This window comes from Panthera pardus, unplaced genomic scaffold (genome assembly GCF_024362965.1).
Source record: "Panthera pardus isolate Hobbes unplaced genomic scaffold, ASM2436296v1 HiC_scaffold_25, whole genome shotgun sequence".
NCBI lineage: Eukaryota > Metazoa > Chordata > Mammalia > Carnivora > Felidae > Panthera > Panthera pardus.
Genome location: NW_026526821.1, coordinates 33,876,217 through 34,020,395, shown reverse-complemented (window position 1 = coordinate 34,020,395; position 144,179 = coordinate 33,876,217). Strand labels below are relative to the sequence as shown.

General features: G+C 38.3%; 1 protein-coding gene across 1 annotated transcript; it reads left to right on the top strand.

The window, feature by feature from the left end:
- The first annotated feature begins 67,741 nt into the window (after window positions 1–67,741).
- On the top strand, window positions 67,742–117,348 carry TMX4 (thioredoxin related transmembrane protein 4). Its single transcript, XM_019462549.2, has 8 exons — window positions 67,742–68,089; window positions 79,879–79,994; window positions 88,963–89,008; window positions 90,581–90,709; window positions 93,254–93,299; window positions 102,034–102,135; window positions 106,747–106,810; window positions 107,864–117,348. Exons 1-8 carry the CDS (start codon window positions 67,917–67,919, stop codon window positions 108,220–108,222), a joined length of 1,035 nt encoding a protein of 344 aa, XP_019318094.1. The 5' UTR covers window positions 67,742–67,916; the 3' UTR covers window positions 108,223–117,348.
- Window positions 117,349–144,179: the final 26,831 nt, after the last annotated feature.

Here is a 144,179-nt window from a genome sequence, read left to right as displayed (position 1 = left end):
AGAGCGTGAGCAGGGGAGGGGCAGAGAGAGAGGGAGAGACAGAATCCGAAGCAGGCTCCAGGCTCTGAGCTGTCAGCACAGAGCATGACGTGGAGCTCAAACTCATAAACCGTGAGATCATGACCAGAGCTGAAGTTGGATGCTTAACTGACTGAGCTACCCAGGCGTCCCTCAGTGTGATAATTTTGTATTTAGCATCCCCCATTTGGGGGATTTACAACATACATTAACAGTACATTAACAAATGCAATACATTAACAAAATGTCTTGAAGTGGAAACGTGTATTTAACTCTGTTTCCCAATCCAGTTTGACTCCAAAATTTTCTTCCTTCTAAAAAGTGTCCTGTTGAGGGGCACTGAGTGTCTCAGTTGGTTGAGCATCTGACTCTTGATTTTCGCTCAGGTTGTGATCCTAGGGTTGTGGGATCTAGCCCAGTGTCAGGCTCCATGCTTGGCATAGAGCCTGCTTGAGATTCTGTCTCTGTCTCTGTCTCTGTCTCTCTCTCCCTCTGCCCCTCTCCCCCACTTGCACTCACTCTCTCTCAAATTAAAAAACAAAAAGTTAAAAAGTGTCCTATTGAAAGAGTTCAGGAAAATGCAGTATTAATGGGAACAGAAAACTTTAGAAAAGAAATAAAATGGATTCCTCTGACTTTATGAACTGAATTTCTATTTTTGCTGCTAAGGGCAACACCCTAGCAACGGGGGTAAAATTGTCAATTTGCTTCATTTCAGCTTAGGCAGAAAACCCTGGTGTTCAGTATTAACAGCTATACACCTGTGCTGAAAGTTCATTTTATGCCATTTATCTTGATCAGGAGGCATGGTCTGAATCCAGCACTTGCTGAAATAAGATAGTTCAATTGGGTTTCTTATTTAACCAAGACAGCAGTCAGTGTAGCACAACTAACCCCAAATATGAATGGACGAAGGGCAAGTATTATCATGTCCAACATGCTAGAACTGAACACTAGTACGTGTAATAGGAGTTGTCGCTGTCCCACCTCCAAAACCTCAGATCATCTGTATTGGTTCTGGGTGTCCATTCCTCTGATTTCGTGTGTTTTGTTCCTAAGAACTTATACCTATAACTTTCCTCAAAGGACCGCTGTCGGTCTATTTCATCGGGTTCTTGGAGAGTCAGAAGTAGTTGCATTTTCATATTTCCCTAGAGAAAATCTGTGGCCAATGATCTACTGGCACAGCAGTATAAAAACCATTCCTTTCGTCTTGAGCAGGGACAAACTCTAATGTGTGACTTATGCTCCAGAGTTCCCCGTGGGATCAGGCCAAGGACAGGACTTCACCTGAAATCATGCCATTGCTTAGCTTTCTCACCTTCCTTATTCTGTTTCTACCACTTTCTTACTGGCTTCCCCTGGAAACACTCACTTAATAAATCATTTGCATATGTACACTGGTCTTAGGGTTTCCTCTGGAGAAGACAAGCTAAGACACCATGTATATGTCAAGTGTCATTAACTAATAGGATTCAGTATCAGTGCCCATTTTTTTTAGCCTTCTGTCATTTGTCGATATCATCACTTAATCTGAGATGTATTCTTTGATCAGAATGGAGATACAAGGACCTTTGTGACTGGTCTTCCTGTCACTAGGGGGAAGAAAGGTACCAGGAGAGAAGGTATATGAAATCATTTCTATTTTAAAGACTTTAATACTTTTCATTCTTGGGTGACTATCCAGCTGCCACTAGACAAAATTGCCTAAATTTGTTAAAATCTTGTTATAGCTTAATCCGTAGATTTGCACAATGTGACTACAGTCTATTGCTCTTTACAGAGACTGAATAATAACACTAAAAGATTTACAATGCATTTGGCTTATGTTTCTTCCCACTTACTTATCTTTCAAAGGTACAGCCAAGTAAACAATGGAAGAAGAATAGAACTAAATAAAAGTATGAGCTACTGTCCCTTTTGATGACTCATTAGATACTATCACAGTCGATTCATTAGTATAAAAACTCCGATATGATGAGATGACATTTTGCTTTCAAGAACTGACCTTAAGTTTGAAAAATAACTGAGCAGAAAGTTTCTGGAATGAGATTGTCCTCCCTCATTTGTGTTTCCCACTAAACATAAAAAATTGGCCACAGAACAAAGATATGATAAATGAAGTAAAAATGCTTCCTATAATTTCAAAGGCTAATAACAATGTCTGTTTTGAATTTTTATTTCTTTCATAAATTTGAGAATGGTACATAAATTATGAATAGTCTAATGAAATTAAGACTGGTTTCTTCTCTGTTTAAAGGAGTTCCAGCAGCCTATGAGTGCAGTAGTTCATGCTCCCAATCACTTTTTCAAATTACCAGATCTTCTGTCACATTTGTCCTGGGTCCTGTGTCTCCTTGGATATAGCCTAATGGTAAAGGGCAATTTCTAGTTCCGGCTTTGAGCTTTGGGGAGACTTTCTTAATTTCTCCATTTTATTTTCTGTAAAATGAAACTTCTTATAGCAACTTTAAAAATTGGACCTCTCACAGACACTGCTTAGTTCAAAAGGTAATTTTGTTTTATTAGGTTATGCTATGTACGAATTACTAATATTTGCAAATTTTTCTTCACAATTTGATTTGGTGTAGGCTTTACATTTTACAGCTAAGGAAGACACTAATCTAATTTTTGACAGAAGTACTCTCAATGTTCCAGGGATAGGAAGGAAGTCATTGCACTTTTTATGGATCTTCTTTTTACTCCTTCCTTTGAGGACAAGAGTCATACTTTCTTATCATCTGAGTCATTTTAATGAGTATCTGTTTTCCAGTACTTAGTAGGTCCATTCATTACACACTACTTTTATATATGCTTGTGTAAAAGGATCTGCAAAGTTCTGGTTAAAAACTGACTTCAAATGAATGGAAGCTTTATTCAGTAAGTAAATGTAATTTGGGAAAAACAATTTGATGGGGTTAATTCTTGAACTAAAAGTCTATTGTCTATCCATTACATAATCTTTAATTAATAAGTTTTAGTTAACTGTGAACACCTACTATGCCTTCTCATGCCTGCGCCTGTAATAACTTCTGCCTTTAGTTCTGTTTCCTTTTTCTTAATTTTAACATGAGATAGGAAACTACTATTATTCCACAGATAGTATATATATGTATATCTATATACATATATATAATACTGTTACTAAGTGAAATCTGAAGATATTCTTACAAAATCAAATTTGTACTTTTCTGGAAATCCATTGTCTGAAAGACAACAAAATGAGTCAAATACATGGAAAATAACCTTTACTCATACTAATAATTCTCTCTCATCATCAATTATTAAATAGATCTCATTCAGCCAGCATATCCTACCCTAAGCTTGGTAATGCCTGGATAACAAAAATAATACAAAGTAAATTGTGTTTGTTTAGAATACATCTTTCTACACTTAAAAATCCCTTTTATGGGGCGCTTGGGTGGCTTAGTTGGTTGAGCAATCGACTCTTGATTTCGGCTCAGGTCATGATCCCAGGCTCCTGGGGTTGAGCCCTGCATCGGGCTCCATGCTAAGCGTGGAGCCTGCTTGCAATTCTTTCTCTCCCTCTGCCCTTCTCCCCTGCCCATGCACTCTCTCTTTCTATAAAATTTTTTAAAAACATTAATCACTTTTAGTGCACTTTGATTTTATAAGAGTGAGCTAAAATGGAATACTAGTGAGCATAAAGGTTAACATTATTCTAATATATTCATGAAGCTAAAGCAGAGCCCTAAGCATTGTAAGAGCAAAAATTGATAAAAGTGTGAATTAACAAGGCTTCTGCATTTTAGTAGACTGTTCTCTAGTCATTCCTATCACTTATGTGTACACACAACATTGTTTTCAGAGCTCCCCAAACATGACTCCATTGGCTAACACTAAATCAATTAAACATATCCCATCTGTCTCCTTTGGGTTCCTGCATCAGCAGACTCTCAAAGATTTGAGTGCAAGACACATATTTGGGACGTGATCCAGAAAGGATCAGCAGGAGAATGGGGAAGTGAGACAAGGAAGACAAAAAGCCAATAGAATGTGCTAGAAAGTCAGCATTATAAGTTTTTTGGAGCTCAGTCTTGCTGGGGTACTCTGTGAGGTCATGTGGAGCACACACCTGAGAGTTAGCTCTATATATACACCAGTTCTCGCAGTCATTGGCTGAGGGCTGCTCCCAGAGGATAATTCCCAGTCATTTCCAGCCTGCCATGTGCATGGGCAGTGAGTTGAAAGGACATCAGCAGCTTCAGAGAAAGCTCTCCAGAACAGTGATACAGGTAACTTGTACTTGAAAGTAGACCAGTAGACTCAGAAATGGTAAGACCTATGGGGTACAGGCAGAGGGCTAATGGTATCCACTCAACACCCCAAACAGTTGTGTCTTATGATGTCCTAGAATAAGTACAAATGAGAAGTAATCCTAAATTCCAGAAGTATTCACTAAAAACTTAATCCAGGAAGACTTCTCTGATTAGTGATGCCAAAACTCTTATATGTACCTCTGTCACATAAAATTATTACAACATATTTTAATTATTTGTTTTTTTCAGTTACCTTCTTTTTCTACCTTTCCATAAAACATTCCTTGACTGACTGATCTCAAGAAATCAGTCTCCTTTAAAACTGTAGACACAAATAAATGGAAAAACATTCCATGCTAATGGATTAGAAGAATAAATATTGTTAAAATGTCAATATTACCCAAAGCAATCTACACATTCAATGCAATCCCAATCAAAATTGCACCATCATTCTTCACAAAATAAGAAAAAACAATTCTAAAATTTGTATGGAACCACAAAGACCCCAAATAGCCAAAGTAATACTGAAAAAGAAAACCAAAGCAGGAGGCATTACAATCCCAGACTTTTAGCCTCTACTACAAGGCTATAATCATCAAGACAGTATGGTATTGGCACAAAACAGACAGACCAATGGAATAGAATAGAGAACCCAGAATTGGGCACACAAATATATGGCCAACTAATCTTTGACAAAGCAGGAAAGAATATCCAATGGAATAAAGACAATCTCTTTAGCAAATAGTGCTGGGAGAACTCGACAGCACCTGTAGATAAATGAAGCTAGACCACTTTCTTACACCATACACAAAAATAAACTCAAAATGGATGAAAGACCTAAATGTGAGACATGAAACCATCAAAACCCTAGAGGAGAAAGCAGGCAACAACCTCTTTGACCCAGCTGCAGTAATTTCTTACTTGACACATCTCCAAAGGCAAGGGAATTAAAAGCAAAAATGAACTATTGGGACCTCATGAAGATAAAAAGCTTCTGCACTGCAAAGGAGACAACCAGCAAACCTAAAAGGCAACTGACGGAATGGGAAAAGATATTTGCAAATGACATATTGGATAAAGGGCTAAGTATCCAAAAATCTATAAAGAACTCACCAAACTCCACACCTGAAAAACAATCAATGAACAATGAAAAAATACAATACAATATATACAATGAAATATTACTTGGCAATGACAAAGAATAAAATCATGCCATTTGCAGCAATGTGGATGGAACTGGAGGGAATTATGCTGGGTGAAATAAGTCAGTCAGTGAAAGACAGATATCATGTGTTTTCACTCACATGTGGATCTTGAGAAGCTTAACTGAAGACCATGGGGGAAGGGAAGAGGAAAAAAAAGCTACAAATAGAGAGGGAGGGAGGCACACCATAAGAGACTCTTAAATACAGAGAACAAACTAAGGGTTGATGGGGGTTGGGGGAGAGGGGAAAGTGGGTGATGGGCATTGAGGAGGGCACTTTTTAGGAAAAGCACTGGGTGTTGTATGTAAGCCAGTTTGACAACAAATTTTATTAACAACAACAACAAAAAGAAATCTGTCTCCTTTATTTTTTTTAATATGAAATGTATTGTCAAATTGGTTTCTATACAACACCCAGTGCTCATCCCTACAGATGCCCTCATCAACACCCATCACCCACCCCCCCATCCCTCCCACCCCCTATCAACCCTCAGTTTGTTCTCAGTTTTTAAGAGTCTCTTATGTTTTGACTCCCTCCCTCTCTAACCATTTTTTTTTCCTTCCCCTCCGCCATGGTCTTCTGTTAAGGTTCTCAGGATCCGCATAAGAGTGAAAACATGTGGTATCTGTCTTTTTCTGTATGACATATTTCACTTAGCATAACACCCTCCAGTTCCATCCACATTGCTACAAAAGGCCATATTTCATTCTTTCTCATTGCCATGTAGTATTCCATTGTGAATATAAACCACAACTTCTTTATCCATTCATCAGTTGATGGACATTTAGGCTCTTTCCATAATTTGGCTGTTGTTGAAAGTGCTGCTATAAACATTGGGGTACAAGTGCCCCTATGCATCAGTACTCCTGTATCCCTTGGGTAAATTCCTAGCAGTGCTATTGCTGGGTCATAGGGTAGATCTATTTTTAATTTTTTGAGGAGCCTCCACACTGTTTTCCAGAGTGGCTGCACCAGTTTGCATTCCCACCAACAGTGCAAAAGGGATCCCGTTTCTCCACATCCACACCAGCATCTATAGTCTCCTGATTGTTCATTTTAGCCACTCTGACTGGTGTGAGGTGATATCTGAGTGTGGTTTTGATTTGTATTTCCCTGATGAGGAGCGACATTGAGCATCTTTTCATGTGCCTGTTGGCCATCTGGATGTCTTCTTTAGAGAAGTGTCTATTCATGTTTTCTGCCCATTTCTTCACTGGATTATTTGTTTTTCAGGTGTGGAGTTTGGTGAGCTCTTTATAGATTTTGGATACTAGCCCTTTGTCCAATATGTTATTTGCAAATATCTTTTCCCATTCTGTCGGTTGCCTTTTAGTTTTGTTGATTGTTTCCTTTGCAGTGCAGAAGATTTTTATCTTCATGAGGTCCCAATAGTTCATTTTTGCTTTTAATTCCCTTGCCTTTGAGGATGTGTCAAGTAAGAAATTGCTGCGGCTGAGGTCAGAGAGATCTTTTCCTGCTTTCTCCTCTAGTGTTTTGATGGTTTCCTGTCTCACATTCAGGTCCTTTATCCATTTTGAGTTTATTTTTGTGAATGGTGTGAGAAAGTGGTCTAGTTTCATTCTTCTGCATGTTGCTGTCCAGTTCTCCCAGCACCATTTGTTAAAGAGACTGTCTTTTTTCCATTGGATGTTCTTTCCTGCTTTGTCAAACATGAATTGCCCATACTTTTGTGGGTCTAGTTCTGGGGTTTCTATTCTATTCCATTGGTCTATGTGTCTGTTTTTGTGCCAATACCATGCTGTCTTGATGATTACAGCTGTGTAGTAGAGGCTAAAGTCTGGGATTGTGATGCCTCCCGCTTTGGTCTTCTTCTTCAAACTTACTTTGGCTATGCGGGGCCTTTTGTGGTTCCATATGAATTTTAGGATTGCTTGTTCTAGTTTTGAGAAGAATGCTGTTGCAATTTTGATTGGGATTGCACTGAATGTGTAGATAGCTTTGGGTAGTATTGACATTTTGACAATATTTATTCTTCCAACCCATGAGCACGGAATGTTTTTCCATTTCTTTATATCTTCTTCAATTTCCTTCATAAGCTTTCTATAGTTTTCAGCATACAGATCTTGTACATCTTTGGTTAGGTTTATTCCTAGGTATTTTATGCTTCTTGGTGCAATTGTGAATGGGATCAGTTTCTTTATTTGTCTTTCTGTTGCTTCTTTATTAGTGTATATGAATGCAACTGATTTCTGTACATTGATTTTGTATCCTGCGACTTTGCTGAATTCATGTATCAGTTCTAGCAGATTTTTGGTGGAGTCTATCGGGTTTTCCATGTATAATATCATGTCATCTGCTAAAAGCGAAAGCTTCACTTCATCTTTGCCAATTTTGATGCCTTTGATTTCCTTTCGTTGTCTGATTGCTGATGCTAGCACTTCCAACACTATGGTAAACAACAGTGGTGAGAGTGGACATCCCTGTCATGTTCCTGATCTCAGGGGGAAAGCTTTCAGTTTTTCCCCATTGAGGATGATATTAGCTGTGGGCTTTTCATAAATGGCTTTTATGATGTTTAAGTATGTTCCTTCTATCCTAACTTTCTCGAGCGTTTTTATTAAGAACAGACGCTGAATTTTGTCAAATGCTTTTTCTGCACTGATTAACAGGATTATATGGTTCTTATCTTTTCTTTTATTAATGTGATGTATCATATCGATTGATTCGCAAATGTTGAACTAACCCTGCATCCCAGAAATGAATCCCACTTGATCATGGTGAATAATTCTTTTTATATGCTGTCAATTATAAATGTCTATGCTCCAAATACGGGAGCCCCCAAATATATAAAACCATTAATCACAAACATAAGCAACCTTATTGACAAGAATGTGGTAATTGCAGGGGACTTTAATACTCCACTTACAGTAATGGATAGATCATCTAGACACAGGATCAATAAAGAAACAAGGGCCCTGAATGATACATTGGATCAGATGGACTTGACAGATATATTTAGAACTCTGCATCCCAAAGCAACAGAATATACTTTCTTCTCGAGTGCACATGGAACATTCTCCAAGATAGACCACATACTGGGTCACAAAACAGCCCTTCATAAGTATACAAGAATTGAGATCATACCTTGCATACTTTCAGACCATAACTCTATGAAGCTTGAAATCAACCAGAGGAAAAAGTCTGGAAAACCTCCAAAAACATGGAAGTTAAAGAACACCCTACTAAAGAATGAATGGGTCAACCAGGCAATTAGAGAAGAAATTAAAAAAATATATGGATACAAATGAAAATTAAAATACAACAATCCAAAAGCTTTGGGATGCAGTGAAGGCAGTCTTGAGAGGAAAATACATTGCAATCCAGGCCTATCTCAAGAAACAAGAAAAATCCCAAATACAAAATCTAACAGCACACCTAAAGGAAATAGAAGCAGAAGAGCAAAGACAACCCAAACCCAGCAGAAGAAGAGAAATTATAACAATCAGAGCAGAAATAAACAATATAGACTCTAAAAAAAATTGTAGAGCAGATCAATGAAACCAAGAGTTGGTTTTTTGAAAAAATAAACAAAATTGATAAACCTGTAGCCAGGCTTCTCAAAAAAGAAAAGGGAGATGATCCAAATAGATAAAATCATGAATTAAAATGAAATTATTACAACCAATCACTCATAAATACAAGCAATTATCAGGGAATACTATAAAAAATTATATGCCAACAAACTGGACAACCTGGAAGAAATGGACAAATTCCTATGCACCCACACACTTCCAAAACTCAAACAGGAAGAAATAGAAAACTTGAACAGACCCATAACCAGCGAAGAAATTGAATCAGTTATCAAAAATCTCCCAACAAATAAGAGTCCAGGACCAGATGGCTTCCCAGGGGAATTCTACCAGACATTTAAAGCAGAGATAATACCTATCCTTCTCAAGCTGTTCCAAAAAATAGAAAGGGAAGGAAAACTTCCAGACTCATTCTATGAAGCCAGCATTACTTTCATTCCTAAACCAGACAGAGACCCAGCAAAAAAGAGAACAAAGGCCAATATCCCTGATGAATATGGATGCAAAAATCCTCAATAAGATACTAGCAAATCGAATTCAACAGCATATAAAAAGAAATCTGTCTCCTTTAAAAGTCACATAGTACTTACTGTCTGCACCAGTTTTTTGCAATAACCATGGCCCAGTCCCATTCTGTAACATGATTTATATATTTATGCACTCATTTTCTTCGCATTTTGGTATATACTTTTGCATCCCAGTACCTAGCACTTAGTGGCCATCCAAAAATGTCTTGCTTATCTTACTGTAAATAAAGGAAATAGTTGATTCCTAAAATTTAATATATAATGATTACATACTTACTTGTCCTTAATTTTTATAGAGTCAGAGTCCTTAGAAAATAAGAAAGAAACCAATATAAAATGAACAAAATTAGTAACACTATACATTTTTCTTTGAAAAAATAAAAGCGTTTTCAAAAATTAAGAATGCACAAATATATTTTTGAGCTATGCATTATTTGTTTAAAGCTTCCAAAATAATGCATCTTAACTACTGGCTCAATTGTTTGCCTGTTTACATAAACAGTTAAAACTAAAAATGTTGTCTTTTATACTCAAATTTATTTCTTCTAAAGTTTTACATTCCAATGGAAGAAAATCTTCCACTCCAAAGTCATTTTCTTTATTTACCATATTATTTTATGACTTTCTTGCTTTGGTTTCCACACTCTGGTAAAAAGCAAGCCTGAAAGTTTGTATCTATTGTGATGCAGTCAAAAATACGACATTATAGCTTTCAGAAGAAAAGTGAAAAAAGACTTCCCCACCCACCCACCTCCCACGCCCAGCTGAAAGCCTGTGATTTTCTCCTTGTGGAAACAAGTAACTAGATTATTATTGACCTACGTCTTGCAGCCTGAAAATATGGTGGCCTCGCAGGAGCAATAAACTATGGAACCACCTTCCCAGCAGCTTCAGTTAACCAATGTGGTTGTTTACATCAGTAGGGTGGTTTTAGCTCACTCCTAAAATCCAAAGGCAAGGTCAAAAGGTACGTGCCTCAATATTTTTCAGATACTTAAAGGAACACATGCAATCAAGTTGTTTTTAAAAACCATGGAAGTTCTGGTCGTATGATTACTTCTCTACTCAGAGAAATACCACAGTCCTGCCTGTCTTCACTGCACTCTTGGTAGTTTATTTTAAAAAAGATTTGTTTATATCTTGCAGTCTTGAGTAAAGTGAGAAATAAATTCAGAACTTCAGCAAAGTGAGAAATAAACTTTGAACTTCAGTAGAGTAAGAGAGAAATTCTGCATGCCATTCCTTTAATCAAGATCATGCAACTTTTTTCCATGCAACTATCACATACAGACATGGTGAGCCTATAAAGATATATATGGTATGGTGTTAAAAATAAAAGTGAACACAAACCAAGTCATATGTTTTGAAAACTAAAGCCAATACTTCAAACAAGATCTTGGAGGTAAAGTGTATAAAAAGATTCAAGATCTAATCTGAAGATTGTCGGATACATAATGAAATGGAACAGATTATGTAGTGAATGTATGACTAACACTGAAATGTGGTTAAATTCCTTTCATCTTGGAACACACTATAGAGGAAGTTTTTCATGCATAATAATTTTAGCAAGCTACCTTATTTATAATTTTATTTTATGATTTCCCCTACTGGAACCTTTTCAACAGAAACTACTCAGTGTTGGGAAAAATAAAAATCTATTCATTCCTTTTTTTCCCCTCTTTGCATACTTATTTAAAGCATACTTTCTCAGGAATTCCTGTAGATATTTAACTTTCTTCATATTCTCTTAGAAGAAAAACACGTATTTCGAGGCATGTGTAAAAATCTATAAATATAATGAAACAGAACATGATTGAATAAAAATGATGTTCATTCAAGGTGAGACCATCTTCCTAAATTCCGGATTTCTTCCAGATGGCTATTGTGAAGTGTTTTGCTTTATTCCAGTGAAATTTTAGTATTTCAGGCACTTGTACAACTGTAAGCCTGGAATTTTGTTAATCAAAGCAACAAAAAATAAAAACAATGAATTTTAAAAGCAAGATTTGTAATGCACAGAGGCCATAGTTCAAATAGGACAAAACATGTCTGCATATGTTTTTAAAATAAGTGTTTACTAACATATCAGTAGCAAACATTTTGACTTTTAATAACAGTTGAAGAAAAGTGTATCTTTACTTTCAAATCCTGGGAATTTTTCTGGGACTAAGATAAAATATCAGCCAGTTTTAACAGTGTGAGGCAACATTATATAAGAGAGCTTCTCACAATGATGAAGTGCCCCAATGCCTTCTATTTTATGATTTAACTATGTGGGATTCCAGAATCAAATTCTAAGGGGAATAATAGTTAAAAGCGACAGTAGGGTTTATTTAAAATATGCCTTTTATCTTTTCACAATGTAGACCACTGAGAACAAGATCCATTCTTAGAAGATGGAAGTAAAAAAGCAGAAATGAGCCAAAGCCTATTAATACAATGAGTACATCCAAATTTTCGCAGTGACAGCAGAGCTAGTTCACTCAGAGGTTAGTTAAATAATTATTTTAAGGACTCACTGTCCTTTCTGGGAAAATGAACTGTGTAATGTCAAAAGCTCTCATGATATGAAAAATTAGAACGGTCATGAACATGGATTAATATCTATTCATAAAATACTGACTTCACTTACTGAATTATAGGAGGCACATTTAATGTTTATTTAGCATTTTACAGTTAGCATAGTTGTGCTGAAATCACAATATCCACTTATCTCTAGTAGACAGATGTCACTAGACCCAATGCAACTGCCAAGTCTAACACAGGTTGTATATTACAATCATGGGTATGTTTGGCTATCGTTGCCTTTGAGGGGGTGGATGAAAGTAAACAAATACAGAAGTTGCTGTGAATTGGGGGGAGAAATTTCTTTCTGGGTAACCATTAAAAGGTTCTAGAAGACTGAGATTTTGGGTTAATTTCGTTCACCGTTAACATCCCAGTGCTTATGTTGGAAATATAGTAAGAAATTTAAAAAAAAGACAAGTTTTGAATAAATGAATTATATCAATATGAAAGATTGGTGGAAGAATAACTTAAATAGACAACGCATTTGAAAGATCTCTTCTCCAGTTTTAAGAGTATTAAAAACATGGATGTTAATTACTATGATTTCTCTTAATCACTCTCATTATGGTGCTGATGACTCCCCATCCGAATTAGGTTGGAGTGAATATACCAAAAGTGGAACTATGTATTCATGGAAAATTCTGTTATGGTTTAGACTTCTAGCATAAATCGTGTCATCTATATAGAATTTCAATTTTTCATTTCATTGTCCAAACTTGTTAGTCTCATAAATTTACTCCACAGTTGTTACTTTTTCCTTTCTTCTGTCTCCTTTATTTTTTCCCCTACAAATGCTCCCACCTTTGATTTTCCACCAGTTTTAGTACTATTTACATTACATTAACAAATACAAAGGAATGAAATTATTAACATCAAAACTCCCAAACTAAACTTCGCTCATCTTTCCAAATTTGGCCTCAATCCAGTCCTATGAAGACTTTATAAAGTTAGAAAGTACTAGTACTAACCCAGATTTCTCAATGTCCACTTAGACCAGTCTACAATCCTTTTCATCCAATAAGTCACTGGGTTTAACTGAGCTTGTTTCAAAAATGTATTTCAAACAAATCTCCTCTTTTGCCTTTCTCTGTTATCACCTATAATCAGTCTCTCCTTATATACAAATTCTTCTCTGCAAAAGTCATTAGGGTTTGGTTTCTCCCAAACCTAATGTCACTTCATTCATTTGTCATTTCTCAATTTAGAATCATCTCACAAGTCCCTAAAGCTTGCAGAACCAAATCCAGCATGACTGTCAAGACCCATCATAATCTACGTAGCATACACTCACTTGCTGTCCAGTTGCATATCTGAGTTTCCAGACCTCATGATCCTCTGAACATTGTATGCACAATATTCTGTCAGTTTTTTGTTGCTATTATTTTAACGGCTTCACATGTCCTTTTTGCCTTTGACTCCAGTAATTCTTATTATTTAAGGCTGAGATCATATGCTAGTTCCACATTCCACCTTGATTTCTATTTCTTCTACCTATGCATTAGGTTGGCCCTCTATTCAGTCCAGACTCCCCTTAATGACTCAACTGATACTTAGTGGTGACAATTGTGAAAATAAACCTCGGATGACTTGTGCTGAATATAACCAAATGCATTTTGTAGATCTTCAAAGAACATTAATTCACAAGCCAAAGATGAAAATATCTTGCTCAATGAAATGTGGCAATAATCAAACCTAAAGTATATACAAACTGTTAAAGATGACGCCTTTTAATGTCATTATTTTGACCCACACTTTGATGTTGACTGTATTTATCATTGAAACGAAAATAGTGCAGTTTCTGAAGTTACTTTGATTAGTTTATTTCTGTCCCAGGGCACTTTTTTTTTTATTCGCTCTGTGAAAGTGATTCATCTTGTCTTCATTTTCACTCAGCAGTGCCACTGGATTTTGTCTTCAAATGGAATATTTAGTAACAAAGATCATCACATTTTTAGGCTATCTTTGTTTATCACCTAAAATAATAATGGTAATAATACATAATACTAATTGTGCTTTTACTCTCTGCCAGGCATCCTACAAACCCTATTGAGGGTTTGGACATAGTTCCTTTCACGCAATTATTTCCCATCCTGTGATGTGGGTACTGTTAATATCTTCTTTTATAATTCCCATAGCTACTTTTGAAATGACTTATAAGCTGCTTTTAAAATATAAACATTTAATTCCCAGCAAAAATATAAAGTACTGAACTTCATTAATGATCAAGGGATTATAAATTAAAACCATGATCCAATACTTCCATTTAGAATGGCCAAAATGAAGGCAGACAATACCACTTGTCTGATATGGACCAACTGAAATTCTAATACACTGCTGAAGGGAGAAAAAATGGATCTGGAGAGCTGTTGTTCTGGAGAACTGTTTGGCGGAGCCTACTAAAAGCTATAGAGATACATATTCTTTAACCCAGCAATTTGACTCTGAGTTAAATGCCTCCCAACATTGTGCAACAAAAGATAAGTACAAGGATATTCATAGCAGCACTATTTGTAGCTCAAACTGAAAAATACTAGGGCCCATCAATATCAGAGTGGATAAATAAACTGTAGTATATTCACCTAAAATAATTCACACACTGCAAAGAGAATAAGCAAAATACAACTATATGCAACATAGTTGTATCTTATAAACATGATATTGTTGAGCAAAGGATGTCAGATGATGAAGCATACCTACTATTTGGGGTTTTTTTTAATGTTTATTTATTTTTGAGAGAGAGAGAGAGAGAGAGAGGGAGAAAGACACAGAGTGCGAGCAGGGGAGGGGCTGAGAGAGAAGGAGACACAGAATATGAAGTGGGCTCCAGGCTCTGAGCTGTCAGCCCAGAGCCTGATGGGGGGCTCGAACCAACAGATCTGAGATCATGACCTGAGCTGAAGTCAGCCACTTAACTGACTGAGCCACCCAGGCACCCCTGGTTTTTTGTTTGTTTGTTTGTTTGTTTGTTTGTTTTATGAAGAGTTCAAAAAGAAGCAAATGATATATAATGGTAGAATTAGAACAGTCCCCTTGGGAAGCTGAATCATGTTGTAGTTCTTGATCTGGATGTTGGTTACATGGATGGATGTGTTCAATTTGTGAGATTCATCAAGTTGCACACTTACGATTTTTGTACTTTTCACTGTGTGTGTCATTCTTCAAAAGAAATTTTACATACAAAGGCAAGCATTTGCTGTTTTGCCTAACACTGTGGCCTGAGGCTGGAGGACAGCGGCCATCTCGTGACCACGAAGCAACTTCATCATAGGGCAGATCCTCAGTTATTGAATTATTGCCAGAGTAATTGCCTCGAGGTCCATGAAGGTGATTTGGAAATATGGAGAATTCACATTGCACACCAGAGGGTCCTTGCTGTGTCTCTGATCTCACCTCAGCTCTCCCTCATGTCTCTCAGCCTCAGTGTCCCTGCAGCTACTCAAACATACCAAGCATGCTCCTGCCTTGGAGCTTCTCCCCTGAACTATTTCATCTGTTTCAAATGCTCTCCCTCCAGAGATATCTGTAGGTCTTGCTTCCTCATTTCCTTTATGCCTCTGCCCAAATGTCATCTCATCAGAGATGGCTGCTCTCACCTCCACCTATGAAAGGGCAGCATTTCTCTCTACCCCCTTATCTTTATTTTCACCATTGATATTCTTAACTGTGCCATTTTAAAAATTTGCTTACTGAACTGCGTCTGTCCACTCAAATATAAGCTCTATCAGGGCAAGGGTTTCGTGCTGTTTAGTTCATGGCGATAACCTCAATGCTTAAAAAATTCCTGGAAATATGTGAAAGGTGTATGACAACTATTTTTGATTGGGTAATGCTGACATGTGAATTTGTCAAAGCCACCCACCGACAATGTCCAGGCTATCTGATTGTCCCCTCTCCTGCTACGTGGAAGCAGAGAAAGGTCGGTAGGAAAATACTGCTGCATGACTGCAGGGGGGGAGGTCTTAGGTTCCCCCTGCTCCTCTGTCCTCGTGCCCTGTGATTTAATGAGGGACTTCTCTCATGATATGAAAATCTGGACGGCCTCTTCTCTCTCAAAAAATCCTTTCAAAAGTGAAATCCTCAAATTAAGATGCAGTTTTTACACATCAATTTAAAATCCCCAAAATCCCAAATTGTCTTTTCACTTCCTCCATGTGCCATTCTTTTTTCACTTTGATACTTGGACTCCAAGGCAATAAAGAGCTTTCCTATACTGGGAGATGGGCAGGACCTCTTCAGATATCCAAATTTTATTCTACCACATACATGTGCATACATTACTCATTCAACAAATATCTATCATGTGCTTAACCTGTGCCTAGCACTAAGGGAAGGGTATACAATGATGTATATGTGAGCTTTTCCTGCTTTTAGTGGAGCTTATGTTCTAGCTGAGAGTGTCTTAGGTTGGATTCTTTCAGAAACTAACCCAGAAACAAGTATATGGGCACAAACAGTTTTCTTGGGAGATGATGGGGAGGGTAGGGAGGGGAAGAGAAGTAGGGAGGAGAGGGAAGATTACACAAGTGTGTTAAAGAGCTGTTAGTGCCATGCACGGTGCCACAATAGCAGCGAGTACTGCTCTGGATTGCTGGGATATTTACAAAGTGCACCTCAGCGTTGTCCCACCTGAGGGTCCATCAACAGTCAGCTGTCATTGGTGGAGGGCTCTTCCTGGGACATGAACTCACCTGTAATTTGGCCTGCTCACTCAATAGGCTGAGCGTGCTCCTGCGGCCAGAGGAAGCCCCCAGGCAGAGAGGATTGTGTGCTTAGAGTGGGATCCGCAGGCTGAGAGGGGCCCAGGGAAGGAGTGATGAGAGAGGCATCCACCCTGTGTTGCAGGACAGACTGCATGCTAGTTAGGCACAAAGGAGAAGCCAAGAGGAACATAAAAGAATTGGAAGGTCTGGCTAACAGTGTTAAGTTGGCTGACAAAGTTTCTGTGTCTGTGATCTGCAAGATGAGAGCCTCTTGGGCCTGTTTGTATCAGAGGAAGAGCTTTCTGGGGCCTAAAGAGCATCCAGGACAAAGATCAGGGTGCAAGGATTCCTTTGTGTGTTTAAGAAACTAAGAGGCCCATGGGGTTGGAGTAGGGAACAAAGGGCAAGGAAAGAAGGGTGAAGGATGTACTCAGAGGAGCACAGGACCTGGGGCAGGTTTGGCCATGGGCAGGATGCCACTGGGGGTTCAATCATGTGAATTCTGTTAGCCTGCTTTTATTTTAAAAGTTATATACGCATTGTATATACATGTCTCTATATACAAATGTATTATTAGATATATGTTTCATAAATATATATTTACATAGTTACTTATGTGCATTTATTTATACCCACCAGTTTAACAGGTGATGAAAATAGTGGACTTTGTTTCGTTTCCAGTCACTGGGCACAAATGAATGGTCTGGACAAGTAAGTGTGCATTTTGTGATCCTTGTCGAAATATCTGTACATAGCTCTATAGGTGTCTAGTAATGTATAACCAGGACACTGGTTACTAAGAAAGCAGCATCAGTGGGGAGCTAGCAGGGAGAGGAAGAGGTAAGACAGGTTGGCTGGCGTGTAAATCTAAATGGATATTCATTTTCTTTTTTTCAATGGAAACTCCTCAAAGGAAAGGACTACTATAAAATGAAAGGGACTGGAAATAAAAAACAAAAACATGTAACTTGAGACTTCAAGCATGATGGAGAACTTTTCTTTTCCTGTTATTTTTCTTCTTTTTTAGAAATCTTGGCTGTCACAAAACCAGAGAAATTTAGAACTGAGTGACTCACTCCAGGGCCCATCTTCTTTCTGATCTTGCTTTTTTTAGGATTCAAAGTTAGCGGGAAAGGCAAATGCATTATTTGACTTAAATTCAGAATGCATTGGCATTACTTACAGTGATTTTTGAGAGCCTCTGAACAAAGGAGAAAAGATTACTGCATTGACAGTGAAATTAGAGAATGGTGAGGGTGCATTATGTTGAGTTGGCAGTGAAGCGTTTGCAGCACACCTGTTTTATGCAAATGATACAATAGCATGAGAAAATCAGCGAGGCAGCATTGTTCTCAGTTGTTTTAAAGGCAAGGGGTCATGGAGACAATGCTGATATGGGCTCATTTTTAATGGATTTAAAATTAGTTTCTAACCTATTGGAATCTTGCACAGCATGTGAAATAACTCGCTCTTAGTTATTGCTGAGAAGGAGCTGGAAAATGGAAAAAACAGAAATATACAAGTTCATTTTCCATGGAGCCTCTCACTGCCTGGCCTCTTCACTCTCCATTCTGCAGAGAGCCCATGATTGCCTAATGGACAGCATCATTGAGGACCTCAGCCCTAAAAGTCATTCAAAGAGGGTGTTCCTTTCTCTAACCCGGCTCCTGGCCTAATTTTCAGAAGTTATACACTTGGATAATCCTTTTGTCATCCCATTGCTATGAAGCCAGATGTTACCCATTGGAACATAATCCACTTGAACACTCTTCATAAACAAGCTGGTTGAGAAACAGGAACAATTGCATCAAACCAGGATTTCAGTGGGAAAATCATTGATCACAAAGAGACAATTGCTCTCCCCACAGAGTGTACGATTCCCATCAGACTGATGATTTCTAACTTTTGCTATTAGGAAATTCAGGATGGTGTGAGTTGAGGGGAAGATGGCGGCGTAGGAGGACGCTGAGCTCACCACGTCCTGCGGATCACTTAGATTCCACCCACACCTGCCTAAATAACCCAGAAAATCGCCAGAAGACTAGCAGAATGGATTCTCCAGAGCCAAGTGTGGATGAGAGGTCCATGGAAGAGGGTGGAGAGGTGGTGCGTGCTACACTGGCGGGAGGAAGCCAGGGCGGAGGGGCAGCCCGCCGGCCAAGCAGAGCCCCGGAGTCTGGCTTGCAAAAATGGAGGGGCTGGATGGAGTGTGTTCTGACAGCAAGCAGGACTTAACATCTGGAAGGTTAACAGATCTGCTCGGAGAACAAGAGGGCTGGAGGACAACGGGAGGGAGAGTTGTTGAGCCCCGGACAACAGAGCTCAGCTTGGAGGGGAACAAAGGCACTCGCCAGCGCCATCTCCCTCGCCCATCCCCCAGCCAAAGTCCCAAAAGGAACCAGTTTCTGCCAGGGAACTTGCTTGCACCGCGCAAACACCCAATGTTGTGCTTCTGCGGATCCATCCCTTCACGGGTCTGACTCCCTCCCTGTGCCGCAGGGCCCCTCCTGAAGCAGATCTCCGAAGGAAAAGCGAGCTGAGCCTACCCCTCCCGCCCCATGCACCTTGCCGATCCACCTCAGCTAATACGCCAGATCCCCAGCACCACAAGCCTGGCAGTGTGCAAGTAGCCCAGACGGGCCACGCCACCCCACAGTGAATCCCGCCCCTAGGAGAGGGGAAGAGAAGGTACACACCAGTCTGACTATGGCTCCAGTGGTGGGCTGGGGGCAGACATCAGGTCTGACTGCGGCCCCGCCCACCAACTCAAGTTATTCAAGACAGCACAGGGGAAGTGCCCTGCAGTTCCACACCACTCCAGGGACTATCTAAAATGACGAAACGGAAGAATTCCCCTCAAAAAAACCTCCAGGAAATAACGACAGCTAACAAACTGATCAAAAACGATTTAAACAATATAACAGAAAGTGAATTTAGAATAATAGTCATAAAAATAATTGCTGGGCTTGAAACAGTATAAAGGAGAGCAGAGAATCTATTGCTACAGAGATCAAGGGACTAAGGAACAGCCAGGAGGAGCTAAAAAATGCTATTAATGAGCTGCAAAATAAAATGGAGATGAACACAGCTCGGATTGAAGAGGCAGAGGAGAGAATAGGTGAACTAGAAGATAAAATTATGGAAAAAGAAGAAGCTGAGAAAAAGAGAGATAAAAAAATCCAGGAGTATGAGGGGAAAATTAGAGAACTAAGTGATCCACTAAAGAGAAATAATCTACACATAACTGGTATTCCAGAAGAGGAAGAGAGAGGGAAAGGTGCTGAAGGTTTACTTGAAGAAATAATAGCTGAGAACTTCCCTCATCTGGGGAAGGAAAAAGGCACTGAAATCCAAGAGGCACAAAGAACTCCCTTCAGATGTAACTTGAATCGATCTTCTGCACAACATATCTTAGTGAAACTGGCAAAATACGAGGATAAAGAGGAAGTTCTGAAAGCAGCTAGGGATAAACGTGCTCTAACATATAAAGGGAGACCGATAAGACTAGTGACGGATCTCTCTACTGAAACTTGGCAGGCCAGAAAGGAATGACAGGAAATCTTCAATGTGATGAACAGAAAAAAATATGCAGCCGAGAATCCTCTATCCAGCAAATCTGTCATTTAGAATAGAAGGAGAGATAAAGGTCTTCCAAAACAAACAAAAACTGAAGGAATTCATCACCACTAAACCAGCCCTACAAGAGATCCTAAGGGGGATCCTGTGAGACAAAGTACCAGAGACAACACTACAAGCATGAAACCTACAGACATCACAATGACTCTAAACCCATATCTTTCTATAATAACACTGAATGTAAATGGACTAAATGCATCAACCAAAAGACATAGGGTATCAGAATGGATAAAAAAACAAGACCCATCTATTTGCTGTCTACAAGAGACTCATTTTAGACCTGAGGACACTTTCAGATTGAAAGTGAGGGGATGGAGAAATATTTATCATGCTACTGGAAGTCAAAAGAAAGCTGGAGTAGCCATACTTATATCAGACAAACTAGACTTTAAATTAAAGGCTGTAACAAGAGATAAAGAAGGGCATTATATAATAATTACAGGGTCTATCCATCAAGGAGAACTAACAATTATAAATGTCTCTGCACTGAATCCGGAAGCCCCCAAATATATAAAACCATTAATCACAAACATAAGGAACCTTATTGGCAAGAATGTGGTAATTGCAGGGGACTTTAATACCCCATTTACAACAATGGATAGATCATCTAGACACACGGTCAATAAAGAAACAAGGGCCCTGAATGATACATTGGATCAGATGGACTTGACAGATATATTTAGAACTCTGCATCCCAAAGCAACAGAATATACTTTCTTCTCGAGTGCATATGGAACATTCTCCAAGATAGATCACATACTGGGTCACAAAACAGCCCTTCATAAGTATACAAGAATTGAGATCATACCATGCATACTTTTGGACCACAATGCTATGAAGCTTGAAATCAACCACAGGAAAAAGTCTGGAAAACCTCCAAAGCATGGAGGTTAAAGAACACCCTACTAAAGAATGAATGGGCCAACCAGTCAATTAGAGAAGAAATTAAAAAATATATGGAAACAAATGAAAATGAAAATACAACAATCCAAATGCTTTGGGATGCAGCGAAGGCAGTCCTGAGAGGAAAATACATTGCAATCCAGGCCTATCTCAAGAAACAAGAAAAATCCCAAATACAATATCTTACAGCACATCTAAAGGAAATAGAAGCAGAGCAGCAAAGGCACTCCAAACCCAGCAGAAGAAGAGAAATAATAAAGATCAGAGCAGAAATAAACAATATAGAATCCAAAAAACTGTAGAGTAGATCAATGAAACCAAGAGTTGGTTTTTTGAAAAAATAAACAAAAGGGTTGTTTTAGAGGTTGATAAACCTGTAGCCAGGCTTCTCAAAAAAGAAAAGGGAGATGACCCAAATAGATAAAATCATGAATGAAAATGGAATTATTACAACCAATCACTCAGATACAAGCAATTATCAGGGAATACTATGAAAAATTATATGCCAACAAACTGGACAACCTGGAAGAAATGGACAAATTCCTATGCACCCACACCCTTCCAAAACTCAAACAGGAGGAAATAGAAAGCTTGAGCAGACCCATAACCAGCAAAGAAATTGAATCAGTTATCAAAAATCTCCCAACAAATAAGAGTCCAGGACCAGATAGCTTCCCTGGGGAATTCTACCAGACATTTAAAGCAGAGATAATACCTATCCTTCTCAAGCTATTCCAAAAAATAGAAAGGGAAGGAAAACTTCCAGGCTCATTCTATGAAGCCAGAATTACTTTGATTCCCAAACCAGACAGACACCCAGTAAAAAAAGAGAACAAAGACCAATATCCCTGATGAATATGGATGCAAAAATTCTCAATAAGATACTAGCAAATCAAATTCAACAGCTTATAAAAATAATTATTCACCATCATCAAGTGGGATTCATTCTTGGGATGCAGGGCTGGTTCAACATTTGCAAATCAATCAAGGTGATACATCACATTAATAAAAGAAAAGATAAGAACCATATGATCCTGTCAATTGGTGCATTTGACAAAATTCAGCATCCTTTTTTAATAAAAAACCTCGAGAAAGTCGGGATAGAAGGAACATACTTAAACATCATAAAAGCCATTTATGAAAAGCCCACAGCTAATATCATCCTCAATGGGGAAAAACTGAGAGCTTTCCCCCTGAGATCAGGACCACGACAGGGATGTCCACTCTCACCGCTATTGTTTAACATAGTGTTGGAAGTGCTAGCATCAGCAATCAGACAACGAAAGGAAATCAAAGGCATCAAAATTGGCAAAGATGAAGTGAAGCTTTCACTTTTAGCAGATGACATGATATTATACATTGAAAATCCGATAGACTCCACCAAAAGTCTGCTAGAACTGATACATGAATTCAGCAAAGTCGCAGGATACAAAATCAATGTACAGAAATCAGTTGCATTCATATACACTAATAAAGAAGCAACAGAAAGACAAATAAAGAAACTGATCCCATTCACAATTGCACCAAGAAGCATAAAATACCTAGGAATAAACCTAACCAAAGATGTACAAGATCTGTATGCTGAAAACTATAGAAAGCTTATGAAGGAAATTGAAGAAGATATAAAGAAATGGAAAAACATTCCGTGCTCATGGGTTGGAAGAATAAATATTGTCAAAATGTCAATACTACCCAAAGCTATCTACACATTCAGTGCAATCCCAATCAAAATTGCAACAGCATTCTTCTCAAAACTAGAACAAGCAATCCTAAAATTCATATGGAACCACAAAAGGCCCCGCATAGCCAAAGTAAGTTTGAAGAAGAAGACCAAAGCGGGAGGCATCACAATCCCAGACTTTAGCCTCTACTACACAGCTGTAATCATCAAGACAGCATGGTATTGGCACAAAAACAGACACATAGACCAATGGAATAGAATAGAAACCCCAGAACTAGACCCACAAAAGTATGGGCAATTCATGTTTGACAAAGCAGGAAAGAACATCCAATGGAAAAAAGACAGTCTCTTTAACAAATGGTGCTGGGAGAACTGGACAGCAACATGCAGAAGAATGAAACTAGACCACTTTCTCACACCATTCACAAAAATAAACTCAAAATGGATAAAGGACCTGAATGTGAGACAGGAAACCATCAAAACACTAGAGGAGAAAGCAGGAAAAGATCTCTCTGACCTCAGCCGCAGCAATTTCTTACTTGACACATCCTCAAAGGCAAGGGAATTAAAAGCAAAAATGAACTATTGGGACCTCATGAAGATAAAAATCTTCTGCACTGCAAAGGAAACAATCAACAAAACTAAAAGGCAACCGACAGAATGGGAAAAGATATTTGCAAATAACATATTGGACAAAGGGCTAGTATCCAAAATCTATAAAGAGCTCACCAAACTCCACACCTGAAAAACAAATAATCCAGTGAAGAAATGGGCAGAAAACATGAATAGACACTTCTCTAAAGAAGACATCCAGATGGCCAACAGGCACATGAAAAGATGCTCAACGTCGCTCCTCATCAGGGAAATACAAATCAAAACCACACTCAGGTACCACCTCACGCCAGTCAGAGTGGCCAAAATGAACAAATCAGGAGACTATAGATGCTGGTGTGGATGTGGAGAAACGGGATCCCTTTTGCACTGTTGGTGGGAATGCAAATTGGTGCAGCCACTCTGGAAAACAGTGTGGAGGTTCCTCAAAAAATTAAAAATAGACCTACCCTGTGACTCAGCATTAGCACTGCTAGGAATTTATCCAAGGGATACAGGAGTACTGATGCATAGGGGCACTTGTACCCCAATGTTTATAGCAGCACTCTCAACAATAGCCAAATTGTGGAAAAAGCCTAAATGTCCATCAACTGATGAATGGACAAAGAAATTGTGGTTCATATACACAATGGAGTACTACGTGGCAATGAGAAAGAATGAAATATAGTCTTTTGTAGCAACGTGGATGGAACTGAAGGGTGTTATGCTAAGTGAAATAAGCCATACAGAGAAAGACAGATACCATATGTTTTCACTCTTATGTGGATCCTGAGAACCTTAACAGAGACCCATGGGGGAGGGGAAGGAAAAAAAAAGAGGTTAGAGTGGGAGAGAGCCAAAGCATAAGAGACTGTTAAAAACTGAGAATAAACTGAGGGTTGATGGGAGGTGGGAGGGAGGGGAGGGTGGGTGATGGGTATTGAGGAGGGCACCTTTTGGGATGAGCACTGGGTGTTGTATGGAAACCAATTTGACAATAAATTTCGTATATATAAAAAAAAAGAAATTCAGGGTGATCTGAAAATATGAAGCTTAAGATTGTATGACACGATTAATTTTTACCCTTTTCTGCCATTTTTAAAATTTTGTGTGTTGAAATCAACCCAATTTCCCTCACTGGGTGAATGGATAAAAAATTGTGGTATGTTCTTATAATGGAATACTATTAAGCAATAAAAGATGAGCTGCTAATAAATGAAGCAACATGGGTGAACCTCAGATGTATTACAAGAGAAACAGTTGTACATTGTATGATTCCATGTACATGATCTGGGAAATTTTAAACGATAGGAAAAAAATGAGATCAGTAGCTGCCAAAGGCTGGAAACAGGTGAAGGGAATTAAACGTAAAGACAGTAGGGAATTACTTAACATAATAGAATCATTCTCTATCCTAATTGTGATAGAGGTTACATTACTATAAGTACATGCTCTATTTTGTCAAAATCATAGAGTGGCACAGAAGGGTAAATTTTACTATATATAAACTACACATCAATAAACTTTATTTTCAAAATTGTTCTTGGTGAAAATGACATTTCCTTCTAATTTTCATTAAAAGAACAGCACACCACCTTTATTTTTCTTCCTGGAATACACTGTGATGCCTGTCTGCTATGAGGTGCTATGGCCCAATGTTCCTTCTGAGTTACAGGTGTTACATGTTTCTTCGATTTGGTGACATAAAAGGAAGTAAAGGTCATAGACTTTTCCTGCAACAATAAGGGATATTTCTGTTGAAGACCAACCTGCTAGTTACCAACACAACATAATTAAATTTTTGAAATATTTTCCTTACTGTTCTAAGGTCTTTTAGTTTTAACTAACAGAAATCTGTTTTAAATTAGAGTTAGGAAAAAAATCATAAATCTAATAGGACAAAACATGAAAGCCACAGTATGACATGATGGTTAGAAACCTATTTAACTGGCCTGGAGTCTCCAAAGAGATCAATGATATTCTGGTGTTTTTAAAACATGGTGTAAATTCTTTGGTACTATTCCTATTAAAAGTGGGTGGTCTGGGGCTCCTGGGTGGCTCAGTTAGTTAAGAGTCTGACTTCGGCTCAGGTCATGACCTCACAGCTTGTGAGTTCGAGCCCTGCATCAGACTCTGTGTTGATAGCTCAGAGCCTGGAGCCTGCTTCGGATTCTGTGTCTCCCTCTCTCTCTCTGCCCCTCCCCCACGCATGCTCTGTCTGTCTGTCTGTCTCTCTCTCTCTGTATCAAAAATAAACATTAAAAATAAAATAAAATAAAATAAAATAAAATACAATAAAATAAAAGTTGGGTGGTCTGTGTCCCCTCTTCTGTGACTGCTTTGATCCATATAGTACAGCAGAAGGGACACAGTGTGACTTCTGAGGCAAAGTCAGTAAAGGGCTTGCAGCTTCTACAATGTAGTGCTAGAACATTTGGTCATGGAATTCTGAGTCTAACTACCCTAAGGCCACCATGTTGTGAGGAAGCCCAACCCACATGGGATGACCATGTATAGGTGTTCCAGTTGACAATCATAGCTGAGTCCAGCCTTAGGGTCATCCCAGCTTAAGCAACAGATATGAGAGTGAAGAAATCTTCAGATGATCCCAGCCCCCCAACCATTTAAATGCTGAGGCATCAGGCATCATGGAGCAAACATAAGCCCTCTTCATTGTGCCCTGTTCTTTTTTTTTTTTTTTTTTTTTTGATCTGTTGTATCTGTTATCATAATAAAATGGTGATTGCTTAAGGGAATTAAGTCATTAAGTTGTAGGGTAATTTTCATGCAACAGTAGATAACTATGTACAGGCAAGGGATGAAACCAAACCACACCAAAACAAACAACAGCAAAAATCAGGGACTATTTTAGAATAAAGGAGACTAATGAAACCTGACAACTAAAGGCAATACATGATCTTGACTGCATCCTTGAAGCCACAAATAACTCTAAAGAAAATATTAGAGACAAAGGGAGACGTTTCAAAATAAAAACTTGTTGGGGAAAAAAGAAACAACATTAAAATAAAAATTACAAGAGAGAGAGGAGTGAGCACCCTTAAGCTCTGGAGTCATCCCCCTGGGTTCGAATTGTTGCTCTTCTAAGACCATAGGTAAACTCTCACTTTAAATACAGGGTCACTAAGAGTATGTAGTCCTCTGACTTACAGGGATTGAAAGAAATAGTATATCGTATGTAAAGTGGGTGGAATAGTTTCCAGCTCAGTAATGCTCGATTAGAGTTATTACTAATAGTGACTGTTTTCTTTTTTTTTTTATTTTTTTTATTTATTTTTTTTTTTTAATTTTTTTTTCAACGTTTTTTATTTATTTTTGGGACAGAGAGAGACAGAGCATGAACGGGGGAGGGTCAGAGAGAGAAGGAGGAACAGAATCAGAAGCAGGCTCCAGGCTCTGAGCCATCAGCCCAGAGCCCGACGCGGGGCTCGAACTCACGGACCGCGAGATCGCGACCTGGCTGAAGTCGGATGCTTAACCGACTGCGCCACCCAGGCGCCCCAATAGTGACTGTTTTCAACACAAGAAAAGTCATTATGATTCTAAGCACCTGCTCCCTGTACCCCTTTCAGCTTCTCTTTCTGTGCCTGCTTTAATCTCCCCTCGACTTTGCAGCATGGCTTGCCCTCCTTCTGAATGCCTGTGTCTAGCATTGCTCTCCTGTCTCTTTTGAGTTTCCCTGTCCTCTGTTCAAGCAACAGGTTCAGATGCTTTCCTGTCTCTCAGTCTCACTCCTAGATACCAGGGAGAGATAGTCTGATTTGATCTGCGGTCACATAAACACTCAGATCCTACCGGCTTTAGAAACAAGTTGAATAGTGTTCTGCAGTAGAAAGATGTCTGTTGAGACCCACCATCTCTTAGAAAACAGCCCTAAGAGAGGGGAAATGGGCTCGGCAGACTCCTTCTTAATTAAAAGACAATTTTAATATAGACCGATTGTGGAAATAAAATTATTTTAATTTCAAGGCCATGGAAACCATTTTAATTGCAAAAATTAGAATTTTATCTGATGTTTACAATCTTAAAAGATGACCTGGTGAAACTGGGAAAGCAAGGCTGGAAGGAGTATCTTGACCTTCTAATTCTGCCAATTTTTAATCATTTGGCTTGCAAAAAACTGGTTGTTTAGAAAGTGTTGCTTATCTTCTCTGATGCTTAGTAGCGTGGAAAAGGGCAAAAGAGAATGTACTGGTGACATCATTTTATGTCTTATGAAACAAATGTATTTCTGGATCTAAGTTATTGTAAAACAATAATAAACTAGAATGATCTCTTAAAAATATTTTAAGTGCACAATATATTCTTGTAAAAATAAGAATATATTATTGTAAAATTTCCAGTAAGGCATAGGCTGCAGAGATAACTTTGATAGTCACAAATCAGATGTGTACAAAAATAAGTCTCTATTTTACCACTGTGCATATTTTCTTGGTCTCTGATGGTCCATTTTCACTCATCACTGGAAAACTTAATATAGTTACTTCTGGTAGAATTGCTAGATTGAAAAGTATAAGGGTTTAAAATTTTAATTATATAGCCAAATTACCCTCCAACATTTTAAGAGTCCTTGTCAAATTACCAATTCACACTCCCACTGGCAACGAATGAGAACATACATCTCCCCACATCTTTGCCAAACTAGATGCTTCAACCTCTTTGCATATGACAAATGTCACTTGAGTTAAAATCTATTGTGGTGATGATCATTGAGTTTGAACACCAAGCTTTGTTTAATTGTCTTTTCGTATTTGTTTTCAGTGAATTGAATGTATTGATTTGTAGAAGCTCTTTATATTTTTTAAATGTGTATTATTTTTTTATTTTTTAATGTTTTATATTGAGAGAGAGAGAGAGAGAGAGAGCATGAGCAAGAGAGGGATAAACAGAGAGGGGGAGAAAGAGTCCTAAGCAGGCTCTGCACTGTTCAGCACACAGAGGCCGATGTGGGCCTTGAACCCACAAATCATGAGATCATGACCTGAGCTGAAATCAAGGGTTGGACGCCTGACTGAGCCACCCAGGCACCCCTTTAGAAGCTCTTTAAATGTTCTATATATTAATCGCTTTTTTTGTTTTATATTGTGATGAGATGTTTTCAAAAATGATGTTTTTGAACCTAAAACAAATGAACAACTTTCTCCACAAGGGGTGGAGAAGATGGGTGGGGATTTGTAAGAGATTTCTGAAGAGAGCCTCTGTCCAGTGTGAGTACCATCCCTGCCCCACCTCTTGTCCCATGTGAACTGGAATTATCCTCTCCTCGCTCACACCTAGTGAACAATGTTCTCATGGGGTTGGGGAAAAGTGGACTGCTGGTTGTCTCTTGCTCAAGATGTCTAGAAGATGCCAGACTAGTGAAAGATGGTAAAGGGTTGTATCTTGGAAGTAACTATCTTCTCCTCACAGTGGGTCCAGGAATGTGGGTGTCTTTCCTAACTGTGCCCTCACACTATCTAAGAAGATGTGGGGACTCTAACAGTGGAAGTCTGAAGAGTGGTTCACCAGTTACCAGAGGCATGACCCAGAGAGACATGAATGCTATGGTTAGGGTTTAGATGGGTCACTTAGGTCTCTAAAGACCCTACTAAATTTCTCATGAGAGTCACCTTCAAACATTAGCCAGGCCCAGAGGACAAGAAGTCAGTTGTGACAAAGACTATCCTCAGCTAAGCATAAATCTTCCTGCTTTATCCCTTTACCTCTACTTCATTCTCCCCACCTCTGACCACCAAGCAGAGTCCAAACCCACAGCTAGCAAGAGGTTATGAAGTGAAAAGAGATAAAGAACAAACGGAAACCACCCACATCCCCTTCCCTAAAGGCTAGGAGCCTGCAAAATGCAACACAGAGCTGGAGAGAAGGAGGAGAAATCTTATCTTAGAATGAAGTTTGAAGTGTTGATTAATATCTTGAACTGAAATGAGGGTATGTTTTTGACTTAACATGAACTTAGCACAGAAAAGACATGGGCCTATTGAAGGTTCCTCCACTTAAATAATTTGTAGAATGTCAGCTCAGAGGCAAAAGTAGAGTCACTTTTTGTTATGTTCCAAACATCAAGGATTGGTTAAAACACATTGCAGATATTTTTTCCCTGGCCTGGCTTTCTTTATGCTATAATGCTTTTGACTTTGTTTATGTTATAATATGTTTATAGACCTTCTCAACTCTAACTTATCAAATCCATCTATTATTAGAAGGTCCTTCTTATCCTATCCTAAGATTATAAATATATTCACTTTTTTTTTTAACTCACATCCCATATTTTAGTTTCCTACAACTGGTTTTGAGATGCATCTGGAATTCATTTTGTGAATATTGTTGTGGTGTCAAGCCTCTCTGGAAAATTGCCCTCAGCTGGGAAGAGCTGCCTCACTCGAGGTCACATCTCTTTCCCCAGGGGCAGCCCACATCCAATGATTGATTCATGTGGTACTAGAACATGAGGGCTCCCTGACCACAAGGCTGACAGCTCCAAAGGATACCCCGGCTTCAGAATTCCCCTTCTGATTGGCTGAGGCCACTGAGACTAGATGGCAACCCAGCTTGTCCCTTTGCCCATTGACACTTCCTTCACATTCTCCTCAGGTATCGATCTACAGAACAACTCCCCAGTAAACTTCCCGTCAACCAATCTCTGTCTCAAAAACTCTTTCCTCAGGAACCTGATTTGCAACCTTCACTAGTTAACTATTTGAAGTAGTTAACTGGAATCTATTTTTCTTCCGAGTGCAGAATTCACAATCTCAGTACATTTTGTTGAACAATTAATCCTTTCAAAATGTCACCTTTATCGTACACTGACTTTTCCATTAAACAAAGGTCTGTTTTTGGTCTATTCAGTCTACCTGACTCCTTAGTTATATTTTTCTGAAATTATTTCCACACTCTTTAATTCTGTAGATTCATAAAAAACTCTTTATCAGGCAAAGAAAGCTACTCATTATTATTTTTTAAATAAAAAGTATATTGGCTGTTCTTTTGTTGATATATGTATTTGTTTTTCCTCTTCAAGGTGAAATTTAAATGTATTTTCTCTAGCCCAGATAAAAATTCTGATGAGGCCTTTATTTATTATTGCATTGAATTTAAGGAATAATATGTGGAGAATTGAAATATTTATAATATTGAATTGTCGCATCTAAGAATTTTGAACATTTCTCTATATGTTCATGCATTATTTTCCCTTTTGTAGAGGTTTCTTACATATATTACACTTATCTCTTGGTAGGTTTGTTTCTAGATGTTTTAGAATACTTATTACCATTTATGAAAGGTATTTGAGATTTGTAGGTTAATCTTACATCTGATTTTGTTAAATTCCCTTATGAGTTCTAATAATATTTTAATTTATATTCTTAGATTTCCTGGGCAGATAACATCATTTGCAAATAATGCCAGTTTTGTCTTTTCCTTTCTAGTTGTTATATTTAGTTTCTCTCTTGTTTTATTGCATTGGCCATGATTGCCAACACCATGACAAGGATAGCAGCTACCTCGTGTTGCCTAAGACTTTAATAGGAATTCCTCTTATATTTTATGAATAATATGATTTTTGCTGGAAGTTTCTGATAGTTACCAAATACCTATTTAACGCTGAGTCTTAAGGATAAGTGTTCCATGAGTAAATGGTAAAATAACAATAAAATGAGATGTACCTGAAAGTCAGAGAGAGGGTCTGACTGCCCTGAATAGGTGGCTTCTAGCCAAAAAGAACTACTGCAGGAACCAGATGGCAACTTGAATGAACCAACTAACTAACTAAATAAAGGGGTGTCATGAGATTCAATTATAAGACATAAAAATCTTTTGGGAACCAAAAAAGTGTCAAATTTTATGACTCAGGGGAGATATTGATAATGGAGAGTAGACACTGCTGAGCCCAGATACATTAGTCAGGAAGACCCTGAGTAATAGTACTATTAAACACAAACAAAATTACAAAGATTTTGAAAATCATGAAGTAAACCAAAATCTAACATGCTATTAACTAGTAAGAACTCCAAGTAGAGATGGGGCGCCTGGGTGGCACAGTCGGTTAAGCGTCCGACTTCAGCCAGGTCACGATCTCACGGTCCGTGAGTTCGAGCCCCGTGTCAGGCTCTGGGCTGATGGCTCAGAGCCTGGAGCCTGTTTCCGATTCTGTGTCTCCCTCTCTCTCTGTCCCTCCCCCGTTCATGCTCTGTCTCTCTCTGTCCCACAAATAAATAAAAAAACGTTGAAAAAAAAAAATTAAAAGAACTCCAAGTAGAGATAAAGAACAGAGAGGTAATAAATAATGGAATTTATTGTGAGTGAAAGAAAAGGTCTTCAGAGTTAAAAGACTGAATGAGTTCCTCACAGAGCTGATGAAATAAGAGAACTAGTATATACCCTTGCAAAATTCCTCAACTTCAAAAATAAATATTTAGACAAGACTTAGGAAAGGAAGAAAGTATTCTTTTTAAGAAAAGGAGAGATATTCATTTTGGCACTATAGCTCCAAGGCAAACAAAAATGTAAGGAACTTAGTTTTATGATATAATATAAGGAAGGAGAATTTAAGATTCAAAGCACTAACAGGATAAAGGAACATTATGTGACATAAAAGGCACAATTACTGAAGAAGGTATAAAGACGATAAATCAATGAATATGGCAGTTAAATATGCAAAACTAAAGCAATTAGAAATGCATGAAGACCATAATAAAAAGTAGAACTATGGTGAGATATTATAAATACTACTTGAAGAATCGGTCAGTTGGTGTCCGACTTTGGCTTAGGTCATGATCTCACAATTCATGGGTTCCAGCCCCACGTCAGGCTCTGTGCTGACAGCTCAGAGCCTGGAGCCTGCTTCGGATTCTGTGTCTCCCTCTCTCTCTGTCCCTCCCCTGCTCACACTCCATCTCTCTCTCTCTCTGAAAAATAAAGAAACATAAGAAAAAAAATCAGTAAGCCCTTGAACAAGGAGTAACACAATAAAAAAATTGATTTCATGATACAGCAAACATTTACATGGCGAGCATGTGCAATTTTCTCATATGTATGCATCATTAATAAAAATTAATGATAGAGGTGCCTGGGTGGCTCAGTCAGTTGAGTGTCTGACTTCAGCTCAGGTCATGATCTCATGGTTCATGAATTCAAGCCCTGCGATGGGCTCTGTGCTGACAGCTCAAAGCCTGGGCTTGCTTTGGATTCTGTGTCTGCCTCTCTCCCTGCCCCTCCCCATCCCCCCCAAAATAAATAAACATTAAAAAATAAAAAAAAATTAATCATATAGTTGACCTCCCAAAACTAAAAGAAACAATTTTATAAGTCACATCTTCTCAAACTCTAAACATAAAAAAATCTAAAAAGTGAATAATTGAAACTATTAAACACAATACCAAATGACCTGTGAGTTAATTAGGAAAACAAAGTTAACATGAAAATCTACATATAAAGGACTATAAAAAGAATACTTCACATTAGTTGAGACATAGCTAAAGTATAACCACAGGAAAATACATATTCTGAAATACCTTTATTATCAAGAGAAGAAGAGAATAAAGAAAAAAAATCTGTATTTCAGAATCTTAGTGTATGCTAGAAAATGTTCTGTGTTCTTTATGCATATTAAATTATTTAATTCTCAAAAAGATCTTATGAGGTAGATATTATCATCCCTATTCTTTAGATGAGGACACTGAGGCACAGAAAGGTTAAACAGCCTGACAAATGTAACACAGCTAGCAAGTGGTGGTACCAGTCTTTAAAACCAGTGAAGTCTGGGGTGCCTGGGTGGCTCAGTTGGTTACACAGCGACTTCGGCCCAGGTCATGATCTCACAGTTTGTGAGTCCGAGCCCCTCGTTGGGCTCTGTACTGATAACTCAGAGCCTGGGGCCTGCTTCGGATTCTGTGTCTCCCTCTCTCTGTCCCTCTCCCGCATTCACTCTGTCTCTCTCTCTCTCTCTCTCTCTCTCTCTCCCTCTCTCAAAAATAAATAAACATAAAAAATTAAAAAAAAAACAGTGAAGTCTGGTTACCCAATATGTTAAACTCATCTTAAGATGAGTTGGGAGAACACATTGCTACTCATCCATAAAAAATAATGAAATCCTGCCATTTGCAATAATATGAAAGGATCTAGAGAGTTTAGTGTTGAGAAAATAAGGCAGTCCAAGAAAAACAAATACCATATGATATCACTCATATGGAATTTAAGAAACAAAACAAATGAGCAAAGGAAAAAGAGAGAGAGGGAGACAAACCAAGAAAGAGACTCAAGTACAGAGAACAAACTGATGGCTACTACTAGAGGGGACGTGGGTGGGGGATGGGTGCAAGAAATGAAGGGGATTAATGAATACACTTACTATGATGAACACTGAGTTATGTATAGAATTGTTTCTTGTTTTAATTTTTTAACACTTATCCATTTTTGAGAGAGAGAGAGAGAAAGACACAGAGCATGAGCAGGGGAGAGGCAGAGAGAGAGAATCTCAAGCAGGCTCTGAGCCCACATGCAGGGGCTCCAACTCAAAACGTGAGATCATGACCTGAGTTGAAGTCCCATGCTCAATTGACTGAGCCACCCAGGCGCCTCAACATATAGAATTGTTGAATCACTATATTGTACACCTGAAACTAATATAACAATGCATGCTAACTATACTGGAATTTAAATTTTTAAAAAAGAAGTGGAAAGAATATAGACATCAATGAAAATGGAGAGAGGTAATGAAAAAATGATATATAGTGAAATTTTAAAAACAGAAATTGAAAAATATAGCATAATGGATAAACAAATCCTAGACCTAGAGTATTGAAAATATATTTTTCAAAATTTCAGTATGTATAAAATATTTAAAACATGTAAAATAAATATGATTAGTAGATAAAAAGTAAGTAAAAAACATTCCCCCAGAAGAATGATAAAGAAGGTATGTAGGTGTGAAGAGATGAAAGAAATGAAAAGAAATAGCATATGTAATCCTGATATAATATTTGAAAATTTAGAAAAAATGCATGCTTTTTTTAGAAAAATGAAAATTAATGAAATTGACCTCCAAATATGTAAAACACATGAAGAGACTAATTGCTTAAGAAGAGATTGAAAGCCAAATTGTCTTTAAAAAACATGAAAATAGTACCCAAACTAAATGACTATTGTTTTTCAGAATAATCTTAACATTATCTCCTTAATACAGGAAAAATCTTGGAAAGCTACCTCTCTTCATTATATAAATTTAGGATATCAAACTATACAGTATACACTAAGAGGAGCGTCTGGGTGGCTCAGTTGGTCAAGCTTCCACTCTTGATTTCAGCTCAGGTCATGATCTCAGGGTCATGAGATCAAGCCCTGAGTAGGGCTCCGTGCTGAGTGTGGAGCCTGCTTAAGATTCTCCCTCTCTCTCTCTCTCTCTCTCTCTCTCTCTCTCTCAAAAAAAAAAAAGTATATCTATCAAAAAATAGGGTGGGTTTCAGGAATACTTGGACAGTACAGTATCAGAAAAATCTCTCCATTTATTATTATATTAAGTCAACAAATTAAAGGGAAAGCAAGAACATTTCACATAGATATTAAAAAGAGATTTGAGGAAATTCAGCAGCCATTGAAAATAAAAATGTAAATAAAGTAGAGAAAGAAGCTAATACTCTCAAACTTCAAAAACTCACGGACACCATTCCCACTCACGAAGCACTAAATCTATCACTATTAAAATAGTAAGACAGAGATGCCTGTATCGTCATTATTCATCATTGCTTGAAAATTCTAGGTAATTCAAAAAAGCAATAAGCTTATATATTATATTTAAAAATATGTACAATGTTTTTTTCTTATCTACAAAGCAAAAGAGGTCTTATTAAAAATTAACATAATTACTGAGGAAATTAGAATGCCAATAAGAAGATAAATTTATGATAATCCATAGAAATAGACAACTGGAAATAGAAGTAAAGAAAGTGAGGGGTGCCTGGGTGGCTCAGTCAGGTAAGCACCCGACTTTGGCTCAGGTCATGATCTCATGTTTTGCGGGTTCGAGTCCTGCATCGGGCTCTGTGCTGACAGCTCAGAACCTGGAGCCTGCTTCAGATTCTGTCTCCCTCATTCTCTGCCCCTCCCTCACTCATGATCTGTCTCTTTCTCAAAAATAACTAAACATTAAAAAAATTTTTAAAAAGGGGTAAAGAAAGTGCTACATGCATATTAGGGGCAAAGATTAATAATATAGTTGCAAATAATTTTGGAAAGAAAGGTAAAGGATGTGTGTGAAGAAATATATAAAATCATATTGAGAGGTATAAATTCATGTGACAGAATGGATATTAAAACCAGACAGGAAACTATGACAAAAACCCAATGTTTTAGAATGTGATTTCTCAAACAATAAAACCTTCAAAGCCACTATGATCAAAATAGCATACAGAATAGAATAGACTGGAAATCTCCCACGTATATCACTATATATGTAAGAATTAGATAAATGACAAAGGTGATATTAAACATAATGGGGGCAGGGGCGCCTGGGTGGCTTAGTCAGTTGAGCAACCGACTTTGGCTCAGGTCATGATCTCATGGTTTGTGGGTTCGAGCTCTGCGTCGGGCTCTGTGCTGACAGCTCAGAGCCTGGAGCCTGCTTCAGATTCTGTGTCTCCCTCTCTCTCTGTCCCTCCCCTGCTCATGCTCTGTCTCTGTCTCAGAAATAAATAAATATAAAAAATAAAAATAAAAAAAAACCTTAATGGGGGAAAAACATGGTCCTTTTAAAATACAATCATGGGCTATTGATTAATATATCTGAGAAATAATAGACTGAACTTCAACCTCATATCATGGGGTCAAAAATAATCCCAGCTGGATTAAATAGAGAAATTTTATTTTATTTATTGATTGATGGTTCCTTTTTTTTTAGTTTCATATTTTTACTTAAATTTCAGTTAGTTAGCATAAGTGTAATATTAGTTTCAGGTGTAGAATTTAGTGATTCAGCACTTACGTACAACACCCAGTGCTCATCACAAGTGCCTTCCCTAATACACCTCACCCATCAAACCCTATCTCCGACCCATCTCCCTCCATCAACCCTTAGTTTGTTCTCTACTGTTAAGAGTCTGTTTTAGGGTTTTTAATTTAGAAGTGTTAAAAGAAAGCATGAAACAATATGCATCACAAAAAGAAGTTTTGGAAACAATTTGGAAAAAACAGGGGTTATGGAAACCTTTTAAAACAAGATGGGAAACCCACGGAGCTATAGAAGAAAAGATAAACATATTTGACTATATACAATTTTGAAATCTATGTAGTTATACTACATAATATTCAAAGAACTCTTACAAATTAATAAGAAGCAATTCCTAGGAAAAATAGACAGGTGATGTAAAAAGGCAGTCTGGGGGGCGCCTGGGTGGCTCAGTTGGTTAAGCGTCCAACTTGGCTCAAGTCATGATCTTGCTGTCCTTGAGTTTGAGCCCCACGTCCGTCTCTGTACCGACAGCTCAGAGCCTAGAACCTGCTTCGAATTCTGTGTCTCCATCTCTCTCTGCACCTCTCCAACTCACGCTCTGTCTGTCTCTCTCTCAAAAAGGAATAAACTTTAAAAAAAATTTTTTTAAAAAGTCAATCTGTGGAAGACCAAATACAAACGAATGATAAATACATGGTAAAATGCTCAATTACTCCAACAGTAATTGAAATATAGGAATTGAAGTATAGGTATTGAAATATAGGTATTGAAATATAGGTATTCAACAGGAATTGAAATATAGGTAACAGTGGCACCACTTTATAATTCTCAAACTAGAAAAAAAAATGTGAGTGTGATTACACCCGCTACTGGCAGGGGCATGGGGGAAAGGGTATCCTCTCACTTGGTGGATGTGGATGTGTACTGTTTAGGGCCTTTCTGGAATGCCATCTGAGGATGTTTATTCAAAATCAAACTGCACATATTCTTAGCTCCTGAAATCCTACTTTTGAAAATTTATCCCCTTGAGATAAAAATGTCTGGTACATAAAAATGTATGCACAGGTGTGTTTACCGTGGCATTGTTTGAAATGCAAAAAAGCTTAAAAACAAAAATTCTCATCCACGGGGAACCTGACAAACCTAGGGACATCAATGTTATGGAACATTATGAAACCATTAAAATAATAAGTCAGATCTCTAAGGTGGACTAGGAGCCATAGCTACACTATTTTAAGCGATATAAAAAGCCAAATGAATGGGATTGCATGTAATATTATCACAGTTTTGTAAAGTGAACAATGCTAAATCTTCTAATGTGTGCATTTGTACATGATTAGGTCGATTGGAGAAAGTAGTTGTTTCAGTTGGGTCCTCTGGGAAGCAGATGTTCAGATGGGCTTAAGAGTGCAAGAAGTTGGGGCACCTGGGTGGCTCAGTCGCTTAACTGACCTACCCTTGGTTTTGGCTCAGGTCTCAGTCTCACAGTTTCATGAGTTCCAGCCCTGTGTCCAGCTCCATACTGGCAGTGCAGAGCCTGCTTGGGATTCTCTGTCTCCCTCTCTCTCTGCCCCTCTCCCACTTGTACTGGCACTCTCTCTCAAAATAAATAAATAAACTTTAAAAAAAAAGGAGTGCAAGAAGTTTGGGAGGCGAGGGCTAGCACCTGTGAAAGATAAAAGTGGAGAGACAAATAGGATGCGAGGGGGGCAAGCAGTGTAGAACAAGCCATAGACTATGCTTCAGCTCTGGCACAGTCATGGCCAACCCAATGGGAAGCTCTGGAGCAAAGATGGCCCACTGGAGGAGTCCCACACTGGGCTCAAATGGCCTGTCATTGGCTGGGGTCTGCCCCAAGAAAAGTGCAGCACCAACTCAACACCTGAGGTGGACCGTGAAGGCCCTAATCACTGGAGGATGTCAGCTAACTGCATATTCCCTTCAGGTGAAAGGCGAGTTCTTTATCGAAGGAAGATCTGAATGACGCACTTTCATGGAGGCACATGTGCCAAGATGTTTGGTAGGGAGTGAAAATATGAGACTGGAGGGTGTGGGTGAAGGTAGAGGTAACAACAAGGAAACATGTTAAGATGCTTTATCACTCTCTTGCTTTTGCTGATAGATTAACCACACATCCCTCAACAAAAGTTTCACTTGTTTATCATCTTCATAGCATATAATTACATAATTATATGTAATTCCTTGCAACTTGCTTTTTTCCTTCAAAAATTGTGATCCAAGTTTCATACAAGCTAAGGGACAGAGTAGTTTATTCATTTTCATTGCTGTATAATGTTCCAATTATGACTACACCACAATTTATTTCCTCCATGCCTGTATATGGACAAATGTGTTGCTCTCTCTTTAGGCATATCCCTGTATGTCTCCTGTGGCACATGAACGAGAGTTTCTCTGGTACATAAACCTAGGATTGGAATTGCTAGTTTGCAGGCTACGATTAACACTAGCTTTATAAGATAATGCCAAATAGTTTTACAAAATAGTATAAAAATAGTTCCTATCATAGACTTTTACATAAAGGTATGTAAAGTAATGTGAATGCATATTGAGATAGGGTGAAGAGATTTCAGATGACTTTTACTGTCCTCAATATAGTTTGATTTATCTTCTGATGGGTTTGTTTTTCTTTTGAAAAGCAAGTAATATTTATGTAATCTGGGCGGAGGGGTGGAAACTCAGTAAAGGTATGTTCATCATGAGAAAAAAACCCTGAATCGTCAAAAGTACAGTAGCTATGGCAACATAATCTGTAATAAGAAAAGCAAGCTAAGACATCTCATTAAACAAAACAAAACAAAATAAACTGAGCCATCTCTCCTAGTCCATTTTCTGGGAGATGTTACAGATAAACAGAAGCTATAAAAGTAGATAAGAAGTCATAATCCTTGAATCTTAATCCCAGTTAATTTCATTTTCTTCTGACAGAACTCCTTCCCAATTAACCCATGGCCACTCTTTGGGAAAGGTATGCTTTTGCACAAGAATGACATGTGCAAATGGTTTTCTTCTTCTCTGAGAGCAAGAAGTTATATAAAACACAAGGTGTTGTTGCTAACTTTATAGACAACATAATAATATTCCTTAAACATATCCGGTTTTCTTTCATGATTTTATATGGATTACTGATGCTTCCCGGTTCAGGGTCAAAGTTTCTCCCCTTTTTTGAAGTTGTTGAATTGCATTTTTCCAGTTAGTTTAACATTTGTAACCATTTGTTTTTAACTGTAGAATCAAGGTATATACTTTGCCAAAATAACTGGCATGTTTGTGCAGTCTCCCTTTGTGTTTTCCTATCCTGTCACTAGGAGTCTCTCTTATCTTTAATTTCAGAAGAAAAATGAATGTTTACTAAGTATTAGTTCACTTCTTATTATCTTGGCTGAGAAATTTACCCAGATTTTAATGGAAGATTCTAAGAGCACTCAAACCAACAGAAGGGTTTATCAGTCTGAGAAGCCATTCCAGTTTTGTTGACAATGAGAATTTAGTACAAAGAATTGTTAACCCAGCACTAAAGAAATAAAATGTAGAACAAAGAATTGTTAACCCAGCACTAAAGAAATAAAAGGTAGGAAAAAAAGTATTATTGAATTAGCAATTGCAGGAAGCAACCAGCATGCAAGGACTAAGGGAACAAAGGGAAAGTGTTGGACTAATTAAAATGAGCAATTTACAGAAGGATTCTGTGGAGGTGAACCTCAGACCTCTGCAGAGGAGGCGCTGGCCAGATGGAGTCAGATGAGGCGGCTGGGGAAGGGGTGCTGGCACCCAGACCTCTGAGGAGGACCATGGCAGCTGGTGCTGGTGTCTCTGGGCCCAGAGGAGGGGCACCATGGAGTGAGAGGAATTTGGGCACGTATTAAAGGTTCACTCTGGGGCGCCTGGGCAGCTCAGTCGGTTAAACGTCTGACTTGGTTTCGGTTCAGGTCATGATCTCGAGGTTTGTGGATTTGAGCCCCATGTTAGTGCAGAGCCTGCTTGGGATTCTCTGTCTCTGCCCCTCCCCCCTTCTCTCTCTCTCTCTCTCTCTCTCTCTCTCTCTCTCGGAAAATAAATAAATAAACATTTTTTAAAAAGTGCACTCCAAAATTTATGACTAGGTGAGAAATGGCTTACTCTCTGGGGAGGAGAGGACAATATGGGAACATACAACCATTGACAGAAGCATTCTACACACCCCTTACATAATTAAGAAAGCCTCTTTTGTTATATGGTTATTAAGTAATGTTAAGTGACTTTTCCAAGTTACACAGGAAGTCACAAGAGCCAAGCAGATGTGGAATTAACTTTGTCTCTTATTTATACTCGCATGTCCAAATCAGTTTCATCTGATGTTAGACACTTGAGGAAATATAGCTTCTTTTTGTCTCCCTGTGTGTTTGATGACTATGACTGGGCAACTTTCAAAAGAAATGTGGGAAATTATGATTCTTTTAGTAGATGCCGCAAAGGTTCAATTCAGTATAATTGAATTTGATACTGTTACAACTGTCAAATTCAAATCATTTAATTTTGATTTTAAAGAAATAGTATATTTTTGAAATGATGATTATTAGCTTAAGTAGAATTAAGAAGAAGAGGAGAGCCAAGTGACTACATACGTTCATTCAACAAATACTTATTAGGTCCTTGCTGTTTGCCACTCTACTAAATGGGTAAACTAATAATTTCTTATTCAAGTGTGAAGGTCAGCGAGTCCTGGGATCAAACTTTGTAAGATTGTGAAAAAGGTGCATATGTTGCTGTTAATTTAACTTTGTTGTGTGTGTATACACACACACACACACACACACACACACACACACACACACACATTATGTTAGATATTTATCATTTAAAATACATATAATACTTACATCAGGTATTAAAGATTATGCAAAGAAATAGAGACAAGTCTATAAAAATTCATACTATCTTGCAGTTATCTCAGCAGTAATTATATTTATATAATAAAGAATTTAAATCAATCAAATGCATCAATAGTGGAGCCTTGAAAAGATGGCAGTCTACAATTGATTGCGTAGTTAAACATCTCTATCGCCATCTAGTGGCATAAATCTTAAAAATCAGTTGAACCCATCAGCAGGGTAGTCTTAGAACACCCCCTGCCTGAGTGCCTTCAGCTTTGTTCATTCTCAGGAACCAAATGCCACAGAATGCGATTTTCTCTCTTTGTTCCTGGCCAGTATGCGGTAGAGTGAGTGGTATGGGATGTTAAAATTCCTTGTAGCTTCCTTATTTAGACTCTAAAAGAAAAAACTGGAAGGAAATTGTGTCACTGGAATATAAAACGTGTTTCTCTATTATTTCACTTGGTGAAAAAAACTAAGTTATCATTTGAGGAAAACTTGATTTTCCTCTTAGCATATAAAGGTATTAGTTCCTTCAGAAATATTTTAAAACACTTAATTTTATTTAAAAATTATCAGTGACTTTTATTTGAACTACTTGAAGTTACAGAATCTTTTTTCTAAGCATTGTTTTCCTGATTTTGATAACAATTAGAAGAATGATCATCAGATTCAGTGAAAATGACCAAAAAAAGAAAGGAGAAGTAATTTTTTTAAAAGGTTATCTTGACATCTTATAAAAAAGGCACACCAATTAAGCTTTGGAACACCTACAACTCAATACTGTGGAGAAGGCCATGTACATGAATGAATAAATATGTTTATACTTGGTTTTCTTAAGTTAAAATTACAAACCTGTGTGTTGATGGTTTTAATAAAAAATGGCTTAAAATTTTTTCTGAGTGTAAATACAGATGTATAGGATATAAACTTGTGTTAGCCTTGGCCTTAATGTTCATCTATGCAAATCATCTATGCAAATGCTGGACTAAAGTGTAGGTTAAATAAGACACAATGAATATCTGCATTGGAGAAAAATACAGAGATGTTTAGTTTGGTTTGATTTAACTGGATGCAGAATTAAAATGATCATGCACTCAATTCTGGGGACCCTCATGATTTTGTACAAAGCTTCTCCCATATTTCATCTTACTTTATTCATCCCCCATACAGACACACCATGGACAGTATTTTGTTCTAGATCTCCTTCCACTTCTTGTGTTAACCCCAAACTCTTTTTAGGACCCTGCTTTGGTGTTTCTCCTTCTGGTTCTTTGTGTCTAATACTACACAGTATCCATCACTTTTTTGGTTTCCATTTTTTCCTAGTGATAGACAACCAGATTGCCTCTTACTCTTGGTACCACAAGTAATATTTAGATAACCACCCTTGTATAGGAGCCTCAGGCAGAAATTTCTCTGGTTTCTATTGTCAGGGGTAATTGATAGAGATTTTATAGATATAATTTCATATAATAATGAGTCATTTCTCTTTTGAATGCTGCACTGTCCAAACTTGTACCTGGAGAATATGATGTCTCCCATATCCCCAGAGCCTTGCTAACCTTGATATAATATTATTATTTTCTTATGGTGTTTTGTTTTGTTTTTTTGCCAAAAAGTTAGGGTCATTATTGTTGCATGCTCTTAATCTGACTTCTAGTGTGGTAAAGTATCTCTTCATATGTTTGCTAGCCACTCTGTTTTGACTATGAATGGTTTATTCATGTATTTTGCTTATTTTTCTATTCAGTGTCCACTTTTTTCTTTATATCCTTTCATATTATTGATGTTAATATCTTAAGATTTTTGGTGGATTATTTATTTTATTTTTTAAAATTTTTTAAATGTTTATTTGTTTTTGAGAGAGAGAGACAGAGTGCAAGTGGGGGAGGGGCAGAGAGAGAGGGAGACACAGAACCAGAAGCAGGCTCCAGGCTCTGAGCTGTCATCACACAGCCCGACGCGGGGCTCAAATTCATGAACCATAGGATCACGGCCTGAGCTTAAGCAGGACACTTAACTGACTGAGCCACCGAGGCATCCCTGATGGAGCATTTAAGATTCTCCCAAACTTTGTCTATGATGTCCTACCCCATGTTGAAGATATAGTGTAAGGAAGGGATCCAACTTTATTTCCACAAGTTTTTCCATTTTTCCTCACACCACACTGTCTAGTAAACAAGTCATTTCCCTTTGATGTGAAGTGCCACCTCTATCCTACACCACATTTCCATATACACACAAATCTGGTTTTTGAGATTTCTTTATGGTTCCAGGACTTTATTCTTTTTTTTTTTTTAACGTTTATTTATTTTTGAGACAGAGAGAGACAGAGCATGAATGGGGGAGGGTCAGAGAGAGAGGGAGACACAGAATCCGAAACAGGCTCCAGGCTCTGAGAGGTCAGCACAGAGCCAGACGAGGGGCTCGAACTCACGGACCGCGATATCATGACCTGAGCTTAACCGCTTAACCGGACGCTCAACCGACTGAGCCACCCAGGCGCTCCCCAGGACTTTATTCTTATTATGATGGCTTTATAGCATGTCTTGACTTCTGGTGAAATGGGATTTCACCTAAAGCCTAGGGTTCTTGCCCTCCAGAGAACTCTTGTCTAGAACAGAGGCCCTTTTTAGGCTGTAGACACTAGACATGTTCTCCCTCTTCCCTCTTCTTTTTCAAAATCTGCGTAATCATTTGCATGTGTCAATTCTCTCCTGTAAATTTAAGACTAAGTTTTTTAGTTTTTTAAAAATATCCTGTGGGGATTTTGATTGGAACTTCTTTGAGATTTTAGAGGAAGTTAGAGGAGATGAACATTTAAACAAAATTAATAGAGCTTTTTTCTTTGAAAGGAAGGAAGGAAGGAAGGAAGGAAGGAAGGAAGGAAGGAAGGAAGGAAGGAAGGAAGAAATTATCTCTTTCACTCAAAATGCATACAACTCATTTGAAAGCCATGGGGCATTTTCTGTGCTTCTTAGTGGTTATTTTTCTAGCCAAGTTTTCTATTTGTGCTAATTTTGACCTTTTGTATTTTTTCCAGAAATGTATCCATTTACAAGTCCATTGGATGATGAGAAGCATTCGGCCCCCCTCACCCCATTACCTCCAGTGACAGCAAACACTGGTAGTCAGATGAGGCAATAATAGGGCAACCCCAGCTGACCAGCAAACCAGTGCAGAATTTCCCAGCTGACCCACATACTCACAAGCAATAATGAACAGTTGTTGTCTGTTATACACCAAAATACAGCTGATATGCTTTGTATATTTCCGAGATTTCTGAGATTTGAGGTTAGTTTTTCAAATCCATTGGTCTTACTCTCTGCTATGCTCAAGTTTGATTTGGGGGAATGGGTCCAACAAACCTTGCTAGTTTGATTGTTTTTTTATATATACGTTTTCTCTCTGAGTAGAATAGAGAGGAACCTGTCCCTTTTTTAAGATTATTTTTTAATGTTTTTTAAATTTATTTTTGAGAGAGAGAGAGAGCACACCTGAGCGGGGGAGAGGCAGAGTGAAGGGGACAGAGGATTCCAAAGCTGGCTCTGCACAGACAGCAGGGAGCACAATAAGGAGATCAAACGCAGGATCCATGAGATCATGACCTGAGTTGAAGTTGGATGCTCAACTGACTGAGCCACCCAGGTGCCCTGAACCTGTCCTTTTATATTTCAAGTGATGCAGAAGGAAGACAGGATTGCATTTCACCTGGAGCCTGGTGAGAAGTCTGGTCTAGAACAGAGAAGCTGCAGACACAGAGCTGGGAATGCAAAACCAACCCCATCCCATCAGTTCTAGTGAGTGGAGATCAACACCAGCTCTGGAGCCCAGAACTAGACCTTAAGATAAATGCCTTTCACAAGAGGACAGAAAGCACAATGCGTGGAAGCTAACCAACACTTGGCATTGCAATTGATAATAAAGAAAGGGCTTATGAAATCCTCTGGCCCTTATGTCTCCTCCAACAATTTTTTTTGAAAGAAAAAAAAAAAACAATCGAAGTATGTTCTATCTCAGAGAACAGAGCCATCCACTAATTTAAAAAATTCTACAACCAAATGAACCTAAGCAATAAAAAGATTGGAAATTTTTATATTTCTCAAATTTTATAAGTATTATTAGAGCGACTGAAGTATTTAACATTAATATGATAAAGTGTCCAAATGTCATATATACTCAAATGTGAATCGCTCTTTGTTTAAAGTCTTCATTGTACACACTTCTCTTTTTCAACGACTTGTCTGTTTTCTGTGTATTGTGGTTTAGAGGCATCTGAATTGAGTAAGTCTCTCTCTCTGCTCCCACTTCCTTTGCTTCTCTTCTCGAACTCACCAGTTCAAGACTTGTCCTTTTCAGTGCTCTTCTGTATGTACTTTTCATATTTGCCTCTCAAAATCTGCCATCTATCTTAAGAGATTAAATCTTTTTTTAAAAATTAATCTCAATCTGAAAATCTTTTTTAATCTTAAGAGCTTAATTCCTTTTTCCTTTAGGATCATTATTTGGCTCTTGTACATTCTAATCCTTTTTTATTAACTGCGTGAAAAATGCTTTTCATCTTACATTTTTAAATGAGAGGAAATAGAAGATTTAATTTAAAAAAAATATGAAATGGGCCTAGAATCTCTTGTGGCACCAAAAAGTAAGGAAATGCTCAGCAAAGGATGTGAGCATGTCGGAAAGACATGGGCACCGATTTGAAGAGGCTCCCAGCAGCCAATGCTAGGTCAGTTTGAGCAAATAAGTAAATAGAGGTGCCTGAGTGGCTCAGTTGGTTAAGTGTCCAACTGTTGGTTGGGACTCAGGTCATGAGCTCACGGTTTTGTGGTTTTGAGCCCCACATCGGGCTCTGCGCTGAAGGCCTGGAGCCTGCTTGGGATTCTCCCTCTTTTTCTGCCCCTCCTCCACTCACACTGTCTCTGTCTCTCTCAAAATAAATAAATGAACAAACAAATAAGTAATAGTTACAACATTGGATTAGAACCCATAGAACAAGACATATCCATACATCCATGCTGATAGAAACATAATTGAATAAGTGAATTAGTGAGGGAGAATAGAAAGCTGTACCTTGAGGAGAATTCTAATTAATGTAGAAGGAATGAGGGAATAGAAAATCGTCATAAGGCAAACAAGAGAGTTATTAGAGGCAAGATCCACTGATAAGTGCTAAGAGTAGTAGGTGAAAGTTTGAGAAGGAGGGTTTCTGCACTCTCTCAACATGTCTTGCCCCAAGGTATTAATTCGTTATAAGAGAAAAAGCAGGAAGTTTATGCAGCACAAACCTGGAAGACACCACCTTGGCTGTAGGACAAATCTTCATCACAAACCACCTGATAGGATGCTCTGAGAAGGACATGGCATCGCTTGTGCAATGTTCTTGCCAAAAATGAAGAACCTGAATCTTACATGAGAAAACATCACACCAACCCAAATCCAGGAATATTCTACCTGCCAAAGTCATAGAAAACAAGGAAAGATTGAGGAACTATTACAGATTAAAGGATACCAGGTAGACCTGGCAACTAAATGCAGTGTAGGACCTTGAATTAAATCTCGGAACAACAGCAACAAAAATGGACATTAGTGGAAACACTGCTCAGCTTCAGATGAGGCAGCTTAGTTGATAATGTTGTGTCAATATTCCTATCCTGGCTTTGGTGATTGAAAGCTGTGAACATTAGAAAAATCTGAGTGAGGGGCAGATGAGAGCTCTGTATTATTTTTACAATTTTTCTGTAAGTCTAAAATTACTTCAAAATGAAAAGTTTATATTTATATGTTTATATATGTATGTGTATGTTTTAAGCATTGGTTTTCTCTGTCTTAAAGTTTCATGCTGTACTTGTGTTAGCTCTGTTTCTTTACTGTTACAAGTAAAGAAAAGGCTCTTCAGCCTTTTTTTTTTATGACCCTTAAGCAAAGGTCCATATTTGTGCGTTAAGACCCTTAAGCAAAGGTCCATATTTGTGCGTTAAGAACGACAACAGCAACCACTGAAACCTTCTAAATAGGTATTATCCATAAGTGTGTAGCAAATTTTCCTGCCCACACCAGAGAACTAAGAAAGAGGTTATAGTTTAGAGTTTTTATGGCCGCCTTGATGTTCTATCATTTTTTTTGAAAACTGATTTAACAAATAATGGAAAACATTACCCATGTCTCCCTGAGTGGGGCAAACTCCAGCCTTTCCCTGAGTGCTCTGTCCTGTGGGTGGTGTTGTGTCAGTGGCTGTGTCAGGAGAGGGATGGGGCTAAGGAAGTGAAGGAGAAGTTGAAGAGAGGACAGAAGCCCCTCGGGGAGGGGTGGAAAATCTTCCCCTCAGCATCCTATTTGGTAGTTCCACTTGGCTGCTCCCAAAGCCCCCTATGCTGTTAGGTTTTGGTACCTACTACTGTGCTTTGACTAACTCCCTTGCTCTCCAATAGTTAAATATCTCTCACTTAGCATCTCCTGAGGGCAGTAGTCCAGTTAGGTGACAGTCAGAGCACTATTTATCTTTGTTATAAATGGGTCAAAATGTAAATACCTATATATTTACCAGCAGGGGTTGTCAGACCAGGCAATTTTGCAGCACCCCCTGCCAGGAACATTTGACAACGTTTGGAGAAATTAAAAAAAAAATTTTTTTAAGTTTATTTATTTTTGAGAGAGAGAGAGAGAGAGAGAGAGAGAGAGAGAGCATGAGTGGGAGAGGAGCAGAGAGAGAGGGAGACACAGCATCAAGGCAGTCTCCAGACTCTGAGCTATCAGCACACAACGTGACACAGGGCTTGAGATCATGACCTGAGCCAAGTCCGTTGCTTAACTGACTGAGCCACCCAGATGTCCTGGCGATATTTTTGATTGTCAGAACGGGGAGGTTGTACCAGAAGAGACCAGGAAGGTTGATAAACTTCCTACAATGCATAGGACATCCCCTCACCAAAAGGATTACCTGAAAATGTCAATATTGTTGAATACCCTAATGACATAAGTTTAGTTGTTTTTAGGAACTAGGTAAAGAACCCTATCAGAGTTCTCTAGTCCTAAAACCAGCCTGTATCTAATATCACACACACACACACACACACACACACACACACACACACGTCACCACACTGCTAACTTCCCTTTTTAATATGTTTGCATTAATAATGCAAGCTGATCCACTGCTTCAGCCTTATTTGACTATAACAATAACAATTAATATTTACATAGAGCTTTAAACTACATCAAGATTTTCCCATGTGTTACCCCATTTGAACCTTGGGTCAAGATGCAATCACGGCGAGGTCATTTCAGGGTAGAGCTCATTAATCTTGTGTGGTAATATCCAAATGCAAGTATCTAGGGGTCTTAGCAAAAACAACCCATGCTCTCACAGAGGGCACAAGAGCAGACAAGTAAGTTAGCTGATTCTCAGAACCAGCCCTCCAAGTCCACTGTCCCCTGGAGTAAATAGACAAACTATTAATGACCTGGATTATGTATCTAATTAGATTTTTGGCAGAAAGCACAAGAAAATCAAATCAGGTTGTTGCTGTGAAGGGACACAATAATGTTTACTCTTTGATTTTTCCATTTTAAGAAAAATCAAGAAAGGAATGATGACTACTATTAAGAAGGAAGCTATTTTCTGTTCTTTTTTGTTGTAAGTATAATGCAGCTGTATTTATTAGATGGGAAGAGGGCTTTAAATTTTCCTAAAATTGTCTCATTTTAATTTTCATTATACCATCTTTTCTAGCTACCACTAAATGCGATTGGTTTCCAAACACACTTCCCCAGGTAAGAATCATATTAACCACCTCAAATCCAACATCCTCAGAAACCAGGAACAGTTCTCACTCCTTCCCACAGTCCCTTCCCCTCCTTCCTCTGTGCACCATTTTGACAGCACCAGTAGCCTGACAGCCCAGAAAAGTTTAGAGGGCTCATGGATTCCTTTCCACTTCCTCAAACCAATTTTTAAAATCTAAGTAAGGACACTGTTTTGTTTTTAATATTCATTTTTAATTGTGGTAAAATACACATAACAAAGGTGCCCTTTTAATCATTTTGAAGTGTCCGATTCAGTGCCATTAATTACACGCTCCAAGCTGTACAACCATCACCATTATCTAAAATCAAAATTTTTCTGTCACTCCAACCAGAAACTCTACCCATTAAATAATAACACCCATCCCTCCTTCCCCAGCCCCTGGTATCCTCCAATCTACTTTCTGTCCCTATGAATTTGTCTCTTGTCAATATTGCATAAAAATGGAATCTTACAAAATTTGTCCTTTTATGCCTGTCTTATTTCACTTAGGTTAATGTTTTTAAGGTTCATCTACGTTGTACCATGTATCAGAACTTCACTCCTTCTATGGCTGAGTAATAAATGTGGATGTACCACATTTGCTTATCTATTTACCTATGGATAAATGGGTTGTTTCCACGTTTTGGCTATTTCAATCATGTTTTTGTGACCATTCACATGCAAGTAACTGTTTCAGTCCCTGTTTTAAATTTTTTGGGTATATACATATGAGTGTCATTGCTGGGTCATACACACACAAAGAAAATAATTCTTAGCTTTCTAATTGGATGAATATATTTTACAGAAATAAGGAAAGTGTGTACACAGTTATTTCCATGTTATCTGCAGATATATCAAAGCATTTATGAATTTCTGGGAATTATTATTTTTAAATAATTTTAATATTTTATTTTTAAGTTATTTATTTGTTTACTTATTTAATAATTTATGTTCTTTTTAAAAAATGTTTATTTATTTTTGAGAGACAGAGACAGAGCATGAGCAGGGGAGGGGCAGAGAAAGAGGGAGACAGAGAATCTGAACCGGGCTCCAGGCTCTGAGCTGTCAGCACAGAACCTGATATAGGACTTGAACTCACGAATGGTGAGATCATGACCTGAGCCAATGTTGGATGTTCAACTGATTGAGTCACCCAGGCACCCAATATGTTTTTTCTTACTTTGAGAAAGAGAAAGGTGGGGGAGGGACAGAGAAAGGGAGAGAGAGAATCCCAAGCAGGCTCCGTGCTGTCAGCACAGAGTTCTTACATGGGGCTCAAGCTCACAATCCGTGAGATCATGATCTGAGCTGAAATCAATAGTCAGACACTTACCCAACTGAGCCACCCAAGCACCTCTCTATTCTTCTTTAGTAATAAATATTATTCATAGTACGATAGTAAAAAATGACTTATATCACACTTAAAACAGCGTGTGACACACCAATGATTAATGTAGTGACAAAAGGATCAACACTTGGTATGAAGTACTATCACTTAGGTCTGGCTTTGGCCCCCCTTGTCCTGTAATTAACCACTTGGAAATAATGCCTAAGATAGTAGGTGATGGGTGCATAATCTTGAGAGAGATTGACATATGACCATAGTGGAAGTTCAGAGACATCTAAAAAGAAATTCAGCACAGAGACAGATAAAGTCTGGCAGAATGTAAGAGTAATACAAGATGACAGGATAGTAATATTAATGTCCCTTAATTATATCACATAGGTCGGTGTCTGCTCTTTTGTGGAAGGAAAAAAAAGGCCTACTGTCAGCACAAAATATTAGGGTGAATATGAGGTTCACCTCCAGGAACCTTAGCCACCTTCCATGTCATACCAACTCTGCCCTGGCTCATGCCCCCTTCCTGGGGCTAATAGTTACTTGTCTCACGAATGCTGGGATCTTCCTCATGGCCACCACAAAGCAGCCAGGCAGGCCCATCTGGAGTTCTGACTCCTCCAGCTACCTGAAGATTTCAATAAAATATCACGCCTCAGGGCTTGAGTTATGGCATCCCAAGAGGCAGCTGAAATAGCCAAATGATGCCACTTGGCAGCATGGCGGGTTATATTCCATTGATGCACACTTTAACCAGTGGGGAAGATATGTGTGAAGCCCAGCCTATGTATTCCCTTCTCTTTCTCCCTCCAAGGGACTGGCCTGATGCATGGATTCTCTTTTTGGCAATCCAGGATATCCCATGCCAGGTAGATACATCTGCTGATTACCATGACTTTGTATCTCCTTGTGCCTCATGTCTCTTCTTTCCCTTACCCTTACCACTCCAGATTTTCACTGCCCTCCCCCCCCACATTAAGTATCATTGCTTTCAACCTGGCCTCAGGCTCTGTTTTCTAGGCAATCTGGGCTGAGATGTTTGGCATTGATATCCCCATTTTACAGATGAGGATAATATTAGTAAAACTCAAAGAAGTTGAATAACTTTGAAGTCACATAAATAGCAAGTGGCAGGCCAAATCCAGTCCAAATGCTAGGTCTGTAACAAACTCCATCTGCATCTAAGAAAGATTAGTTATGTCTTGCAAAGGCAGTAAAGTGACAAACACAGAACTATTATGATAATGTCCTGAAGCCTAGCCATCACTTTAGAAAGCCCAGGAAAATACAATGCTTGAACTTAAAAATGGAAATGTCATTAATACATTCAGAAAGAAAAAAAATCCACTAATATATTTCTAAGGAAAAAAAAAATAGGCTGTTTTTAGGCAGAACACCAAGACCAAACACAAGGATCTGTACTGTTCTTAGCCAAAGGATTTTAATCTTGTTACACTCTCTTCCCAATCTTCTCTGTGCCAAGTATTCCATTACCAAAATTAAACTGGCAATGTTTAAGTATAGCATGAAAGCATTTTCTGTGAATGTGGACAAAATAAAAATCCAGATATATCACATTGTGCTAGTTACAAACTGCATGTGTCTCATTTATCACTTTTGTGCTTTGTGTTTAAATCATCATTTTTAATCGGTAATACATTCATATGAACCAAAAGGATATTCAGGTTAAAATCTCCATCTCACTTTGTTCCCAGCTGTTCAACTTCCCTAAGACAGTGTAGTGTATCCTTCTGGGATGAAGAAGTTAAATTAACTGCTTGAAATCTACATAGTCCTTGACAGGGGACATGCACCCAAGGGAAGGACAGGGGACCTGGTCTAACTTCTGGCATCTGGACCTCTACCTATAAATAGACTTACTAATACGTGTTAGGAGGAAGAGGCATTGTCTCAAAAAGGTTTTTAGCAGGCAGTCCCTGGCTAAGGATAACCTATGGTAAACAGAGGTAAACCTATGGTAAACAGAGTCACTGAGGTGGGCCTCCTGGGTGAACGTCAGGTAGGATATACCTGGGTATAAAATAGAGATGTATCATAATTAAATGCTCCTACTGTGGGAGGTGATTCTGTGAACCACACATAGAGAGCATTTCTGGATGATGGGGTGTCAGCCTCCATAACTTCACAGACTTCTCTCTGCTTCATCTGAGCATTTTGATCATGTGGGCCCTCACCATTCTTAATAAAACCTGATCTTGAGAAATATGTCTGTGATTCGTGGCAGTCTATGTGCTACCTCACCCTCTGAGAACTTCTATGCATATACACAATACATATTTCTATCCTAACATTTTTTAACCAGTGTGGTATATGATACATACTGTTCTGTGACTGGATTTCTTCTATTAATTTGAAAATTCAAAAAAAGAGCAAAGCCAAAAAAAAAAAAAAAGGACAAAAAGGGAAGGGATCACTTATAATACCACCAAACTCTATTTGTCGTGCAGTTTTTACATTTTCTGTGTTAAGTCAGTCTTGGGGAAAAGAATGGAGTAAACACAAGCTACATTGACAGGGGTGGATAGAAACAGGTATTTTCATACATCACTTATGGGAATGTAAATTGAGACCATCTCTGTGAAGCACCTTTGGGCCACGGCTGTCAAAGTCATATACACCTCTTTCCTTTTTCTTTTTAATTTTTTAAAAATGTTTATATTTACTTTTGAGACAGAGAGAGACAGGGCATGAGTGGGGGAAGGGTGGAGAGAGAGGGAGACACAGAATCCGAAGCAGGCTCTAGGCTTTGAACTGTCAGCACAGAGCCCAATGCGGGGCTTGAACTCATGAACTGTGTGATCATGACCTGAGCCAAAGGTGGGTCATGACTTAACCAACTGAGCCACCCAGGTGCCCCTACACCTCTTTCCTTTAAGTCAGCAATTCTGCTTCTAGGAAACCGTTCTACAGATGTACTTGCATATATGCAGTGTATTAAGCGTACAAGATTATTCCCTGCAACAACTGCTTAAGAAAGTAAGTTTAGAAACAACCTAAATTCTGTCAACAGAAAACTGATTAAATTTGCATAATACTGAAGCTGTAAAACAATGAGAAAGCTCTTTATATGCTGCTACAGCATTATCTACAAACCATATTAGTTACAGCCACACATTGCAACACTTTTTTATTAACTGCTAAGGAATCTCTGGTATATATATTTTAAGGGATTTTTGTGTGTGCATGACCACACTGATATATTTTTCCAATATGGTATCATACTACACATGCTATTTTATAACCTACCTTTTTTGTTATATTTTCTAATATGATAAACATTAATTTATGTTAAATAAACTTCAGGGATATGATATTTCCAAAGCCTTTAAAAAAAAAAACTTGTCTGTTTATTTTGAGAGAGAGAGAGAGCAGGGGAGGAGTAGAGAGAGGGAGAGAGAGAATCCCAAGTAGGCTGTGTGCCGCTGTCAGTGTAAAGCCCAGCGTGGGGCTCAGTCCCACGAACTGTGAGATCATGACCTGAGCCCAAATCCAGAGTCAGACACTTAACTGACTGAGCCACCCAGGCGCCCCTCAAATGCTTTAATTGAAGTAACATACACATATGGGAAAGCATACAAACCACAAGTGTATATACTGCAATGAGTTCTCCTGAAATGAACAAACCCACTTCCAAACGCCAGTGGCAATTTCTATCCTCACTGTCCTGACTTGTTCATGAACTCATAACCTTTTTGGAACAAAATCCCATTTTAGCAAGTGTTCTCTCTATATTATAAATTTTGCAATGTAAAGATGGCAAAGTAGTTTGCACTAGCAATATAGAGCCAGTTATGACTAATTTCTGACAGCAAATCAACTAAAACGTATTTTACGGTGGCGTTCCTACTAAAAAAAATCTGAGCTTGTGAAGGGTCTCTGATGTGATAATACATCTCAAGCTGAAACTATTTATATTAAGCTCATGGGCTGAAAGTATTCAAGTATTAAAGTTCTTTAATGAATTAAGACCACTCTTTCTGAATATCTTTTCTGTGGTTGATACCAACCTATTACCTACCAACTTTGTTATTAAATATGCTTTTAATAAGGACATATGTAAATCACCATAAAGGTGGTAAATGATTATAGGAGACATTTAAATACTAAATGATGCTTTAAAAACCAGTAAATTTTGTGACAATTTTATTTCTTGAAAATGTAGTATTCTGGGGGCACTTGGGTGGCTCAATTGGTTAAGCATCGTCTGACTTCTGCTCAGGTCATGATCTCAGAGTTTGTGAGTTCGATCCCCACATAGATCCTCTGTCCCCCTCTCTCTCCCCCTCCCCCACTTACACTCTATCTCTTCCTCTCTCTGTCTAAAATAAATAAACATTTAAAAAAATCTTAAAAAAAAAGAAAATGTAGTATTTTATAGAAAATACGTAAGTGTATTATTGGAAGAAAAAAGTCAAACATAGGAAACTTTTTTTCCTAGAAGTAATAATTTTATTCACAATTGGTAAATAATAATTACCAAGTTCATAGATATAAGTGCTCTTGTTGGCGTGTTGTAATTGTCATTTATGACTGGTGTGGCCTGACAGTGTGTATGAGAAAGCCCATGGTGCCCATGGGCTCTCTGGGCCTCCTGATGTGAAGTTGGCCTTGTCTCTTCCAGTCTTGTTTTCTTTCCTATCCTTGAGGGAGTCTGTAACTTTATGGACTCTTGCGAAGGAAGAGAGGAGGAAGGGACCAAATCTAAGAAAGAAGGATATGTTTTTCAGGTATGTGTGTATCAGAGAAACACTTGAGAACAACTTTGACATATGAGGAATTGAGGGGGAGGAGACCAAATCTTATTTTCATTTTTACTTTTTAAAATTGTTTCAATGTTTATTTTTGAGAGAGAGAGAGAGAGAGAGAGAAGAGGAGGGGTGAAGAGAGGGAGACACAGAATCTGAAACAGGCTCCAGCCTCTGAACTGTCAGCACAGAGCCCGATGTGGGTCTCGAACTCACGAACCGTGAGATCGTGACCTGAGCTGAAGTCGAACACTTAACCCACTGAGTCACCCAGGCACCCCTATTTTTAATTTTTAAAGAAACACTATGTGGCTCAAGTTTCCCTTTCATAAGACTTGAGAAATACAAACAGGATTATTTTGACATTACTTTTGGGTGTGGCGTTGTGCTCTTGCTCCATACCTGAACCATGCGGCTTAGCCATCTACATGAATCCTGAATGCAAAAGCTGGGCTTTACTGTAAATGTAGCATTAACTAACAAATCTTTGCCAATTTAATATCTAAATTCAGCATATATTTGTCACATCATTGAAGATATAGTGTATGTGAAACACTATACTATATGAATTCTTTCTCTTGGATCTTGACTGAAGGGTCTAAATTTACAAAACGTACTCTATTTCACAAATAAGACTGAAGCAGGTGCTGATGACATTACATTTCTTCACCGGGGTGCATTTATATATGTGGAAATGTTTGGGTATAATGAAAGGTTTCTATGACATTTTGGGTCTTTAGTGGGAGTCTGTTGTGTGCATTGGAGAATATTTAGTAGCACCACTGGCCTTTGACAGCTATGTACCTATAACATCTTCCCCTCCTAAGTAACAACCAGAATGTGTCCAAACACTGCCAAATGCTCGCTAGGGGACAAAGCCACCTCCATGCTCCATTGAGAACCACTATTACAGTAATTTTCTAATGAAAATCTCCACCTACAGGAGAATGCTTGTCTACTCCTTCACAATAGCCAACATGATTTTTACTTGGACCTGCCTCCTCGCAACCTAAGTGAAAAGTGGTGTGGTGTTTATTTCACCTTCTCCTAGGAAGAATGTTTTCTGTCACTTTTCCAAATCCTGGGTTTGAGTTTGCTTCTATTTCTTAGTTCTTTTATCCAGTGGTTCATACAGAAGAAGTATTTTATTTTATTTTATTTTATTTTATTTTATTTTATTTTATTTTATTTTATTTTATTTTATTTTATTCCAGTACACTTAACACACAGTGGTATGTTAGTTTCAGGGTTACAATATTGTGATTCAACACTTCTGTACATCACCCAGTGCCCATCACGACAAGTGCACTTCTTAATCCCCATTACCTATCTCACCCATCTCACCACTCACCTCCCCTCTGATAATCATCAGTTTGTTCTCTATAATTAAGAGTCTGTTTCTTGGTTCATCTTTCTTTCTCTCTCTTTCTCTCTCTCTCTTTCCCCTTTGCTCATTTGTTTTGTTTCTTAAATTCCACATATGAGTGAACTCATACAGAATTTGTCTTTCTCTGACTGATTTATTTAGCTTAGCATTATACTCTCATCCATGTCGCTGCAAGTGGCAAGACTGCATTCTTTTTTTCTAGCTGGATAATATTCCATTGTATATATACCACATCTTCTTTGTCCATTCATCTATCAATGGACACTTGGGCTGCTGCTTCCATAGTTTGGCTATTGTAAATAATGCTGCCATAAATAGAGGGGTGCATGTATCCCGTTGAATTACCATTTCTTGTATATTTTTTAAAAGTTTATTTATTTTAAGAGAGAAGGAGAGAGGGCGTGAGTGGGGGAGGGGCAGAGAGAGGGGGAGAGAGAGAATACCAAGCAGGCTCTGCACTGTCTGCCCAGAGCCCCACTCAGGGCTTGATCTCACAAACTGTGAGATCATGACCTAAGCCTAGATGGAGAGTTGGATGCTTACCTGACTGAGCCACCCCTGCTTTGTTTTTGTTTTTGTTTTTGTTTTTTAGTAAATACTCAGTACTGCAATTACTGGATCATAGAGTAGTTCTATTTTTAACTTTTTGAGGACCCTCCACACTGTTTTCCACAGTTCCTGCACCAGTTTGCATTCTGAAGAGGACTTTTTAATCACCTTTAATGATGTGATGAAAATTCTGTCTTTTGTACAGCTTAGAAAAAGATCAATCAAGGAAGTCTTATACTTTCAAACTAAACATCTGAAAATAAAATTAGTTTACTATTTCTGGTCCATTAGTATGGGAAAATCAAGTATTTGTAAGTGTTACTTAGATTTGTTTCCGTTTTTATCGGTAATAAAAGGTAGAAGCTGAAAACTTGACAACATAATGCACATTTAATATTACAGATGTTTTCAAGTACATGTTGTCTTTTTTTTAATGTTTATTTATTTTTGAGAGAGAGACAAAGAGAGAGAGAAAGAGAGAGAACAAGCGGGGAGGGGCAGAGAGACAGGGAGACACAGACTCTGAAGCAGGCTCCAGGCTCTGAGCTGTCAGCACAAAGCCCGACATGGGGCTCAACCCATGAACCGTGAGATCATGACCTGAGCCGAAGTCGGACACTCAACCAGCTGAACCACCTAGGCGCCTCTAATATATTTTTTTAAGTATTTTATTAGAGTTTTTAAATCCGTACTTTTAGTATTTAGAATATTAAGTTAAGGAGATGCATTTCGTTAAGTGGTAGTATAGTATCATTTCTCAGTGTTTGCAGTGGGGTGCTGGAGTTATCTTGTATCAGATTTTACAGAACAAATAATATGTTTTCAGAAATTTTATCAGCTGGAGGACATTAAGCTGGTGGTCTGAAATCAGCCATGGTGGCAGAACTTAGAAACTGGCAAACTCAACAAATCAAGCCTTCCCAGCCTCAGAGATGTGGGCTGTTAAACATCTACCATTATACCTCCTGGCTTAACCTAAAAGGACGTTATATAGAATCTATCCTACAACATTTATAATTTTAAAGTATTCCGTTTATTCCTCAGTAATAAATTGTTCTAGTGATTTAGGTGAAATACAGACTCCTGTTTTAAGTTACATTTTAGTTACATTTTCTCTGATAGCACAGACTTTGACTATTTTTCCAATTTTTATCAGGAACGTATAAATTATTCCCTAGCAGTTATCCCAAAGCATTTTCTTAGGTAAAATGCAAGATATTGAACTCTAGACCTGCATTATCTAATATTTTAATGATTACCTTTGTCTAATATTGGATTTTAGAATTTTATAGAATGACAAAGGAAGAGGAGCTTAAAATAGGGACAGAGACTAAACATTAGGAGTATAAAATTAAGTTTATTCAGTGGTGAACAGTTGTTTCCTACCTTCACCAAAATGTAAACAAAACAAATTTTTTTAAAAATCATAATTTAAGTATCTGGGGAAATATTTGCTTCATATATCAAGAAATATTTACCAAAATGAGATATGTACAGTGAATTCTTGTATAGACACACAAGAGCTGACAGTTTAATTAAAATGTTTTGTTGCCTTGGAGCAGAGCAATAAACTCAAAGGACATCTTTGTTCCTTCCAGTTTCTTCTCTACAATAAAAATAAATACTGACTTAATGTGTTAAGCACACAAATATAGTTTCTAATTTCCCAGCCTTCAAATGCCAAAAGATAACAGATACTTGTTCATAATAAACGTGGTTTGGATTTTTTTTTTTAAGGTTGAGAGTTGAACTTTGATGTTCTTAGACTTTCATGCCATTGTATCATTTTCTCCATCTGCCCCTCTTTATTCCTATGTCTTTTTCAGAGTAGCACTCAAGTTCATTATGTTCACTGGCGTGTTCTCAGCCTTCCTATTCTGAAATGCTCTACACCATCTAAAACTTAGTATTTTCTGAACATTACTTAAATTTTATTGTTTAATGTGTTATCAGTCAATGCCTTGCACATTGAGAACAGAGACTCATGCCTCTCTTGCTCTCACAGAATCTAGCATAAGACCTATGCACAATATATGCTCCATGAAATTTGTTGAATGAAATCTCTAGGCCCAGTGATTAGTAGAGATCACCAAGCATTATAGGCAAGTGTTATACTTGGACTCATTAATGTTATTTTCCCTTTTGTGTACAGTTTGCTAGATTTGTGGCACACAACTGCTATAGAATAAACATTATGCATACCTCTTTCCCAGTTTTCATTTAATCCTACTTTAAAATTGATACAAACATGCCAGGTTCCTGAATATCCTGTAATCAGAGAATATAACTGAAAAGTGAGGAGGGTGAGGGGCACCTGTGTGGCTCAGTCCATTAAGCGTCAGACTCTTGGTTTTGGCTCAGGCCATGATCACAGTTTCTGAGTTTGAGCCCCGCATCAATGATGTGCCAATGATGGCTCAGAGCCTGCTTGGGATTCTCTCTCTCTCTCTCTCTCTCTCTCTCTCTCTGTCTCTCTCTGTCTCTCTCTCTCTCCCTTCCCCTTACCCACCCCCACTCCCCGCTGAATCTCTAGCTCTCTCTCTCTCAAAAATAAAAAAATAAACATTTCTTTTTTAAGTGAGGAAGGCGAGTAGTTACAAAAGGAAAGTATTTAGAGTCCACTGGGGAGTTTATGAAACTGGCGTGGTTTATTCTAATCACACTTGATTGAATCCAAAGAGGAATCATTGGGAATCACCAAATAAACTATATTAGTAACTATAAAATATACTTTCCTGATGAGCATTTTGCTCAAGCAACTCTTCATATTCATCTGCCATTTTCATTTATTCTTCTCTGGCTATTTATAATCTTTTCTATTTTCCTCTTGGGTTGTACTTCTTTTTCTTAATTATTAGTAGAACTTCTTGAATTTTAGGGATATGAAACCTTTGTGTATATTTCAGATCATTTTGCCCAGTTTGGCTTAATTTTATATTTACTGTGTGGCAAACTTATCAGAATCCTTTTATGACCTCAATGTTTCATGTGTTACTTAAAAAGACTTTGCCCACCAATGATTCTAGAAGTATCCTCCCAAAACTTTTTAAAGAGCATTTGTTATTTTGTGCTTTTTTCATTTGTGAATCTGAAATCTATTTTGGTGTTTAGATTATGATAGAGATGCATATATATATATATATATATATATATATATATATATATATATATATACATAGAGAGAGAGAGAGAGAGAGAGATGAAGAGGAAGTTTTCCTAGCACTACTGTGCATTAGTCTAATGTTTCTCACTGATTTGAAGTGCCATTTGTGGACATTATTAGTGTAACATTAATCTTCAGTTTCTAAGGACAACCACCATTCCTAGAAATTAGGCTGTCTTATGATTAGTCCTGGCCAATGGACTATGAGTCAAACTGTTATGTGCAGCTTTTGGACTGAGGAAGCCAAAAAAGCTTCTTGAAGCCTTTTACTTTTCTCTTTTTCTACTATGATTGATCATAGAGGAGGACTCATGTTGAGATGCAAGAGCCATAAGATTGAAGCAGCTTGTATTGTGTCAACCCTGCCCAGGGTTCAGCTTCTCTAAAGAATCTCTTAGATCCAAGATGGAATTTGTGTGGCAGAGACATGAGCTTTGTGAGTTAAGCCTTTGAGATTTGGGGGACTGTTTGTTACTGCAGCCTAAGTATACCTTTTCCTAACTAATATATCACCTTATACATATATATTTGTCTATATATAGTTGTTTCTTGAATCTTTACTCTGATTCATTTGCCTATTTGCTATTACCTATTTACCTCCATTTTATTGTAACTTGATAGCATACTTTAATACCTGAAGGGGCAATATTTACATCATTGATCTTTTTCAAAATCCTGTGCCCAAGATTAACTTTTTAAGACAAATTTTTAGAATTCTGTATAAAAGATCTGTATAAAAGGCTGTTATTTGAATCATACTGCATTAGATTTACAAACTAATTTGGGAAAATTGACATCTCCATAATATAAAGTCGCCCTGTTTTTTTCATATGTCTTGCATGTTTCTTTAGCTTTTTTTTCTGGTAATTTTTATTGCTCTTCAATAAGATCTTTGTCCATATTATCTTTTTATTGTCCATATTATATTTTATTTATTTATTTATTTATTTATAAATATTTATTTTTGAGAGAGAGAGTGTGCGTGTGAGCATGGGGGAGGGGCAGAGAGAGACTGAGACAGAATTCAAAGCAGGCTTCAGGCTCTGAGCTGTCAGCACAGAGCCTGATGTGGGACTCAAATCCACAAACTGCAAGATCATGACCTGAGCCAAAGTTGGAGGCTTAACTGACTGAGCCACCCAGGCATCCCAATTTATTTATTTTTTAATGTTTATTTTTGAGAAAAAGAGAGCACAAGCAGGGAAAGTACAGAGAGACAGGGGGACAGAGGATCCGAAGGAGGCTCTGCACGGACAGCAGACAGCCTGATGTGGGGCTCAACCAGGCTCAAACTCACAAACCATGAGATCATGACCTGAACCAAAGTCAAATGCTTAACCAACTGAGCCAGCCAGGCTCCCCTTGTCCAGATTACGTTTTAAAATTAATTCTTACTGGTGTATAGGAGGAGAATTGGTTTATATATATCTCTCTTGTATGTAGCCTTCCTTAGCTCCAAGAGAATTGGTTGATTCTCTTTCCCCAAGCGGTGGTCCTGGGATTGCTATTTTGTAGAGATTTATCCTTTTTCTGAATTCATTTCTAGTCACTAACCTGGGATAATTCAATGTATTTCCATTCTTCATGGTTTCTCCTACCATCTGTTCTAGGAAGTGTCCTATTTAAATTTTCCCTCCACCTCTTGTTCCTGTAAGGCATTTAGCAAATCTGTTTGTGTAATTAAATTCCTGTACTATTATTACCTCATGGGCTAATTTTACAGCACTACATAGCTTATTTAATATTTCTATATTGGTTTAACCATCCTCAATAGGAAACTGTTGTATATTACTTACTTACCTTATTATTATAGAGTTCGTAATCTGAATATATTCTCTTTATCTCTCATTGCATTATCTTCTTGATACCAAGTCCTGAGTTGCCAATTTAGGAAGGTCTTTGCTTGCTATTATGCATTAAAAGTTTCTAAATATATGTGCAGATATGGATTGGAATATATACTTTTATCTCACTTTGTAAATTGTTTTCTTAAATTAATTATTCAATGTGTAAAAAGAGTTCAGAGTATGAAAGATAGCTCACCTTTATGAGTATGTTTATATAAATCTTACTACATTCTTTTGAATCTTTTTGGAATAAGCCCAACAAAAATCCTGCGAAGTCCCATGAGTACTTAAATAAAACGGCATGAAAGAGTATAGCTTCCCAATGCTTAAAAGCCATTTTTTCCAATACTTTTTTTTTGCAAATAAATACCTATTTTTTTTGCAAATAAATACCTAATACAGCAAATAAATACCTAATACAACTTTAACAAAAGTTAAAAGGGAAGAGGTAGTTCCTATGCTGCGTTCCGGAAATATCACCCCAAAACACCCCTTCAGCTATTCTTGACCAAGTCCTAAAAGGAAGATACTGGGTTAGTTAGAACTGGGTTACATGATCCTTCAGTGATAACTCCAAGTTTTCAGGGTGACTTTTTGATAGATGAAAGATGGCCACACTTTATTTTCCTGCTTCTTGTTATGGGGTAACGTCCTCTTCCCTTTAATCTGGGCTGGAGTTAAGTGGTTTGTTTAACCAATATAGTGTAGTGGACTGACATTCTCAGACTTCTGAAGTGAAGTCTTAAAAAGCAGTGCAGCTTCCAGTTAGGTCTCTGGAAACTCACTCTAGAGAAAGTATGACAGCGCTGAGACTGTCATGATGAAGGAAAGCCTAAGTAGCCACAAGGAGAGGATGTATGGATAGGAGAGATGTCTCATCTGTCCCCAGCTGTTCCAGCCATTCTATACCAGGTACCAGATATGAGAGTGCAAAAGATTTCAAATAACTCTAGCCTTAGCTTCCAAATGTCTTTCACCATATGCAGAAACCCAAGCAAAAACAACCCAACCATGCCCATCAGCCCTCAAAACCATGAGACTTGATATTGAGGTAGTTATGGAGTAATAGCTAACCTGAATAGGTTTCTCATAATTTTCTCATAATGACAGTGTATTTCTTGCCAATGTAAAATCCACTGAAAATCCAGGGGACCTTCAGGGGCAACAGTTCTCCGTGGGGCATTTTAGCAACCTAGGCTTCTCTGGTCTTGTAGATTCCTAGACTGTGTCTTTTCTCTAAAAGTTTGACAGTAGGAGCTTCCTGCTTCTACTGGAGGGTCTCACATTAGAGATTAAATGCTTCAGTCTTCAAGTGGTATATACATATCCTTTTGGCTTGCAGCCCATTAGCCAGAACTTTTACACTGCATAGGGGGTGTAGAGGCATACTCTTCTGCAGGCTGAGAAAGAGAAGGGAATTGGATAGGCATCTATCACATTCTTCCTCTCTCTCTCTCTCCTGCTATAGTGTCCCCTCATCACAGTCCAAAAAATTCCTTTTCTGGGTAGGAACCGTATACTTCATGTGACTATAGCTGCCCCACAGTATCACCATTTGAGCTGCTCTAGTGGTAAAAGCTCTTTCTCCCAGTACCAGGGACCAAATTTCTTAAAATTGTCAGTAGGTACTTTACACATAAAAAGGATTGAGCACTGATCTAGTTCCCTATTGCTGTGTAACAAATTACCCCAACCAAATCTTGGTGGCTTAAAACAACATTTATGGGGCACCTGGCTGGCTCAGTCAGGAAAGCATGCAACTCATGATCTAGGGGGTGTGAGTTCAAGCCCCATGTTGGGCATAGAGCCAACTAAAGAAAACAAAACAAAAACAAACAAAGAGAAAAACATTTCTTCACACTCTCTGTGGGTTAGAGGACCTAGTTAAGCTTGTCCCTCTGGCTTTGGGTCACTTATGAGGCTCAGTCATCTCAAGAGGAGAGGAAGGATCTGCTTCTAAGTCACTTACGTGGTTATTCATTTGCAAGATTAAGTTCTTCCAAGCTTACTGAATCGAGGACTCAGTTCCTCATGAAATGTTGGCTGAAGGCCTCCTTTAGTCACATGGAGCTCTCCATACAGAGTCTCAGAGTGAGCAAGCCAGAGATAAAGATATGGAAGTTCCAGTTTTTGTAAACTTGTCCCAGAAATGATATCCCATTATTTTTGTCATTTTTCTGTTTATTAGAAGTGAGTCACTAGGCCCAGCCCACACTCGAGGGAAGACAATTACACAAGGGCCTAAACACCAGGAGGTAGAGATACTGGGTCCATGTGGGAGGCTGCCTACTCCTTCACCCATAGGAGATGGGTATTCTGCTGTGTGGGACACACAAAGATAAATAAGGCAAAGCACTAAGCTTTGGAGTAGTGGGGAAAGAGGGTCATAAGTGCATGTAATTATAATACAAAAGAGGGGTGTGGCCAAGTTATATGGAAGAAAAGCTATTGGATCTGAGAAGAAATAGCAGCTAATTCTCTATGGCTATGGAGGTAAAATGTGGGCTACATGATAGAGGCTGAATAATGATTTGCTAGGCTACTAGAGAAGAGGGTTCTGAGCAGAATGAAAAGCAACAAGGCATACAAGTACATTATTATTATTATTATTATTATTATTATTATTATTATTATTTTAGAGGTCATGGATATAATGAGACAGTGGCTGTGGCATCATTACTGCTGGGTACCCCTCCCTGCTCTTCTGGGAGGTGCTAGTCATGCAAACTAGTTCTTTGGCAGGTTCTCGCTGCTGGGCCATGGACTCAGAAAGATCCACACATGATTCTGTCGAAAGACTTTGTCATCCAGAATGGGTAGGTGAGGAAGGGTGTTGAAAGAGGAGATAACTGGAGTGAAGTTACAAAAAGGGGCAGGCAGGGAGCTAACTCTTTGCCCAAAAAATGCCAGCATACCGAGGTTGTCTATGGACACAATGACTATAACTAGATTAATGTGATGTTGATTACACAGTAAATTCAGGAATGGCCAATATCCTGTGACAGAAATGTGATGCATGGGTGAGAAACGTGCAGATCTGGGGAAGGAGACAAGGACACTTGGATTTTAACTCCCTCTTCAACCCTAGAAAGGGTAAGCAGGTTGTCAACCTGACCTCAAGTCACACTCCAAAAGACTTCAGCAGATTCCTGATGTGCCTGGGGAATGGGGAATAGAGCTATGGGGCAGAGGATTGTGGGAATGGCAGCATGCAAAGTGGGCAAGACTGAAGCTGGATTGTGAAGGCTTTTGTGTACCATGAAAAGCAAATTTGACATTAATCTAGGAAAGATAGACTTAGAAGTGTTATAGTATGTTGTTGCCTCCAGATAACAAGACATAAACTTTATTAATCATACCATGTTCTAGGCATTATATTTACCCCATGTAAACTTCACAGCCACCTTATGTGGAGGTTCTATTATTACCTGCATTTAAACAGAAACCCCGTGGTAACTAGTTTTAGCCCCAACTCACATAGGTAAGAAGTGTCAAGGCTCAGATACCAATCACTGGACAGCAGTTGCCTTTACCCTGCTCTGTGCAACCCTTTTGCTCCTTTGCTCCCATACATTCTTGCTATATTTCTTCCTACTGACTTACTCTGAAAGCCAGGAAATGCAATCCTTGAATACATGTCTTATGTTAGAAAGAGAAAGAGCTTCAGCAATGAGTTTCCTTTGTGCCTCCAGATACTCTCTTTAACTTTAAATTTTGCAAGTTTTCCAGCATACACAAAAGTAGAGAAAAGCAAAAATGAACTTAGCTTCAGCACAGATTGATGTTGTATCACTTATGTTTATCCATCCTATTTCCATCCCCCAAATTTTATTTCTGGAGTATTTTTAAGTGATTTCTAGACACCAGATTGTTTCACACATAAGTATTTTACTATCTGTAACCAATAAAGACTTTTAAAAATATAGTTATAACACCATTATCACACCCAACAAAATTAACAAAATTGTTATTTCTTTTTTTTAAATTTTTTTAAATGTTTACTTATTTTTTTAGAGAAACAGAGTGCAAGCAGGGGAGAGACAGAGAGAGGAGGAAACAGAATCTGAGCAGACTCCAGGCTCTGAGCTGTTAGCACAGAGCCTGACCCAGGGCTCGAATTCATGAACCATGAGATCATGACCTGAGCTGAAATCAAGAGTCAGATCCTTAACCAACTGAGCCACCCAGCTGCCCCCAAAATTGTTACTCCTTAATAGCAGATTCTATTTTTAAGACTTTTTTCTACCAATCACATATCATATACAAAAGTTTCACTGAAAAGAATGATAGAATTCCTGTGTATGAAATTTCTTTTTATAAGCAAAATATTTTCTAATGAGTTTATAGGATTGATCTGTAGGCAATAACAGTGATTCTTAGTAACATTTATTGCAAGAACATTTTCCAAATTTACAATAGATTGTAAATGTCTTATATTTTTATAAGGGCTAGCTCCACATAGAATTGAGATACTACCAATTAACACCTTATTAAAGTAAGATCTTCTCTGAAGGCAAAATTAAACCTCTCTCTCCTATAAGTACTGATTGGAGATTGATCTCATATGCCCTGCAGTACTGTTAGTTTTATAGCTGTCTTTGTTGTAAGCCCAGGATAGAAATCACACTTTTTCACCATGTATTGACCACATTACTCAGTTTTATGCTTTGCACAGCTAGCAAATTTTTATAAAGCACACTTTGAAAAAGCTCAGTCACCTTCTAATTGTAACTCAGTCATACATACTCAGGGTGTGGTGATCTCAAGGTATAGATGCATCTAATGTGTATCTGCAAAGAAATTTGGAAATCATTTAGGCTACTTTCATTTTAGATCTGATGAACTGTAGCCAAGAGCCGTGCGAGACCCATGTAATTCCAACTGCCAATAGTCTTTTATTCACTGACTCATTTTATGTTAGTACTCATGTTTTAAAAGTTTCTTTTAAAATTTAAATTAATAAAAGATACAATTGCAGAGTTCGGTTTCACTATTATCTCCAATAAGGTAGTGATACTTCAATATACACATGCAGAGAGTACTTAAATTTTCCTCTCCCAGCAAGAGGCCACGGCCAAACACCCTCCCATCTTCTCATTATAAATAGGTTTACTTTGCAGTCCATTCTTGTTATTCTCGCTGCCACTGAATAGGGGGTGAATTTTTTAATTACTGGCCGCGATTCTCTTTAGAAAACCCCACGCGCGCCAACCTCAGTACTGGAGCCTGGGTGCATGAGGCGCCTGTTCTAACTTAGGCAACATTGGGTCATCTGTTTATTTTCGGGGGGGAAGGGGGGAGTGGTGTCAGAAAGAAAGGGCGGCCGTTGCCCAGGCAACCGACACCCGGGGCAACGGCAGGGGGAGGCGGGAGGGGGCGTGGCCTCGGCGGGACCAGGCGGATAAGAGGCGGCGCTGACTGCCCGCCTTCTAAGCTGGGACTGTTCGTGCGGCGGGGCGGAGGCGGGGCGGCCCGGCACCACCTCCGACTACCTGGAAAGGCCCGGGCTTGCGAGCTAGCGAGGCTCCGGGCCCATCGCTTCCTCTCGCCACGTCCCCTGCCGAGGAGGCTCGCTCCACGCGCCAACATGGCGGGCGGGCGCTGGGGCCCGCTGCTGACGGCGCTCCTGGCCGCCCGGGTCGCGGTGGCGGAGGAGGCCGGCCCCGCGCAGGCCGCGCTGCCGGAGGAGCGGAGCTGGGTGCGGCCCATGACCGCCTCCAACTGGACGCTGGTGATGGAGGGCGAGTGGATGCTGAAATTGTGAGTGTGCCCGCACGTCCCGCACGCCACACTGCCCCCCTGGGCCCCGCCCTCCCAGAGCCGCGCGGGCCGCTGTGGAGTCCGCACCGCCCGCTGGGCTCCGCCACTGCTCGCCCGGCGGCCCGCCGCGCGGGGGCCGCCTGCTCACGCTGCGCATGCGCGCCAGGCCCTCCGCGGTGACAGCTGCGGGTGCGGAGCATCCCGCCTCTCTCCGCACCCGCCGCCCCCCTCGCCTGCTAAGCCCCCTGCCTTTGGTGGTGGGGGCGGGGGCAAGAGTTGAGGGATGGGGTGGGCAGCGTGCCAAGGGGAGTCGGGGGAAATGGAGGAAATCTGTGAGAAAATCGCGTGCTTTTGGTACAGGTGTGTACGAAGAGAAAAGGGCTGCCATTCAGTGAAATTAACGCGCAGTACAAATACGTAGCACGGGCTACGCAGGATATTTGTTGAATGGATAATTACAGACCGTGAAGGGCACACCAGCTAGTGCAAAGTATTTTGGTTTTCATTTTGAATTCTCCGAGATGTCATTGTGAAAAATAAAACAGGAAGATGGGGTGTTTTTGAAGTTTTAGAACAAGATTTCAAATAAATGTTGATATTCCTTATCATTTTTAGAGGTAGAGATTTCTGGGTAGATAATTGTGCTAGTGTAATAAAGAAAGGGACATTAGTACATCGCCCCTTTTGAACAATAGAAGGTAAACTGTGGATAGTGTCTTTGCTTGAAGGAGATGGGAAAATACAGTTTTGAGTTAGGAACAGGCACATGGCTTAAAATTAACTTCTAGGAAGAAAGTGATCCTTTGGAAAAAGCCTTGAAGGAGACCATGGGAGGATGTTTGAACAGGCTTCAGAGACCATCACGGTGGGCTTGTGGGGAGTATGAAGAACATCTGGAGAAATGATACCTTAACTCCTTAGACTGTAGTTTCAGATCATGTATATACTTGATCACTACTGTTTTGCCATTAATCTTACCTTGAGGACACAGACACACAGAATTGGATCTTTCCTTTATTTGTCCAAGACCACATTTTGATTTTCTCAATTTCAGTTGCAAATAGATGCGTATGGAGTGAAAACCTCAGTGTGAGATCAGGGCCCAAAGTTACAAGTCCCTTAGCAGATTACGCTGTTCAGAGAACATAGTACACATTACCCCTTCAAACATGCATTTACCTTTTGTCCACGAAGAAGGTGATAGAAAGACCTGAAAGTAAAATGCCTTTGGTGTCATAATGAACCAATGAAATGATTAAGGAAATATGTAGTCATGAAGCACTTATTAAACTACTTAATGAGTTTAGTATGAGGAGGATGAAGATGAAGAGGTCATTTTCCATTTAAGAGAGAAGCTTTTAACGTAAGTGGAGCTTTATTCAAGACTGTCATGTTTGTAATAATTGTAAGATTTTAGACTGCATTTTGTCAGCTAGTACTACAAAGAGTTCTTTTTGAGAGTAGGTGCTTATACGGTGGAGCTTTGTAGATGCCAGTTTTCTGATTAAAACTGAGTTTGTGTATGTACATGATGAAGGTCAAAACAGAAAGGCCTCAACTCCTTTATAGCTCCTTTTTGGAATAACCATCTCTCTATTTTTTTTTCTTAGTAAAAGAACTAAACAAGCTAAAGGTCAGGTGAGTGTAAGCCATGTGAAGCTTGTAAACGTGCAACAGCCAACAACTCGTATGTTTGGCTACGTCGACTGTCAAATTAAACTTTTCATAAATGTTCAAGCCCAGACATAGTAACCAATTGATCTAAACTTGCCATGTGTCCATCGCATGGAATATGTTGGGCTGTGATGAAAGATGGGACTTAGAACCCAGAAGTAAGCTGTATTGTGCCTAAGATCATTTTAGAAGTTCCCTTTTCATTGGGTACACTTCAGAATAAGTCACTATGAAGGGAGGCTCTAAAGGAAAGAAGATTTAAACCATTGTATCCAAATTTTTTCTACATAATAGAACCTAAGTCCTGAAGAAATATTGTTGCTCTTATCTGTTTGTGATACCCCCTTTCCTCCCTTTCACAAAGGGAGGAAATTTTCTATTTTTTCTTATTTTCTATTTTCACAAATTTTTTATTTTTTCTTAAAAAAATAGAAAATTCATTATATTCTCAACCACTACAGGCCTACCGTAAATTTCTAAGAATTCACTCAAATAGCCTTATCAGAATCTTTTTGCTGATGTATAGAACAGAGAAAAGCCAAATGTGTTAATACTAGCTACCGTTTCAACACTTTTTTCAAGTAAACAGATCATAATAAATGGAGATTGTGAGGGGTCTACAGATGATGCATTTAACTTTTCTAAAGAAGCAATTAGGAGACTTTCTGATAGTATGAAAAATTTGACATTACTGTGAATGACATTTCTTTATTTGTTCATTTGCTTATATCCTACTTCTCTTCTGGGATTTTTTTCTCATATCCCACTTCATACAAAGCTCCTATAATACAATTTTTGGTTATACTGGTATTGATAATTTCAGTTGTTTTTAAGGACCTAGCAGTGTTTTCTACTCCTGTTATGAAATTTAATTTGTTATATTTTCTTTGTTTTAAAAACAGTCAATTGTTTTGGAAACTTGCAATTGAATTTTCAATGTTTAAAAAGCACTTCTCTGTTAAGGGGAAATATCAGTTAAAATATATTTGTAGTAATTCACCATTTCAATTCTGAAAACTTTTTTTAAAAAATCTGAAAAATTATCCCATTATTATTTGCATTTTCTTTAATGCTTGTTGTATATTCAGTTTTTCTCTTCTTGTTTGCTTTCATATATTGTTTTATAATTTTAATCCCTATTTCTGCCATGTCTCTATGATTGGCTTGCTGTACTTTTCTCATCCTAACCTCTGATGAAAAGTTTGCCCTTTCTCAGGATTAGGAAAGAGTACATATAATCTTTAGAATACCTTCTGAAGTTTTCTTTTTTTCTATTTCCATTGTTTCATACTATCCTTTATTCAGTTACTTTGTAACCTTTTACTATTTTAAACTTTTTTGGTTCCCATTGTATCAGTTCTTGAGAATACCGCTTTTGTTCTTTTGACACACAAAAATGTACATTCTATATATTTTTCTGGTGTTTCCCCCCCACCCCAAAGAAATAAGTAGATATCCAAGTAGCTTAATTTTGATCTGCCTTCTTTAAAAAAATATTTATTTTATTTTATTATATATATAGTGAGAGCACAAGCAGGGAAGAGGGGCATAGGGAGAGAAAGAATCTTTTTTTTTTTTTTTAGTTTTTTAAATGTTTACTTATTTTTGGGAGAGAGACAGAGTGTGAGCAGGAGAGGGACAGAGAGAGAGGGAGATACAGAATCCAAAGCAGGCTCCAGGCTCTGAGCTGTCAGCACAGAGCCCAGCGTGGGGCTTGAACCCACTATCCATGAGATCATGACCTGAGCCGAAGTTGGGACACTTAACCGACTGAGCCACCCAGGTGCCCCAAGAAAGAGAGAATCTTAACTGGGCTCCACACTCAGCATGGAGCCCAACTCAGGGCTCGATTCCATGACCCTGGGATCATGCATGACCTGAGCTGAAATCAAGTCAGACACTCAACCAACTGAGCCACCCAAGGGGCCCTGACCTGCCTACTTTTAAACTGATATCCAGAAGAAAAGTATATCTTTGGGTTAATTTACCTCTGTAAAGCTTATAGATCTTTATAAAATACTACCTTTTCTGACTTGATTCTAATTTAAATTAGTCACTGTGATGGAGGGAAGCCTCATTTATATCCTTAGAACCTCTAAGTTTTAGTACTTTTTTTCCAAAATCCTTCTTATTCCCGAAGAGAATGTCTTCAAGCAGCATCACCTTAGCTTGTCAGATAGTCATAATTTTTTGAAGTTTAATAGAGTATAGTGATGTGTGGATTGAATGTTTAAGAGATAGTCATTACATGCTTGTTATGTTTCAAGTTTAGACTTGGGGGTCTTGGAAGATGAAAACGAATGAACAACATTCTTTGATTTCAAGGGACAGTCAATCTACTGTGCTCTGAAGGAAATAAATAGCAGATACAGCATTCATTTATTTAGCAAATGTTTCCTGAATGCTTCTTCTCTGTCAGGCATTCAGCAGTGGTTCTCATCAGGGCACTGTTGGCATCTTGGGTTGGACAGTTCTTTGATATGTGGGGATGGCCTGCCTGTTGCAGAACCGTCAGCATCACTGCCTCTACCCATCACATTCTAGTGTTCATGTGACATCAAAAAAATTTTAATCATCTCCATTCCCTATGCACATTCCCAAATGTCTCTGATTGAAAACTACTGCCCTGGGTACTGTTATGGGTATTTAAAAACACGAAAAAGAATAGCTCATAAGTGAACATAGAAGTATTTAATTTCAGATTGTTTCCACAAAGGGTTATCCACATTATCACCTCTATGATCATCATCATCTCAGTCACAGTAAACAGTTACATTGCTTCCATTTCATGTCCTGAATGCTGTCTTATTTCATCATCCCAGCAATCTGGTGCAGAGTTAGCATTCTCATCAACTAGGGGAGATGAAACTTGAAAAGGTTAAAGCTTTGGCCAAGGCCAGATCCTTAGGAAGTGATTGGCAAGGCCAGAACTAGAACGCAGGCCTGAGCTTTGCAGTTCCTGCTGCAAACCTAGGAGAATAGCAGGGACCTAGGGGAGGAAGGTACAAAGCCTGGCCGGTTCATGCTTAGGCTGTCAGCTGGCCAGCACCATTAAGGGAGGCCTTTTCCCTGTGGGATTCAACGACCCACCCATGGTTTTATCGTCTCTAGATTCTCCAGATGAGGAGCATTATTGCTATATGCTCATTCCTGACACTCTTCACCACTCATACAGGTGCTCTGCCTTTTCTGCACCCCAACCACCCAGGAAAATTCTCACTTTGCCTTGTTTGTACCTAGCCTGGCCCTTATCACAGCTCGTAATTATAAATTAATTTATATGCTTCTCTGATTCTTCCTCTAGACAATAAGCTTTTCAGTAGAGAAAGAAATTTTTTCTTTTTCCTGTTTATCTCCAGAGCCTTAATAACTATCACATTCAATAAATACTTTAAGTAAACGAATTACTGTCTATTACAGTCTATTATTCAATAGACTAGTTGTTCCTTTAATCAAGAGCTTCCTCAAGTGTATCACTGAGGTAACACCTGTATATATTATCTTAGATACTAAGGAGAGTCACTATCATCTCCCATTTGTTCATTAATGTATTAAATATTTACTGTGGTCCAGGACCTGCCAGGCTCTGTTCTGGCTCGGTATAAGCAATATACCAGTCCCTGCCTTCATTGAGGGTTTGTCTTTTTTTTTTTTTTTCCTTAATTTTTTTTTAACATTTATTCATTTTTGAGAGACAAAGTGTGAGTGGGGAGAGAGAGAGAGGGAGACACAGAATATGAAGCAAGCTCCAGGCTCTGAACCGTCAGCACAGAGCCTGACACGGGGCTTGAATTCAAGAACCTTGAGATCATGACCTGAGATGAAGTCAAATGCTTAACTCACTGAGCCACCAAGGAGCCCCCATGGAGTGAATTCTATTTTCTCTAGCACATAACATGATTTTTGTGGAGTTATCCATTTTTATTTTTTCTCTACATTTTATGATAAAATGCCCTAGAAATGATCTTCTAAAGAAATCAAATTAAATATAAGCCTTCCAACTCTTGGATTATTATGAGTTTTCCCATGTTTTCCAGATATAAGAATGACACTTGATGTAGTTAAGTCATCAGCTAAGACATTTTGATTTAGTTTCATGTATTAAGGCACAGAAAAATGACCCTCGTTTACCCTTTCATCTTCATTATCACATATTCTTTTGAGCATTTTGGGCAAAATAAGTTCTAAGTGAAAATCGACTGTATCAGTCATTGTCCATCTCATCTCTGCATGGATGAGAAAAGAGAATGTATGGGGACACACTGGTGAAATTTGAGCCAAAACAGAAGAAGAAAAATTGCACATTATTGGGAGAATAAAAATGTAGTTTTAGTAAAATTTTATTTCTACGAAATGTATTTAAGTTAACTCCTTTCTCTGATGTGTTTCATGTACTTAATGAAATCTCACACCAAATTCAGTTGGTTCATGAAATCAAAGTAATCACAGGCCTTCAACTACCTTACATATAACAGAAACTAAGTATAATTTATGCATGAATTGCATAACATGGATGACGAAAACATGCTTTAGAATTTTGTTTCCCAAAGTGGTTAAAAACCTTGGATTAATATTCAAGTCTGTGTTTTAGCCATACGGCATTTTAAATGTGTTTATGAAGCTTGCTAATTTTATATACCCCTGGCACCTGGGAAAAGCCTAAATAGATAAGATACTGTCATATAGTTTTCATGACTGTAAAGGTTCTAATTCCTTTTGGAGGCTCTTAAATGAAAGAAGGATTAATTTGAATGTAAAAGACAGTTATGGCAGGTCAACCCTTTTATAGTTCTTAGAAGATTGACATTATGAACTAGTTTTAAATAATATAAATAAAGATCATGATCAGTCCTTTCTGATGATTTTCATCATGCGTTTTACAGAAAGATTACATTTATATACACGTACTTACACAGACACAGAGAGTGCATTAGCACATGAAAGTCATGACTTTTCTTCTTTGTATTCGTTTGGTCCCTGAAGAACCTTCCTGTAGTAGGTTCTCAATTACCATCTAAATCATCGTCCTTCAGATACAAAAGAATACTAATAATTTGAAAAGCAGAAACAACAGTGGGCCAATTCCCACACCAGAGACTCAGAGCTGCCTTATTTCTACCACCAAAGAATGCACTAAGTTAATGAATGATGTTGGTGCACTCCAACACAAAAAGCTCTGATTAAATCTCAGAAATAATGGCATTCATAGTCCCTCAGTCTCCAGTGGGTAGCAGCTACATAAAAAATGGAATATCTAAAATAACCTCAGTGGCATTTTTATATCTAGGGATCAATGTTACCCAAATCTCACTTTATATAATAGCCTGTCTAGAGACTAGGGACTGGTATGTAAAAAATAAAAGATGGGGGGAGCCTGGGTGGCTCAGTTGGTTGAGCATCTGACTCTTGATTTTGGCTCAGGTCATGATCTCATGGATATGAGAACAAGCTCCAGTCAGCCTTTGTGCTAGGCATAGAGGCTCCTTGAGATTCTTTCTCCCTCTTCCCCTGAAGCACCCCCCCCCCCCCCGCCTCAAAAAACAAAACAAAAACTAAATGCTCCATCTGGGTTCTTACTCTGTGTGGTCTTAGGTGACCTTAAGCTAGGTCCTTTAAATCTGCATTCCCTGTTTGACAGTGAGGTTGTAAGGTTCAGATGAGCTAATGTATCATAAAAGTGTCTTGGAAACCAAACAGTGTATTACAAATGTAATTGGTATTAATAATTGTTCTTAACATGTACCTGTTTTATATAAGTCATCTAATCTCCCAACAACCTTCTAAGGTAGCTGGTGTTATTATCCCATTTTGCAGTTGAGGAAGCTGAGGCATGGAGTGAGTATTAAGCTGCCTGCCCAAAGTCACATGGTTAATTTGTGGTTGGTCTTGCTGAATCCTCTGGCAGTACTCTTATCTAATACACAGAAATGCCTGTCAAAGTATACTTAATAATAAATGTCCTCTTTTTTCCTAAAGTTTACCAACTGCTTGTCCCAGTAACATCTGCCATATGACGGTTTTTTTCTAAATTTATTTATTTTTGAGGGGGGGGGGGAAGAGAGAGAGAGAGAGAGCTTGTGCACAAAAGCAGGGGAGGAGCAGAGTGAGCAGGAAACAGAATCTGAAGCAGGCTCCAGGCTCCAAGCTGTTAGTACAGAGCCCGACGTGGGGCTCGAACTCAAGAACTGCAAGACCTGAGCTGAAGTTGGACACTTAACTAAGCCACCCAGGCACCCCTGAATGTTTTTCAAATATATAGAAAATGACTTTTCTCAAATAAAGACTATATATGTTTTTTAATTTTTTCATTTATTTATTCAGCAAATATTTATTGAGCACTTACTGCACCAGGTATATACAATGCCCTGGAAATGTAGAGATTCACATGTTTATAATCAGCTATGTTCAAAGATGTCAGTGGATTGTTCTTGGATCATGTCTTCTGGTCCACATATATCTCTGGGATCTCAGGGACTAGACAGTGAGATGTAATGAGAAGATTAATGACCTTTTAGAATCATCTTGGAATTGGCTATTCTACCCCTCTAGAGAAGTATGAACAATCCTTAGAGAGGGTGAAAAATTGTGCTTAAGTCTGGTTGCATCTAGGGGCCTGGCTGGACAGAGAAATGTGTGCCTTGCTTTGGACAGCCCTTTCTCTTGCTGGGCTGGGCCTAATCTCAATACTTGTCTTGAAGTAAATGCAACCCATCATGTTGACTTTTTAATCCCCTGTAACCTCCTCATAATGTGAAAGATCAAAATATTGCCCACTTTCAGTTTGTTACTGTTTTTCAGGAAAGTTGGTTTGTATGCATCATTGCATTGAGTATTGCATGGCATTTACAGGCATGCTTCCGCCCAGGTTGAGATAAAAGGGTTTGTAAATGATGACCTAACAGCACCTTTGTGCCTAAATCTTATTACAGAATTTGATCATTTAACACTTTTTCCCCCTTTATTTCCTTTCCTAAGGCATTTTTTCCCTGTGTGTGCATGTGTGTTTGTCTTATTCTTTTTTTTTTTTTTTAATGTTTATTTATTTTTGAGAGAGAGAGACAGAGGTGGGTAGACAGGGGCAGAGAGACAGGGAGACACAGGATCCCAAGCAGGCTCCAGGCTTTGAGCTGTCAGCACAGAGCCTGACGTGGGCCTCGAACTCACGATCTGTGAGATCATGACCTGAGCCAAAGTCAGACGCTTAACCGACTGAGCCACCCAGGTGTTCCTGTCTCATTCTTTGGCAGACATTCTTTCCTACCTCTCTTTCTCCCCCACCACTTTCTTCTCCTAACATAAAAATAATAGGTGCCATATTTTGTAAAAATAGTTCGGGAATGGAATAAAATGGAAAATAAATCAGGGGTAAGAATCAACATTTTCACAATGTTGAGCCTGCCCATCCAGAACTTGGCATATCTTTCCATTTAATCAAGTCTTTTAAAAAATATATTTAATCATTATGTTGTACCTGAAACTAATGTAATGTTATATGTCAGTTATACTTTAATAAGACGACAGACAAAAGCTATTAGGAAAATTTAAAAAATACACAAAAATAGGGGTAGTGCAATGAACCCTCATCATCCATCATCCAGATTTATCAGTTGTATCAACATACAGCCAATCTTGGTTCATCTATATCTCCTGCCCTCTACCCCTTGGTGGAATAATTTACCTACTCTAATATTCACCCATTGTATGTAAACAATCAGTGATACCAAGTCTTTTAAAAATACCTATTGCATTTATCCACTCAGTATTTTGACTTGAGTTGAGGATTTTTAAAGTATAATTTAAACAGATTTAAGCAGATTTTTAAAAAATTTTTAATGTTTATTTATTTTTGAGAGAGAGACAGAGACAGAGAATGAGCAGGGAAGGGCAGAGAGAGAGAGAGAGACATAGAATTTGAAGTGGGCTCCAGGCTTCAAGCTGACAGCACAGAGCCTGACATGGGGCTCGATGTCACAAACTGTGAGATCATGACCTGAGCCAAAGTTGGATGCTTAACCAACTGAGCCACCCAGGCACCCCATTTAAGCAGATTTTTAAAGTATGCCTAGTTGGTGGCATCCCAAAATATTCAGTGTCCAGTGATTTTTTTGTGAGCATTGTGAACATTGTGTCCTATTTTGTGAGCATTGATTAATTTTATTTACTGCTTTTTCCATCTGGGTATTATTCAGCAAAACAAAATATCTCTCCATTTGTACTAATGTATTTTTGTGACATTATTCTGTAAATATTTTCCTTTTACTTGTGTCCTATGTTAGTACTTTAAAATGGATTTCCAGCACATGTTACTGTTTGTTAACAATAGTTTATAATAAGCATAGCTCGACCAACTCTTAAAATCTTCATAAGGCATATTTGATCTCAATCTCTTCTTATTTCAAATTTTATCTTCCTTTCTGTATTAGTTTCCTTGGACAACTGTCAATTACTACAAACTTAGTGGCTTAAAACAATGGAAATTTACTCTCTCACAATTCTGGAGACCCAAATTCCAAAATCAAAATGTTGGCAAGGTGGCTTCCTCTGGAGGCTCTGTGAGACTGTCTGTTCCATGCCTCTCCTAGCTTCTTGTGGCCAGCGTGGCTTCCCTTGGCCTGTAGCTGCATAACACCCATCTCTGACTATGTTTTCACATGGCCTTCCTTCTTCTCTGTGTCACACTTCCTTCTTCTTATGAGAACCTATCCTAAATCCAGGATAATCACACCCCAAGATCCTTAATTTAATTATATGTATAATGACCCTTATTCCAAATAAGATCATATGCATAGGTGTGGGGGCTTAGGAGTTGGATGTATCTTTTTAAGAGACACTATTCAATCCACTATATTTCTAAACAGGAATCTTTTCTGGATTCCTATTTTAACACCTGCATATAAAATCTTGGCTGTGTTAGAGCTTTATGACCTATTTATGATGTTTTCTAGGATCATAGGAACAAAGCGAGGCCCTTAACATATTGCCAGGATGACAGCCTAACCTTCCAGTTTGCTTCCTTCCATCTTATCCTTCCCTGATCCATTATGCAAAGAGCTGCCAGGTGACTTTTCCAAAGTGTAAATCTGATTATGATTCTCACTTTTTTAGAGTAGAGGTAATGGAGCTTTGAATAAAGTCCTAACTCCTCATACAACATTTTTAAAGGCTGTGAATGATCCCTTCATCCTGTCCTGTCAGTACTCTGATCCTTCACACTTACTGTTCTCTCTGCTTAGATTAGAACATTCCCTGAGCCCTCTCTGGCCGTTACTCTTACTTTAGATCTTAGCATGGATGCTCCTTTCTCTGTGGGCCCTCTGAGATCACCCAGCTCCTGAGTGTCCCGTAGCATCCACATTCTGAGTCATGGCATTTGCCACTTGGAATGTCATTACCCCTATGTTTGCCTCTTTTCATCTGTGGGTGATTCAGTCCACAAGGAGGAAGGAGGTACCACGTTTGTCTTGTTCACAGTTGTGGCCTCAGTTTCTAGAATGGTGCTTAGATCATGTTGAATGAAAAAAATAATGTAAAAAAACAGAGTTCTGGTTGAAGTCCCAAGTGTTTATTTCTCATTCCTCTTCTATTTAAGAAAGTGTCATTTAGCCAGCTTAGCCTATAGCTTCTACTTTCTGAGAATGCTTCAGACTGCCACATATCTTTGGAAATGATTTGCATTTGGGGGCACCCACTGGCAATACATCTTCTGTCCATCAGATCTCACATTGATGGGTCTGCAACTGGTTTGCCTAAAGAGGCCCTTGTGAAAATTGTCTGCCATTAGTGGGGCACTCAAAATAGTTTGACCCTGAAAAATCATAACCTATCTGGAAAGTAGTATAATTTGGGTTCGTTGTAAGAATAACTTTGAAATAAAATATCTTATGTATTATAGTAATTTGTGAAAATATTCTTAAACTTTGGCTAAGTTTTTCCTGGGGAATTGATATTCATACATTAGATTCTAGCAGGGAAATATGCTTCTGTTTATCTATATCAAGTGTCTTTGGAAAAGCTTGCTCTTGTGCTTCCCTTTAGTTAAAAACTTATTTCTCTATTTTGTTTTACAGATTTTTTTCATATGTTGATGATATTGATTAGCTATTCTTCTTTTATAGTTATGCCCCTTGGTGTCCGTCCTGCCAGCAGACTGACTCAGAATGGGAGACATTTGCAAGGAACGGTGAAACACTTCAAATCAGTGTAGGCAAAGTGGACGTCATTCAAGAGCCAGGTGCTGTACATGTTGGACGTGAAATGCAAAAGCTTATTACTTTTAATTTTGAATTTTTTATTTAAATGTATTTATTTATTTTAAAATGTATTTTTGAGAGAGAGAGAGAGAGAGACAGAGAGACAGAGCATGAGCAGGGGAAGGGCAGAGAGAGGGAGACACAGAATCCGAAGCAGACTCTGGGCTTGGAGCTGTCAGCACAGAGCCCGACGCAGGGCTCAAACTCAGGAGCCACAAGATCATGACCTGAGCTGAAGTCGGACGCTTAACCAACTGAGCCACCAAGGTGCCACCCCTTTATTTTGAATTTTTTCAAACAAATAGAAAAGATGAAAGGCTAGGATATTGAGTACCCATGAACTGACCATCTAGAGTCAACAGATAACATGTTAACATATCTGGGTCTGTCTATGTATGCTGGTGTTGACATACATATATTTTATATTGTTATTAATTTGCTGAGTCATTTGAAAATCAGTTGTAGACATCATGATACTTTACCCTTCAGTACTTAAGTATATTAAAATCTTTTTCATTATTTCCCATTTTGAACCAGGGTATAATCAGGGTTCACCAATTGAATTTGGTAGCTATACTTTTTAGTCTCCCTCATTCTAGAAAATAGTCCCCCATTTTTTTTCATGACATTGATACTCTGAAGAGAACAGGCTGGGGATTTGCCTAGGTGTTTCTCTGTAGGAACATTTAATTTATTCTTATATTTTCTGCAACTTGAATTTTGGTCTAGAGACATGATTCAGGTTAGACATTTATGGCCAAGAGTACTTCATAGGTGATCCTGTGACTTAAATTGTATTCTACCAAAAGACAAATATTATCACACATATTAAGACACGTTAGTGATGTTGAGTTTGAGCACTTGTTTAAGATGATGACATTAAACATCTCCATTGTAAAGAAAAGACCCCATTTTGTGATTAGCATATAATCTATGGGGTGATACATGGCGTTGATGATCTTACCTGAACCAAATGATGATCTTACCCGAACCAAATATTTCACAGTGTGTTCCAGAATGGTTAATTTCTAATTCTGTTGTTTCATCTACATTTATTAGCTGTTAATGATATAATTTTTCAAAAGAAAGAGGGAAATAGAGGAAACTTTTAAATTCTGAAAAGATACACACAAGTAGTATTTGTAGTTTAAAAATAATTGTGTAAGGGTTTCCTGAGTGGCTCAGTCGGTTGAGCTGCCGATTCTTGATTTTGGCTCAGGTCATCATTCCAGGGTTGTGAGATCAAGCCCCAAGTCGACTCTGCACTGTGAACAGAGCCTGCTTGAGATTCTCTCTCTCTGTCTCTGCCCCTCCCCCAATGCTTGTGCATACTCTGTCTCTCTCTTCCCTTTACAAGGGAAAAAAGAAGGTAGGCATGGAGGTGTAGCAATTACTTTTCTGAAACACCAACAACTTTTGTGTTTTGTGCAAACATGAGTGCAAACATGAGTGCAAAAACACAAAGTAATGAATTACCAATTACTTGGACAGGAAAACTGATGGCGTCTGTTAAGATGAATGTGTTGACAAACCCCTGAAGAGAGATTTCTGTTAAAGCCATTACTTCTCAAGCCTCCACGTTTTTAATCATTTGAATCAAATCCATTTCTGCCCATCTGCTATTTAGAGCTGGACAATTATACTTACTAGTTCATGGTTTGGGCTGTTAGAATGAGTTATTCCATTTGGAAGTCATGTCATTGCAATACATTTTTGCTGTAAACTTTTTTTTGTCTTTTAGTAGTTTGAGTCCAGTGAAATCAGGTGTAAGCCTTGCTAATTAGTGGGCAGGAGACACATTTGATGATGTGTTTCTTGGAAATGCAGCTGGCCTATTCACATTTCAGTCGTTTGGTGTACCTGCCGTGAATTCACAGCATGATTTGAGTTAAAAGAATTAAACAATTAACTTTGTGATGGATTCACAAATCTAAAGGTTAACTGAATATAGTCTTTCCATCTAAAATGTAGATTTACAGCTACTATTTCCAGTGTGAATGGATTGAGTGCTTTTTTGATAAGGTAGAGAGAAATCTATTATAATGAAATATTTTAAAAACAAATTTATCATTGACTCATACTATTTATGTAAATGTAAATTATATATATTTGAAATATTTATCAAAGAAGAAGGAAAAAAGTCTTTGGTCCAGTATTCTTTAGGAATAGCGAAGAAACAAAGTCCAAAAAAAGGAAAAAATGATTGTTTTATGTATTAAAACAAGTTTTAAAGTATAGTTCTAGAATTATTTTAAATAGTAAAAATTTAAAAACTAACTCATAAATAAAAATTATGAGACAAAATTCCACACACATGATTGAGTGGCCTAAAGAATATTTCACTTCAGATTATACTATTTTATTTTATACTTTATTAAATCTAATGCTGTTAGGGCCCCTGGGTGGCTCAGTTGGTTGAGTATCCAACTCTTGATTTCGGCTCAGGTCATGACCCCAGCGTCGTGGAATTGAGCTGCGCTTCAGGCTCTGCAATGAGCATGGAGCCTGCTTAAGATTCTCTCTCTCTCTTTCCCTCTCTCCCTCTCTCTGTCCCTCCACCCCTCTCCCCTGCTTGTGTGCACACTCTCTCTCTCTCTCTAAAAATTTTTTTAATCTAATGCTATCAATTAATCTTTTAAAAGGGTTTCAGAATAATGTACTTATTCAAGAAATATTTGAGTTTCTACCATGTACCAGGTCTTGTTCTAGATGGCAGTGATACAGGGGCGCCTAGGTGGCTCAGTCAGTTAAGCATCTGACTTTGGTCATGATCTCACGGTTCATGAGTTTGAGCCCCATATCGGGGTCTGTGCTGACAACTCAGAGCCTGGAGCCTCTTCACATTCTGTGTCTCCTTCTTTCTCCCTGCCCTTCCACCACTTGTGTGTTCACTCTCTTTCTCTCTCAACAATAAATAAACATTATAAAAATTAGATGACAGTGATGTAGATAAATGATACAAGTAAATAAGGAATATAAAGACCTGGCTGCCCATTGAATTTACATTTTAGTGAAGGAGATAAATAGTAATGAGAGTAAAATGGAAAATAATGTCTGGTGGCAGTAAGGACTTGAAGAAAAAGAAAGGATAAAAGTGTAGAAAATTGTGAGAGGCACTCTTTTATATAGGATGTGCAGGGAAGGACTGTTTGATTAGATGTCTTGACAAATTGAGAAAGTGAATTTCAACAAGCCATAGAGGAGGAGCATTCCAGGCAGAGCAAATGGCATGTGCAGGCAGGGGTGTATTTGGCTTATTTGAGGAACCATATGATAGCCAGTGAGATACTCAAGATAAACAGAACTGGAGGGGTAGCTAGGGACCAGACCATGCAGGGTGTTCTTGGCCATGACAAGGAATTTAGATATTAGTATGATAGGAAGGAAGCTACTGGAAGGTTTTGTGTAGGGGAGTGACATGATATGGTTTATGTTTTGAAAGTTAAGAGGTTAATGTAGTAGTCCCAAGTGGAGATGATGGTGGCTCAGACAAGCAGCAGCAGTGAAGAGTGATTGGAGTTGAGATACTACATTTGGCTGGAATATCCAAAAGGATTTCTTTATAGATTGGCTGTAGCATTTGATGGAAAGAAAGAATATGGAGAAGACCAAAGGGTTGAAGTTTAAGATGTTCAATAGAAAACCAAATAGAGCTGAGCTAGAGATATACATTTGAGGATCATCACTGTATATGGTATTTAAAAGAAGGGGAAGAATTGAGATCGCCTAGGGAGGATGTGCCAGAGAAGTGTTTTGGGGATTGGGAACCAGGGAAGTCTAACATGTAGAAGGAAAGAGCTAGTTCCAACAGAGGAAAAAGAGAAGCAGGTGAGATAGGAAGGAGCTGGAGGAGTAGGGGGTCCTGGAAGCCAAATGAAGAGAGACGCATCTTAGGTTGTACTGACTCATTGGCAGACCTCCAGAGCAGCTTGACCCTATTCTTGAAAGTTCTTTGGGTATTTACTTCATTTTTACAAAGTCTAACATCCTGAATACTACATTTCCCCAATTTGAACATTTTACTAGATTTCTTTTTTTCCAGAGACAGAGAGGGCACAAGTGAGCCAGGGGCAGAGAGAGAGAAGGAGAGAGAGAATCCCATGAGAAGGAGAATCCCATGAGAGAGAGAAAAGTGGGGCTCAGGCTTACCCGATGTGGGGCTTGAACTCACCAACTGTGAGATCATGACTTGAGCTGAAGTCAGATGCTTAACTGGCTGAGCCACCCAGGCACCTCTGGATATTTCCGTATACAGATTGGTGTTTGGTCACAGATCTCCATTGGTATGTACTTTCATCAGGGCTGCCTTGCCAACACTGCTAGTAAGGCATAATTTCATTTCTTTTCCTTGCAAATAAAATTTAAAAAGAAGTGAAAGCAAGAATTTCTGAAGTGTTTATGCGTGCGTTTAGTCATGCCTGTAACTCTTCCAGGGGTATATCTCAGAAGAGATTTTTTTTTTGTAGGTATTTTGAACAGAAAATAAGATTTCAGAATTATCAAGATTGGGGATTATAAACACATTGCATTTTACAGCTGAGATGTAGAAGTCAAGGAAAGGAAAGGCCTTAGATTAGATCAGATTACATCGTCTGTGTAATACTACATAGGCCAGGCGATAGGTATTTCAGTTGCATGCTCTTTGGGAAAGTCAGTGTAATGAGTATGTCCTTGAACCTTCTGTTCCAGGCAGATGAGCTTAGTTGTCAAGGGCAGGAAAACAGTAGCTGCTCATAGAGCACCCATGGGTGATGGTTTTTCACTAGACTAGAGGTAAACCAGACTCCCACCACGGTCAAGAATAAGCATTATGTTTAAGTTAAGCAAAAGCTGTTAGTTGACTGTTAGTTAACTGTGTTTCAGTTAATGTTTTAATTTGATAATTATAAAAATTAGTCTTTTGTATTCTATTATATTGACAACTTTATTTCCGTCTCAAAGGTAAGGTTAGTTCTTTTTTTTATTATTGCTTCCCTTCTGCTACTCTTTTGGTGATAATAACTAACATTTAGTTAAGCATTTACTTCAACCTATAATTGTTAGGCACTTATATACATTTTAGTTTCATAACAACTCTAGAGAGAACTATTTATCTCTATGTTACTAAGAAACCTGAGGCTCAGAGAGGTTAAATAACATGCCCAAAGTAGCACAGCTAATAATGGTAGAACAAAAGCTGGTAGCTATCTCCATTTTTTAAATATTTAACTTAAATAATTTCTATTGTGTTTTTGCATATCAAAATATAGTTCCCTGATGTAATTTTTCTTTCTATAATCTTTTAATTCTTTTTTTCTTTAAGATAAGCTTTCATGTTTAAGATAAGCTTGCTAATAAGAAATTAAAATTTTTCCTGAATTTTGGATTAATGCCTCTTTTATGTTGCAATAAATCTTCATTTTAAAGTGGAAGTTTCCCTTAAAGTAAAGAAGACATGCAGAAATGTTGGCAGACCTTGTGACCAACCTTTATCTCCTTTAGTTAAAGGTTTAGAGTACACTTGTTTCTTTTACACTTTCTGAAGTTTGTTGCAGTGAATCATTATGCAGACTTTGAAATGAGCTGCTGATCTGTTGTTGTAATCCTTTGTTAAGATCCACACTTTACTTGTTTTTAAAACTTGAAGTTCACAACCTCAGCTGGTACTTCTCCGTTCCAGGGTGGTCATGTTTTAACTTTTCAGGTAATGAAAGGTTCCCTTGATACTTGATGGTATCAATACTAAATACATTTTTGGAGCACTGACATGAAACCCAAAGCTTTCTGACATTGTTAACCTCTCAGAAATGTCATTTATTTGAAGTGATTATCCTATGGTGTCAGATCTTCAAGGAGTTAGTAATGTGTCATAATCTCAGGGCTACATTAATTGTTCTTGATTTTGTGGTTGATTGTCCTGAATACAGCCTCAGTGACGATATATTATCCCAGACAGCAAACTGAACTCATATCTCAGTTAGGAGCTATGATTTTATTATTAGTATCCTGCATGGGTTTTCATTTAAAGGAATACTGAGAGAGAAACATAAATGAAAGTTTTGAGGTGTTACAATTTATTAATAATGATCTTTATTTTAATTTTTTAAATGTTTATTTAATTTTGAGAGGAAGAGAGGGAGAGACAGAGAGAGCACGCACATGCACGCAGGGGGAAGGGCAGAGAGAGAGGGAGACCCAGAATTGGAAGCAGGCTTCAAGCTCTGAGATATCAGCACAGAGCCTGACACAGGGCTCAAAGCCCATGAGATCATGACCTGATCATGACCTGAGCTGAAGTCTGATGCTCAACCAACCAAGCCACCCAGGCATCCCAAAAAGGATCTTTATTTTAAATAAGCCTTAACTGATGGTCTTATAAATTGGTACAGTAGTTCTGGAAAACAGCACAGCAATTCATATCAAGAGCCATAAAGTTCTTATACCCTTTATTCTAGGAATTTTGGGGATGAGCATCCTTATAGCCTGAACCAGAAAAATGTAGAAAATTCTCAGAGACTATCTGTCATTATTTTCTCTATTGTGTTTTTTCATGGGCACATTTATTTGTAAAGACACGTTATCCAAAATAGTGTCTGATTTCCAAAGCACTTAACACTAAGTTAGTTTATTACATCCTATTTTATCCTAACTTTTAACCAGAGATTTAAATACACAGCATATTAGTTCGGATGTATTTAGTACTTATTCTATGTCAAACGCTGCATTCTGTTTGCTTTATAAATAAGAAATCATTTAATACTAAAAAATACTGAGATAGAAATAATGATATCCATTTATGTGAAAACTGATGGTTTAAATTTACTGTCCCAGATTAAAAACTAATAAGAACCAGAAGTGGGATTTGACTTCAGGCAAGCTGGCCTGTGAATCTGGAAATACTGTTTATAAATACTGTGTAAGTTAATGTGTTTTATGAAATATTTCTTATGTTTGTTTACTTTTAATTTATTGCCATGGCCAATGATGACCAAGAATGTATGAAGGATTTTAAAGAACAAGTAAAAAATATTGCCTTCAGTGATGCCTGACATTTGTTAGAAATCCTATCTATTTCTTCTGATAAAAAAAAAAAAAAAAAAAAAAAAAAACAACCTAAATAGAGACTTGAAGTAGTGATGGGATACTAATTTGTTTATGCATTCCATTTTAAAGGCCATGTAAATAAAGCATAATTCCCTAACACTGTAACTCCGCTTGTACAAAGTTTGGAGCAGTCAAAACAATCTGTAGCTAGGGAAGAATTAAAATATGAAACTTTGTAATAAGCAAAACATATAATAATCTTCAGGTCTTTAGGATTACCAGTACTTTTTCTATGGCAATTTAGATTTGGAACTCTACTAAAAAAACCTTTTCTCCTTGATAGAGGGAGTTCCAAGCTTGTTACAGGTGAGAATGCCCTGTTGACACAGACGCTTGTTAGAGTTCTGTTACTGCCAGTACAACCTTTAAAAAAAAAGGTGCAGGGATAAATGTATGAACTTTATGTTTCTTTTTGTAACATTGACTTTTACTGCCTTCAGAGTACTGTGTTTGCTTTTAAGTGCCATAGGGGATGTTTTAGAATTGCTTGGCTTGGTATGAGAAAAAACAGAGAACCCTTCTTTGGGAAGACTCATCATTAATGAATAAATTATTTTGTTGAGTATAGATTTAGTTTATAAAGTAGGTATCGACAAATATCCCTTGTTGTTAAAAATAAACCTTCTGTGTTTCAAACTGCAAGTTATCCCAGAGATGTAACATTTGAGCCACATTATTTAAATAGGCATTTGATTTTGTCCAGACTGTCCTTCAGTGGGAAAGGCAGAAGTGGTGAGAAATGAGGAAATGCTGTCTCTGCCAGCTTACCATGCTGGCCAGCGGAGTCCTTTAGTTTTCTCTTTGCCAGAACTGGGCTTACTCTCTTGTGTTGCCCACATCAACATTATTTATTGGTGAACATTTAAAGGGCAGGGATCTGTTCTTTACTCCTAGTCTCATGCAAGTTTTTGTTGTATGCCCCTTTCCTTCATATCATGCATCTCTGTTTCTGGTCGTGATTACCTGATTAAACTCTATCCCTCTGCCACTAGACTGTGGCAGAACAGTCTATGTCAAACGCTGTTCTTCCTTATCTATGTGTCTTGAGCCATTATTACAGTCCCTGAAACAAAGAAGATGCCTAGTAAATATTGGATCAGTGACGAAGGGTTTTATTTATCTTTATTTTCACATGTACCTAGGAAAGCATTTGATATGTGGTTATCGTTTTGTAAGGGTTTGCTAAGACAAATTGAAACAATCCATTAAAGTACACAGAGTTCCTTGACAGAAATTACAAATTTTATAAATGTACAAAAATTATAATGACCTTATAATTTCATATTCTTTGTTGTTTTTAAACCTATAATTGATTTGATATCTATAATTTATATTTAATATGTACTATTTTTAATTATGTGCTATTCTATTTAATATGTGCTAAGCACTTAATATACTTACCTTAACTTCAGAACAATTCAGTCAGGCTTTCATATACCCATTTCACAGAAAGGTTAAGTAATTTATCTAAGGTCACAAAGCTAGTAACTGGAGAATTTAGTATTTAACCCAGATTGCATGACTCTAAAATTTATCCTTTCAGCCACCATACAGTTCCAAGCAATGCACAAGCCAGAAAACTTTAGTGTAACACATCAAAGATAAGCACATTGTCTGTCAGTCATCAGAAAGTGGTAGGTAAATAAAAATGGATAAAAATAAGATATCTTTAAGTAAAAAAAAAACCCAAAAAACAAAAAAACAAACAAAAACAAAAAAACTAGTAAATGTGATTAAATAACTGGAATGATTTTAATTACATGGCTATGAAAACAAGCTCAAGGCTGCTTATTCTTACAATGTAAGTTAGGTGCTTGGGGTAGTCTGAGTTTGACTTGTAACTTTTTTTGTTTGTACCCCTTGTAGGTTTAAGTGGCCGCTTCTTTGTCACTACTCTCCCAGCATTTTTTCAGTAAGTTTAAATAATTTTCTGGTTAGACACTAGAAACATTAGAAAAGATTCGAAAGCAGTAGACGTGTATCAAGAATTCTAAGTTGCCTTCCATAACCATTGCTCATTCAGCTTAAAATTTGAAGAGAGAAATACTGGTGTGTGTATTTACTGATAGCTGGAAGGAGAGAGGGATGCCCAGAGTACAGCAGGGGAAAGGCACCTAGTGTCAGGCAGGGAGTAGGACAGGGGTGGTCAAAGATGATTTCTCTGATGATATATAAGTTAGGAATTGGGCTAAGCAGACAGAGTGGAGAAAACCTTTCCAGGTACAGGAGATAAGGAAAAGCCTGGAAGAAAATGAGATACCTTCTGAGGACTGTAATTTGTTCTGGCCTATGGAGTGCATTTGGATCATCCTGGGTGATGAGGTTAGAGAGGCTCAGGTAGAGTTACAGGGAAGGGAAAGGAAGGGGGATAGATCCTGGAAATACTTAGGATGTGAGATCATTGGAACATGGTGACTAATTAGCTATAACGAAGGAAGAGCCTGTAATGGGTACCAATAAGCCATGTAGAATTTGTAAAAGCTATTGAGGAGCCAGTAGAATAAGATGAAGTTTGGAAGATAGAGGCCAGAATGGACAAGATAGTGTGAAGTGCCTCTGTTAATTCCAAATGGAGAAGTTTAGGTGCTGGTTTGATTTCCATATCTAAAGCTCAGAAGAAGGATCTAGACTGAAGACATGTATTTGGGATTCCTCAACATTGAGGTACATAAAAATGCAATGTATCTAGAGAGAATGTATACTGTGGAAGGAGAAATAAGTTAAGGATAGAACCTGGTGTTGACCAATATTAGAACATCTGCAAAGGAAGACAGGGAGTGGGGAACTGAACAGGGGTGGTCAGAGTAATAGGAAGAAGCCAAGAGAGCTCATGTCATAAAAGCCAACAGGAAGGAAGGGATTTTCACAAGTGGGCAGTGCCAATGAGCATAAGAGCAGTTTCTCTGGAGTCATGGAAGCAGAACCACCAATCACATGAGTAGTGAATAAACAATACAGGAGGAGAAAATGGCAAGTGTAGACTCTTCCCTTAAGGAAGCTGGACCATGGCGAGAAAATGAGAGGAAGGCCGAGGGGCCTGGAGAATACAAGGTGTTTTGTTAATTTTGACAGGGGGGATTTGAATGACATAAATTTGGAAGTGTGGATGCAGTTTTTTAAAGCTTGATAACAATTAATGTTTTGCTGTTGTAAGAGAAAAATTGAAATCATCTGTAGCAAAAATAATAAAAAGAAACTTGGTAGATTAGACACTGCCAAGAACTTTGCTTGTGGTCCCAAATTGTGCAGTGATAAAATTACACATAGAATATATTGTGCTTGCTGTTTTGGAATTTCTCAGCTGTAACAGATTAATATAATGCATACCTTCTGATTTATGCTTACCTATAATTGTTTTCTTCATTTGAGCCAAGTTAAAATTCAAAGTAGAGTTCACATGTAAAATTAGTTGTTTTGGTTTCTATTACCTATAACACTTATCATTTTAATAGATTTATTTTCTATTTGTTTTTATAATTTATAGTGCAAAGGATGGAATATTCCGCCGTTACCGTGGCCCAGGAATCTATGAAGACCTGCAGAATTATATCTTAGAGAAGAAATGGCAATCAGTTGAGCCTCTGACTGGCTGGAAATCCCCGGCTTCTCTGACGTAACTTGTTATTATTATTTTTTTTTTATGACAGGGTGTTTTTATAAAACAGAGGTATCAAGTTAACAGTCCATAGGCATTCAAGGTCTACATTTTTCTTCATATTCACTTCTGATTACCCAGACTACATACTGACCATGCTTGGCCTGTGTTGTGTTTCTGGTTTTATGACCCACATATGTTTCAGCCAGTTGTTAGTATACTAGGAATTAAGTATTCAGATTCAGGTGGATTACAAAAGCCTTTCCTCTAGCTTTTGCACTAAGGCATATCAACTTTTTTGTCTTTACAAAATATGATATTGAATATCATTTACCATTCTTTCTTCTGAAGCTATTGTATCTATGTGGAAATAAAACCTATGGTGTCTTTGGCTACCTCGCGTAACACTGCTGGGGTAACTTTTGTTCATGATGGCAAACTGTATAATTCTTGGTGAAGTACATAATGCCAGACCATATTAACTTTTTTCCACAGTTGGTTTTAAATTTGAATGAATTGTGATAATTGCAGTTAATATTATGTTAGTTTACACAAGTATAGGGAATATTCCTGGTGAAATAGAATCAAATCATGCAATATTTCAGGAATAAATCATAAAATAGTATTTTATAAAATACCCAAGAAATACATAGCTTACTGTAAAAGCAGTTCATCTTTGACATTTCATTCTACAAATATTTGAGTACTGATTTTATGCCAGATGCTATTCTAGGTGCTAGATATTTAACAGGGAGCAAGACAGAGTTGGTCCCTCTGCTCTCTTTATGAAACTTAAAGTAAGACATATTAAGAAAAACAACTAGGGATATAAAGAATCTTAGTCTGGATAAGGGCTATTAAAAACAAACCCTTACTAAGACAGGGATGAACTATGGGGGCATGGGCGTCCATTGGATGACAGGCAGAGTAGCAGGCAGATCTGAAGGATAGAATGACCTAGCTGGGTAAAGAGCAGGGGTAGGAATATTATCAACAATGGGTATAGCATGGCCAAAGGCCCCAATTTGGAAAGAGCTCATCGTGCTGAGGAGCAGAAACAAGGTTGAGCACAGGGAAAAGGATTAGGGGTGGTATACACCGAGAAAGAGAGGCAGGAGCCAGATCATATGGGTCTGGGTCTCATTTTGGACCTTGGATGTTATCATTGCATACAATTAGAAGATGGCTCTTAGGAGGAGAGGTTGGAAGGGGCACAAATAGATGAGGGGAGACAGTTAAAAGCTGTTGCAGTGTCCAGCCTAGGGATGGTTGTAGTACCTATCAGTGTGTCAGCAGTGGGAATTGAGAGAATGGATGGATTTAAAATAAGTTTGAGATGCAGACTTCTTTCTAGAGCTCTCAGGTTGAATGTGTAGAGATGGGTCTCCATAGAGAATTGAGGAACAAAGTGTGTGGGTGGTATTTAAACCTTAGAAGGGAGGGGATCACCTAGAGAGAGGTAAAAAGAAAAGTGCTTGGGACTGAGCCAGGAGACACCCCAAAATTAAGATTAGAGAAGAAGTCAGCAAAAGGAAACTGAAAATGAGTACCAATGAGGCCGGCAGACAGTTAAGGGTGTACGATTTCCTAGAAGCTAAGCAAAGAGTGCTCAAGAAAGAGGGAGTAGTCACTTGTGTCCTGTGTTACCAAGGTTAAAAGATCGAGTCCGAGACATGGATGTTTGGTAAAGCAGTGCAAAGTCATCATGGTCTTGACAAGTAGTGATAATGTAGTAGTGAGGATGGAAGCCAGATGTGATGGTTAAAGGTATGGTGAAGGGAAGAAACAGTAAGCATAGCTACTCTTTGGAGACGTTTGTGAAGTCTAAGAATGTGCTTTTTAAAAGAAAAGAGGGGATAGAACATGTTTTCATGCAGAAGAAAATGATCCAGCAGAAAGGGAGAAATTACTAATGTAGGAAAAGGAGTGGCAGAAAGACTAAAGTGTCCAAGACTAAAGATCCAAGACGCAAATCGAGGAATTAGACTGTGGTAGGGCAGATCAAGTTTCTCTGCTGTAACAGGAGGAGGTAGATCAGGTGTACACCAGGCTCAGATTTGATGGTGGGAAGATAAGAGAGGTCACATAATGGCTTCTGATTTCACAGGGACATACAAGGAGTATTTGTTAGCTAAGCATGCATGGAAAGGGGAGGGTGTGGAAGGTCTGAAGAGAGGGAAAAGACATGAGCTATAATCTCAAGTGGAGCCTAAGACAATGCAGTATTGAGTGCTTCCTGAGGTTTGTGACTGGGAAGGGGGAGCAGTCAGTCATGTGGTTTTCTCCAGAGACACGCAGCTGCCCCGGGTTGGGGTTTTTGCCAGGTATGTACAATGGTGGGAGAAAGGGCCAGGGGGGTTGAATGTATTTATAGCAGAGGAATTGAAATGAAGGCTATGAAATCTAAGCTTTATGGGAATGGAAGTTAATCCAGGAGAGAGGACAACATATTGCAAAAAGTGGAGGGGCAGATCCTTATGACCTAAGCTTTGTTTTGGTTTGTTTCATCACAGTATATATCACCAGTGGTTCTCCTTCTCTTCATTTATTAATTTTTTTTAGGATGTCTGGAATGGCTGGTCTATTTAGCATCTCTGGCAAGATATGGGTGAGTAATTAAATATACCTTTTGTGACTATCTTGGCAGAGAGGTTTTTAAGGAGTAAGAATGTAGCTTCTAAGCAATAGGAAAGTAAACACTTATAAGTACTTTTATAATTCACTTTTCTCCTTACGGCACACAATTGCTCTCATGTGGAGTCCCCAGTAGAAACGTGTCTCTGTGTAGAAGGGCATAAATTGAACATGGACCTGTAACTAGCGTGTCAAAGTCCTATTCTGTGTGTCAGGGATCAGCAAACTTTATCTTGGGGACTGGCCACCTGTTTTGATAACTTTTATTAGAACACATTAGTTTTCATTCATTGCCTGTTGTCTAGAACTACTTTCATGCTATGATGGTAGAGTTGAGTAGTTGTGACAGAGACCATGTGTCCCACAAGCCTAAGATATTTACTCTGTGACAATTTAAGAAGAACTTTGAGTGTCCCTTGTATATGTGATTTTATCATTTCCCTGAGTCATTTCAGTGAGTTAGAACTGTTATTTAGGTTAAAATTTGAACAATTATATAATCTTGAATGTGTTACGTAATCTTTTACTTCCATTTTTGTGTAGGATGGGCTAAATTTTGCCAAATTTAACAAACTTGCTGTGGAATTAAATATATATCCTTAAAGTATTTCAAAAAAATCTTTAGAAGTGTGTACTTATATTTGTCTTTTCAAACTATGATTCTAAGTCATGATGTCATATTTGGAACTTAACATTCAAGAAGTTCATAAGACTCTTCTGTTTCTCATGCACATCAGTGTATGTTTAGGAAATTTAAGAACAACCTTTTGCATCCTAGTTTTTCAGTTATATTTTATTTTCTGCCTTGTGAGGTAGAATAGTAACTTCAGAATCTTTTAAAAACAGAAATTAAGTTTGTCACTTGGATCCAGTGTTTCTTAGTTAATGCTTGTTAATTATTTTTTGGCATTTGTGTATGATATTAAATAATAACTTGGATTTTCCCTCTCACCAGATAGCATGATTTTATATGGTTTCCTTCTACTATTTTCTTAACACTGGTGAGAAGTTTATTCAGGATTTGAGAATTATGAATTGCCAACTGGGAATTGAGAGTAAGGATTTTACCTTTTGCAGTATGTTGACACTGAAGGTTGTCAGAGTCATATATTCTGATAGCCATCTGAGAACGTTGTAGCCTTATAATGTCTAATTGAACAGGATACTCATAATAGATGGATTTCAGGAATCATGAGAGCAAGATCTTGGCATTGAACCTATAATAAGTGCAGGTCAAGAGATGAATTTGTTTAGTTGTTTAAGAAGAGCTTGGATGGAAGTTGGTCATCAATTTCACACATTGTAAAAGAGATGTATTTTCAAATACAGTATCTGGGAAGAAAAACAATTACTTTGACCTCATATAACTTGGCATTTGTGCTTTGATAAGCAAGAGTTTAGGTAAGGAGTTACAGTTTTTCATTTTATCATGCAAATAATTACAATATGTGGCATTGTTGTGTCAAGGCCAGGAGTGGGTATTTTATCTTCATACACACAGTGCTCCAGCCATGGGCAAGCATGGACAAGTGTGGATGTGTCAGACTGCAAAAAAAAGAGGGGGAGCATTTTGGAGAATAGAATATGATCTGTCTCTGAATAACCAATTGAGATGTTCTTCTTAGTGATTGAGGAGTAGAGTATATATGATATTTATATACCCATGTATATTTAGAATATATTTCCCAATATTTAAAAGAGGACAAAAGAAGATAGTTTTATAGAATAAACTTAAATTTGACACACAGTTACATTTTACACTCTACAGAATCGCTTTTATCTAATATTAATACCATATTTTTTTTCTTTTTTGTCAGTATTTGCCTGGAATGTTTTCCACTTTCAACCTTTTTAATTGCTTTTTCTGTTTTGAATGAGTCTTGTAAAATGCATACAGCAACAAGTAATTCTTTTAAATGATAAATTTAGTCCATTTATGTTTATTAGCATCAGTAATGTATTTTCCCTGACTATAGATTTTGTGTGTGGGGGGGGGGGGGTGTGCGCACGCGTGCACGTTGGGGGTTAATGTGACTAAAAGAACATAAATGGTAAGTCTGTAGATTATTTTGATTTCTTCGTATGTGTATTCATTACCTTAAAAATTTGTGATAGAAATCATGTATCACCCTCTGTATCAGCATCTAGGTTTTTCAAGTCTCTTGGCAACTTTTGTAGTTTCTTCTTTTCTTAGAAACAAGTTTCCAGACTTGCAGGAAATCTCTGGGAAGGGCTCTCACAACCTGTTTCCAGAATTGAGGCCTGGCCCTCTTATTCAAAGAGGGTATGATTTTCAGCCTGGTTCCCACCTCAGCCTTCAGGTGTAGTCTTGCCTTTTTACACCTAAAGAACCACTTACTGAGCCAGTCCTCCTAGCCGATTACCCAGCCCACTCAGCATATTTAGCCAGCCCATCTCCCTTGCCCAAGATCCTTTCATCAGTTGAATGTATAATTGTGGGGAACATAATCTGTTTATAACTCATGTCTAGACAATATAAAACTATAGTGCAATCATATTAACAGTGAACAAAAGAAACAGCATGTAGAGAGAGAGGGAGGGAGAGGGAATGGCAAGAACTAAATGAGTATAAAGTCCTTAAGGAAGAAGATCAAAACAGGGAAGAAGGAAAGACACAGAGTGGCTAATACCAGTGAGACAAGATTGTTGATGCCCACCCACAATCTCTTATCCTACTGAGATGTTGTGGCTACATAGACAGATAGAAGTCAGTGTTTCTTCAGCGACAGTCTAACCATGCATGAGTGGCTGATTATGTATAATACTTTTATGGGGGTGTTGCAGAGTGCCTGGATGGCTCAGTTGGTTAAGGCTCCAACTCTTGATATCAGCACAGGTCATAATCTCACAGTTAGTGTGTTTGAGACTCACATCAGGCTCTGTGCTGACAGCGTGGAGCCTGCTTGGGATTTTCTCTCTCCCTCTGTATGTGCCCCTCCCCTGCTCACACTCACGTGCAAGTACTCTCTTTCATGCTTTCTCTCTCTCTCAAAATAAATTAAATAAGCATTAAAAAAATACTTCTGTAGGGAAAATTTTATGTTATTAAGTGGGGGAAAAGATAACAAAACAGTTTGTGTAAGGTTAAATTCATATGGAGTTTTTATGTGTATATAGGAAAATGCTTGGAAGGAGATTAATCAAATATCAACAGTAGCTATCTTTGATACTGAAATTATGGCTGATTTTTAAAAAATCTCTTATCTTGCTCTGTATTTGTCTTTTTTTCTGTAATGAAAAGATAAAATAAAAAGAAGAGCAGCATCTATAAGATCAGAGCCTACTTAACTAATCCTTAAAGTCCTTGAGTTTCTGCTTTAGTGAAGCCAGCCTGCGGGGTCTGGCAATTTGGAAATAAGAACTTGTCCTCAGGATGTCAGAATTGCTTGGTGAGGAGACACCCACACAGCTGAGTTACTATGAACTCAAGGGTTTTGTTGTGCTCTACATTTGGCTTTCTTAACTCTACACCAACCTCCCATATGTTCTTGCTTGAATAAACGCTTGAGTGAAGAAGTTCCTTGAATAGTGTTATAAGCCAGATCCTGTGAGCTTCCTGCTGTCCTCTGGAATCTGAGGGATGCTTGGTAGGTAACTTGTACAACAATGTGGGAAAAGTGGGGGGAGGGGTGGTTGATAATCTCAAATGTTCTGTCCAGTCACTAAAATTCAGATTGTCTTTCCAATCCAGTGATGATGGTATCCACCTATGTATTTTAATTTTTATATAAACTCCTAGAAGTCACCACCACTTTAACTATAACACTTATCCTCACATGTAGTCTTGACATTTGCCTACCTCATTAGAGTCACTGAAGCCTGGAAGATGTACAACTCAAGGAATTTCTCAAAGAATGGATAGACATTTTCTAGATATGGAATTGGTACTGATTATATATTTTTGGTAGCAATATAAAATTTCTTTGAAGTTTTCAAAGAAATTTTATTGAACTTATAAAAAGTCACTCAACTTAATGAAAAATATTAACAAATACAAAAGATAGTACAAGGTGAGACTAATGTCATGAAAGCAATGTACAGGAGATTGAACTTGGGAAGCACTGTCACTGAGTCTGGGGCCACAGTCAGGGTTAGGAATCCTGGAGCTGTTGTCTGTGACACATGTATGAAGAGACTTTCTAGTCTTTTGTATTTTCATCTCTTTTCATAGTTAGCAACAGTGGTGCAGGTAGGTATTAGCTTTCTGTCTTCCAGAGAAACAACTCCTTGTTCTCCACCTTGTGTGTGTATCTCTGAACCCATTAGTTTCCCCTGCTATAAACTGTTGTCACTAGAACACTTTGAGTGCTTAGCATAGAACCTGGCACGTAGTCAGTACTTGGTAACTGTTTCTTGTTAGTTGTATTCATTAATCATTTGTCATCATGATTTTACTTTTTACCTCTGACTAGTCAATAAGGAATACTTTATCTTTTTATTCATTTATGTTTTAATCCAGGCTGATAGCAGGATTAAAATAGGATTGTATGCCAGTTGTACAACATGTACGTTTGTGAACTAGGTTTAGCATTTGCATGCATTTCAGGAATTATTTGATTTGGTGAATTTTTGCTGCTTGCTGAGCTAATATAGTATGTAACTTACTTCAGTGTTATGGTTGTTATGCAAGGATGTAGGCAGTAAGGTATGCTGCGTCTTTGGGAGGACAGTCTATGATGGAGAAGATTTAACACTCTGAATCCCTCGCAATGAGAATTAAAGGCCATGAGTATTTAGACTGGAAAATAATGAGAGTGTTTTTTTTTTTTATTTTCAAAGTGGGACTACTTTTTCCAAAATTTTAATTCTAGTGTAATTAACAAATAGTGCTATATTAGTTTCAAGTGTACAATATAGTGACTCAGCCATTCTATATATTACTCAGTGCTCATCATGATAAGTGAACTCTTAATCCCCTTCACCTATTTCACCCATCCCCCACCCACCTCCCATCTGGTAACCATCAATTTGTTCTTTATGGTTAAGAACATGTTTTTTGGTTTGTGTCTTTTTTTTCTTTGTTTTGTTTCTTAAATTCCACATGAGTGAAATCATATGAATTTGTCTTTGATAACTTATTTCACTTAGCATTTTACACTCTAGATCCATCCATGTTGTTGCAAATGGCAAGATTTCATTTTTTATAGCTAAGTAATATTCCATTGTACATATGTACCACATCTTTATCCACTCATCTGTTGATGAAACTCAGGTTGCTTCCATAATTTGGCTCTTATAAATAATTCTGCAAAAAAAATAGGGGTACATGTATCTTTTCCAGTTGGTGTTTTCATACTCTTTGGGTAAATCCAGTAGTGGAATTACTGGATCACATGATAGTTCTATTTTTAACTTTTTGAGGAAACTCCATATTGTTTTCACATTGGCTGCACCAGTTTGCATTCATACCAGCAGTGCCTGAGGGTTCTTTTTCTCCACATCCACACCAACACTTAACAAGAGTATATTTTAAAGCTCTCAAAACATTTCTCTGTGTTTTAGATAGTGGCATCTCATCTCTTACTGTTTTGAGGTTTTTTTTTCCTTGTGAAGTTATCTAGAACCATGTTATAGTGGGATGGTGTACACCCACAAAATACCTCTCTCAATGCCTACAAGAGGCTGCAAGATTGTGTCTTGTTGCAAGTGTGAGAGTAAAACATCTCAGGTGAAGTGAACCCTTGGCCATTACTAGAGAAAGTCTTTCTGAGCTGCTCCCATGTAGATGTTTTGCGGATTCTAATCTGTGTTTGAAAGGGATATTGAGTTTGTCCCAAATGTCCTCAGAGTATATCCACATTGATGGGATCAAAATCCAAAAGGTTCTCGTGTAATTCAGGGCCAGCCCAGCTCTGAATGAGACTGTGCAACACTAGGCTGGATGGGTGCCCTTGGGCAGTATCTAACCTGACTTGCAGTGGTTCTGATCCCAGATCAGTTACAGATCTCTATAGAGAGAAGGCTCTAGCTCTGATCCATGGATGCCTTGGTCTTACTCCATTCCTTAAATCCATCTGACCACAGGGTAGAATGTTCTTCTCATTTATTCTACTGTAATGGTGTCTTCATCAGTCCTCTCAAATCTGTATCTAGCCAAAAATTAGCTCTAATTCAGTTATTTATTACAATAGTGCAGTATAAGTCATCAGGCCCATTAGATGATATTTTTGTGCTTTTTAAGGAAACAGTAAGATGCTTCCTTATAATGAGATATAATATTGAGCAAGGATCAGTATTTTCCACAAATGAAAACTGTCACTTTGGCAATTAAAGAAACAGAAATATAGGAATCTAAAACTGAGATCAGTTTGAATCAGTTATTACTTGAAAATATATATATATCAAAATTTCAAGTACTCAATACCACAAACCCCAACACTCTTAAGGTGTTCTAAAACTATTGTGGACTCAGACAAAGTAAACAGATAAGGATTTATGTCTGCAATTGTGAAAACACAACTTGGTTAATGAGGCTTTAATATTAATCAACTAAAAGACCACAAGATGGCAGGGTTTCTCTAAGAGGCTCAAATAAATCCTTTAAAGAGTAAGTGAGGCTCAAATAAATCCTTTAAATGGTAAGTTAATACAAGAAAATTGAAGCAGAGTTTGCTACAATAAGAAGATATTTTGAATGCACTAAGAAATGTCTGACTTGGAATGCAATAATTCAAAGGCAAACAATTCACTTAATTCTAGAAAATAACTTAGAAAATTTCTTGAAGGTTACTTTAATCATTTATTTTGCAGAAAGGGCCTAAGGACCTAAAGTCTAGAAGTACTAATAACTGGACATTATTCATTCCAGCCATATAGACGGATATTATTTATAAAGCAAGCTCCAGAATGCGTATTTCTATGGGTCAGCACAAAGCCAGACTGACTTTCCATATCTTTTAATTCTTTGGCACATTTCAGAGTTTAATCCTGATAGTGGCACTGAGTCATCAAGAAAAGCATAAACTATGAAAACACAGAATTTGTATGATACATTTTAGAACTTACACTGAACAGAATTTGAATAAAGCAACCTTTTGCTATCCCAAATACCTCTTTTGCCTACTGGGCAGCACAATGTTAATTTGTTTAATTGTTTATTTATTTTTGAGAGAGAGACAGAGTGTGGGCAGGGGAGGGGTAGAGAGAGAGGGAGACACAGAATCTGAAGCAAACTCTAGGCTCTGAGCTGTCAGCACAGAGCCTGATGCGGGGCTTGAACTCATGAACCGTGAAATCGTGACCTGAGCTAAAGTCTGACACTTAACCAACTGAGCCACCCAGACACCCCAGATTATTTTTAATAAACAATTGCCTCAGCTGAAGATGAAATGATGAACAGTTCCATCAACAGAGCACAGATGATAGTTTTACAAATCACAAGTTGTTTGCATTTCCTATGAATAATTGAAGGATTTGCTAGTATCTTTTTTTGTTCAATAAGTATTTGTTGAACACTTTGCACGTATCAGTATGTAAATTACTCGCTGGGTCTTTAGATCTATCTCTTCTAATGAATGAGAAATTGGGAGAGAGGAGATCTCAGATTATTCTAGACCAGTTAACTAGCTTTTTTGTTTGTTGGTTTATCATTCAGAATTAAGCCAGAATAAAATATATTATTTAATTGTATTGGCATTTATAAATGGAAAAGCCAACAGGAGATACTTGAGTAATTTGGATTTTGAGAAATATTAAAATAGAAACTAGGACTCATTGTCACCCACCTCATCAGCTCTAGGCAAGTCATTCAGTTGTTACCTCTGCTTGCTTGTGGCATGTAGCTCGGGACCATTTCATCTTGTGTCCGGTAAGTGCTTGGATTGTAGTGAATGACTGCTTTGGAGCTGGAAGGGCCTAACACAGATGATCACTAAGCCATCATGGTGAAGCATGGCTCCTACAAGCCCACATTTAAAAGGGCCTTGGCACCAAACTAGTAGGTTCATATTTGTATGACTTAGCATGTAAATAATTTCTAGCAAAAATGGTATCTCTTCACTGATTTTTTAAAGTATCTGACATCAAATAGGGTCTGAGGGAACAGTAAGAATGAAGGGATGTGAGCTCTACTCAAAAGACTGATGGAATCTCATTTGTTCATAATGAATTAACTGGAAAAATTTTTTCTGTTTAATATTTTCAGTTTTATGGTGAATTACGAAAGTTGTTGAGGATGGGTGGGGTAGAGTAATGGTCTGACTAGAAAAAAGGAAGTATGGAGACATTTTAAATGGTTGATACTCTGTAAGTAGTAATTTAGTTTCACTTAAAAATTGACAAAGGGCCAAGAAGTTTAATTTTTTATGGATACCATATGATGAGTAAAAATTGAGATACAGAATTATTAGGGGAGAATGACCAAAAAGAATCTATGAAATGATGAAAGAAGGGGCTAGAAAAACAATTCTGCCAGAGTTCTACCAGATCATGAACAAAGAAATAGAACTCAAAGAAATATAACTTGAGAACAAAGGTCAAGATATGACCTTGATTATTACTCTCAGATTTTCAATGTTGTAAAATTTGACTTGTTCTTGAAGAATCATATAGATGCAGACTGGATGACCTTTGTGGGAGCTCATACATGTAGAAATAATTTGCAGACTTGAGTTATAGCTAGGGGGGGAGATTCAAACATATTTGGTGATAAGTAAAGATTTTATTTTATATTTTTCTTCTGATTACAGCATCTTCACAACTATTTCACAGTGACCCTTGGAATTCCTGCTTGGTGTTCTTATGTCTTTTTCATCATGGCCACCTTGATTTTTGGCCTTCTCATGGGTCTGGTAAGAAATAATGCCATTTCCCCCCCCTTTCTGTAAAGCCACATGGATTTTATGCAAAACTAGAAAGCAACCAAGAAAGAAAAGATGCATAAACAAATATCATTTTGTGTATAATCTAAGAAGTTAAGTAGCATTTACTTGTTTGATATTGTCAGTGGTAATTTGAGATATAATGGAAAATTCATTTAATTGTTATCTCCTAATCCTATCCTGAAATATCCTGAAGATGTGTGCTGCCTAGAATATAGGCGGTAATGAAAGAATTGGAGACCTTATGTGAATTCATAGTCAGTTTCCAAGACAACCAAGTCAGCTGTGATTTCACACATTGCCTACTTGATTGGAACACTGTGGTGATAAGGCCAAACCTGTGAATTTGTTCCTTGAGTGAACAAGATGACTTTTTCTTGTTCATATCCTCCAGTTGAATCTCTAATCCTGACCAGCTACTTATACATAGACTCTAGTTATCCCAAGGTGGATTTTTTAAGATAAGGTAGACAAAAAACACAGTCATTATTATGGGAAAAAATAAGATGCAAAGCACATTACTATGTCTTCTTTCGGTGTAAAAAGTGGTATCTAATAGGTATCTGTGCATTTTCTTCCTAGATGTTTTAGGTAAGAATTGAAATAATAAATTTATTTATTTAGCTGTATAGACAACTGCAAGGGTTTTGGCATGTTTTACTCTTTTATATAATTTTTTAATCTTTCTTTTTACCCACACTTGATCAATTTGAGCTTTAAGCTCTAAGATAAGTTCTTCTTTTTTTTTTTTTAAGTTTATTTATTTTGGAGAGAGTGCACATGTGCGCAAGCCAGGGAAGGGAGAGAGAATCTCAAGCAATCCCCAGTGTCAGCACAGAGCCTGACACAGGGCTTGAACTCATGAACTGTGAGATCATGACCTGAGCCAAAATCCAGAGTCAGATGCTTACTGAGTCTCCCAGGTGCCCCAAGATAAGTCTTTAAAACCATTGTGCTATATATTTGTCACACAGCTCCTAAACGCTATATGATAGGAATAATTGATGATTATTAAGAATTTATGTAAAAAGGACAAACATTTAGGTAGGTCTGTCCTTACACTGTATAATGCATTTCAGCTCTTTAGCAAGTTCTTTTTATTTTATTTTTTTACCTTTTTTAAATTAGCAAGTTCTTTTTAAAAAATTAGCTTAAAATGTTAGCAGTTGCTTTTATCCATATTGATATATAACTTGGGATGACAAAGTCAGACTCCCAAGAAGCCAAGGAGGCTTTTATTTGATTCGATTTGGTTTTGCTACAAACATGCTTATTTCAAATTATGGTATATTTGATTTGTGACTGCTGGTGTTAGCTTCACAGGTGGGGATGGAACTCAGATATGTCATTCATTAGCTTGCATTAATCCTAGTGCTAACTAACATGTCCCTGACTGACTGGCCTAAAAGTATTTGACTTTGTATAAAGCTGACTGGATATAAATATGCTTCTCCTATCTATGGTCTAGTTCTGGATTGTTCTGGTGGTGTGTTTTAGGGCCACATGAGTGTGAGGCTTTTGTAGGGGGAGCACCATGAAATACTGGGTGGTTCTCAAGTGGAGTTATGGAGAATGTAGGTTGAGTGTGAGCCTTTTGGAAGACCATTGGAAACTCTTCTCAGCATAAAGGATTTTTGAAATTTATCTTTGAGGTCAACTTTAAATTCAAGAAATCAAGTCAGGCTTGTCTATGCCCTAACTTCATTTGGGAACTTAGATTCAAATAATCAGTACAGGAGGGTTATTAAGATTTGGCCTGAAGAAACAAGAGAGTTGATTCTAGACTATTCAAGTGATTAAATGATATAGAATATCATTCCTTTATAAGAAATTGGGAGAGTAACTATTTAACAAAATAGTAATAATTTCAAAGCAGTAATAAACTCAGAAATTTTCCGGTAATACATTTCCATAAAATACCAAACACATATCTCTGATTCCTTTTCTACAACTGTAATACATACCAAAAGAAGCACACAACAACCAGAGTTGTTGCCTTCAGGGAGGTCTGCAGGTGTGCAGTTCTGTCTTGTATGTCACCTTTGCCATTAACTGAGGGCTGAAAGCAGAGCCCAGGCATGCAGTCACCTGAGGCTTGGTCCTGGTGACCCTGGAAGTTCTTCCCTGTATGAATTCTTATGGAGTTTAACTTCTACAGTGGCCAGGAGGGCAGGATGTTTTCCATAGAGAAGTCATTTCCTGATCAAGTCATTGTTTCCCATAAGCCTATTATGTTTTCTACTTTTTCCTAATTTTAGAAGATGAGAAGTCAAAACAAGGCTGCTGGTTTAGATTTTTGTTTGTTTTCGTGATTGAGCCTCACGATAGCTGAAATGTTAATACTAAATGTTATTTTGCACATGTCAGCAAAGGGCCCAGTTTTAGAAATCAAGTGTATATTTTACATTTTAAATCAATATGGGAAAGACCCTTAAGTGTATCATCTGTATATGAAATCACTGTGGCAGTGTCGTTTTCTGTCATCAGTGACTCTGCTCTGAAGGATAAAAGACAGCAAAGCTCTAGGCAAACAGAAGAGCAGTGGAAAACACAGGCAGCGATCATATGCCTCTACTCTCCCGTCTCCATTTCAGTTGGTATATGTGGTGACTGTCTAAATTTTGGTACTTGGGTAGATTATTTTTCTGTGTGTTGCTCCCCAGTGTCTAGCACAGAGCCTCCCTCAGAGGAGGGTCTCTAATATCAAGAGGCCTAGATTTCACTCTCTGTGAAAGGTGGCAAATCTGTCTCCCCTCCTCATTTAGTTGCATGGCCATCTGTATCTACCTGGGTCACAGCTGGAATGTGAAAATATAACCCTGGAAGGGAAGAGGAAGAAAAGGGCACTACTCCCCTATAGACCCTGCTTTTAAATAGTGCCATTCTTAGTGGCTTAGGAAGTGGACCATTCCAAGGGAATAGTTCTCTAGATGAGAAAATAGATCTTGAACTGAGAGAATCTGGGAGAATAAGAGGGTTTTCCTTCCAGTTTCTGAATTAAGGCTATATGATGGAATTGTGTACTATTAGATATAAAATAGACTTTGATGATAGGTTAACCCAAATCCATCCTTTTAAGAGAGTTCCAGTGAGAAAGCAGTTAAATGACTTGTTCAGGGTTACACAGTTAATGAGAGACAAGGTTGAGGTTAGTATGCCTTAAGTCTTTTTCTAGGCCCTCTATACCTAGCCCTCTAGCTGGCCCAGGGAGCTTGTTCCTCACCAACCCACAGAGCTTTATGCATCCCACTGTCCTACCACACTGGTCTCCCCAGCCTTGCATTCAGGGCTTCCTCTGGATATAGGAGCCCCCATGGTCCAGTTTGGTGTAGCTTAGACGAACCAGGCAGCTGGTACTACCCATCCGCTCTGGACTATGCCCAGGGCCTTAAGTGATGCCTCCTTCAAGTGGTCATTCTTGATCCTTCCTAAACCCATAACTGGTTGTAATATCTGAATCTTTGAAATATCTGTCAAAGTGTTTTATTCATTTTTCTTATGAAATTCATGTTCCATATTGCTTTATGTTTAAACTGCCATTTTTTTTCCTTTTTTGAACTTGTCCCCACAGAAGTTAACACGATACCTTGAACCTAATGAACCAAATTTTGAGTAAAGTTGTAAATGAATATACAGATGGTGATAATCCTGAACACAAAGTAGGGTACTCATTTGATGTTTATGAAACTGAATCAAAAGAACTATGATATCAGGTTCTTTAAAATTTTAGAGCATCTTTAAAACACTAATGTATGAAGTAGTATTACTATCTTAAAGGCCAAGTCTGGGAGTCAGCTAGGTACAAGAAGGACACTGTCCTTCTAAATGGGCAGCTTCTTCCTGGTTGTATCTTTATGTTGTGTGATGCTGCATGGGAAGGTGTGAAGAATGGCTGCAGCTTATTCTGGGTCCAGCTAACTGCACCCCACACCCATAGCTTCATCACCGTGGCCCATGCCGGACTAGGCATGGAACAGGGACTGGGATGAACCTGCCCCTAAGGAGCTTGTAGTTTATCAAGGGAGAGGGATGTGTCTAGCAAGTAGAAAATGATTCATTCATATTTCATTAAGGTCGGAGATGAAGCCAAGTCAGTCACTGTCTAAAATAGGGTTTAGTTCATATCACTGATAACTTTTCTTGCAATTTATTTCTGTAGAAATTTCTTATGGTACTCTTAAGAATTCTAGACCCTGAAATAAATAGCCTTTTACTCAGGCATTGGTGAGAGGCAGCCATATACAGACTAGTTTTGTTTGTCCAGAGGGGTGTTTTTAAAAAGGCTGCTTTAGACTTGACTGATAGTATCCATTTTCTTGTACCTGTTTGATTTACCAGTTTTTGGTGGGATCTCTATAGACATTTGACTTTGTGACCCCTGTTATAAATCAATATTTTCCTACATTGTTACATTTGAAAAATTGGAAAGTCTTAATTATGCCCTTGTCCTTTTTGAGGACTTTTGACCAACCGCTAATTATTTGTCTGTAAATATCTGATTATAGATCCAAGACCTAAATTTGAGGCTCTTTGGTAATAAATGTCATATCTATTCACTGTAAAATCACTTTTTCCCTTCAGGTCTTGGTGATAATATCAGAATGTTTCTATGTACCACTTCCAAGGCATTTATCTGAGCGCACTGGTAAGTATGATAAACTCATGTGATAGAGTAGTTTTGGAATTCCGTGGCATGCCCTTTTGTGCTCAGATAGATACTGGAGTTTTCCCCCCTGACTCGCGAGGTGACCAAACCATCACTACTACCAAATTCTTTGAAATATGTTTTCTAGGTCAGATTTGAACAAAAATGATTTTTTTCTTCCCTTAAATTAGGTAATACTTCATTTTGGTCATTGTTTTTCCCCTTGAGTATATGCCCTTCATTAATTAGTTGACACCTTTTCCTTCATTCAAACTGGAATGAGGGAAGAGAACTCACATTTATTGAGTCTCAACCGTGTATCATCAGTAACTATTCTAAATCCTATAAAAACAGTCTTCCCAAATCCTTGCACTGCTCCACACTGTTTGTGGGACTAAACAGCCCTGGGTTTTCACGTTTTTATTCCTAGTTTTGAGACTTTGCATGAAGACTTCTTTGAGGCTTTATAATTGCTTAATTTTATGTGGAAGTTTAACTAAATAAGCTTATATTAGGAAAAAAAGGAAATTTTATTAACTCACATAACTGAAAAATCTAGGGATGTTCTGGTTGCAAGCTCAGCCCAAGGGATGTTAGGTTTCTGTTTCTATGTGGCTGATTCAGTGGCTGTCAACAGCCCTAACTCACATTTTATCAGTTTATCAATTCCTGTAGAAAGAGAGAAGGCTTTTCTTCTTGACTCTGGCCAAAAAACTCCTGGGAAGTCCTGTGATTGGCTTGGCTTAAGTCACATTTCTTAACTAATCACCATGAGTAGTGAGTGGGTCACTGAGTAAGCCAGAAGGAACTTTTACCCTCCCTGGCTCTGTGCTCTATCAGTCAACACAGTTAGTGAACTTTCCAGAGAGGAATGTAGAAGCCCTGGATGGAGGTAGGACACCGCCAGACAGAGATCTGTGCAGTGTGATAACATAGCTTCAGATTGGAGAAAACGGTCATGGCCCCACCCTTTCATTTCACAGCTAAACACACTCAATTGACTGCTGAATGACCAGTTTATTCAGAGGATGTTCCCCTCTCTTCCCTCCACAGACCAGACTCGGAGGTCAGAGGAGGCTCACAAAGCTGAACAGTTGCAGGATGCAGAGGAGGAAAAAGATGATTCAAATGAGGAAGAAAACAAGGACAGCCTTGTAGATGATGAAGAAGAGAAAGAAGACCTTGGTGATGAGGACGAAGCGGAGGAGGACGAGGAGGAGGACAGTGCTGCCACTCGCGTGGATGAGGAGAGGAACGACGCCCAGGACCAGGGGCCTCTGAGAGAGGTCCAGGAGGATGGAGAACCTGAGCCTGAAGAAGACACGCCTGTGCAGCCCAGCCCAGCCGACACAGAGGTGGCGGAAGACACATTGAGGCAGCGCAAAAGTCAGCATGCCGATAAGGGCCCATAGGTCTAGTGACGGTGTTTCCAAGAATTCAGACCAAAGGACTGTGTCAGCTTCCCTCTGGTCTGCAGTGTAAATCAAATCCGTACTTTTTCCTGAATGAGCAAGCTTCTGTTAAAAAATGATCTCTAGTCATGTAGTCTTATGGCATTAAGCCTCATGTATATTAATGAGAGTCTTTCAGGCATGACAATCAGGAAACAGAAAGACAAACATGGTGTTAGGATCTGTTTGAGCACTTAGTATGGGCACAAATTCATTTGCTTGGGGCTAGAGAGTTTTGACCTGAGAAAGCACCCCGCAGGCGCCATAAAATGAAAGCAAAGCAACATGAGCCTCCTCACAAGCAGCAGACGTCTTGTGGAAGTCTTTTGTGTGAAGTATTCGTTTTTGTCAAATGTAAGAAACATCAGCCACCACGGTGGAGAGACACTTTTTTAGAGGTAGAAATTGAGAGGGCCCTGGATTATTACGGTAGAAAAGAGCTTGGACATCATCCCAACTCTCTGAATCTCTTTTGCTGTGATTTATTTCTTACCTTTAGTATCTCCAACCTTCCCACCACAGGCCTGCAGGCGCCCCACACGCTTCACAATACTTCCTCAGTGATAGGCCACAGACAGCGGCCGGTTGACATCAGCCGCTTTCCTTCTTGACTTAAGGGTTTACATAATCCGGAAACAAAGCCCGTGACTGCCAAGCATCTTGAATGAAATGTTGTAACCTTTGGAGATTCAAAAGGAAGTAAGGGTTTTATAGGAGTGATTTTTGTTTTTGTTTTTTGCCAAAATGTAGTAATTACTTTTTTTCAAAAAGTTCCTTTAGCAATATTCTTTTGAAGCCAGAAGTGCCCTAAGTGTTGCCAGTACAAGGTAGTCTTGTGAAGAGAACTTGAATACTTTGTTGTTTTGCTTCCATCTCAAGGGGTTCCTTGGCTCTTGAACCACTTTATTATTAACTGCAAAACCATTTCTGGTTTTCGTTCAGTGATGTGCTTTTGGTGAAAGAATTAATGAAAGTGAATATCTGGAAATGAAAGATTTGGTTTCGTTTCCTTCTTCCTTAATCTTGTAGAGAATTTTATTCCTGTAAATCTCTCAATACTCAGTCCACTAAAAGTACCCAGGGGGCCTGATTTCTTTTAAAGAATCCATCCATCTACTTCTGTCTTACCTGATTTATGTCTTAGAATAAATTCATAAAATTAGATTCCAAGCTTATGAAAGATGTCTAAAGTTGATCCTACACCCCTTGGGTCCAGACAGAAAAACAAGTAGTACAGGTTTATGAAATTCGAAAAGTTTCTGTCATCTTTATAAAGAAATATGCAGTATACTCCTGTCTGGCTGTTTAGATAACCCTTACCTCATATTAACTTTGAACAGGGGCTCATTGGAGGAGGGGGAGGTCTGAAACTCTCTACCCTCGGTTGGATGAATGGGTCTGTTGCAAGCCTCACACAAAGGGAGTTTTTATTCTGACAGAAGCTAGTTTTTAGAGATGGTTATTTTTCATCTTTCCAACTCAGTTACCTGACAGGCTCATCCCCTAGTACGGTGAGGTTCATTAACAGTCACCAATAGTTTTTTGCTTCAGACAGCTACAGAATCTTGAGTTTGAAGCCATCACAGAACTGAGGGACTGGGGAAACCTTGACTTTGGCTCATTTCCTGCCCCTCCTCCCATGTAAGTCTCTGATACATCCTCACCCCAAGCACCATGGTTCTGATGGTGGCAGTTATGTCTGCCTAATATTGGGAAGCTTTTCTAGATCATTCTCTTCTCTTCTGTCACTGGATTTCTTTCTTTGAAACAAAGTTTTCAAAGATCACTAAGTTCAAGTTCAGAGGTGTGGAATAAAAAAGGTTTCATTATTTGACTTTTTTGTTTAAACCTCCCCCCTTTGCCCATTCCCCTATATTAAAACTTTTTTTTTTTTTTTTTAAGTGTAGTGTTTGACCAGAAGGGAAGGAATGAAGAAATAAAATCCACTTTGGCTTTTTATAAATGTAAGGCCAATTTCCAATTGGACCCCAAATAGTATCTAATTATAATAAGAAAAATATATGTTCTTTCTCAACAACACTTGTAAAAAATTGGAGGAAGAGGAGAAAACAGTTTGGCGAAGAAGGTCCATTAAAAGTTGGAGCATCTGTGGCTACAGGTACCATTTTTTTTTTTAAACATCCCAGCAAAAGATGGGGTTTTTACTCAATGGACTGATAAGTACACATCTAATTTAATCTCTTCCCACTTGAGGCCTTTAGGTTTGTTTTCAGTATTTACTGAATATAAAACTAAAGGGAAAAAGTCAACCTAAAATAATTTATGATTAGATTAACACCTCAATAGGATTTTGTGGATTTTTCATGTGGATAATATATTTAATCCAGGAGCCAAATCATGGAAACACAATTTTGATTTTAAAAATTAAAAAATAATCATGCTTCCTTATGTTGCAATATCAGTTACTTACAGAATAGTGTTTTATGTAACTCAAATCAGGAAAATTAAATAAAAGTGTCTCTAGATTTTGGAATAGAAGTGAAATACTTTACATGGGAGCAGTTGGAGCAGGGTGTCTTTTTGCTGATTAGAAGGAAAATTTGAAACTTCTACCTTTTTCTTAGTTTCTTTTATCATTCATCTCTTGCTAGATCTGCTAAAGCACCCCAACTTGCTTAGAGCTCTCCCACTGATGCAATGAGTAGACAATCCCACTTCTTTCCTTCCCTTTGAAGTGTAAGCACTGAATGGGGTGACAGGCAGGACTCCTCTACTTCACAGGTCCCTGCACTGCATGGGTGCATACTTACCACCTGAACTGATGCATATGAGCCCTGTTAGCCACAGGACTCTTTAACTACAAAAAGAAATCCAAAATAATGACTGTAATAAAAAGTAAACAAGCTTTAGAGAATGCCAAATTTTGACTTTTTTATGGCCCCAATCCTTGCTGATAGCTATGGCATTGCTACATGATTTGAGTTTATATAAGCCTGCAGAGTCCACAGTGCATAACACCTTTGGGGAAGGATGATAAAAAATGTCTTCTGAAGTGAGCACTTAGCATATGACTTTTTATGACCAAGTATTTAAGACTGGAGCCTGTATGCTGCTTTACAGGATGGCAAGCATTAAAGAGTCCAAAAAAAAAAAAAAAAGTAGAAACAATAGGGTACACCTAAGATTTCAGTATAAAATGTTAAATTGGCATGAAGTGAGAGAAAGAAGGGAAAGATTGGTGCTTTTGCTAATGTGTATCAACTTATCTCTGTCCAACTCAGTGTTGAAGTGTTATCTGCCAGTATTATAAATGTATAATTGACCCATCCCATCAATTATAACAACATTTTGAAAAGTATTCATGTAAATCTTCTGTGCCAACAGAAAACTTCCTCCTTGTTCAGTATCTTTACCTCAGTCCTACATTTTAATCCTCTTCAGGAGATTAGTTTGTCTTGAAAAACCAAACACGGAGTCATCAAGTCTGATGAACCTTGATGGGGCAGCTTTTTGAGTAGCTTTTCTGAACCAGGAGATTTGGTTGAAAGGCCTTTGGTAGTTTCAGACCAGGACATGGCCTTCAGATGGCCTCTTCTCGGTCAAGTTTCACGTGAACTGTGCCATTGTTTCTGTGTGCCTCAGACCATTTTAACATGTTTCCGATGTAGTGTGATTGTATTTGTTCCTAATTAGTTTCTTTGTGCAAATGCAGTTTTTACACTAAAAATACTGTTTATTTGTACTGTAATACATTCTAAATTTGTTATTTATATTTTTTGTAATAGTCGTAATTATTTAGCTCAGAGATATTTAATTATTTTTCTCTTCATCCATGTGTTCTTTGCTTCCTCAGATAGCATCTGCAGTAACTGGAAACAGTAATAGAAAATCAAGATATAAGCCTCAAGCATTATATTGCTTGAATTACAAATCACCTTATCACAAAATTGTATAGAATCTTTGATCATATACCTTTTTATTTTATCGTAAACTTCTATTTGCAGCCAAACCTAATGATAGTGATAAGTAAAATCAAAACAGTGTATGGCTTTTCATAGAACTATTTTCACAAAAGTCATTCACCTAGGGAGTGAAAAATACTGCTTTGTTAAAAAATAATTTTCATCTGTCCATTCTGCATCCAGTCTGTTTCCGCCCCCCGCCCCTTTCTTTCTGTCCTCTTTTTGACTTGGTGAAATGCAAACCATGTACCTTTTAGCTACTTTGGAAAGTGCACAAACCAAGGACAAGTGCAAAGATCCAAGACTTCCTCTTTGTTATAGCCATTGTGTTGCCTATAGAAACTCATTTTACTCATTTGTCAGGTCTCCCTTGGCCCAGCCCTGAGGTGTGGAGGTGGCCAGGGCTGGTGAATATGGCAAAGGATGCTGCTAGTCCTTCAAGACACTGTGGACTGACCTGGTCTCCTGGGGCATTCAGAAGGCTCTGGTCTACACCTAATCCTTCTTATCATGGTAGCATTGGAAAAGCACAAAGGAGATGAGGTGACTTTTAAATGCCCTTAGGGACTGAACTATGGATATTGGATTTTTCACTTTTGAAAAAAAATTTTAATGTTTATTTATTTTTGAGAGAGAGAGAGAGAGAGCGAGTAGGGGAGGGGCAGAGACAGAGGGAGACACGGAATCTGAAGCAAGCTCCAGGCTCCAAGCCATCAGCACAGAGACCGAAGTGGGGCTTGAACCCACAAACCGTGAGATAATGACCTGAGCTGAAGTTGGACGCTTACCGGCTGAGCCACCCATGCGCCCCTGGATTTTTCACTTTTGAAAGATGGTAAGGGATGTGCAGTTAGAAGAAAATGATTAAACTTCCATACTGCCAAGTCATTCCTTCAGAGAAACTGCCTCAGAAGGCTTTTTTGTCTATGTAGAGAAAAGTATCCATTATGCAGTGTCGCAGCCTACATGAACTTGGTCATACATCCTTGGTGGGAGCAAAGCCTGCAGCTTCTGAAGGCAAAAACACCAAATCTGGAACATATTCCACAGTATTTGGAATTCTATCTTAGAACATGTGAATTTCTCAAGATTGGTGACTGTATTAGGTCAGTCTAGACTGTGTTTACAGACTCCCAAATCTCAGAGGCTTTAAGAACAAGAATTTTATTTCTTCTTCACTTAGGTTAGATCAGTCAACCCAGATAATAGTTGCTCCGCTTCATGTAGGTTTTTCTGGGACCCAAGAGAGGTCAGGAGAGGCTTTGCTGTCTAACATATGGCGTCTAAGGTGGCTATGGTCATTTTCATCCAACCAGTCTAAAGGGGAAAGAGCATGGAGGAGTGTTTCTGGGAGATCTTAAAGCCAGGCTGCCAGGAGGCACATACGCATTACTTTTCTCATTCCTGTGAGAAGACTTAGTCACGGGGTCACGCCTAATCGAAAGGGAGGCTAGGATGTGTCACTTTGCCACGTGCTTAATAAAAAATGGAGATTAGAGAGCTGGCCTCTCTGCCACAGTGATGTCATTTTCCTACCTTTGCCACCTGAGCGTCTCACAAAGAGCAAGCCCATGTGAAATGTTAGTCACATGAACGCACTGGTGGCAGGAGAGGGAAGAATGCTTGTCTTCCTTCTGGACTTTGTTATATTTGATCTTCAAGATTCCAGACTTTTCAAACTGTGAATGGTGTGTTCTTAGAGAGTTTATATTTTATTTGGGAAGATGGACATTAGTAAGCAGGAAAAGAATTACAATGTGAGTTTGTGAAAAAGGAACCCAATCTAGGTGAGAGTTTAGGTGGTACATGTGACCAGGAGGGCATGATCAGGGTTGCTGATGCAGAGATAGATTTGGGACCCCTCCAACATACACACATAATCTTTACACTGCACATGTGGAAAAACAGGACTAGCATTTATCTCAATGAGAGGTTCTTGGCTGAGCCATTGGGATAGATTCTGGGCCTCCTTTTCCTTTTGTATAAGGGAGTGATAGAGAAACAGCTTGTTATTCATATTTTCATGAGCTGTTTCTTCAACTTTGATATCTTTGATATCTAATCAGTAATTTATAAACTCCATAAATCTCCCTAAATGGAATTCTAGTTGATAGACATCTGGTTAAACGTGTTAACCTAAAAATGACACTATAGAAAGATTGATACTATCAGAATTCTTTGTGTTCTGTTGTTACTGGTGGGGCATATAATTTCTAAAATTACTTATTATAATTAGTTACTTTGGTAGTGCACATAGGATAGACCAAAAGCACATTTGTATCCCAAAGGGACAACCTGCAAGATTTACAAAATTACACAGCTGCCACTCCATGGTATTGTCTTCAAATTCTAGCTCTCTGTGCAATACATTTTAAGCATGAGTCTCAATCTAATAGTATTAGAAGCCAGCAGGTTATGAGTTGGCCATTAGCTTTTAATTATTTTACTAACAGCAATTTTGTATAGAGTATTCTAAGACTTTTCATATCCTTGACTACTCCATAGTATGGCATCAAGTCACCCGGCCCTCCTTCAGAGCCTTTACTCTATTGATACTAAAAAAGGTAAGAATTACCTCCTAACAGAGAAAGTTGTCCCAATAAATTGCATAGAATAGGATGATTTCTTTTTTCTTCTTTTTAACACTTATGAATATAGTATTGGTATTTGTTTTAAAATGACAGTTCTGCTCTCATGCTGTAGCAGAAAGATAGGCCCCCTGTTCCATGAGTACAATACAATCCTAGTGACAGGTTAAAGTAATGACCTTGAGAAACAGGCCCATCAGTACTCTAGAGCAGGGAGAACTGCCTCATTTATAATATGCAAACAGAATGGTGATTTAGGGGCAAACCCATCAAGAGAGATCTTAGTGTACATTGTTCCAAAAAGGGTTAAATTCTTGGCCTTTAACAGGTTAATGATGTGACTCCCCAAGGAGTTTAATCTAGCATTTCCAAGACTTTTTTGACAAGCAGTGTTGTGGAACAGAAATTTGAAAATCCCACTTTAAAAACTCAAAGTGTTGGCAAAATATAACTCCTCTTTTTAAAGGCAGAGCTAACTGCAAAAGAAAGAATTCACAGGGACCGAAAACCATGAGGTAAATAAACGTGATGTGGTTCTGGGGCTGCCTCAGTGGGTGATGGTGGTGGTGATGGTGGTGGTGGTGGAGGTAGAAATCTGTGCCCTAGGTAACCACAGAGCACGTATTTTACTGGCCACATAGGTATAGATAAAAGGTCTTGACTATAGCAAGGTCAGAAGTTGGAACTGAAATTGCAGAAACTTCCTAGCTACATCCTCAGTGAAACAAAAAAATCTGCTCACTTGCACATGGAAACTACCATAAAGCTTCCTGTCTCAGCCTGGTCAGTGTGTTCAAAACTAGCTTCCCAGAGAAAGCGTGCATAGCCATGGGCCTAACCTTTACATATAGAATTTTGAATTTACACTAGTTTCATTGTCTCAACAGGCCCCAAACCAAGAAATTATTTTTTTTTTTACGTTTTTATTTTATTTTTTGAGACAGAGAGCATGAATGGGGGAGGGTCAGAGAGAGAGGGAGACGCAGAATCTGAAACAGGCTCCAGGCTCTGAGCTGTCAGCAGAGAGCCCGATGCGGGGCTCAAACTCACGGACTGCGAGATCATGACCTGAGCCGAAGTCAAACACCCAACCAACTGAGCCACCCAGGCGCTCCCAAACCAAGAAATTATAATAAAAAGGCTAATGGGGGGAGGGGACATACTAGCAGAAGGAACCACAAAACTAAGTGCTCTTGAAAACACCCTCAACCTGGCATTAAGATTTCCATAGATAAAGCCCCACTTAAGATAAACTCGCAATCAAAATTACAAAGTGTGCAAGGAAACCATTAATCAGCAGAATTAGATTTGCCCTAGTCCTTGAAATAATATCAGATAAAAACTTTAAACTTCTAAAAATGATTAAAAACATAGAAGAAGGAACATAAAACACAAAAGAATAATGTCCTTTTTTTCTTCAGAACAGCATATTTTAGGTTTGCTTGTGCCACATATATCATCAGTATTTCAATCCTTTTCACTACTAGTGTATAGTATTTCATTCTATGTGTTGTTTGCCCATGCAGAGTGTTTCCAGTTTTTGGATGGCCCTTTGAATCTTCTGATTATGAGGCATTCCCAGAACTACTTTATAATAAGCTTTGGTAGAAATACTGGAATGAATGTTAGAAATATATTCCTCAGGATTTTCCAAGATTTGTTCTTATATCACCAGAAAGCAGTGTGCATCACCCTTGCAGGGAACAGATACTTGAGAAAATAGATGCTGGTGCAGGTCTTCCTGGGTTGAATCCCAGGTCCACCATTTGCCTGTGGTATGAACTTGAGCAGGTTACCTAACTTCTCTGTGCCTCATCTTTACAGTGGGGTAGTAAGGGATTTCCACATCTATTAGTGAAGTTCTAGACAATTTTAACCAACCCTCCTAATTAAGGCAACTAGAAAACATACTCTAAAATATACATTTATATGTGTATGTTAAAATATTAATATAAATTTTAGACACACACACACACACACACACACACACACACACACACACACACACAGTGCTTGAAGGCATCAGAGTTTACAAGACAGTGAAGGATTACCAGGCCAGGATCTAGGGGAGATGGAAAGGTCAGGAATGCCATGCTGGTGTGTTCTGAGCTGCTTTTCTGGGGGCATTTGGTGTTTCTAGGAGCAGGGATAGAGAGTGTGCCGTGGGGCTGAGTGTTACTTTTGACAACTTTGTCTGGTTGAGGGAACAGGGATTGGCTGAGGATGGGAGGGCCTATGAAGCTCCTTGTTTGGGTTGGGTCTCTTAAAGAACACACTAGGAATAAGGATGAACCAGAATTAGGCCCCACAGCTCAGCTACGATCTGCCCAGCAATGGAAAACAGGATGAGGTGACCCTGAAAGCAAGTGCAAATTCTAGGAAGAATGAATTTGGTAGTGATTGAGTTCTTCTTAAGTTAACTGGTGGGTTCTCTTGCCTCTTTTACTTTGCTACAATGTAGGATACCAGGGTCTAAATAAGTCCTGAGGCTTATCTAGCCTTGTCTTTGTGGGTCATTTTGTGCACCCCCCCCCATAATCTAGCAATCCAAAATAAACATTGATTTCTTTATATTATTTTCATTATCTGCCTCTTTTTGTCCCCAAGGCAATCCCTTCCCCAAGCCAGCATTACTCCCTCCTTTTATATTTTATATATCCCTGAAAATTTCTCTATGGTATCCCCAAAATATGGTATTAATTGCTGTCTTTCCCCCTTCCATTTTCCTCTTGCCTACTACCTCTCCATTTTTACCCTTTCGGGAGAAAGACCTTTCCTCCACCGATCCTTTCTAATACAGATAACCCATCTTGGCTTACAAGTTTCTTTCACTGCACAATTAGACCACAGAGCTCTAGGAAAGTGGAAAATACCAAAATGACATTGCCAGAAATTTCCTTGATTGGGAGACGAGGTGGGAGGGAGGCCATGAATGCCCATGCCTATGTGCCTATTAAACTTTCCATCTATTGCCCCTAACTTCTCTAGTTTACTCTGGGCAGATCAAAATCCCTGTCAGATATCTGTGACAGGAGGAACTGTCAGGTTCAGCTGCCTCTGCCAAAATTAATCATTGTCCTTTCCCAAACGGAGGCAGAGAATGGGAAAACTCTCTAATGGCCAACATGTCAGATTTAGTATTTAATCCCTCCTCTCTGCCCCCGAGAATCTCCCCTCCTCTCCTCCAGTTCCCATTCCTCTTATAATGAAAGATTATTCATCTAATAGACACCTTGAGATAGAGGCTGCCACGAGAAGTTCCTCTTCTCCACAACAGAAGCAAATATTGACTATGTCCAGTACTCTACGTTTGGCCAGCCCAAAAGGCCGAGAGTGATCCCTACTTACATGGACTTACCCATGCTGAGTTCTTTCAAATCTCCTTTCGTCATAGGATACCTACCTGCACTGGAGCAATTTGGTGCCCAATCTGCAAGAAGATCTGTCTCTCATGGTCCCTGATTGGGCTTTGGATCCTATTTATGATCACCTGGGAAAAATTCAATAGGATGGAGTATCCTTGCTATAACTTCTAGTTTCCTAAATCTGCTCAATGCCTCTGGTGCCAGCCCTGTTAGATGATCCTGAAGGTCATTAAAATTCATTCTTTATTCTCCTCAAACTGAGGTCTGCTTCACCAGTAGTGAGAATTCGTGAGGCTCTCTCTTTGGGATTAAAACCCAGCAAACCATGGCTCGCTCACCTAGTTGCTCCAGCCAGTAGATTTGCCAAGCTTCATTCCATCCCTCCTGGCAGACAGTCTGCTTTAGGAATTCTTCCAGCCACTTACTTCTTATGGGCACATCCTCTCAAAACCATTCATAACATTAATGGCAGCTGTTTTAGCTTTGACTTCATAAATCACCCTGGTGTAGGATGTTAGATGCTAGCATCTCTTTTTTGTGTGTGTCTGTGCATCTTTGTATCATTTTGGTGGATGATCAAATCACAACTCATAGCTTTTTATTTGGCCCTTTCTTAGCATGGTATTTCCCATAAATGTCTCCAGTTTCTGGGAGCTATTGTTCTGTTCCAATGGTTCCAAACCCTGCTTGAAGTTGACTTCCACAGCAGTAGCCAGATCCTTCTGGAATGAATCTATTCACCACCAGTGGAGCAGGGCAGCTTTCGACTGCTCCAAGCAGGATTGAAATAGGCCTTCTTTCTCTGTTGACAAAGGAATATAATTTCTTAAGAAGTTAGATAGCCATTGAAGCTGTCTTAAAGCTAATGTCCAGTTCATAATTTCACAAGGGAAGTTTTCTTTTTTAAAGACAATGTCGATTTAATTCATTATATGTGCTTCATAAATCTGATTTCCAAGTTGGAGCTATTTTTCCTTCTTCCCCTCCCAATTGGAGTTCTCATTTCGGCAAAGCATGAACCACATTGCTCTGGCTCTCTCGAGTTATTTCGAAAGCCACTCTCCAGTTCCCACTTCTTTATTTCATTGTTCCAAGAGTCTGGCCTTCATACCAAAATGCACCATTGACTCAGGTGATCATTTAAATCAAGGTGCACTTGGATCACAAAATCCAAAGACTTGGAAATTCACTCCCAAAATGTAACCTGTCTACATTTAGTGACTCTAAATGGTTCAGTTTTCTAGCCAACACAACTCAGCCCAGAAGCTGGAAACATGAATAATCCTATCTCTGGAAAAATACTAAGGAGAGTCCAGTTCATTATCCATAATAGCATTTTTAAAAAGCCCATCCCATCTCTTTGTTTTGACTATCCTTTAATTCCCACCCCTCTGCTCATTCTTCATTCTCTGCCCTACAAACTTTTCCCTGGACCCTTTTTATATAAGCTCTCATTTTTTTCCCCCTGTTTCCCTTTTCCTTCCATGTGTCCTTTTTTTTTTTTTTTCTTATTTTCACAAATCTCATTTTTTTCTGCTCCAAATCTTTTTATCTTCTATTTTCCTTTGGCCCCTCTCTTCACCTGGGTGCTTTGAATTTGTATAATAAGGTTTAGGGGGAAGGAGGAAGGCAAAGGAAGAAATAGGATATAGCTAAGCTGTTCCTCACTGGGCAGTGGTGGTTATCAAATACTCATAAATTAATATGTTGTCTCTATCACATTACAATGAAATAATAAATTATAGCTGATATAATTTGTTGCCTCTATGGACCATATTCTTACCCACCACCTCCCCCCCACCCTGTTCCCCCTTTTTGCTCTCTGGGTTTGACACTTTGAGTCTTTTTCTAAAACTAGAAATAAAACAATTGTTCTTTCTTTCTTCTGCAACATTTACTTACAGCAATTTTCACATTTGAGTGAAAGATGTTCTAACGAGTTCCCAAGTTAGCAGAATTAATTCAGTTCAGTTCTTTTCATTTGCTCAGGGTAAATTGGGGTGTAGAAAAAGAAAACTCTCAAATTTGCTGCTCCAGCACAGGAAGAATTTTGCCTCTACCTCTCTGCTTCTCTCCCTGTTTCTGTCTTAAGCTCCCAGCAAAGAATGTGCAACTGCTAATGTTTGTGTGTTTGTTTTCTGTATGCAATTTAATTTTATATGTAAAAACCTCTCCAGAGGGCTACATTCTTCACAGCATGACACCACTGTCAACTCGGGGAAACAGGCTCTCCATCAAAGGAAGCATCATTAATTAGTTTTCTTTCAGAAAAATAATGCCAACAGGAAATTAGAATTTATTGTAAAAGTTTGCAAAAAGTTCTCTAGTTTAGGTAAAATTCAACAGACTTCTATTATTGACCTAGCTCGGCGAGCACAGAAAGATGGGGATTTCTCATAAAAACTTCTAAACCACACATCACAGCCTATATGAAAAAAAAAGAAAACAATTAGACTGAGCGACTGGATATGTTTCCATTTACAGTAACAGCCATGAGATACTAATGAACCCTTCTCAAATCTGATTCCTGAACCAACTCAGTATTCCCAATACACACTTAACTAGAAGATTTTGAGATACTTTTCCTATGTGTGTGATAATTTCAAAATCCTCAAAATCATTCTTATAATTTACCTTTAGATTTGAAAACATTAAAAGTTAGTACTTTGAGATTTTCTGTTATAAAGCCTAATTGGAAGTTATTATTTCACAGTTTTCCTGGAAGTTTAATACCTAGTACAGCAGATACTGTTTTTGAAATACGTTTTGTGAGAATTCTGAGTGTAACTCAAGAGGTTTTAATTAAATGGTTGTACCTCCCATGTGTTCTATAGAATTGCTTCATTAACCAAGTCTCTATTAAATATACCTATATCAGTTTTGTACTGCTGCTGTATGTAACAAATTACTAAAAATTTAGTGGCTTAAAACAACATAAGTTTATTGTCTTACAGTTCTGGAAGTCAGAAGTTCAAAATGGGTCTCAAGGGGCTAAAATCAAGGTGTCAGTGGGGATGATTTTTTCTGGAGGCTCCTGGAAAGAAGCCATTTCCCTCACTCTTCCAGCTTCCAGAAGCCACCGGCATTCTTTGGTTTCTGGCCACATCATTCCAATCTCTGCTTTTGTCATCACATCACCACCTTCTTCTCTATTGGCCTTATGACCTCTCTCTTGTAAAAACTCATGATTACATATAGGCCCACACAGATCGTCTAGAATAACCTTCCAATTTTAATGTCCTTAATTTAAACACATCTGTAAAATCCCTTTGCCATGGTAACATATTCACAGGTTCCAGGGACAAGGATGTGAACATCTTGCAGGGGATGAGAGGAGTCATTCAGCCTACCATAGCATCTTATATGGCACACTCCATTCAGGACACTGGAGATGCAACTGTGGAATAGAGAGATGAGCATATGACTTCAAGGAGTTTACATTCTAGTGGGGACACCAATACTAATAAATAGACAAATGGGAAATGACTTAAATTTCAGATTCTCCTAAGTGCTATGAAGAAAATAAAGCAGGATAAGGGGTGGGGTTAAGGAAGGAGAATACAATTTTAAATAGTGTTCAAGGAAGTCCATTCTGAAAAGGCAACATTTAAATAATTTCTTGAATAAGAGAAGGAGCCAACTCTAGAAAAATCTAGAAGATAACTGTTTCTTGGAAAATAAGAGCAATCACAAAGGCTCTGGAACTAGAATATATCTTCAAGTAAAAGTAAACAGAGGGTGAATGGTTGTTGATGAAGCATTCAGTGTGTGTGTGGCGGGAGGTGGCAAATCCTGTAACACGTTGAAGGCCACTTGGCAACAAGTATGGATCTTATTCCAAATGTGATGAAAAGTCATTGTAAGGTTGAAAGCAGAGGAGTGACATGATTTGACTTGTTTTCAAGTTCATCTTCAGGTCATCAGCTCCAGTGAGAGAAAATGGTAGCCTAGACCATAGTGATTGAAACACAAGTATTGATTAGTGATGGGAATTGGGATATAATTTAATAAGAAGCCACTAGGACTTTGCCACTAGATTGGATGTGGAAGGTGAAAGGGAAAGAGAAGAATTAATAATGTTTCCTAGGTTTTTGGCCTGAGCACCTGAGTGAATGATTCATGAAAGATGGAATTATTGGATTAAGCTACAATTATGGACTGAATGTTAGTGTCCCCCGCTTCAAACTCATATGCTGAAGCCCTAGCCCCTAATGTGAATGTATTTGGAGATAAGTCTTGTAAGGAAGTTATAAGGTTAGGTTAATTCATAAGGGCTGGGTCCTAATATGATAGAGCCAGTGTCCTTAGAAGAAGAGGAAAATATACCAGAGTGCTCCCACTTTCCTCTCTCTGCCATGTGAGGACACAGTAAAGAGTCAGCTATTTGCAGGCCAGGAAAGCTCTCCCTGGAACCAAAGCAGCTAGCACCTTGATCTTGAAATCCCTAGCTTCCACAATTATGAGAAAATAAATTTCTGCTGTTTAAGCCACCAATCTGTGATATTTTTGTATAACACCCCAAGCTAACTAAGACTCCTCCCAATCATTAACAGTGAAGACAATTCCATCTCTTAATCCCAGAGTGCTTCCTACTGGCTTATATGTTAGCGGCAAATCTAAAGATATGAAGTGAATGCCTCTTACATTCATGAACTTGTAGAAAAATTCAGAGACCTTATTTTAGTAATTGCTTATGCTTTAATGTGTTGATCAACTGTTTGCATTATCAGTAAGGCTTCTGGTCAACAGTAGGATATTAGTTGTCAAGTTTTTAGGGAGTCAAATGTTATCCTCAGATTTTCAACTGTGCAGAGGGTTCAGCTCCTCTAACGCCGTTGTTGCTCAATGGTCAACTGTATTGTCATTTTATAAGACTTCTTGAAGTAGATCAATAGTGAAGGAGTGGCTCATTTTAGGAAAGCTGATACCCAAAAATGTATACAGACAAATACCTTAATGGGAGATGCTCATTCAAAATTACTTACTACTCATTTTCTTGAAGTAGTAATTCATAGTGGTGCATTTGACCAAGGGTCTGATTTCTAAAATTTCAGACCAAGCTCAATATTTCTGAAGAGCAATATTTCATCAACATACAGGCATCCTCCACCTTGCACCCTTCTAGAAATCCACCTTTTTGGAAGTCTGCTTTAAGCCACTTGGCTTTTACAAAAGACCTACATTAATACCTGTTTTCTCTAACAAAAAGAAATTCGAAGAGGATTGTTGGTTTTACCAAAAAAAATGTGAAAATGTGAAAAAAGCAAATAGCTTCTAGTGTTTGTTTTGCAGCAAGCCCTTACGGAGGCAGAGCACTCTCCAAGCACTGAGTGGCCCCACCAAACTCCTTCCATGGACCTACACTCAGCATCTCAGCATCAAGCCTTTATAGCTTTGAACCGTGTCTGTGAGCATCTGTGTTTGATTGATTTTGTGCATCCCTCAGCCAAGTATGTCCTAAGGTCTCAGAAAAGCTCAAGAGAAGCTATTTTTTGGTTCTGAAAACAGTAAAAAATTCTTGCATATAAAATGGTAATTGCTTCTTTGCTTTATGCCATTTTGGCTTTCAAAGTGTTCATAGGAACACTCTACTTTTGGATAGTGGAGGAAACCTGTACCCCTGAAAATGCACCTTCAAACAGTATAGTGGAGTTAAACACGTGTTAGATATTTGGTCTCTCTTTGCCAAAGAAATTTTGTTCAGGGGCAGAAGATGAATTGCCAAAAAGTTGCAATTTTTTTAAAAATTTTTTTAACGTTTATTTATTTTTGAGACAGAGAGGGACAGAGCATGAACAGGGGAGGGGACAAGAGAGAGGGAGACACAGAATCCGAAACAGGCTCCAAGCTGTCAGCCCAGAGCCCGACGCGGGGCTCGAACTCACGAACTGTGAGATCATGACCTGAGCTGAAGTCGGACGCTTAACCGACCGAGCCACCCAGGTGCCCCCCCCTTTTTTTTTAACGTTTATTTATTTTTGAGACAGAAAAGTTGCAATTTGAACTGAATATAACTGCATATGTGATGACTTAGAGGAATTTTTGTTAGATTTTTATGTAAGATAATGGTATTGTGGCTATGACTTTTTAAAAAGAAACTTTATCTTTTAAAGATAGACGAAATGGTATGATGTCTAGAATTTGCTTCAAAATAATCCCACAGCAAGCTGTGGGGAGAGAATGGAAGAGATAAGATTGGCCATGAATTGGCAACTGTGAAAGTTGGGTAGTGGTTAAGTGGAGAAAATGTCATTATACTGTTCTCTTTGCTCTCAAATCTGTTTGAAATTTTCCACAAGAGAAAGTTAAAAGGTGGCCATCCCATTGTTAATGGCAGTCTGGGTAGGGACTCAGGTCTCAGAGTCTCAGCTCAGTGCTCTGTCCTCATTACCAGCCTTTCCCAAACCTGTGGTATCTTTCCTAAAAAATATATACACATGTTAAAAGACAATTTCACCCGGAGGTAAAATGACTGACATAGAGATATAAAAATGAGTATATGTTAAAGATTTTATTTAACTCATAATCAGTGAAAGAACCAGACAGAAAATGTTGACACATTTCTAGATCAGGAGCAGTAAGACAAACGTGCAAATGGAAGCAATACTGATGTTTCTATAAGACAGGAAGGGAAGTCTGTTGAACGTCTACAGCATGGGACTACATCTGTTTGTTTCTAGACAAGAGTGATATTGCATTTCCATCAGATGTCTATGACTTACAGAGTCATACAATAGCTCAAAGACAATGAGGGACTAAAATCAGATAACCTGGAAGGTTGTCATCTAAACACTTATAATTTTCAATGAAACACATGTTTGTTCCTCTGTGTATTTCTGTCAGGGGTTATCTATTAGGGATAAACAGAACCCACTTTGGGAAATGACTTTAGAAGCTGCTGCCTTTCTGTGTGTCAATCACAGAAAATGGGAAAAGACACACACAAGATAGATTGTGTCTCATTAGTTGAATTTGAATTCCAGGTACTGCCCATTTTATATGTATCCAAACATTTTGAAAACTTAGGTATAATCTATGGGCAGGAATTATTTAACATTATCAGATATTGATTTTTGGAGCGGTAGGGAGTGACTCCAGATTGGAAAAAATAATAAAAATACATTTCATTTCTATTGAGAAACATTGGCCAAAAATAAATAACCTGCCTATATGACCGTAATTTTAAATCTGCTGTTTTATATTTCCTGTGCTTTTTGAACTTGAGAATTGTTTCCTGCACATTGAACATGATGCCATCTCCTTTCTGGAAAATGTTGATTGTCTGTCAATACTGAAATCTCATTAACAGACACTTTCCTGCTACTGAGAGCTGAAAAGGCAGAATAATGTGTATGATCCATATCCACATGACTTCTCGGAAATCCCATTAAGATAAAGAGCTGAGAATTATGGAGCTGGCCTGGTTCCCACTGTTGTCTCACTGAACTGTAGGGATGGGTGTGGATAGTAAGAGGAGAAAAAGGTAGACACAGGTCTGCTGAGGACTTGTGAGAAAATACCACAGGCTAATTTATCATCATTGTCTTCAGAAGTGACATAAGTGCTCACTGGGGACAACTTTGAAAGCCACTTCATAGAGAAAATATGAGATGGATTTTTCCAATTGTCATTCTGTTGTAAATTCACCATATTCTTTTCAACAATCCCTACCTCTTTTATTTTTAAAGTTTTTTTTAATGTTTTTTGAGGAGAAGGAGAGGCAGAGAGAGAGGGAGTCAGAGAATCCCAAGCAGGCTCCACAGTCAGTGTGGAGCCCCAATGCAGGGCTTGATGTCAAACCCTGGGGTCATGACTTGAGCCAAATCAAGAGTCATACATTTAACCAACTGAGCCACCCAGGTGCCCCGACAATTCTTACCTTTTTTGTGATGTTTCTCTCAAATAAAGAGTAAAAATAGGATTCTTAACTACATATATATTTAACTTTCAAGAGATAGTCCTTCTGTCAGTAAAGCATGGCTCAGGAAAAAGAAAGAGAGAGCTGTAAGGTTTCATTATAATATTATCTCGTTCTAGCTCAGGAAGAAGGTCAGCCATAAAAAAACCCCTGTGATTTGTCTTTTTGCTCAAGGGACTGAACACCTTGGACACCTGAGAAATTGCTTTTACTTACTATGATGAGCTGACTGGTAGATTTCACTCAGGTGCTGCAAAGAAGTTGAAAGTGGCCTTTGTTTTCCTGATTATGAGGCTGTTGGCATGAGGTAAGTTTCCAATAACCCAGAGAACCTTGGGAGCATCTGTTATTTATTGTTGAGGAGAGAGTTGAGATAGTAAAGGTCTCCTTCAACAGACTGAAAGAATCTCTGAGCTTGAGAACTGCTAGAAGGGTTCATTAAAAAACAAGAGCCATTACTCAGGACACAATACCATTAGCACTACCCTGCCTCAGTTATCAGGGTTAATGGGGGTGCTGGGGTTCAGGGTTAGAATATATGTCTTTTATCTATCTTCCTGTACAGAACAAAACATTTCTTCTGTTGGGATTTCTAAAAGCTGAGTGCCCTGGCTTGCTGGTTGTTTAGATATTTTATCTGTTTCCATCCTAAGAAGAGGCCCTCCAGATTTGGGTCACAAAGCTTTTAAAAAGTAGTTTAAAAGAGCACTAGAGAGGAATCAATAATTCTACTCTTGTGGCATCAGAAGCTACAGTTGGGCACTATGATGTTCTCATAGTTTCTGAATTCCCTCATTGCTAGTATTTGATTATATTGGAAAATTTCAGTTGATAAGGTCTAAAACAGAATCCTCTAACCCAGATTTTTCTATTAATGTTGAGGGTCAAAATCACAACACACACACACACACACACACACACACACACACACACACATGCACACATAATTTTGCCCCTCCTAACAAATTTGTAGAAAAGAAAATAACAACAACCAACATTTTATTGAGTGTTTCTGGGATTACTCTCAGTAAAACTAATTGCAATGACTTCTAATATCTCGAGTTCTGTAGATTATGTATTAAGTTACTTTTAGGGGCGCCTGGGTGGCTCGGTTGAGCATCCGACTTTGGCTCAGGTCATGATCTCGTTGTTCATGAGTTCGAGCCCTGCGTTGGGCTCTGTGCTGACAGCTCAGAGCCTGGAGCCTGCTTCAAATTCTGTGTGTGTCTCTTTCTCTGCTCCTCCCCCGCTCATGCTCTGTCTCTCTCTCTCCTTCAAAAATAAAAAAAAAAATTAAATAAATTTTTTTAAAGTTACTTTTAATTCTCAGTTAACTATAAACTATAGCTAATCTTGCATGTATATAAGGTAAAGTACAATTTCATATATTTGTATATATACAAAATATTGTGTATATATAATTATAAATATATATATATATATATAGTATATGTGTGTATATATTTGCATATATACAAGTTATACATCTTATTTGTACCTTATTGCATCCTTTCCTGGGCATTCTGATGAACTGAGGTCCGGTCAGTAAAGAGCTGTGTTTTGATTCTAACAAAAGATACTCTGTGTATAAAGAACTTAACTAAGATAAAGAGTTATGTTCTCTTGTGTGAAGGAAATCGGGAGGCAGGTGGTTTGGAGTTGGTATGGTGGCTGTGTGGGCCTCAGGACCCAGGCTCCTGGTGTCTTTCCATCCTGCTACCTTCAGCTCTGGTCTTCATCCTTGGGTCACCTCATTGTCTCAAGATGACTGTTGGAGCATTCTAAGCAGAAAGAGGAGAAAAGGCGGGACCCAGCAGCTGAGTTATCCTCCATAGAGGAGTATTTAAAAGGGAGGGCCATGGGGAAGGTGAAAGTCAGTAGGTTTTTCTTTTAACACATAAAGCACATACCAGTTGGGCAGCATAGTGTATTGATATGAAATTTAACCATTGTTTCTGTTTCCTAGGACCTGACCATGTAAATCTTGATAAGAAAGACACAAACACTTGAAAGTTCCCTGTGGCACCTATATTTAACATTTATTTAAAAAATACTTCTTGATGATATACTAATACTGGACTTACACAGTGGAGGATGTTGCTGAACCACTCTACACAAAAATTGTGTGGTACCTCTGGTTTTGCACGACTGAGAAAAGGAGGTCTCATTTATTTTGTCCATCCTCCTTCACACTTGGACCCAGTATTTCTAGAGAAGTGACCGCCACAAAGAAATTGCCTTTCATAAGTAATAATGTTTTCCAATTTTGCCTAGCCTAAGACTTGTAAAACTTTTGATAAAGTTTATCATAATATATTAAAATAATATAATATTAGGCATGCTAGTATAGCACATGATATATATATAAAACGTATCAGGTAACCAATATAATATTATGTTAAGCAAATATATTTACAGTGAAAAGCAAAGATACTATACTATTGTAGCTTATAAAAACAGGTAAATGCAGGACTTCCATTAGAGTTTGAAAAGCAGAGAATTAATTCTCACATAACTTAACCTATGTTGACCTGAAACCTCACACTGAACTGTTCATTTCCACTGGCCCCAAAGCAGGTAAAAGAAACGCCATTCCTGCCAAGCTATTCCCTCACTGGTAATGTTATTTAAACGTTCTTTCTTTCTATGTTATCCTTTGTGGATGGGCGACTACCTTGCCACAAGGGATATTGTGACAGTAGTGAGTTGAATATCATATTGAGTCGAAGTACCAAAACATAAAAAAGCATTTTATAACTCTTTGTAAAAAATGGACCATCATTATTTTTTTTAAAAAAATCTATTACCCTTACCACTATCAACAAAACCAAGGAGGAAGGATGAAAATTCATTCAGTCTGCTCTTTCCTCCAAGTCCATTTGCTTTTAATAAATTTGCATGGTTCCCACACACATTTCTCATAAAAATATTCTCTTATTTTAGCAATTTCCAAGAGATTTTGGCCCCAACAATTTTCCAGTTTTCAAATATACTAACAGGAGTTTTTCATTTGACATGTACATGAATATGTGACTAGGCCTTTGGTGATTGGGAATGATTTATAAGAAGCATGCTTAATTAATATTCATCTGTAACATCCTAGGAGTCATAGAGTTGAATATGTGCAGCAAGATGGCATGCATCTCTGTCTTCCCCTTTAAGGTGCCTACACATGAGAATCTATGCCAGGATGCACGTCCGAGTGCAGCAATTGCCTCTCAACATCAGCTTTTAGGTAGAGTTTTCTTTCCTGGCTAGTTTCCAATGATCTCCTTGAAGAAATTACATCTTGTTTTCAATATCCAGGGCTTTTCCTCTTAGAATGAGACTACAGCTTAAGCAAAACTGCACTGATGAAGGTCATTTCAGTTCTGATTCTTAATCTCTAAAATCAAAGAGTGTGAGAGGCACCTGGGTGGTGCAGTTGGTTAAGCCGCCAACTCTTGATCTCAGCTCAGGTCATGATCTCACAGTTTGTGAGATAAAGCCCCACATACAGCTCTGTGCTGATGGTGGGGAACCTGCTTGGGATTCTGTCTCTCCTTCTCTCTGTGTCCCTCCCCCACTTGTGTGCTTTCTCTCTCTCTCTCTCTCTCTCTCTCTCTCTCTCTCTCTCTCTCCCCTTCTCTATGTCTTTCAAAAAGTAAAAATAAACATTAAAAAAATTAAAAAATAAAATAAAATCAGAGACCATAACATCTCATTATTAGCCAGTTGGCTCTCCCTCACTGGCCGCACATGCAGCTGTGTTTTAAGAACATTTTAAGAACAGTGCTCTCTGGAGATTGCCGGCTTACCTTTTCTCCACACTGCTTACCGAAAACATAATTTCTAACACTTACTATCTATCTTGTTTCATCATTAACCTTGGGAATATCTTTATAGCTACATAGGAAAAATTGTGGCATAAAGTTAGTTTTTGGTTAATCAAAAGAACAAGTTCTAGATTCTAGTGGTTATATACATAGTATGACATATTCTGCCTTATAGAATATTATTAAGTGAGTGGGGAAAGATGAGATATTTAGTAAGTGACAGTGAGACTATTGGGTAGTTATTTGAAAAATAAATTCATATATATATGTATGTATATATCAGTGAGATTGGGATGCAGTAAGTGACCAAAAACAACAAAGGTATAATTTGTGATCACATTATGTTCCCAGTATGTGCGGCCTGGGACTCTTCACTGCCTTCAGTCCATGAGCCAGGTTGACCAGGCAACCACCGTTAGAACATAGCTGGCTGCTGTGACGAGGAAGAGGTAAGAAGGGTCTTACTGGTGATTCAGTGTTCCAACCCCAAACTGAAAATCATCACTTTCATGAACAATTCATTGACTGGAACCAATTGCATTGCCCAGAACTAGCAGGGCCTCATCCACAATGGAATCAAAACATGCACTATCATCATGTGCCTTGAAGGCAGGAACTGGATATATTTGTTAAATCAGATATTTGGGCCACTGTGCCTCCTTCAAGTAAAATGAACTCATTTCCTCCCCATTAAAGAGGAACAGAAAATATCACTTAATAATGGCATTCAGCTCAGAGTCCAGGCTCTCCAACCTGTGATGGGTGGGAGTTCTGACATCAGAGTTGAGGTGTAGGAATCTGCACTGGGTTGGAATGTGGCTTCTCTTTATCTGGAGACTTATGACCTAAAAAAAAAAAATGTTTCCTAACTTCTATAGAAGAATTCTTCAATTGTGGACCAGCATGATCAAATATTTGAAATGTAAATTCTCAGACCCCACCCCAGACCTGCTAAATCAGAAATGCTAGAGGTGAGCCTAGTTGCTTATGCTTAATCCCCAGGTGATCCTGATAAAAGGTTGCTAAGCACTGTCCTATATGGTGCACAGCTATAAAACAGGAATAGAATAACCACAATAAAGGCGAAAGAATGAGAGACTTCAGTGGGCATTTGTCTATGGCAATTCTGAAGTCCTCTCTTGCTTTTTAATAAAACACATTTTGGTTCTTAAGATTCACAATTAAAACACACATATAATTTCAATTATTTGGACAATTTTAGAAGTCAAAATGTATATTTATGTCCCCCAAATGCAACTGAACATTTTAAACAAAATTATGTGGGTAAAAGTCTTGCATTACGTTCTGATTACAATTTGTAAAAGGGCAGAAACACATGCAGATGTTTTGAAAAGTGTGCTGAGGGTCTTCAGGGATGTGACCTTGTTAGCGAGTACAAAGTAATTATATGTTAACCACGTTTTAAATTGATCATTAGAAAATGATGTGTCTTTTGTTTTGAGACAGAGAGAGAGAGTGCGCACGCGCAAACACAAGCGGAGAAGGAGCAGAGAAAGAGGGAGAGGGAGACAATCCCAAGCAGGCTGTATGCTGTCAGTGTGGACCCCTACATGGGGGGCTCGAACCAACGAACAGGGAGATCATGACCTGAGCCAAAAGCAAGAGTGGGACGCTTAACCGACTGAGCCACCCAGGCACCACCATCAGGAAATGATGTTTTAAGTAAGCATTTTATATCCTGACATGTAGTTTAGACTTTCACGTAGATGTTCTACTTTATTTTGTCTCTGTTTTTAGGACATTGGTTGAGGATTGAATGTTGGCATTTAATGTATTATATTTTTCCCCATTTATATAATGAAGTAGGTTTCCAATTTTTATTTTCATGTAGAATTTCTGATTTTCAGGAATGGATTCCTAAATAGTTAAGGGGAAGTATTTCTTTACTTTCTTCCCCTGTGCTGTTCTGTCTCTCTTTTGACCTCACTGGGAATATGTTGGTTTTAAAATGTGACTACCAGTTCTTAGACACACAATTCATTAAGAGTCGGGGTTTCTGTCTCCTTCCCTTTGATCTGGGTGGACTTGAGACTGCTTTGACCAAAAGACGACTTCTGATGCTGGCTGATAAAAAGCCATGTAGCTTATGCATTGTTTGCTAGAACATTCACTCTGGGAGTGCTATGCCATTGTCATATAAGAAGTTCAAGCACCCTAGGCTATCATCATGTTGAGGAAGTTCTAGCAACCTGAAGAAGCTTCATGTAGTAGATGTTCTAGATGACAGTCTCAGCTGATCCTAGCCTTTGAAACATCCCAGCCACGGTGCTAGATATGTGAGTGATCAGCCTTTTGATGATTCTAGCCTCTATCCATTCATGTCATACCATCTGAGGCCCCACATCACAGAACAGAGTAAAGCCATCCTTGCTTGCTTTGTCCAAATTCCTTACACTCAGAATACATGAGCATAACAAAATGGATCTTGCTTTATGTCATAATTTGGAATAGTTTGTCATGCAGCATTGGCTATTTGGAACAGTATATCTTGGGTATATTAGCCACATGTTTTTATTCTTTTCCCCAAGCTGTCTTGTTCCTTTAAAAGGATTTATTGAGCATCATATTCTTATTTGGGTCTTGCTTTCAAATGGCATCACTTAGTTGTGTTAACAAGGAGTGTGAGAACTGTGTCCTAGATTTGATCCTTGCACAAAACCAAATTTGAAATGGCCTTTATCACTCATACATCTTTTAAATTTTATATTTTATTGACAGGGTTTGGGAACCACTAGCCTCTTCAAGCTTTTCAAATCCCAACATCTCTGAGCTCTTTCTTTGAAGAATCTTTTGCGTTTCTCCATTGGAGAACCCGGCCAAGACTTTGTGAGCTGATTTATTTTTCTTGTAATAATTCACCCAATGAAGTCAATAGCAGCCAACTCATGACGTATATTTTTCTTCCCAATTCCTTCCCTTAATGATACATGTTCATTAAGTACATAGTCTATCTCCAAGTTATTGCAAATGACATGAATAATAATGGTTTTGCCACTGCATGACATGCATTTTTACCTTTTTCTTCCCCTCAACAGTTATCCTATCACATATCCCCTAACCAAATACTTAACATTTTTCCTTTTTTTTGTTACTCCTTTTCTAATACTATGTTTTAAGTTTGTCAGAGTGTGTTGGATTCTACTGCAACAATAAAAATTCAAAATTTCAGGGTCTTAAAACAACAGAAGTTCATTCTTGCTCACACTACATAGCCATTTTGGTCTGGCTAGAGGTTATGTTCTATGATATTCACATTTGGAAACTCAGTCTGATGAAACAGCCACTATTTGGAATATTAGTAGTTATTGTGGCAGAGGAAAAGGTAGCCCCAGATGGTCTCAGTTGGCAATTAAATTCTCAGTTGACAAACTATACTTCCACCTGTGATTCCCTGGCCAGAACAGATCTTATGGCCCAACTGTACCACAAGCAATTCAGGACATGCAATCCCAAGATGGGCTTAGGAGACAAAGAGACCTATTTGCCAAAGAGTAGTAATGACAGCTTCAGTGCACAAAGATCAGTTCCAGATGGAAGAAAATACAGGAAAATGCTTTTATGACCCTTAGAGAGCTTTCTAAATAAGACAAAAGAGCCCACAACTAATGAAAAATTTGATTACATTATAAAATTTAAATTTTTGTGCAATAAAAGATTCATAATTAAAGAAAAAAAAACACAGACTCCAGCTTTTTGAAAATACTGTGCATTAGGTTTACTAAAAAAAGTCTTTCACAAAACACCTACAGATGTGAAAAAAATATTGAAAGCATATTTTACAATGTGTTGCTGAAATGGCAAAAAGGTAACGTATATTCTCAAGACGCCAAATAAGTAAATGAATAAACATATCCAAAAAAACACAAAATAAAAAACTTAAAGCTAAGCAAAAGCCCAACACACTGGTAAATGACACTGAACCTGAGGGTTGTCCAAAGGACATCTGTGAAACCCTGTCCACTGAGAGTCTGCGTGTGTGGGGTGAGGAGACAAAGCCATGGAGATTCCTGTATGAAGAAAGGAACTAAACAGGCCACCCCCTCAGTGAAGATAGTGGTGATGGGCATGAGTATGGGCGACATCCCTTCCTACAAGGAGAGACCCAGAGGAAAATGATCTGTTTACACATCCTAGACCTGGGAAATTAGGAAAAACAAAACTGAAATTAATAATTCATGACTATCAGTTAATAGTCAAGTGAGTTGTCACCCACATTCGTACTGAGTGATCTAAAACATGTCAATACAATTATCCTGCTGAAGATAATTTATAGCCATTTTAAATATAACACATATTTCTAAATGCATTAAAATGTTCATAAAATAGTAAGGAATAAACTGACTAAAAATTGGGTGAGAGCAAGAGCCCAGAGAAGAAAGCATAGAGACTTGTCCCCCAAGGGTATGTGTTGATCCCAGTATTGGATCTCTATTTTAAGGGCCTCATGGACACTGGGAAACAGAGGACAAGCCATACCGCTTTAAATGTGGATGGGGCAGGGGAGAAATGCAAGTAAACTCTCCACACCCCTCATCTCCATTTTCAGAACACCCGTAGGTGACTGCTTACAAAGTCAGCCCTACTGCACAGCATGAAAGAGGGAACCTTTCCAGAAGTTTGTAATGATTGCATACCCTTTCATCTCAGCTTAAAGCCAGGACCTCAAAGGGCAACACATTTAGTGGGTGAACCAGAAAAAAAAATCCACCTAGCTCAAGGCAACTTGCCTGTCTAGGACTTGCCTCTAATTAAACAAGGCGGGAAAAATAAAGACGGATAATAAGAGAAGGAGGAGAAGGAGGAAGAAGAGGAGGAAGAGAAAGAGGAGAGGGAGAATGGGAGGGAGAGGAAGGGGGGAGGGGAGGAGGAGGAGAAAGGAGACAATGACAAAGGAAACTAAGTAAAAGGTGACACAGAGAAAGAGAAGAGAGGAAAGGTGTGGAGAGAGAGTAAAGAAGAAAAAAGGAATGGAGAATATCTAACCACATGCTATCACACAGCTTTGAGGCTGACATTAGCATTTTTCCTGTGTGAAAAAAGTCAAGAGCTTAGTAACAATGTACTTCTATATGTATACTTACAAAGGATCTGTCTCCAAATTTTATAAAGAAATTCTGTCACTCGGTCACAATAACAAATCTAATATAAAAAATTGCCAAAGAGACAAGCAAGCATTTCACAAAGTGGGAAAATAAAAGGTCAATAAATGAGCTCATAAAATATTATCAAACTCATTAGTAAGCAGGAGAATGCAAAGTACCACCACCATGAAATAACTTTTACCCTTGTGAGAAGCACTCTCTCCAGCTGCCTTGATAGGTTGGCGTCTTGCTGGCATTGGTGCCTAAGACACTGTAAACACAGCCCCTCCTAGTGCCTAGAGAAAGGGGAGAGACTGAGATTCCACCAACCCTACACCTCATTGAAGATGAAAAGCCTCTAAAAGGGATAAAAACAGGAAATAAGATATTTTCCAAGCAATAGTGTAAATGACACCTTAAGGCAAATGAGAGTGAAGATCAAGGTAAGGATATGGAGTTCTCTACCAGTTCAGGCTCGAACTGTCCTTGAGATGAAGACAGAACAGTTCCCCATGGGTCGGAAAGTATCTAAGTGTTGTGGAGATGGCGAGGCATTATTCTGCTGAACATTTTATTGGAGCATTAGGAAGGGCTGGAAGTGAATTAAGATTTCATTGAGTCTAGTATAGTATAAGAAAAAAAATCTCTATTCTTTGGCCACTGTGAAGCAGAGTGCTCAAATCCAGCAGGTGCCATCAAGCTGCAATTTACAGTTCTGATCCCAGACTGGGGGCTGAGGAGGGAGGTGTCATGTGGGCAAGTGCAGCCTGTAGAAGCTTGAACAAGGCCTGAACTTGTTTGGTCACCTTCCACTCTCAGCATCTCACTGCACAGAGGCCTAGAGAGGAGTGCGTGTCTCCAAAAGAATGTGAGGTATTTAAACAATGCAATTATCACAAATTAAGAAAAGCTTTCTAAGCTCCAACTGCTTCTTTCCCCCAAGAGATTAATTAAGCAACATGAGGACTATATTTTAATTTATTCATGAAGATGGTTCTCCAAAATGAGCTGTTGGCCTGCCATTGTACAGGATGAGAGTAGATTTTTTTCAACCCTAAAAAAAAAAAAATCTTCCTTTACTCTCCATCTTGCCAAAGTGGTGGTTATCAAACAATATTATTCCTAAGAATCACTTGGAAGGCTTATTAAGGAACAATAGCTATAGAATTTCTGATTCAGCAGGACTGGAATGGGGCCTGAGAATTTGCATTTCTTTTTTTATGTTTGTGTATTTATTTATTGAGAGACAGGGAGAGAGAGAGTGCAAGCAGGGGAGGGGCAGAGAGAGAGAGAGGGAGAGAGAGAACGCCAAGTAGGCTCCATACTGTCAGCACAGAGCCAAATGTGGGACTCCATCCCACCAACCATGAGATCATGACCTGAGCCAAAACCGAGAGTCAGAAGCTGACTGAGCTGACTGACTGAGCCATGCAGGCACTCTGAGAATTTGCATTTCTAACAAGTGCCCAGGGGGAGGCTAACACTGTTGGTCCTGCTGGTTCAGGGCTACACTTTGAGAAGGACCAGGCCTTCTCTTCCTTAGTTTCACCAGAACTTGGTCTGCTTAAGGTTCACTCTAGAATATTAAGTTGCCTATGCGCCAAAATTACATTAGTTGCAAGGTGCTTACAGTTTTACTCTTTAATTTATTTATTGTTTAATTTACATCCAAGTTAGTTAGCATACGGTGCAACAATGATTTCAGGAGTATATTCCTTAATACCCCTTACCCGTTTAGACCATCCTCCCTCCCACAACCCCTCCAGCAACCCTCTGTTTGTTTTCTATGTTTTTTTTCAATATATGAAGTTTATTGTCAAATTGGTTTCCATACAACACCCAGTGCTCATCCCAAAAGGTGCCCTCCTCAATACCCATCACCACCCTCCCCTCCCTCCCACCCCCCATCAACCCTCAGTTTGTTCTCAGTTTTTAACAGTCTCTTATGCTTTGGCTCTCTCCCACTCTAACCTCTTTTTTTTTTTTCCTTCCCCTCCCCCATGGGTTTCTGTTAAGTTTCTCAGGATCCACATAAGAGTGAAAACATATGGTATCTGTCTTTCTCTGTATGGCTTATTTCACTTAGCATCACACTCTCCAGTTCCATCCATGTTGCTACAAAAGGCCATATTTCATTCTTTCTCATTGCCACGTAGTACTCCATTGTGTACATAAACCACAATTTCTTTATCCATTCATCAGTTGATGGACATTTAGGCTCTTTCCATAATTTGGCTATTGTTGAGAGTGCTGCTATAAACATTGGGGTACAAGTGCCCCTATGCATCAGTACTCTTGTATCCCTTGGGTAAATTCCTAGCAGTGCTATTGCTAAGTCATAGGGTAGGTCTATTTTTAATTTTTTGAGGAACCTCCACACTGCTTTCCAGAGCGGCTGCACCAATTTGCATTCCCACCAACAGTGCAAGAGGGTTCCTGTTTCTCCACATCCACACCAGCATCTATAGTCTCCTGATTTGTTCATTTTGGCCACTCTGACTGGCGTGAGGTGATATCTGAGTGTGGTTTTGATTTGTATTTCCCTGATGAGGAGCGACATTGAGCATCTTTTCATGTGCCTGTTGGCCATCTGGATGTCTTCTTTAAAGAAGTGTCTATTCATGTTTTCTGCCCATTTCTTCACTGGATTATTTGTTTTTTGGGTGTGGAGTTTGGTGAGCTCTTTATAGATTTTGGATACTAGCCCTTTGTCCAATATGTTATTTGCAAATATCTTTTCCCATTCCGTTGGTTGCCTTTTAGTTTTGTTGGTTGTTTCCTTTGCTGTGCAGAAACTTTTTATCTTCATAAGGTGTTCTCTATGTTTAAGAGTCTTTTATGTTTTGTTCCCCTCCCTGTTTTTATATTATTTTTGCTTCCTTTCCCTTATGTTCATCTGTTTTGTATCTTAAATTCCTCATGTGAGTGAAGTCATATGATATTTGTCTTTCTCTAATTTCGCTTAGCATAGTACCCTCTAGTTCGATCCACATAGTTGTAAATGGCAAGATGCAATCTTTTTGATTGCTGAGTATACTCCATTGTGTGTGTATATGTATGTGTATATATATATATATATATATATATATATATATATATACACACACATATATATATAACATATTATCCATTCATCCATCAGTGGACATTTGGGCTCTTTCCATCCGTTGGTTATTGTTGATAGTGCTGCTATAAACATCGGGGTGCATGTGCCCTATCAAAACAGCACACTTGTATCCCTTTGATAAATACCTGGTGATGTAATTGTTGGGTCATAGGGTAGGTCTATTTTTAATTTTTTGAGGAACCTCCATACTGTTTTCCAGAAGGCTGCACCAATTTGCATTCCCACAAGCAATGCAAAAGAGATCCTCTTTCTCCACATCCTCACCAACATCTGTTGTTGCCTGAGTTGTTCATTTTCGCCATCCTGGAAGCTGTGAGGTGGTATTTCATTGTTGTTTTGATTTTTATTTCCCTAATGATGAGTGATGTTGAGCATTTTTTCATGTGTTGGTTGTCCATCTGGATGTCTTCTTTGGAGAAGTGTCTATTCATGTCTTTTGCCCATTTATTCACTAGATTATTTGTTTTTTGGTTGTTGAGTTTGATAAGTTCTTTATAGATTTTGGATACTAACCCTTTATCTGATATGTCGTTTGCAAATATCTTTTCCCATTCCATCAGTTGCCTTTTAGATTTGCTGATTGTTTCCTTCGCTGTGCAGAAGTTTTTATTTTGATGAGGTCCAAATAGTTTATTTTTGCTTTTGTTTCCCTTGCCTCTGGAGACATGTTGAGTAAGAAGTTGCTGCAGCTAAGGTCAAAGGGGTATTTGCCTGCTTTCTCCTCGAGGATTTTGATGGCTTCCTGTCTTACATTTAGGTCTTTCATCCATTTTGAGTTTATTTTTGTGTATGGTGTAAGAAATTGGTCCAGATTCATTTTTCTGCATGTTTCTGTCCAGTTTTCCCAGCACCATTTGCTGAAGAGACTGTCTTTATTCCATTGGATATTCTTTCCTGCTTTGTCAAAGATTAGTTGGCTGTACATTTGTGGGTCCATTTCTAATTTCTCTATTCTGTTCCATTGATCTGAGTATCTGTTTTTGTGCCAGTACCATACTGTCTTGATGATTACAGCTTTGTGAGATGTCTTGAAGTCTGGGAGTGTGATGCGTCCAGCTTTGGTTTTCTTTTTCAAGATTGCTTTGGCTATTCAGGGTCTTTTCTGGTTCCAAACACATTTTAGATTTGTTTGTTCTACTCTGTGAAGAATGCTGGTGTTATTTTTATAGGGATTGCATTGCATATGTAGATTGCTTTGGGTAGTATTGACATTTTAGCAATGTTTATTCTTCAAATCCAGGAGCATGGAATATTTTTCCATTTTTTTGTGTCTTCTTCTATTTCTTTCATAAGTTTTCTATAGATTTCATTGTATATATTTTTCACCTCTTTGGTTATATTTATTCCTAGGTATTTTAAGGTTTTGGTGCAGTTATAAATGGGATCAATTCCCTGATTTTTCTTTCTGTTGCTTCGTTATTGCTGTATAGGAATGCAACCAATGTCTGTGCATTGATTTTGTATCCTGCAACTTTGCTGAATTCATGGATCAGTTCTAGCAGTTTTTTTGTGGAATCTTTTGGGTTTTCTGAGCATCATGTCATCTGCAAAGACTGAAAATTTGACTTCCTCCTGGCTGATTTGGATGCCTTTTATTCCTTTGTGTTGTCTGATTGCTGAGGCTAAGACTTCCAATACTATGTTGAATAACAGTGGTGAGAGTTGACATCTCTGTCATGTTTCTGACCTTAGGGGAAAGTTTTTTTCCCATTGAGGATGATATTAGCAGTGGGTCTTTCATATGTGGCTTTTACGATCTTGAGGTATGATCCTTCTATTCCTACTTTCTTGAGGGTTTTTATCAATAAAGGATGCTATATTTTGTCAAATGCTTTCTCTGCATCTTTTGAGAGGATCACATGGTTCTTGTCCTTTCTTTTATTGATGTGATGTATCACATTAATTGTTTTGTGGACATTGAATTAGCCCTGCATCCCAGGTATAAATCCCACTTGGTTGTGGTGAATAATTCTTTTAATGTATTGTTGGATCCACTTGGCTAGTACCTTGTTGAGGATTTTTGCAACCATGTTCATCAGGGAAATTGGTCTATAGTTCTCCTTTTTAGTGGAGTCTTTGTCTGGTTTTGGAACCAAGGTAATGCTGGCTTCATAGAAAGAGTTTGGTAGTTTTCCTTCCATTTCTATTTTTTGGAACAACTTCAAGAAAATAGGTGTTAACTCTTCCTTAAATGTTTGGTAGAATTCCCCTGGAAAGCCATCCAGCCCTCGACTCTTGTTTTTTGGTAGATTTTTGATTACTAATTCTATTTCCTTACTGGTTATGGGTCTGTTCAAATTTTCTATTTCTTCCTGTTTCAGTTTTGGTAGTTTATATGTTTCTAGGAATTTGTCCATTTCTTCCAGATTTCCCATTTTATCGGTATATAATTGCTCATAATATTCTCGTATTATTGTTTGTATTTCTGCTGTGTTGGTTGTGATCTCTCCTCTTTCATTCTTGATTTTATTTATTTGGGTCCTTACCTTTTTCTTTTTGATCAACTTGGCTAGGGGTTTATCAATTTTGTTAATTCTTTCAAAGGACCAGCTCCTGGATTCATTGATGTGTTCTACTGTTTTTTTTGGTTTCGATAGCATTGATTTCTGCTCTAATCTTTATTATTTCCTATCTTCTGCTTGTATGGGGTTTTATTTGCTGTTCTTTTTCCCGCTCTTTGAGGTATAAGGTTAGGTTGTGTATCTGAGACCTTTCTTCCTTTTTTAGGAAGGCCTGGATTGCTATATACTTTCCTCTTATGACCGCCTTTGCTGCATCCCACAGATTTTGGGCTGTGGTGTTATCATTTTCATTGGCTTTCATGTACTTTTTAATTTCCTCTTTAATTTCTTGGTTAGCCTATTCATTCTTTAGTAGGATGTTCTTTAGTCTCCAAGTATTTGTTATCTTTCCAAATTTTTTCTTGTGGTTGATTTCGAGTTTCATAGCGTTGTGGTCTGAAAATATGCACAGTATGATCACGATCTTTTTGTACTTGTTGAGGGCTGATTTGTGTCCCAGTATGTGATCTATTCTGGAGAACATTCCATGTGCACTGGAGAAGAATGTGTATTCTGCTGATTTAGGATGAAATGTTATGAATATATCTGTTAAGTACCTCCAGTCCAGTGTGTCATTCAACACCGTTGTTTCCTTGTTGATTTTCTGTTTAGATGATCTGTCCATTGTTATAAGTGGGGTGTTGAAATCCCCTACTATTATGGTATTATTATCAATGAGTTTCTTTATGTTTGTGGTTAATTAATTTATATATTTGGGTGCTTTCATGTTTAGAGCATAAATGTTTACAATTGTTAGGTCTTCTTGGTGGATAGACCCCTTAATTATGATATAATGCCCTTCTTCATCTCTTGTTACAGTCTTTATTTTATTTTTTTTTTATTTTTTATTTTTTTTAAATTTTTTTTTTCAACGTTTTTATTTATTTTTGGGACAGAGAGAGACAGAGCATGAACGGGGGAGGGGCAGAGAGAGAGGGAGACACAGAATCGGAAACAGGCTCCAGGCTCCGAGCCATCAGCCCAGAGCCTGACGCGGGGCTCGAACTCACGGACCGCGTGATCGTGACCTGGCTGAAGTCGGACGCTTAACCGACTGCGCCACCCAGGCGCCCCTAGTCTTTATTTTAAAATCTAGATTGTCTGATATAAATATGGCTACTCTGGCTTTCTTTTGTGACTATTAACATGATAGATGGTTCTCCATCCCATTATTTTCAATCTGAAGGTGACTTCAGGTCTAAAATGGGTCTCTTGTAAACAGCATATAGAGGCATCTTGTTTTCTTATCCATTCTGTTACCCTATGTCTTTTTATTGGAGTGTTCAGCCCATTGATATTTAGAGTGGGTACTGAAAGTTATGAATATATTGCCATTATGTCACCTGTAGAATTGGAGTTTCTGGTAGTGTTTTTTCGTCCTTTCTAGTCTTTGATGCTTTTGGATTTTGGGGGTTTTGGGGGGTTTGGGGGGTTTTTTTCGTTTTTGTTTTTGTTTTTTTTTTTTTCATCTTTTCTCCCCTCAGAGAGTCCCTCTTAAAATTTCTTGCAGGACTGGTTTAGTGGTCACAAACTCCTTTAATTTTTGTTTGTCTGGGAAACTTTATCTCTCCTTCCATTTTAAATAACAGCTTTGCTGGATAAAGAATTCTGGGCAGCATATTTTTCTGATTCAGCACATTGAATATATCCTGCCATTCCTTTCTGACCTGCCAAGTTTCTGTGGATAAGTCTACTTCAAACCTGATTTATCTTCCCTTGTAGGTTAAGGACTTCTTTTCCCTTGCTGCATTCATGATTCTTTCCTTGCCTGAGTATTTTGTGATTTTGACTATGATATGCCTTATTAATGGTCAGTTTTAGTTGAATCTAATGGGAATCATTTGTGCTGCCTGGATTTTGATGTCTGTGTATTTCCCCAGATTAGGAAAGTTTTCTACTATGATTTGGTCACATAAATTTTCTACCATTTTTTCTCTCTCTTCATCTTCTGGGACCCCTATGATTCTGATGTTGTTCCTTTTTAATGAGTCACTGAGTGCTCTAATTTTTATTTCATCTCTTTGCCTTAGTCTCCCTCTTCTTTTCTGCTTCATTATTCTCCATAAGTTTGTCCTCTATATTGCTGATTTGCTGCTGTGCCTTATCCATCCTTGCCACTGTGGCATGCATTCGAGATTGCAGCTCAGTTATAGCAATTTTTATTTCATCCTGACTAGCTTTTACTTCTTTCATCTGTGCAGAAAGGGATTTTAATATATTTTCAATCCCAGCTAGTATTCTTTTTATAGTGATTCTAAATTCCAGTTCAGACATCTGCTTATATCTGTGTTGATTACATCCCTGGCTGTCATTTCCTCCTGTTCTTTCTTTTGAGGTGAATTCTTTCATTTCATCATTTTGGAGGAATAAAAGGAATTAATAAGGTAAAAAAATTAAAAACAACACAAAGAAATCAAATAAAGGGTACCAGATCCTAGGTGTGTTTCGGTCTGGTTGTTGAAAGAAGCTTGATAGATTAGAGAAAAAAGGGAAAGATAAGAAAGGAAATAAAAGATAAAAGAAAAAAGGGAAAAAGGAAAATGTTTAAAAATTTGAAAAAATAGAATAAAATGAAATGATGAAAGTAAAATATAATTTTAAAAATTTACAATAAAGTAAAAAATGTAGTAGAACAAAATTAAGGAAAAATCTTTTTAATAAAAATGGAAGATAATAGATTTTTCACTTTCTGTATTCAAGAATAAGAAAAGAAAAAGAAAAAAAATTGAATAAAAGGACCAGTGAACAGAATGAAGTACGATTGAAATTACATCTGTTTTCCCATAGATGTCAAGCTATGAAGCACTTTATAGTCCATAAACTAAGCAGGTGGAGAGACTTTGTCAAGAGCATTGTAGGCCCAGTTGGGTGGGGTTTAGTGCAATGGTTCCATTCTCCACTAGATGGTGCTGCTTAGCTTACTGGGGTGGATTGCTGGGGCACTTGTAGGCAAGTATGCGCATGCTCCGGAGGGGTGAAAATGGCATTACCCAGCTACCAAGCAGTGTTTCAGGGTTTATGGAAAATCACAGCACACATCTGGTGCCACCTATCACCCTTGACATCCTTGTTCCAACACCAGCGAATATGGTTGTTCCCTGGGGTGTGCTGGAACCTATGATTGTGGGGTGGCCACACAGCCTCTACCAAATGTCCTCCCAGCAGGGGAACTGCCTCTCCCCATATGGCCCAAGGACCACTTGGACCTCATTCTCTCCTCCTGTGGATTCACCCTTCCCACCAGAGCACCACCAGGTATGAGCTATGGACTTTCAGGCTCTGCACTCCCCCTGTTTATAGAGTCTTAATGGAATTTAAACCCTCCACTTTCTCTTTTCTCCCTTTTTTTGTTCAGTCCTTGTAGCTGTTTCCACTTTTCCACTTTCTCTCCAGCTGCTTTGGGTTGGGGGTTGCTTTTCCCATACTCTCCCCCACCCCCCACCCTCTGTTCTCTTTCTGCAAGCAAAAACAGCTCCCTGCCCTCTGTGGCTTCTCTTTCCCCCAGTTCACCTCTCCCCA

What these genes read in the sequence shown, in the direction of transcription:
- TMX4 (XM_019462549.2), top strand. Translation starts at nt 67,917, where the DNA reads ATGGCGGGCGGGCGCTGGGGCCCGCTGCTGACGGCGCTCCTGGCCGCC. An exon ending in AAATCCCCGGCTTCTCTGAC is followed by an intron (nt 90,710 to 93,253) that starts GTAACTTGTTAT and finishes AATTTTTTTTAG; the next exon opens with GATGTCTGGAATGGCTGGTC. An exon ending in GCATCTCTGGCAAGATATGG is followed by an intron (nt 93,300 to 102,033) that starts GTGAGTAATTAA and finishes TTCTGATTACAG; the next exon opens with CATCTTCACAACTATTTCAC.